We start from the raw sequence: 144,179 nt of genomic DNA on the forward strand, positions 1-144,179 counted from the left end.
TCTTCTCAGAAACAGTTCCTTAATGGGTATCTTTTCTCTCTCCCAGGTCAAACCTCTTCCTCCCAACTGAATCATTCCAAATAATTGGCTTTTGAACACTCTCAAATCTACCTCTAAGCCGTGACCAGAACCCCTGCACTGAGCCCTCCCATACTGGTTTTCCATTCCCACAACCCAACTTTTTTGCATAGTATCTCTCTCCCCTATTTCTTACTCATAAGAAATATGACTGAATAGGAAGCATTGTCTTAGGAGCATGATGTCACAGACAGAGACTACAGAGCAGTCTCAGCCCACAGTACCAGACGAGAGGCAGCTCCTGGGCTAGTCTCCTCTTCCCACCACCTGTCATACCATTGAGGCCACATGGGCCAAACATGGCTACACACCATGTGGAGCACAGCAGCCTTCAGGCCCTCTCTGATGTCTGCACACTCCTCTCTCTGCACCTGCTGTCCTGAGCCCCCTCCCAGGGGAATGACCTCAGCTGTGACTTGCTGTAAGGGGCAGCACTCTACACTGTGGGAAAATGCAAGTTGTGAATTGACTTTTTTGAGTAAACCTGAGCACGCTGGATGCTACAGAATCCCCTGGGCCCAGCAAACTTGATCAATGTCTAAGCAAATCAAAGAGCCAAGATCCCCAGACAGGACCCCACATAATGAGGAACATCAGGGTTTGGGAGGTCTGGGAAGCCAAGACAAAGATGAACTCTTAGCAATGGCTACATTTCCCAGTGGAAACCTCTTCCCTTGGAATGAGAGAAAACAGAGTAAGCACACCCCAGGGACATGTGTCTGGTCCTGCTCGACTTTGAGAAGGACTGGAGAGAACAGATTCACCAGGAGTTTCTAATTCAATCCAGCCCCATGAGCCTATTTTATTCAACATTCACTCAGATCCCAGTAACCAGAGGTTTAGGTGGCATGTTAGGGCTCCGAGGGCAAAGGATCACCAACATTTGCCTTGTGCTCTAACCTCTCTGGTGTTCCTGAGCTCCAGCTCCAGAAACAGGTACTGGCTCAGCAGCACAGACTTTAAAGCAGGTGGATACTTAAACAAGGCTGAAGAATGGATTCCAGCCCTCATTTTAAAGAGGTGAAAAGACCCAGCCTTACAGCTCGCCAGCATGTCCCAGAATTCCTGTCTTGAACCAAACCATTAATAAAATCTCTGAGCAAGGAAACTCTGGTTTTAACTCTGAGTTTTCTTAATGGCAGAAAGTAACTTCCCTACTTTCTGGAATAGGGGAGAGAGATACTATGCAAAAAAGTTGGGCTGTGGGAATGGAAAACCAGTATGGGAGGGCTCAGTGCAGGGGTTCTGGTCACGGCTTAGAGGTAGATTTGAGAGTGTTCAAAGTCCCCCAAACCCTCTTGCCTTTTCTTCTGAGCTGTATCTTTCCAGCCTCTTAATCATTTCTGGGGCTATTCCTAAGACTTCCTCTGGCTTCTCTCAATCCCTCCTAAAAGCCTTCCTTCTGCACTATATAAAAGGCAAGCTGGAACAAGCTGCGTCCAGAAGGCTCTGGCTTTGTATGGCCTGCAATTTTTCAAGAATGAAAAAAAAATAATTATACAGCCAAAAACCTTCTTTGAGAAATGAGTCAGCGGCACTCAGGCAGCTCCCCACACAGTGGATTTGATCTCCACGGGCTTGATACCTTGGCTCTGCTTTAGGCATTTCATACATGGGGAAAGGTCTAATGCTGCGGGACTCGGCCACAGTTTACAGAAAGCACCTTTACTTTCAAAAGCTTCTGGGTTAATCAAAGGTGATTAAAACCAGGTCCCCGCCAAGGGCATTCTTTCACAGCTTCGAATAAGTAAAGCAAAGCAGAGATGATTATCTGGCCAGCTCGGCAGAGATTTGCGCCTTTCTATAAAAATATACATGCTGACAAAACAAGAGCTGTAGATTTACAATTTGTCTGATTTGATCACCTTTCAGCACAGGAAAACCTGGCTTGTATATCCCATTAGAGGGGCTGCCATGAAGCTTGTCCATAGAAGACAAGGCCCAGCCTGGAACCCAAGACCAGAGATCAAGCTCTGATGTCACCTTAAATATTACCTTCAAGATCCAGTTTGAATATGCCAGCCCCCTAAGCAGAAGTGTTGCCCTGTTCTCTGTAGTCCTGCAATCCCCTGGTGGGCCCTTGTACAGCCTGGGGTCTGTTGTGACCTATGTGCTGGTCATAGACCATGAGTTCTTGCATCTTTAGTGAAAGTGCATGAAACATTTCTGAATTGCTACAGGCTTCTCCCTGTAAAACTAGAAGGCTGCTCTGTCTTTAATCATGTCAATTGTATAAAAAAAAAAATCAGCACATTGTACCCCACATATGCATGAATGTATTCATGATCTATGTGTATCTGACTTAATAAAAAAATTAAAAATAAATAAAAAATAAAGAGATATGAAATTGAAGGATTTGTGGTAAATTTCTTCAACATGTGAATGTCATTGGAGTATTTAATTTTCCATCATACATGAAACTCAGTTTAGCTGGGTACAGGATCCTGGGTTGAAAGTTATTTTGTTTTAGGAGATTAAAAGTCAATGACCATTCTCTTCTAACTTGAAAGGTTTCAGCAGAGTGATCTGCAGTTATTCTAATATTCTTGCCCTTGTAGGTGATGGTTTTCTTTCATTTGGCTGCTTTCAGAATTTTCGCCTTCATATTAACTTTAGTGAAATTGATTATGATGTGTCTGGGGGATGTCTTATTTGGGTTGACTCGTGCTGGAGTTCTGAAACTATCTTCTATCTGAATTTCAGAGTCTCTTGGCAAGTCTGGAAAGTTCTCCTTCATAATCTCATGGAGAAGAGACTCTGTGACTTGTGAAGCCACTCATCACTTTCGGGGATCCCTATAAGGTGAACATTGGTTTTCTTCAAATTATCCCAGAGCTCTCTGATAGAGTGATCTGTTTTTGCCCTCCATTTCTCTTTCTCTTTGAGAGTTTGGGAGCATTCAAAAGCTTTGTCTTCAATGTCAGAAATCCTTTCTTCTACTTGCTCCATTCTGTTATTGAGGGATTCTATTGAGTTTCTCAGATCTTTGAGGGCTGCAATTTCTTGTCTCAATGTGTCAAAATCTTTGGTCATTTGATCTTTGAATTTGTTGAATTCTTAATATATCTTTTGGGTTACTGCTTGGAATTCTCATTCAATCTTATTTGCTATCCAGATTCTGAATTTGATTTCTGACATCTCATCTATTTGTTTGTGACTGGAATCTTGTGCTGTGTTGCTCCATTGATCCTTGGGGGAGTTGATCTACTCTGATTATTCATATTGTCAGAGTTTTTCTGTTGATTTCACCTCATGATTATTTTTCACTATTGCCTCTGGCCGTCCTCAGAGTTGGGGAGGTCTCTCCAAGATTAGACTCCAGAAGGATCACTCTATTTTTGCTGAATCTTTGTAGGGAGTGACCCTGTGTAGTTCCTCTGGGGCTGCCCCAGCCAAGGAGTTCTGGTTGTGGAAGCAGCTCCAAAATGTGACACACCCAGATCCAGCAACAGGGCGGGAGGTGGTGTGCATGGTTCTGGGAGTACCTGGTGCCCAGTGACTTTGGCACAGACAGCCCAAGGCTCTAGCAGTCTTTGGCCAGGAGAAGGGCTCTGTGCAGAGGCAGGGAGGGCTCCAGAGGGCACGTGGCTACCAGAGTCCCTGGCCAGACAAGTGGGCTGGTGTGGAGGCAGGGAGGGTACAGGAGGGAGGATGCAGGGTTGCGCAGCTCCTGCAGTTCCTGGTCAGGGCATATGGAGGCCTGGCGGGTGTGGGTCGCAGGTCGGGGGTCGTGGCACAGCTCTTATGTAGGTCTGGCCAGCGCCAAGCCCAGGAGTTTGATGTTGCTATGAGCTGTGATGCCATGGCACTCCACCCAGGACAAAAGCCCAAGGCTCCAGGGTACCAAAACCGGTCTCACTCTGCCCCTGAGGGTTAAGGCTTTAAGGCAGCTCAGTCCCCGCCTTTTTATGCTGCTCAGTCACTAGATTACTAGCTCCTGCCCGATCCTTGCTCTGCGACCCTAAGGGAGGAGCTTACCAGGGCAAGCTCTGTCAATGGCTCTCTGCAGCCCACAGCCAAACACTATTAGCTCCATCCGGCTCAGCGGCTCAGTCTGGGGCCCTAGACAATGCCCAAAGTTCTCTGCACTCCTGCTTAAGCTCTCCCCAAGGCAGTTCAACTGAGTGCCAAGTCCAAAAACACCAAAACAGTTCACCGGCGAGGGCTTTCCGGTTTGCAGTCTCACTGCTGCTTGTCCTTACAGCTGTCGGCGGGATTAGGTCGATCGAACACACGCAACCACTTGCAAGTTTTCCACTGTTTTTGTCTTCCTCTTGGGGTCCAGAAGTTTCTTGCTGACTCCCTGTATACTCAAAGGGATGATTATAGGCAGATCCCACCAGCCAGAGATTCCTGGAGTCTTATCTCCCCAGAATCACTGTGCCCAGTTGCAGGGAAGCTGTTACTCAGCCACCATCTTGCTCCACCTCTCTCAGAGGAGTCTTTGAAGGAAGCCATCAAGGGTCCCACTGGGCTGCTGCTCTTCCTGGAGTAGGCGGGAACCAGTGCCAGTGCCCTGTGGGCAGCTTCCATTGTCACAAAAAACAATTTTTATAAGGCTGAGATCTGATGGCTACTTTCAAATACTACTTTTCATATGGCAGAGGGGAGGGTGCTTATGGTGGTATACATTTTCCAAAAAACAATATTTTTAAGGAAAGTAGTCAGAGATATAAAAAAAGATATATTCTTTAATATATTCACTGAAGCCATGTTTTAAAAACAAGAAATTGAAAACAAACTCAAAGGTGTAGTGAGCATGGTGATATATTTGTGTGTGCTAAGCTATGGAGAAATAACATGTAAATGTTGAAATTTCAGTGGCTCCACACAACACAGGTTTATTTCTCACTTAAAATGATGTGGCCTGGGCATGTCTAGGCAGCTCTCTTTCAAGCAGTTATCCTTGGATCCAACCTGTGGTTTTGCAGTAACTGATTAGGGGACAGATAAGCCAAGCACAGAATTGGCATCCATAATTTCTGCCCACAATTTTCTAAGACTTAAACTGCAAGGGAGCTTTAGAAATGCCAGACTTGCAAGTGCTCAGAGAGAGAAAATGGCATGGGGAACCCGTGGCATTGACTCTACCACCAATGAATGAGTGAAACATCACAGGTTCATACATGGCAGCACGTGCGGCCATTGGAAGCATCTTCCCGAGGAGTGCTGAATGAACTGTGAAAATCTCCACAATCAATAGCCGGGCGTTGTGGCGGGCACCTGTAGTCCCAGCTACTTGGGAGGCTGAGACAAGAGAATCGCTTAAGCCCAGGAGTTGGAGGTTGCTGTGAGCTGTGTGAGGCCATGGCACTCTACCGAGGGCCATAAAGTGAGACCCTGTCTCTACAAAAAAAAAAAAAAAAAAAAAAAGAAAGTCTCCACAATCTATGATGGAAGACAAAATACGGAGGTCATGATAAATAACAAGAGAAAGTGCACCATTCCTAGAACACAGAAACATGTAATTGTGTATGTACGCACTTGACACCAATTAACTGGGTTGTTTCTGGGTTGAAGTGATTTTTCTCTTCTTCAGTCTTTCTCAGATTTTCCCCAACTTCTCTTCAAAAAGCACACATTTTTATCTCAATAAAATGTAAGTCAAAGTTATTGGTTAAAACCATGATGACTATGCTACATATAATACATGTAACCAGTAATAATGATAAAGAGGCATGAAGCAAGCAAAGCAAGAAGTGTATCTATCCCAACTCTTAGAAGAGGGTCAGGGTCCTTTTCACATCACTCCTGCAGCCCCCTGAGAAGCCCCACTGACGTGAGGCATTCTACAGGGTATGGAAGGCCTAGAAAGAACTGATAGTGTGGTATCCTGGCAGGAGGTGCAGGCCCAGAGGTGGAATACAGGGCTGTTTTCCTCACTTTCACATAAATTATGGCTCCTGGAAGAGGGAACTTCACCTCTCAGCACCTATTTTTTTTTCTCCAGGGTTGTCATGAATACATAAAGCAGTGTTCCCAAAATGAGTTTTGAAGGTATTCAGTGATAAAAGCATTCCACAACCTTGGGACAAGCTGGACTAAATCGAGATAAGCAGACTACTTTACTGCCGGGCCAATTCCAGCTCTGAAGACACTGATGTGTTTCTTTAGTCTCCAAGAGTCTGATAAGCTCTCTGGCATTCTGCAACTTTCTTGACTGAGGGATCCTTTTTCTAGGAAATCTTATTGAATTAGAACTCTGCTAAATACTATGGGAAAAATGCTTGCTTAGATAGTTCTATGAAATGTATGTGTAATATATTAGCTTCAGTGAAGGTTTGTTATTTCTGCATTATTTGATGGTATTTTGTAGGACTGGAAGTTCACGTGACAGGGTCTCAGCTGGAGCCTGCACCGTGTGGGTTCCGTGATTCAGCCTTGACACAGCTGGAGGACGATGGAGATGAGCCACTGGGAACTGTCTTCATGAAGAATCGGGATTGTCCTGGGATGAGCTTTATCCTATAGAGAAGACAGGAGAAATTTACAGCCTTGGGATGATTCAGAAACACTGTGGTGTCTGTCACCAGGATTGCCCTCAAGTTCACAGAATCCACCTAAATTCTAGGACAAAGACTTGCAATAAAGCTGTGTCCTGACTGAAGAGGATGAGGCACTGTGGGCTTGATCAGCATGAGCTTTAGCTGTTTAATTTGATGGCTCAGACCACAGGCCTCAGGGAAAAGGCAGACACCACACAGAGGCTCAGAAATGCATGAGCCACACCTTGGGGCTCCCAGACTATAGGGAAGGGATTGGACGGGGGAAGGAGCAGAACTTTGGACACACTGTTTTCTGTCTCTTTTCATCACTATGGCCACCCCACTGGTGTGGCTCTAGAAACACAAGAGTCAGAGCTCTGGAGAGGTATCTAGTATGGTGCCTGGAATACAAAAACTACAAAATCAAATGACTGCAGAGACCTGGCAGGCAGTACATCAAGTAAAGCAAAGAATCCAGGAACTGGTGGGGACTGTGGCCAGTTGGAAGGCTTTGGCCCCATTTGAAAAGAAAAGTATCGACTCACTTCTAATGAATTGCTGTTATGCGATCATTTGGGTCCACTGATGTCAGGTCTTCCAGGTGTTCAAAAAAAGGCAGAAATCCAGCTGCTTAAAATAAGATGTATCTTACATCAAACTGGTTAACATAGCCTACACCTCACTTACTTATTGTGTTAAGACATTTATACTCTACTCTGAATAGATTAAAATCAGCACATTGTACCCCATAAATGCATTAATGTACACAGTTATGATTTAATAAAAATAATAGTTAAGAGAAAAAAATAAAATAAAACAAGATGTATCTGCAGTCAGCTGCACTCTGAATTTCAGCAGGTTCCAATGTGAGTTTCTGCTTACTTGGCCAAACCCCGAGTTCTTTTACCTTCTTTTTCACATTCCACGCAATCTTTCAGAATAGCCTCCTGTCTCTACTTTCAAATACCCCCATAATCTGATCCCATCATCTTCTGTACCCTAGCCCAGCCCCCTCCACTTCTCCCAGCATTCCTACAGCCACATCCTCTCCTAAACTCTACACTCCATAGGCACCAGAATGAACTTGTTAATGCAAAAATTGGGTCACATCAAAAGCCTTCAATGTCCCCTCATTAGATGTATAGTCAAAGCTGAAGTCCGTACAGCTTCTTCAGGGTCTCCACGCCCAGGCTGCCCTGTTCACCCTACCTCAGGCCCCCACCCTACCCCTCTCACACCTTTCCTGCCACTCTGCTCCTTGCTCATGGGCTTCACCTGCACTAATTTTCTTGCCAGCCCTCTGACACCCCAAGGATGCTCCAGCTTGGGAGTGGGCACACTCCACTTCCCTGCCAGAGATACCCTAGGCTCAGCCATCTACAGGACTTCCATCCTCACCCCTGTCAACTCATTGCTGTTCTCATTGCAGACTTCTCCGAACAAAGTATTTAAAGTTTCATGCCTTCCCCGGCCTCCCCAGCCTTCCTTCTCTCCTTTCTCTGACTTGCTTTTCTCCATAACACTCATCACTACTCCAAGCACTTTACATTTTCCTTGTTTATTTCTTTATACTGTGTCTCCCAAAATGAGAATGCAAGGCTTTGTGAGGAGAGGAGTTTGGTCTGTGTTGTTCAATGCTATACTTCCAGTCCATGGGACCTAAAAAATAAACTCTAAAAGAAAAGAAAAGGAGGATAAAGGAGAAAATATTTTACAAAGATGAGCTGAATCACCAAGTGAGAACCCATAAAATGTTCCAGAAGATAAAGTTCTTTTCAGGGCCAAAGCAGAGTCCAAGAGGAAGCTCAGGACAGAAGAGAAGAATTCTCAGAAAAAAACTGAGCAGAAGGACAGTGACATTTTCCCTGGTGTAAAATTTCTTGTTTGCCTGTGTGTGTCACCCTCACAGCTCTGATCATCCAGGCAGCACCAAAAGGTGCTTCAGAGCTCTCCTAGCTATGAAGGAAAGAGCTCTAGACTGGGGGAGTATTTGAGTATTTTCGCATTTATTCTCCTTTTTTCCTTCTTTCCACAATTATATTTTATTTTCTGTGGTCTGGGAATATAGCCAGATGACCCTCACAGCCATGTTTGGGGCCCAAGATTTTCCTTCTGTAAAATAAGAGGGACACCTGTCTCAAGTCCCTTGAGCACCGGTTGTATAAGACAAAATGATGCTAAAATTCATCAGGAACTAAATTTTCTATGAACAAGTGAGATATTTCTGTTTTGGAGATGAAGCAAATTCATTGCGTGTAAGACACACTGTGGTGTGGTAGCCCTCTCTTTGTGGTAGCCCTCTCTTTGTGTTAGCGTACAGTAGGAAAATGATTGTGGGCTTGCAGTAGAGTACAGTAGGAAATGATCCACCAGTTCCTGGATTCTTTGCTTTACACTGGGCAAGTAGGACAGATTCATGAATCCCTGCATGTTGATGGGAGATATTTCTGTGTGATTTCTTTGTTAATGTGGGATTGCTGACAACAAATTCTCAAGGGGGACATTGAGGCATAGAAAGCTCATTGAGCAGGTAGGTGTTCAGAGTTAATATTCATTCTCCTGTGTCCTGACCTAGTTGGGTGAATACCCTGGTCATGTAAGGTATAGCCTTTCAGGCAGTGGTTCTGCTTCAGAAAGAAAGAAATGAAAAAAGGCCAAAACTCTTTGCTTTTCTTCACCAACTGTGGGGCCTTTAGAACACAATAGTAATGACGGACAAGAACCAGGTGTAGACAATTAACCCAATGTCTTGTCGGCCAGGTGGCTCCAGGCCCAGGCACTCCATCTTCATTCACCAGATCACTGTGATGGATATGGAAAGCCTGTCCCCAAAGTCAGACATTTGAGACTCTAGGTCATGCCCTCATGTCACCTTTTAAGAAGAACCAACTTAAGACAAGAGGAACTTCTTTGAAATTGTTTTGCCTACCCAAAGCAGACTCTCCAAGTTCCCTTTGGACTGTGACCATGGGGTTCATTTAATGTGCATCTTTGTAGGGCAAAGATGAAATAATGGGCAATAATGAGTTCCTACCCAACCTGAATTTCAACATCTGCTCAGCAGTATGAAGGTATCCTTTACACTCACGGCTGGGATATTGTCAGAAGAGACCTGCTAAAACATGAGATTTCTTCAATCTCCAGAGTCTTACAACATAATAGATAAAGTGTCTTGGATTCAATTAAGTACACTAAGATCCAAGAAGATCTCAATTTGAATAAGAAAATACAACCAACATGTGGGCTCGGCCCTTGTAACTCAGTGCTTAAGGCTCCAGCCACATACATTGAGGCAGGCAGGTTTGAACCTGGCCCGGGCCTGCTAAACAACGACAACTGCAATAAAAAAGAGTTGGGCATTGTAAGCACCTGTGGTCCCAGCTACTTGGGAGGCTGAAGCAAGAGAATCGCTTAAGCCCAAGAGTTAGAGGTTGCTGTGAGCTGTGGCACCATGGCACTATACCAAAGGCGATATAATGACACTGTCTCAAAAAAAAAAAAAAAAGAGCAACCAACATGTGACAACATCAAGATGACACAGAAACTGGATATTCTACTAAGGATTTCAAAGCAGCCATCCTAAAAATTGCTCAAAGAGAAATTATGGAGATGCTGAAGCAAATGAAAAAAAATAGAAAGTCTCAGCAAAGAGATAAAAGATATTAAGAAGAACAAAATGGAAATTTTGGAACTTAAAAAAATGCACAATCAGAAAGAAAAACTCAATGGATGGGGTTAACAACAAAATAGAGAAGACAGAGGGAAGAATAAAATGAAAATTACACAATCTGAAAAATAGAAAGGAAATACATAAAATATATATGAATATGAATACCTAAATTAATATGCATTTATGTGTGTGTATACATATGTATATATTTAAAGAGACTCAGTGACATATGGAACTATAACTAAGGATCTAACATTTATATCATTGGAATCCCAGAAGGAGAGAATAAAGGCAGTGGGTACTAAAAAATAAATTCTAAAACATGGTAGAAAATATTTCAAATTTGAAAAATATATTAACTTACATATTCAAGAAGCCAACCAAACTCAAAACAGGATAAAACCAAAGAAATATGTACCACGATAAACCATAATCAAATTTCTAAAAGCTAAAGAAAGAGAAAATGTCTACAAAGAAGCCAGAGAAAAAGAATAACTTAACTATAGGGGGACAATTCAAATGACAGGAGGTTTAGCTTCAGAAACCGTGGAAGCAAGAAGAAAATGGCACATTTTTTTTTTTTTAAGCCCTGAAAGAAAAGAACTTTTGGCTCAGAACTTTATGTCCAGGGAAAATATCCTTTAGGAGATAAAGGGAAATCAAAGCATTCTCAGAGAAAGTAAAACCAAGAAAATATGTCACCAATAGACCTACCATAAAAAAATGGCTAAGGGAAGTTTGTTGAAGAGAAATGAAATTATAAAAGAAGGAATATTGACTATCTGGAAGGAAGAAAGAACAGCAAAAAGAACAAAATTATGGGTAAATATATTAGACTTTACTTCTCTTCAATTTCCTAATGTATGTTTGAAAAATTGGGCAAAATATGTCATAATATCTAACATAGTTCTCAGCTTACATAGAGAAATATTCACAATGATTATATTATGAATGAGGGAGAGTAAAGAGACACTTCACTCAAACTGCTAAAATGTCAACACTAGTAGACTATTTATAAATAATAAAGGGGTAGATCATGTATACATTAATGCATTTATGGGGCACAATGTGCTGATTTCATATACAATTTGGGATGCTTATATACAACTGGTTACTATATCCTTCACCTCAATTACTTAATTATTGTGTTAAGACATTTATACTCTGTACTTAATAGATCCAACATGTACCCTTACAATATGCACCATAGGTGTGATTCCACCATTAACCTTCCCCTCATCTGACCTCCCTTTTCCCCTCCAATATCCTCCTCCTTCATCCTGGGCCATAGTTGTGATCTATTCTTCATATGAAAGTGTGAGTGATTGTACATTGGTTTCATAATAGTACTGAGTACATTGGACACTTTTTCCTCCATGCTTGAGATACTTTACTTAGTAGGATATGTTCCAGCTCCATCCATGTAAACATAAAAGAGATAAAGTCTCCATCTTTTTTAATGCTGCATAATATTCCATGGCATATATGTATTCCACAATTTATTAATCCATTCATAGGTTGATGGGCACTTAGCCTTCTTTCATGACCTTGACTATTATGAATTGAGCTGCAATGAACAATCTGGTGCAAATATCTTTGTTATAAAGTGATTTTTTTGGTCTTTTGGATATACTCCTAGTAGAGGAATTACAGGAACAGAATTGAGAACCAAGAGATTAACCCAGCTACTTACCATTATTTGATCTTTGACAAGCCTATCAAAAATATAAATTGAGGGAAAGATTCCCTATTTAACAAATGGTGATGAGAGAACTGGCTGGCAACCTGTAGAAGACTGAAACTGGACGCAGATATCTTTCACCATTAACAAAAATTGACTCTCACTGGATAAAAGATTTAAACTTAAGACATGAAACTATGAAGATTCTTGGAGAGAGTGAAGGGGAAACACTTGAAGTAATTGGCCTGGGAGAATACTTTATGAAGAGGACCTCCCCTGAGCAATTGAAGCAACACCAAAAACACATTACTGTGATCTGATCCAACTAAAAAAGTTTCTGCACATCCAACAACAATGTAAGTAAAGCAAGCAGACAGCCCTCAGAATGGGAGAGGATATTTGCTGGTTATGTTTCTGACAAAGGTTTGATAACCAGAATCCACAGAGAACTCAAACTTATTAATAAGAAAAGAACAAGTAAACCCATTTCATTGTGGTCAAGGGACTTGAACAGAAGCTTCTATGAAGAAGATAGGCGCATAGCCTACAGACACATGAAAAAATGCTCATCATCTTTAATCATCAGAAATAGGCAAATCAAAACCACTCCAGTAAGAGTGGTTCACATAACAAAATCCCAAAACTACAGATGTTGGCATGGATGAGGAGAAAAGGGAACACTTCTGCACTGCTGGTGGAAATGCAAGCTAATACATCCCTTTTGGAAAGAAGTATGGAGAATACTCAGGGATCTAATACTCAGGGAGAATACTCAGTAGACTATTTTAAGTTACGTGCATATAATGTACATAAGCAATCACTTTAAAAAGTTATACATAAGGAAATATACTGAAAAACACTAAAGATAAGTCAAAATGGAATTCTGAAGATGTTCAAGTCACCCACAGGAAATAAATAAAAAGAAAATTTAAAAACAAAAACCCATAAAAAGAAGAAAATAAAAAATAAATGGTAGATGTCATTATTATATTAGATCATATTATGTTATATTGATAATATGTCAATTATTATAAATGCAAATGTTTTAAATACGCTACATAAAAATGGATTGGTAAAGTGGATTAAACAGCAGGTTTAACCTAATGATACATTGTCAACAAAAGAAAACTCACTTCAAATATAACTATTAAAAGAAAAACCTTAAATAAATTAAACTTAACAGAATCAAATTAAGCAAAATATGATTCACAAATTAGGCAATACTCAGAACCAGAAGAGGTTTAGATGAATCTTCTCCACAACATGGGCAGGCAGAATTAAACCAAAGAGAGGTACAGAAACAGCTTGATAGGGCACAGCTCAGCATTTGCCTTAATTAATCAGTTGGCAGCCTGTGATTGGTTGAAACTCAGCTGCTTTGATTGGCTGTGAATCAAGTATTTGTTACAAAATATATACACTCCTAGATTAAGCTTTCAGGTTATTTACACACTAAGTTAGATTGCAGTTTGCTAGCTGGGGACTCAAGGTATAGAGGCATTTTCAGTCCAACTTTAGTTTTATGTAGCACGGTTACACAGGTAGGTTGAAAGTAAAAGGATGAAAAAATGTACCATTCAAATATTAATCAAAAGAAACCAGGAATGAATATATTAATATCAGACAAAGTAAACCTCAGAGAAAGAAAAGTACCAGGGACAAAGAGGTACTTTACATGATGATAAAAGGGTAAATGCTCTAAAAAGAGAAAAAGAAAGAAGGGAGGGAGGAAGGAAGGAAAGGAGAAAGGAAGGAAGGAAGGAAAGAGAGAGTAATCCTGGAAAAAAGCGTACATACCAAAGAAGACACCTGCAAAATATGTGAAGAAAAAGCTGAAAGAATTGGAAGGAGAAATAAATAAATCTACAATCATAATTGCAGACTTAACATCCATTTCTCAGCCATAGAAAAATCTCACAGAAAATCAACAAGAATATAGAACTCAACAACATAATCAATCAACAGGGTCTAAATGATATATACAGAACACACCAATCCAAAACAGCAGGATACACATTATTTTCAAGGATCTATAGAACAACCTCATCTCAGCCTCTTGAATAAGGCCAAGTGAAGAAGCTATAGAACATATACCAAGACAGATTACAGCCTACCCCACAAAACAAATTTAAAAAATAAAAAACACAAAATTATGCAATTATTCTCTGTCCCCAATAGAATAAAAATAGAAATCAATAAAAGAAAGATAAGAGGAAAATCTCCAAACACTAAGAAATTGAATAACACATTTCATGGGTCAATGAAAATGCCTCAGGGGTAATAAAAAATACATTGAACTGAGTAAAAGTAATAACACAACATATCAAAGTTTCATGGACCTACCTAAAAGAATACTAAAAGGAAAAGTTGTAGCAAATAAAATAGTAAAGAAGAAATGCAATATAATTGTAAAAAGTACTACACTCAGTCATGGTATGATATAAAGGAGTCTTGAATCAATAACTTAAATATCCATCTCAAGAAACTAGAAAAAAAAGCACAGAAAATCAAGCAGAAGGAAAAAGATAATGATAAAAGTAAAAATAAAAAAAAAATTGAAAATAGAAAAAAGATTAAATTAATGGAACAAAACTGGTTATTTTAAAAGAGTAATAAAATTGACAAACCTCTGACAAGACTCACAAAGAAAAAAAGAAATAAGATACAAGTTACCAAAATTATTCATGAAATAGGAGATATTATTACCTATTATTCAGACATCAAAAGGACAATAGGGGAATACCGTGAATACCTCTGCACTCATAAATCTCACAACTTATATAAAATGAATCAATTCTTCAAAAACTATAAATTACCAAAACTCACCAATATCAAACAGGTCATTTGAATAATCTTATTACTATGAAGTAAAAGGAGTTCATAATATAAAACTTCCCAAAAAAGAAATCTCCAAGACAAGATAGTTTCACCAAAGAATTTTGACAAAGGTCAAAGAACAGTTAACACCAGCACTTCACAATCTCTTCCAAAAATAGAAGGAGAGAAAATACTTTCAGTTTCTTCTTAACACCAAAACCAGACAAAGTCAGTAAAAAAAGAAAGCTGTAGACTAATATTTATCATGGACATTGATGCAAAAATTCTTATTGAAATATGAGCAAGCAGAATTCAGCAATATATATGAAGAATTATGCACCATGACTAATTCAGCAAACCTTTGATTCAGTATTCAAAAATCTGTCAAGGTAACCCACCATATTAATAAGCCAAAGGGGGGAAAAAATCATGGCTGTATTATGCAGAAAAAGTTGAAAAAATTCAACTCAAACTTAACATAAAAGTTGTCAGAGAAATAGGAATAGATAACTTGATAATGAACACCTACAAAATATGCATAACTCACACTTAACAGCGAAAGATCAAATGTTTACACCTAATATCTTGAAGGATCCCCACTCTCATCACTGTCACTCAACAGAGTACTGGAAATTCTAGCGAGCATATTGAGGAAAGAAAAGACAGTAAAAGGCACATAGTCTGGACAGGAAGAAATAAAACTATGCCTTCTGAGAGATGACATAATAGTTTACATAAAAAAATCTCAAGAAATTTGCCCCCCCCAAAAAAAAACCCTTTATAATAAGTAAGTTCAGCCGGTCACAGAATGAATGATCAACACACAAAAATAAATTGCATTTTTGTACACCAGCAATGAATACATGGAAACCAAAATTACAAATACAATACAAGTTATTATAAACCCCCCCCAATAAAATACTTGGAAGACTCAACATTGTAAACATGTTAATATTTTTCCAAATTGATAAACAGGCTTAATGAAATTTCTTTCCAAATCCCAACAAAATTTTTTATAGATAGCGACAAGCTTATCCAAATATTTATACAAAAGGCAGAGGAGCTCGAATAACTAAAGCCATTTTGCAAAAGAAGAATAAAGTGGAAAAAATACTCTCTATACAATACAGCTTTGTTATTCAAGAATATGTTGTAGTGTCAGAGAGACAGACACGTAGACCAAAGAAACAGGATAAAGAGCCAAAATAGTCTGACAAAATACAGTCAAAACGTTTTTGGCAAAACTGAAAATCAACCCAATGAAGGAAGGATAGTCTTTGAAGAAAGAATCGTCTTTGTAACAAATGTGCTGGAAAAATTTCACATCTAGAGGCAAAAATAAATAAATAAATAAATAACCTCCACTTAAACCTCACACCTTATACAAAATTAACTTAAAATGCATCCTCACTTTTAATGTTAAATATAAAATTATAAAACTTTTAAAAGTAACAAAGGAGAAAAACATTAAGAATAGTTCTTAGGGGCGGCGCCTGTAGCTCAGTGAGTAGGGCGCCGGCCCCATATGCCGAGGGTGGCGGGTTCGGACCCAGCCCCGGCCAAACGGCAACAAAAAAATAGCCGGGCGTTGTGGCGGGCGCCTGTAGTCCCAGCTGCTCGGGAGGCTGAGGCAAGAGCATTGCGTAAGCCCAAGAGTTAGAGGTTGCTGTGAGCCGTGTGACGCCACGGCACTCTACCGAGGGCGGTGCAGTGAGACTCTGTCTCTACAAAAAAAAAAAAAAAAAAAAAAAAGAATAGTTCTTAGACATGACACCAAAAGCACAATCTATAAAACAAAAAAATTTTTGATAAACTGAATTTCATCAAAATGAAATATAGTTGAACATTGCTTAATGATGGGAATACATTCAGAGAAATACATCATTCAAGGCCGTCTCATCATTGAAAATAAAAGTGTACTCATACCACACTAGATGGTATAGCCTGCTACACACCCAGGCTCCATGGTATGGCCTATTGCACCTAGGATATACATCTGCACATCATGATAGTGTATGGAATACTGTGGGAAGTTGTGACACAAAATAAGTATTGTATATCTAAACAAAGAAAAGGTACAGTAAAAATACAGTGGTACAGTCTTTGGGAGCACTGTAGTGTACGTGGTCTGTTGTTGGCTGCAACGTCATTATGCAGCATGTGACTAACTTCTGATCTCTAAAAGATCCTACTAAGAGAATGAAAAGACAAGCTACAGACTTGGAAAGCACTTGCAAAATGCCTATCTGATGAAGGTGTCATACCTAAAATTCATAAAGAACTCTTAAAACTTAGTGATTAAAAAAAACAAACATTCTGATTGGAAAATAGGCAAAAGGTAAAATATGTTATTCCACTAAAGAAAATACACAATTGGCAAACAAGCACATGAAAAGATATTCAACATCATTAGGCATTAAGGAAAAGCAAATTAAGGCTATACTGAAATACACCAAACACCTATGAGAACAGCTAAAATCTAAAAATAGTAACAATACCTGATGCTGGTGTGGATGTGGAGAAACTGGCTGCTGCCTACAATTCCAGCAGAAAGATAAAATGGTTCAGCCACTCTGGAAAATAGTTTGGCAGCTTCTTTAAAAATTAAACATACTCTTACCATACAACCCAAGAGTTGTACTCATGGGCATTTATCTCAATGAAACAAAAACTTATGTGCATACAAAAATCGATACATGAACCTTAATAGCAACTTTATTTGTAACAGCTAAAAACTGGAAACAATCTAGATGTCCTTCAATGGGTGAATGGGTCAAGAAACCATGCAACACTCACCATGGAATCCTACTCAGCAAAAAAAAAAAAAAAAGTGAACTATTGATAAATGCACACCTCAGCTGGATCTCAAGAGCATTGAGGAAAAAAAGCAATCCAAATTATTCATATACTATATAATTTTATTTATATAACACTCTTGACATTATAAAATTACAATAATGAAAAATAGATTAGTGGTTTCCAGGGGAAAATGAAATATTTTAAAAATGCAGCAGCAACAATAAAAATGACAAAGATGGGTTGAATAGAAGTGATCAGCAAAAATATAATAAGTAGATTATAATAAAAAATAAATAGAATTATCCAATTCTAAAATCAGATACAATAAAATTCAAAGTCACAAATCTTAAATTGAGATAATAATAATAGCACTAGTAGACCCATAAAACATAAAATAATTACTATCCTGTTTGTACTGAACAATCCAGAAGTAAAATAAATCAATAAAACTTGCTAGAAATACTCCCCTCCCAAAGCTTTACAAAGCCTCTCAAACACAGCTGAAGATCTTAATACATTTCTTTCTGTTCAGATATAGAAGATTTTAATTATGCCATCAGTGAACTGGTTTTATTCATTGATAAAAAGGTGTCTGCTCCAGTCCTACAGAGCATTTTCTTCCCTTATTCTACAAAACACAAAAACAAACCATGTACTTGATCACAAATAAAATCTCAATGAATTTCCAGAATTGTTACACAAGTTGTGCTTATAATCATTTTTCCATAAAGTGAAACAAAAATGTCAAAAGATGATTAAAACACCCTTTGAGAACTCAAAAATGTTTATAAACTATCTCCTAGATCCAAAAAATTACATACAGAATAGAAAATTATATATAATTCAATGAAAAAGATATTCTTTCATATCAAGATCTATGTTCTACAACTAACACTATACTCAGGGGCCAGGTTTGCTTTTAAATACTTTTAGTTTTAAGAGCAGACTAAAAATTATTGAAACAACAACAAAATAAAAATGTGTATCTATAGGAAAAGATCTGGAAGGGAACACACAAAACTAATAATAACATATGCAGATGAAGTTGGAATTCAAGCTGATAGTTGAGGAAGCCCTTATCTATGGTGCTTGTAGTTTTTCCAAGAATATACTCATTATTCATGCAACAAATTCATAGTTTTGTTAAAGAAAAAAAGAAAGAAAAGAAAAGAAAAAAAAGGGGAGGTTAAAAATGCATTGCATGAGGGGGCAGAGACAAAATGGATGACTGAAGCCAGCTTTCCACAGAGGCTCCCATCCAGAAGGAGAGTTAAAGGACAGAAATTTAGCAAGTAACTTGGTGGATTTGAGCTGCACCAAGATAGAAGGTTGAAGAACGCACATCAAACACCTGAGGCATGCTGTGACCACAAGGATACAAAAAAAAAGGTACAAAATCCATCACCAAGCAGACGGGAGTTCCCTCCCCCATGAGAACGGCTCGGAGTGCCCCACAAACAAACGAGCAGAGTTCAAAGGTCCTCCCACTACACTCCATGGGAGAGACCCTCTAAAAACTGGACCTACCTCCCCTACTAGGGTGCCACGGCATTCTCCTGCCAGGCATAAAACTGTATAAAACAGTATATATTCTCTACCTGCAACTCTGACCTCCCAGCACTCCCCTCCACTCTCACTCTAAGGTCTGGAGGCATGTCCCCCAGAAGTCCAGATTCTTGGGTGATTTCTCGAAGGGTGTGGACAGGGTCTAGACTGCAGCTGGTCAGTGCTGCCTCAAGGGCACAGGAATGAGGAGAGGATGGTCGGCTGAGAGGGAACCACACCGGAGCAGCAGTGCCCTGAGGCGCAGAGCAGCAGCCATCTTTTGGCAACAATAGGGCTCACTCCTGGATATTCTGAAGCCACACCCCCTGTCTCCCTGGGCAACCAGAGGAGGCCAGGCATCTACTCAGGTGGCAACCACCACAGAACAGATCTGGGATAGAAACACAGGCCCTTTTGAGTAAAGGGTTTGCCTGAGGCAGTACAAGCCTGGGTGCAGTACAGGGACTAGAAATGCACTCGCAGGCCCGGGAAGTTCCCAGGGCAGGGCTGACCCAGAGGACCACTTTACTGAGCCTAAGACACCCGGCCCTCACGGGATTGTCAGCCTATAGACAAAGGAAGACAGGACACTAGAACTAACAGCTAACCGAAAACAAACCTAGAAGAGAAGACAGGGCCTGAGGCGCAGGCTCTGGGAACTCAAAATAGCTTCTCTTCTGCAGGGGAATTTAGCAGGTACAGAAACAAATTCCCACAAAGTTGTTCTGTTCTGTTCTGTCAGTAACATCAATCAGGGGTGGGGCTGGAAATAAGTGAATATCCCCCAGCCTCCATCAAGTGCCCAAGGTTGTCAGACCTTACCTCCCCCTCCTAGATAGAGGCAGAGCACAGCAGCCTGGCTGAGCAGAAATAGATTTCCTGGTGATTCAGTCAGGTGCAAACCCCTGGAGTATCTGTTCACTACAGCCAACTGGGTCAGCCAACTGCAGGGCTATCAGTGACTGGGTGTGACAGAGGTGCAAGGTGGGGAAGGAGGCATCAAACTTCCCAGACTGATCTTTTTGCTGGGTGGTACTCCTGAATCCACAGAGCACTGGAGCAAGCCATATTTGAGTACTCACCAGACCCCTGTGATCCAGTAGCCAGAGACCTTTTAAACTCTCCAACCTGAGACAGGTGCTGACTGAGACAATTGATTTGGACCTTTTGAATTGAGCCAATCACCTGGGGACTATTCAGGTGGTACCCTGGGTGTATGATTGTAAGAAGGCTGATTTTCCTTTTCCAAATGTTGCCTGTGGGAGGCAGGGTCCTCCCTTAACTGATGGTATTTCTCCACAGCTGAGACTTCAACCCAGAGTAACTGTTTCACTAGGGATCAACAGAAACCAACTGAAAACAACACAGAACCACTTAGCCCCACCACACCAAACAGGTCCCCAGTTTCTCAGGCCATAGCATTGTACGGGTCCTCAACAAAGCTCCAGGGGAAAAATCAAATGGTGTAAAACAATCATGGGGTGGAATCAGCAGAAAAACTCTGGTAACATGAATAACCAGAATAGATCAAACCCCCCTTGCCCCCTCCCCCGAAAAAGATATGGCAAATGTAACTGAAGATCCCATCATGGCCAAGATATCAGAAATCGAATTCAGAATCTGGATTGCAAACAAGATTAATAAAATGGAGGAAATTTTGGAATTAGAAATTGGAGCAGCAATTCAAATATTGGAATTAGAAATTTGAGCAGAAATTCAAAAGTTGTCTAAAGAATTTAACGATATTAAAGACAAAACCACCAAAGATTTTGATGCACTGAAGCAACAATTTGCAGCCCTCAAAGATCTGAAAAATACAGTAGAATGCCTCAATAACAGAGTAGAGCAAGCAGAAGAAAGGATTTCTGACAATGAAGACAAAGCCTTTGAATGCTCCCAAACTCTCAAAGAGGAAGAGAAATGGAGAGCCAAATGGGATCAGTCTCTCAGAGAGCTCTGGGATAATTCGAAGAAGGCTAATATCCGCCTCATACGAATCCCTGAAACTGATGAAGTGGTCTCGTTGGGCACAGAGGCCCTTCTCTATGAAATTATGAAAGAGAATTTTCCAGACATGCCAAGAGATCCTGATATTCAGATAGCAGACCCAGCATGGCTCAATCCCAATAAGACATCCCCCAGGCATATCATAATTAACTTCACTAAAGTTAATATGAAGGAGAAAATTCTCAAAGCAGCCAGACTTAAGAAATTCATTACCTACAAAGGGAAGAGTATTAGAATTACTGCAGATCTCTCTGCTGAAACTTTTCAAGCAAGAGGAGGGTGCTCATCAACTTTTAATTCTTTTAATTTCCTAAAGCAAAATAACTTTCAACCCCGGATCCTGTATCCAGATAAACTGAGTTTCATTTATGATGGAGAAATTAAATACTTTAATGACATTCAAATGTTGAAGAAATTTGCCATAACCAAACCAGCTCTTCAGGATATTCTCAGACCTACCCTCCATAATGATCATCCCAATCCTATACCACAAAAGTAAACTCACTCAGAAACTTTTGATCAAACTCCAACTTCCACAGTAGCAAAAGGATTCAAAATGTTCACTGGACTTTTAAAAAACTCGATACCCAAAACGTCACCAGACTTATCAATATTCTCCATTAATGTGAATGGCTTAAACTGTCCTCTAAAGAGGTACAGGTTAGCTGACTGGATACAAAAACTCAGGCCAGATATTTGCTGCATACAAGAGTCACATCTTACCTTAAAAGACAAATATAGACTCAGGGCGAAAGGATGGTCATCCATATTTCAGGCAACTGGTAATCAGAAAAAAGCAGGTGTTGCAATTTTATTTGCAGATACAATAGGCTTTAAACCAACAAAAGTAAGGAAGGATAAGAATGGTCACTTCATATTTGTTAAGGGTAATACTCAATATGATGAGATTTCAAATATTAATATCTATGCACCCAACCAGAATTCACCTCAATTTATAAGAGAAACGCTAACAGACATGAACAACTTGATGTCCTCCAGCTCCATAATAGTTGGAGATTTCAACACTCCTCTGGCAGTGTAGGATCCATTCTCCAGTAAGAAGCTGACAAAGAAATTTTAGATTTAAACCTAACCATCCAACATTTTGATTTAGCAGACATCTACAGAACATTTCATCCCAACTAAACTGAATACACATACTTCTCATCACCACATGGAACATAAGCCAAAATCAATCACATCTTAGGTCAAAAGTCTAACCTCAGTAAATTTAAAGGAATAGAAATTATTCCTTGCATCTTCTCGGACGACCATGGAATAAAAGTTGAGCTCAGTAACAACAGGAATCTGCATACTCATACAAAAACGTAGAAGTTAAATAACCTTATGCTGAATGATAGCTGGGTCAGAGATGAGACTAAGAAGGAAATTGCCAAATTTTTGGAACAAAACAACAATGAACACACGAATTATCAGAACCTCTGGGATACTGCAAAGGCAGTCCTAGGAGGGAAATTTATAGCACTGCAAGCCTTTCTCAAGAGAACAGAAAGAGAGGACGTTAACAACTTAATGGGACATCTCAAGCAACTGGAAAAGGAAGAACATTCAAACCCCAAACCCAGTAGATGAGAAGAAATAACCAAAATCATAGCAGAATTAAATGAAATTGAAAACAAAAGAATTATACAACATATCAATAAATCAAAAAGTTGTTTTTCTGAAAAGGTCAATAAAATAGATAAACCTTTGGCTAACCTAACCAGGAAAAAAAGAGTAAAATCTCTAATCTCATCAATCAGAAACTACAAAGATGAAATAACAACAGACTCCTCTGAAATTAAAAAAATCCTTAATGGATATTACAAGAAAATTTATTCTCAGAAATATGAAAATCTGAAGGAAATTGACCAATACTTGGAATCATGTCACCTTCCAAGACTTAGCCAGAATCAAGTGGAAATGTAAAACAGACCCATATCAAATTCTGAAATAGCATCAATCACACAAAACCTCCCTAAAAAGAAAAGCCCGGGACCAGATGGCTTCATGTCAGAATTCTACCAAACCTTTAAAGAGGAAATAGTACCTATATTACTCAACCTGTTCCAAGATGTAGAAAAAGAAGGAAGACTACCCAACATGTTCTATGAAGCAAATATCACCCTGATCCCCAAACTAGAAAAAGACCCAACAAGAAAAGAAAATTATAGATCAATATCACTAATGAATATAGATGCAAAAATATTCAACAAGATCCTAACAAACAGAATCCAGCAACACATCAAACAAATTATACATCATGACCAAGTCAGTTTTATCACAGGGTCTCAAGGCTGCTTCAATATACGTAAATCTATAAGTATAATTCAGCACATAAACAAATTAAAAGTCAAAGACCATATGATTCTCTCAGTTGATGCAGAAAAAGCTTTTGATAATATCCAGCATTCCTTCATGATCAGAACACTTTTAAAAATTGGTATAGAAGGGACATTTCTTAAACTGATAGAGGCCATCTACAGCAAACCCACAGGCAATATCATATTGAATGGAGTTAAATTGAAATCATTTCCATTCATATCAGGAACCAGACAAGGCTTCCCATTGTTGCCACTGCTCTTTAACATTCTAATGGAAGTTTTAGCCACCATTAGGGAAGAAAAGGCGATCAAGGGTATTCATATAGAGTCAGAAGAGATCAAACTTTTGCTCTTCGCAGATGATATGATTGTATATCTGGAAAATACCAGGGATTCTACTACAAAACTCTTAGAAGTCATCAAGGAACACAGCAGCATCTCAGGTTAAAAAATCAACATTCATAAATCAGTAGCCTTTATATATACCAGCAATAGTCAAGCTGAAAAAGCAGTTAAGGACTCTATTCCGTTCACAGTAGTGCCAAAGAAGATGAACTATTTGGGAGTTTATCTAACAAAGGATGTGAAAGATCTCTATAAAGAGAACTATGAAACTCTAAGAAAGGAAATAGCTGAAAATGTTAACAAATGGAAAAGCATACCACGCTCATGGCTTGGAAGAATCAACATTGTTAAAATGTCCATACTACCCAAAGCAATCTACAGATTTAATGCAATGAAAGCTCCACTGTCATACTTTAAAGATCTTGAAAAAGCAATATGTCGTTTTATATGGAATCAGAGAAAACCTCGAATAGCGAAGACATTACTCAGAAATAAAAACAAAGCAGGAGGAATCACACTACCAGACCTCAGACTATACTATAAATCGATAGTGATCAAAAGAGCATGGTACTGGCACAAAAACAGAGAAGTAGATGTCTAGAACAGAATAGAGAACCAAGAGATGAATCCAGCTGCTTACTATTATTTGATCTTTGACAAGCCAATTAAAAACATTCAGTGGGGAAAAGATTCCCTATTTAACAAATGGTGCTGGGTGAACTGGCTAGCAACCTGCAGAAGACTGAAACTGGACCCACACCTTCAATCATTAAATTAGATAGATTCTCACTGGATTAAAGATTTAAACTTAAGACATGAAACTATAAAAATACTAGAAGAGAGTGCAGGGAAAACTCTTGAAGAAATTGGTCTGGGTGAGTATTTTATGAGGAGGACCCTGTGGACAATTGAAGCAGCTTCAAAAATACACTACAGGGACCTGATCAAACTAAAAAGCTTCTGCACAGCCAACAAGTAAAGCAAGTAATAAAGCAAGCAAACAGCCCTCAGAATGGGAGAAGATATTTGCAGTTTATTTCTCCCACAAAGGTTTAATAATCAGAATCCACAGAGAACTCAAACGTATAAGCAAGAAAAGAACAAGTGATCCCATTGCAGATTGAGCAAGGGACTTGAAGAGAAACTTCTCTGAAGAAGACAGGAGCACGGCCTACAGACATATGAAAAAATACTCATCATCTTTAATCATCAGAGAAATGCAAATCAAAACAACTTTGAGATATCATCTAACTCCAGTAAGATTAGCCTATACCACAAAATCCCAAGACCAGAGATATTGGCATGGATGTGGAGAAAAGGGAACACTTCCACACTGCTGGTGGGAATGTCAAATAATACATTCCTTTTGGAAAGAGATATGGAGAACAGTTAGAGATCTAAAAATAGATCTGCCATTCAATCCTATAATTCCTCTACTAGGTATATACCCAGAAGACCAAAAATCACATTATAAAAAAAATATTTCTACCAGAATGTTTATTGCAGCCCAATTCACAATTGCTAGGTCATGGAAAGAGCCCAAGTGCCCATTGATCCACAAATGGATTAATGAATTTTGGTATATGTACACCATGGAATATTATGCAGCCTTAAAGAAAGATGGAGACTTTACCTCTTTCATGTTTACATGGATGGAGCTTGAACATATTCTCTTAGTTAGTAAAGTATCTCAAGAATGGAAGAAAAAGTATCCAATGTACTCAGCCCTACTATGAAACTAATTTATGGCTTTCACATGAAAGCTATAACCCAGTTATAAGCTAACAATAGGGGGAAGGGTAAAGGGAGGGGAGGGAGGGGGGATGTGAGTGGAGGGAGGGTGATTGGTGGGATTACACCTGTGGTGCATCTTACAAGGGTATATGTGAAACTTAGTAAATGTAAAATGTAAATGTCTTAACACAATAGCTAAGAAAATGCCAGGAAGGCTATGTTAACCAGTGTGATGAAAATGTTTTCAAACGGTCTATAAAACCAGTGTATGGTGCCCCATGATAGCATTAATGTACACAGCTATGATTTAATTAAAAAATAGTTTTAAAAAAAGTTTCATAATTCTCTTTGTAGAGATCTTTCACATCCTTTGTTAGATAAACTCCCAGATATTTCATCTTCTTTGGCACTACTCTGAAAGGAATAGAGTCCTTGACTGTTTTTTCGGCTTGGTTATTCTTGTTATATATAAAGGCTACAGATTTATGGGTGTTGATTTTATAGCCTGAGACATTGCTGCATTCCTTGATCACCTCTAAAAGCTTTGTAGTATAATCCCTAGTGTTTTCCAGATATACAATCCTGTCATCTGAGAAGAGTGAAAGTTTGATCTCTTCTGACCCTATATGGATACCCTTGATCGCTTTTTCTTCCCTAATTGCAATGGCTGAAACTACCATTACAATATTAAAGAGCAATGGAGACAATGGGCAACCTTGTCTGGTTCCTGATCTAAGTGGAAATGATTTCAATTTAACTCCATTCAATACAATGTTGGTTGTGGGTTTGCTGTAGATGGCCTCTATTAGATTAAGAAATGTCACTTCTATACCAATTGTCTTAAGTGTTCTGATCATGAAGGGATGCTGGATATTATCAAAAGCTTTTTCTGCATCAATTGACAAAATCATATGGTCTTTATTTTTTAGTTTGTTTATGTGCTGAATTACATTTATAGATTAACGTATATTGAACCAGCCTTGAGACCCGGGGATAAATCCAATTTGGTCATGGTGTATAATTTTTTTGATGTGTTGTTGGATTCTTTTTATTAGGATCTTATTGAGTATTTTAGCATCAATATTCATTAGTGATATTGGTCTATAATTTTTTTTCTTGTTGGGCCTTTCCCTGGTTTAGGGATCAAGGTTACGTTTGCTTAGTAGAATGTCTTATGTAGTATTCCTTCTTTTTCTATATTTTGAAACAGGTTTAATAATATAGATACTAGTTCTTCTTTAAAGGTTTGGTAGAATTCTGATGTAAAGCCATCCAGTCCTGGACTTTTCTTTTGGGGGACATTTTGTATAGTTGATGCTATTTCAGAACTTGATATAGGCCTATTCAACATTTCAACTTCATTCTGGCTAAGTCTTGGTAGGTGGCATACTTCCAAGTATTTATCAATTTTGTTCAGATTTTCATATTTCTGAGAGTAAAGTTTCTTGTAATATTTGTTAAGGATTTTTGAATTTCTGAGGGGTCTCTTGTTATTTCATCTTTACCATTTCTGACTGATGAAATTAGAGATTTTACTCTTTTTTTCCTGGTTTAGTTAGCCAAAGATTTATCTATTTTTATTGACCTTTCAACAAACCAACTCTTAGACTTATTGATCAGTTGTATAATTCTTTTGTTTTCAATTTCATTTAATTCTGCTCTGATTTTGGTTATTTCTTTTCTTCTGCTGGGTTTGGGGGTGGAATGTTCTTCCTTCTCCAGTTGCTTGAGATGTCGCATTAAGTAATCAACTTCCTCTCTTTCCATTCTCTTGAGTATGGCTTGCAATAAATTTCCCTCTTACGACTGCCTTTGCAATATCCCAGAGGTTCTGATAATTCTTGTCTTCATTGTTGTTTTGTTCCAAAAATTTGGTGATTTCCTTGTTAATCTCGTCTATAACCCCACTATCCTTCACCATAAGGTTATTTAGCTTCCATGTTTTTGTATGGGTATGCAGATTCCAATTGTTGAGTTCAACTTTTATTCCATGATCATCTGAGAAGATGCAAGGAATGATTTCTATTTTTTTTAATTTGCTGAGGTTAGATTTGTGACCTAGGATGTGGTCAATTTTGGAGTACGTTGCGTGAGTTGATGTGAAGAATGTGTATTCAGTTTTGTTGGGATGAAATGTTCTGTAGATATCTGTTAAGTCCAGATGTTGAATGGTTAAGTTTAAATCTAAAATTTCTTTGCTTAGCTTCTTTTTGGAGGATCTATCCAGCACTGCTAAAGGGGTGTTAAAATCTCCAACTACTATGGAACTGGAGGAAATCAAATTGCTCATGTTTGTTAGAGTTTCTCTTATAAAGTGAGGTGCATTCTGGTTGGGTGCATAGATATTACTAACTGAAATCTTATCATATTGAGCATTACCCTTAATAAATATAAAGTGTCCATCTTTATCCTTCCTTATTTCGGTTGGTTTAAAGCCTATTGCATCTGCAAATAGGATTGCAATGCCTGCTTTTTTCTGCTTTCCATTAGCCTGGAGTACAGATGACCATCCCTTCACCTTGAATCTATATTTGTCTTTTAATGTAAGATGCGATTCTTGTATGCAGCAGATATCTGGCTTGAGTTTTTGTGTTCAGTCAGCCAACCTGTGACTCTTTAGAGGCCAATTTAAACCATTCACATTAATAGAGAATATTGTTAAACCTCTCGAGAGTCCGGTGGACATTTTTAATCCTTTTGCGACTGTGGAAGTTGGAATTTGATCACAGTTTTCTGGGTGCATTCAGTTTTTTTTTTTTTATTGTTGGGGATTCATTGAGGGTACAATAAGCCAGGATACACAGATTGCAATTGTTAGGTAAAGTCCCTCTTGCAATCAAGTCTTGACCCCATAAAGTGAGACACACACCAAGGCCCCACCCCTCTCCCTCCTTCACTCTTTCTGCTTCCCATCCATAACATTAATTGTCATTAATTCTCCTCATATCAAAATTGAGTACATAGGATTCATGCTTCTCCATTCTTGTGATGCTTTACTAAGAATAATGTCTTCCACGTCCATCCAGGTTAATATGAAGGATGTAAAGTCTCCATTTTTTTTTAATGGCTGAATAGTATTCCATGGTATACATATACCACAGCTTGTTAATCCATTCCTGGGTTGGTGGGCATTTAGGCTGTTTCCACATTTTGGCGATTGTAAATTGAGCTGCAATAAACAGTCTAGTACAAGTGTCCTTATGATAAAAGGATTTCTTTCCTTCTGGGTAGATGCCCAGTAATGGGATTGCAGGATCAAATGGGAGGTCTAGCTTGAGTGCTTTGAGGTTTCTCCATACTTCCTTACAGAAAGGTTGTACTAGTTTGCAGTCCCACCAGCAGTGTAAAAGTGTTCCCTTCTCTCCAAATCCACGCCAGCATCTGCAGTTTTGAGATTTTGTGATGTGGGTCATTCTCACTGGGGTTAGATGATATCTCAGGGTGGTTTTGATTTGCATTTCTCTAATATATAGAGATGATGAACATTTTTTCATGTGTTTGCTAGCCATTCGTCTGTCATCTTTAGAGAAAGTTCTATTCATGTTTCTTGCCCATTGATATATGGAATTCCTGGCTTTTTTCAGGTGGATTAATTTGAGTTCTCTATAGATCCTAGTTATCAAGCTTTTGTCTGATTGAAAATATGCAAATATCCTTTCCCATTGTGTAGGTTGTCTCTTTGCTTTGGTAATTGTCTCCTTAGCTGTACAGAAGCTTTTCAGTTTAATGAAGTCCCATTTGTTTATTTTTATTGTTGTTGCAATTGCCATGGCAGTCTTCTTCATGAAGTCTTTCCCCAGGCCAATATCTTCCAGTGTTTTTCCTATGCTTTCTTGGAGGATTTTTATTGTTTCATGCCTTAAGTTTAAGTCCGTTATCCATCTTGAATCAATTTTTGTGAGTGGGGAAAGGTGTGGGTCCAGTTTCAGTCTTTTACATGTAGACATCCCGTTCTCCCAACACCATTTATTGAATAGGGAGTCTTTCCCCCAAGGTATGTTCTTGTTTGGTTTATCAAAGATTAGGTGGTTGTAAGATTTTAGTTTCATTTCTTGGTTATCAATTCGATTCCAAGTGTCAATGTCTCTGTTTTTGTGCCAGTACCATGCTGTCTTGAGCACTATGGCTTTGTAGTACAGACTAAAATCTGGTATGCTGATGCCCCCAGCTTTATTTTTGTTACAGAGAACTGCCTTAGCTATACGGGGTTTTTTCCGGTTCCATACAAAACGTAGAATCATTTTTTCCATATCTTGAAAGTACGATGTTGGTATTTTGATAGGAATGGCAGGAATTGGTAGTTTCCTTTGGGAAGTATAGATATTTTAACAATGCTGATTCTTCCCATCCATGAGCATGGTATGTTCTTCCATTTGTTAATATCCTCTGCTATTTCCTTTCTGAGGATTTCATAGTTTTCTTTATAGAGGTCCTTCACCTCCTTCGTTAGGTATATTCCTAGGTATTTCATTTTCTTTGAGACTATGGTGAAGGGAGTTGTGTCCTTAATTAGCTTCTCATCTTGACTGTTATTAGTGTACACAAAGGCTACTGACTTTTGGACATTGATTTTCTATCCTGAAACATTACTGTATTTTTTGATGACTTCTAGGAGTCTTGTGGTTGAGTCTTTGGCGTTCTCTAAGTATAAGATCATGTCGTCAGCAAACAGGGAGTGTTTGACATCCTCTGCTCCCATTTGGATTCCCTTTATTTCCTTGTCTTGCCAAATTGTATTGGCTAGAACTTCCAGCACTACGTTGAATAGTAAAGGTGACAGAGAACAACCTTGTCTGGTTCCAGTTCTAAGAGGAAAAGCTTTCAGTTTTACTCCATTCAGTAAAATATTAGCTGTGGGTTTGTCATAGATAGCTTCAATCAGTTTTAGAAATGTGCCACCTATGCCTATAATCTTCAGTGTTCTAATTAGAAAAGGATGCTGGATTTTATCAAATGCTTTTTCTGCATCTATTGAGAGGATCATGTGATCTTTATTTTTGCCTCTGTTAATATGGTGGATAACGTTTATAGACTTGCGTATGTTCAACCAGCCTTGCATCCCTGGGATGAAGCCTACTTGATCACGATGAATGACTTTTTTGATGATAAGTTGTAATCTATTGTCTAGGATTTAGTTGAGAATTGTTGAATCTATATTCATGAGTGAGATTGGTCAGAAATTCTCCTTTTTGTTTGAGTCTTTTCCTGGTTTTGGTATCAGGGTGATGTTTGCTTCATAGAATGTGTTGGGGAAGATTCCTTCTTCCTCAATTTTTTGGAATAATTTCTTCAGTACAGGAATAAGCTCTTCCTTGAAGGTTTGATAGAATTCTGGAGTGAAGCTATCTGGACCAGGGCATTATTTGTTTGGAAGATTTTTTATTGTTTCTTTGATCTCAGTGCTTGAAATTGGTCTGTTCAGGAGCTCTATTTCTTCCTGGCTGAGTCTAGGGAGAGGGTGTGATTCCAAATATTGATCCATTTCCTTCACATTGTCAAATTTGTGGGCATAGAGTTTCTGGTAGTATTCAGAGATAATCTCTTGTATCTCTGTGGGATCAGTTGTTATTTCCCCTTTATCATTTCTGATTGAGGTTACCAGAGATTTTACTTTTCTATTCCTCATTAGTCTGGCCAATGGTTTATCTATTTTATTTATTTTTTCCAAAAACCAACTCCTTGTTTCATTAATTTTCTGAATGATTCTTTTGTTTTCAATTTCATTGATCTCTGATTTGATTTTAGAGATTTCTTTTCTTCTACTGAGTTTAGGCTTAGATTGTTCTTCTTTTTCCAATTCCATAAGATGTCTTGTGAGATTGTTGATGTGCTCTCTTTCTGTTTTTCGAATGTAGGCATCTAAAGCGATGAATTTTCCTCTCAAAACTGCTTTTGCAGTATCCCTCAGGTTTTGGTAGCTTGTGTCTTCATTGTTGTTATGCTCAAGGAAGTTAATGATTTCCTGTTTTATTTCTTCCTTCACCCATCTGTTATTCAACAGAAGATTGTTTAATTTCCAAGCCTTTGGGTGGGGTTGAGCATTTTTGTTAGAGTTGAGTTCCACCTTTAGTGCCTTATCGTCTGAGAAGATACAAGGTAAAATTTCAATTCTTTTGATTCTGTTGATATTTGTTTTGTGTCCCAGGATATGATTAATTTTGGAGAATGTTCCATGGGGTGATGAGAAGAATGTATATTCTTTATCTTTGGGATGGAGTGTTCTATATGCGTCTATCAAGCACAGTTGTTGTAGGGTCTCATTTAAATATCTTATATCTTTGTATAATTTCTGTTTAGAGGATCTGTCCAGCTCTGTAAGAGGAGTGTTAAGGTCCCCTGTTATTATGCTATTATCAGATATCATATTGCTCAGACTGAGTAAGGTCTGTTTCAAGAATCTGGGAGCATTTAAATTGGGTGCATAAATATTTAGAATTGAAACGTCTTCTTGTTGTATTTTTCCCTTGACCAATATAAAGTGACCATCTTTGTATTTTCTGACTTTCGTTGCTTTAAATCCACATGTATCTGAAAATAAGATTGCAACTCCTCTTTTCTTCTGAATTCCATTTGCCTGAAAAATTGTTCTCCAACCCTTGATTCGGAGCTTTAATTTGTCTTTTGAAGGCAGGTGTGTTTCTTGCAGACAGCAAATGGATGACATGTGTTTTTTAATCCAGTCAACCCATCTATGTCTCTTCAGTGGGGAATACAAGCCATTAACATTTATTGAGATAATTGATAATTGTGGTAGTATTCTATTCGTTATTTTGTGAGAGTCCATTGCTTAGTTTTATCTTTTGCATCAGTGTGGAGGTTAGGTTCTGTCCTTTAATTTCTGAGTTCTTACTTTTATGCTGATCCATTGTGGTGGTCAGTGTGCAGAACAGGTTGAAGTATTTCCTGTAGAGCTGGTCTTGTTGTGGCGAATTTCCTCAATGTTTGTATATCCATAAATGATTTGATTTCTCCGTCACTTTTAAAGCTTAACTTAGCAGGGTACAGAATTCTGTGATGGAAATTGTTCTGTTTAAGTAGATTAAAGGTAGATGACCATTGTCTTCTTGCTTGGAAAGTTTCATTAGAGAAGTCTGCGGTCACTCTGATGGATTTGCCCCTGTAGGTCAACTGGCGCTTAATCCTGGCAGGTTGCAGAATCTTTTCTTTTGTCTTGACTTTGGACAGGTTCATCACAATGTGTCTTGGAGAAGCTCGGTTAGAGTTGAGGTGACCTGGGGTCCGATAGCCCTCTGAAAGCAGTGTGTCAGAATCTTTGGTGATATTTGGGAAATTTTCTTTTATAATATTCTCTAGAATGGCTTCCATTCCTCTGGGACATTCTTCTTCCCCTTCTGGAATTCCTATAACTTGTATGTTGGAACACTTCATAAAGTCCCATAATTCTGACAGTGAACGTTCTGCTTTCTCTCTCTTCTTTTCTGCCTCTTTTACTATCTGAGTTATCTCAAGAACTTTGTCTTCTACCTCTGAAATTCTTTCTTCTGCATGGTCTAACCTGTTGCTGATACTTTCCATTGCATCTTTAAGTTCCCTAATTGACTGTTTCAGTTCCTTCAGCTCTGCTTTATCCTTTTTATATTCTTCATATCGTTCATCTCTTATTTGATTCTGTTTTTGAATTTCCTTTTAGTTATTTTCCTCTTTATTAGCAGTTTCCTTCTCTGTTTCCATCATTTCTTTCATTGTTTTCAACATGTGTATTCTAAATTCCCTTTCTATCATTGCTAACATTTCTTTATATGTGGAATCCTCTGCAGTAGCAACCTCATGGTCCCTTGGCGGGGTTGTTCTAGACTGGTTCTTCATGTTGCCTTGAGTTTTCTGCTGATTCTTCCTCATGGGTGATTTCTTTTATCTGTTTCCTTGCCCTAATTTTCCTTTCACTTCCTCTTGCTCTTTAAGTTCTCGTGCCTGTGGACTAAGGGTTTCAGGACCAGAAGGGTGAGAAGGTTGAAGAGCAAAAAAGGGATGAAAGAAAGGAGGACCGAGTGATAAGAAAAAAAAAAGAAAAATAGAGAAAGCAGTGGGGGTGGGTAAAAGGAATATTAACAAAAAGAAGAGAGGCACAGAAAGAGGGGGACAGAGCAATATAGGTGTGCAGTAGGGTAGTTCGATACAACCTTAAAGAAAAACCACCTTCTTGGTGTGCCCAGTTAGGTGGTTCCCTGGAGGTCAGCAGCTCTTTGCTAACCTGATCAGACACAGTACCCCACCTCCACCAAGTAGAGAGGAAAGACAAAAATGCTGTAAATCAAACCAAAACAAGCAAACAGAAAACTTTACGGGATAAAATTGGGTGGAAAACCAAATATAGCGGTAGAAACACTAACAAAAATGAAATTCTAATTATTGAAATAGGCAGCAATGGGAAATTATAATTAAACTAGAAAAATTGAGAAAGTAAAAGGATCTGTATAGAAAAGGTTGAACTTAAAAAAACAAAACATCAACAACATCAAAATAAACAAACAAAGAAAAAACAACCAAACCAAAAAAAAAAAAAAAACCACAACCAAAAACAAAGCAGTATGTATATGTTATTGTATATTGGCTGGGCAACACGTGGTCTTCTGGGGTATGAGATGGTAATCACAGTTCTCATACGACTGGAGGCTGTTAGTTTCTGAGACCCCAGCAGGTGGACACCCTAAATCTGTCTTCAGCCCACTTAAAAGTCACTTTGAACTTGTTCACTTGCTGAGCAGAAGCTTTCCCAGGGAAGTGCTTGTCGCTGGAATGACTGCTGAAGTGGCTATCCACTTACCCTGTGTGCCAAAACTGGTCTCCCTCTGCCCCCGAGGGTTAGGGCTGCAAGGAGGCTCAGACCCCGTCCTTAGGCTACTTGGTCACTGGGTTACCAGCTCCCACCCAATTCTAGCACTGCAACCCTGAGGGCGGAGCTTGCCGGGGCAGATCACTCACAATGTCTGCCTGTGACCCAGAGCCAAACACTATTAGCTCCGCCTGGCTCAGCGGCTCAGACTGGGGCCCTAGACAAAGGCCAAAGTTCTCCACACTCCCGCTCAGGCTATCCCCAAGGCAGTTCAGCTGAGTGCCAAGTCCAAAAACACCAAAACAGTTCACAGGTAAGGCCTTTCTGGTTTGCAGTCTCGCTGCTACTGAACTTACAGTTGCGGGCGGGTTTAGACTGATGGAACACACGCGACCACTTGCCAGTTTTCCACTGTTTTAGTCCTCCTCTTGGGGTCCAGGACTCTCTCGCTGACTCCCTGTATCTACACAGGGGCGATGATAGGCCGATCCCACCAGCCAGAGATGCCTGGAGTCCTATCTCCCCAGACTCATGGTGCCCAGATGCAAGGAAGCTGTTACTCGGCTGCCATCTTGCTCCTCCTCTCCGGGTGCATTTACTCTTGTGGTGGAGGATTATGGTGGTCTTTATGGAGGATAGGTCTGAGAATATCTTGGAGAGCTGGTTTAGTTGTGGCAAATTTTTCAACATGTGAATGTCATTAAAGTATTTAATTTCTCCATCATAAATGAAACTCAGTTTAGCTGGGTACAGTATCCTGGGTTGAAAGTTTTTTTGTTTTAGGAGATTAAAAGTCAGTGACCATCCTCTTCTAGCTGGAATGGTTTCAGCAGTGTGATATGCAGTTATTCTAATATTCTTCCCTCTGTAGGTAATGGTTTTCTTTCATTTGGCTGCTTTCAGAATTTTCTCCTTCATACCCTGTTTCCCCGAAAATAAGACAGTGTCTTATTTTAAGGTGTGCTCCCAAAGTTGTGCTAGGCCTTATTTTCAGGGGATGTCTTATGTTTCCTGTAAGTAGGTCTTATTTTCGGAGGATATCTTATTTTCATGGAAACAGGGTATTAACTTTAGTGAAATTGATTATGATGTGTCTGGGGGATGTCTTATTTGGGTTAAGTCATGCTGGAGTTCTGAAACTGTCAGCTATCTGAAATTCAGAATCTCTTGGCATGTCCAGAAAGTTCTCTTTCATAATCTCATGGAGAAGAGACTCTCTGCTTTGTGAAGCCACTTCATCGCTTTCGGGGATTCCTATAAGACCAATATTGGTTTTCTTTGAATTATCCCAGAGCTCTCTGACAGAGTGATCTGTTTTTGCCCTCCATTTCTCTTCCTCTTTGAGAGTTTGGGAACATTCTAAAGCTTTGTCTTCAATGTCAGAAATCCTTTCTTCTGTTTGGTCCATTCTGTTATAGAGGGATTCTACTGTTTTTCTCAGATATTTGAGGGCTGCAACTTCTTGTCTCAATGTGTCAAAATCTTTGTCATTTGGTCATTGAATTCGTTGAATTCTTGAGACATCTTTTGGGTTACTGCTTGGAATTCTAATTCGATCTTATTTGCTATCCAGATTCTGGATTTGATTTCTGACATCTCAGCCATTTGTTTGTGCATGGGATCTTGTGCTGTGTCTGCTCCATTGTTACTTGGGGGTGTTGATATACTCTGATTATTCATATTGCCAGAGTTTTTCCTTTGATTTCATCTCATGATTGTTTTTCACCATTGCCTCTGGCCATCCTCAGAGTTGAGGTGGTGTCTCTCCGATATTAGACCACAGTGGGATCACTCTATTGTTGCTGGATCTTTATAGGAAGTGACCCTGTGTAGCTCTTCTGGGGCTGCTCCAGCCAGGGAGTTCTGGTTGTGGGAGCACTCCAGAGTGTGACACCCCTGGATCCAGCAACAGGGCAGTGGTGGTGGTGGTGCACATGTTTCTGTGAGTGCGTGTTGCCCAGTGACTTTAGCACATAGGGCCCAAACTCCAGCAGTCTCTCTCCAGGAGAAGGGCTCTGTACAGAGGCAGGGAGGTCTCTGGAGGGCACGCAGCTACCAGAGTCCCTGGCCAGATAAGCGGGCCAGTGTGGAGGCAGGGAGGGTACAGGAGTGAGGACGTGAGGTTGTGTGCCTCCTGGAGTTCCTGGTAAAGATGTAGGGAGGCCTGGTGGGTGGGGTAGTGGATCCCGGCACAGCTCTTACCGGGTTCTGGGCACAGCTCTTCTGGAAGTCCAGGAGGGTTTCGATTTCGGATCCTGGTGCAGGTCTTCCAGAGGTTCAGGAGGGTGCCGATGTGGGTCCAGGCGCAGCTCTTCTGGAGGTCCAGGAGGTTGCCAATCATGGGTTGTGGGGCAGCTCTTCCAGAGGTCTGGGAGGGTGCCAATCCCAGGTCACAGCGCAGCTCTTACAGAGGTCCGGGAGGTTGCGTGGGTCAGGGGCAGCTCTTCTGGAGGTCCAGGAGGGTGCTGATTGTGGGTCCCAGGGCAGCTCTTATGGAGGTCCGGCTTTTTTTTATCTTACCTATGTTACAAAAAGCAGCAGTAGCAGGGGTGTTACTATGATGCCCCCAAAACTTCCAAAGACTGAATTAAATATTGTAGCTGCCTCGTTTCCACCAACTGCCTTGGTTAAAATCACTGCTGAAGACACAGAAGGAGGCATGCAACATACTACCTGTAAACCTTTTAAAAGCCATTCATTGATGGGTGTGATTGATAAAAGCTGAAGAAAAAGCCATATTGCTGCTGGGAAGAATGCAAGTGTAAAGATCTGAATAAACAGATGCAGTTTTATATGCAGCAAAGCACTGGTCAGCTCCTCCATTTTTAATGATAGTCCACTGATAAAGAATATTGTTGCAACAGCAATGTAGGATACAGTTATTTCTGGCTTTAGTGGTCCCCCATTCACCCTTATGGATGGCTCCAGCTTAGCTGCGGCAATCGCCAGTGCATGCCAAGATTTTCAATTAAGATTTTCCTAATTATTTCTCTATCTATGTTTACTTGGTCTGCTATGCTTCTTATAGTCAACCTACAATTCTGACATACAATTTGACAATTTTTGAAATGTTTTTGTCAGTTCTACTCATTATTGGCTGCCTTGACCTCTCTTCTTCAGTGATATTTTCTCTTCTCTAAAAAAAAAAAACTTAATCCATTTGTACACTGCAATTTTCTTCATGACATTATCCCCATAAACTTACACTAACATGTCCCTGATTTCACTTCCACTCTTGCCAAGCTTCACAAGAAATGTAATGTTTACTCATTTCTCTAATTCAAGCTCCAAAATTCTCATGACAGCACACAAAAACATGAATGCTATTCAGCAAGACACTCCCACCTGTCAGCATGGACACAGCCATCAGACGCTGATATACCAAGGTTATGAAACCATACCAAGTTGTTTGTACAGTGCTGCCAATGTAAGGACATGATGCCAAGTTCACAAAGTTAATTGTCAGAACTTGTAAACACATGTATACATATGTGTGAGAGGGAAACACTGTCCTACATATGCCTAAAAATATAGATGAGGGGGAGGCAGAGCAAGATGGCGGACAGGATCAACGAGTAGCCCACATTTCCCAAGCCATCAGGTGAGAGGAAAGGGGGTCTGGACCTTCCCCATGTGTGGATTATTGGAGTGGACAGACAGCTGGAGATGCTGAGCAAACTGACAGATTGCTATATATGAGGGGTAATTTAAAACCACAGACTCTGTTGTAGAGATTCTTCCCTGCTCGGCCATGCTGGCCAGCAGGCCCCTCCCCTACAGAGGTCAGCAGCTTGTAAACGCTGACAAAACCCAATTGACAAATATTTATTCCTGAACTGAGGGAGGCATCCGAAAGGAGAGCCACTCAAAACCACGGGGAGCTGGGCAACCTGTTGGACAATTGAAGGGAAGGGATCCCACCCGGGAAACAGACATTTTGAACTACCCAAAAGGGCGGGCACCTTTCCCCCAGGTGTTGGAGCGGGCTGGCGGTTCAGGCTGCATGGTGAACTGGTGGGTGCTGATCCAAAAGGGAAACTCTGAACCATAAAACTCAGAATAAGGTCCCCGTGTGCTCCTACCACGGGAACTGGCTTCAGCTGCAGGAACTGGCTACAGCTGCTAAAGCTGCAAACCCACCAGCAACTGCAAACCCAGCAACACCCTCCCACACAGCCGATTGCAGTCGCCAGTTTGCAGGAGAACCTGGGAGCAGAGTGGGAAGATTTAAGAAGCATGAACACCTGCAATGAGTGGGAAGGTTGGTTGCAAGTGCTGTCTGGAAAAGAACAGCCAAGGTTACAAAATTCTTAGGCGACAAACTTTACAGAAATTCCAAAATGGCGATCGGCCATGGAAGGTGGTTACCATGGTAACAGTATAAGCTATGAATCAGGTATAAGCCTGGGAACCACTCACAGCGCCACTTGGTGTCCAAAAATATATTGCAGTATGAATATATTCCTATGAAAGTTGATTCCTACATCATACATATAGATGTATATAGGTATATTTCTACACGCAAGAATATTTTTGTAGTTGGTGACTTTTTGTTATTGTTGTTTTTCTGTTTTTTCCTCACCATTTTCTTGGAGGAGCTTTTGATAATTTTTATTATTACTTTTTATATAGATATATTTTTTATTTCTATGTTTTCTAATTTTAACTTCTCCTTTCTTCTCTTTTAACATTTCTACTAACACGACTTTTTTCTTTTTTTCTTTCTTTCAATATTTTACGATTATAACTATTTTTATTGCAGTTGTTTTTATGCTGCTGTTGTCATGGGTGTTGTCTGTATGTCTATGTGTTTCCGTCTGTTTCTGTATCTATGGGCTCGTGTGCCTGGTAGTCTTTGTATCTGTTTATTTGCTCATTTGGTCTCAATGAGCTTGGTGTTACAACCTGCCACTCTAAGCTACCAGCACTCCCCTCCACTATCACTCCGTGGTCTGGAGGCCTGCCCCCCAGGAGTCAAGATTCTTCGGTGAACTCTCGAGAGGTGTAGACAGGACCTGGACTGCAGATGGCCAGTGCTAATTCTGCAGCACAGGAGTGAGGAGATAACAGTCAGCTAAGAGGGAATCACACCAGAGCGGTGGTGCCCCGAGGTGCAGAGCAACAGCTGTCTTCAGCAATAACAAGGCCCACCCCCAGATATCCTGCAGCCACTCCTCCTGTCTCCCTGGGCAACCAAATGAGACCAAGCATCTCTCAGACAGCAACCACCATGGAACAGACCTGGGACTAAAACACAGACCCCGTGAGTAAAGGGTTTGCCTGAGGCGGGACTGACCTGGGTGGAACACGGGGACTAGAAAATGCACCCGCAGAGCTGGGAAACTCCCAGAGTGGGACTGATCCAGAGGACTGCTTTACTGAGCCTAAGACACACCTGGCCCTCAGGGGATCACCAGCCTATAGACAAAGGAGGCCAAGAGGCTACAGCTGACAACTAATCATGCTGCAAATACAAACCTGCAGGAGTAAAGACATGGCCTGAGGCACAGGTTCTGGGAACTCAAATCAGCCTCTCCTCTGCAGAGGAATCTAACAGGGTCAGAAACAAACTCCCATAGGGTTGTTCCGTTCACCCAGTAACATAAACTAAGGGTGGGGCTGGAACTGAGTGAACACCTCCAGCCTCATTCAGTGCCCGAGATTGACAGGCCTCACCACCCCCTGCTGGATAAAGACAGAGAGCAGCAGCCTGGACAAGCAGATACAGACTTCCCTGTGATTAAGGCAGGTGCAAACCTCTGGAGTATCTGCTCACTGCAGACAACTGACTGGGTCACAGCCCTGTGGGGCTAGCAGCGACTGGGTATGACAGAGCTGCAAGGTGGGGAAGGAGGCATCAACCTTCCCAGACTGATCTATTTGCTGGGTGGCTCTTCCTGACTCCACGCAGCACTGGAGAAAGCCATATTAGAGCAGTCACCAGACCCCTGTGATCCAGTTCCCAGAGACCTCTTAAACTCTCCCACCCGAGACAGCTGCTGACTGAGACAATTGATTTGGACATTTTGAACTGAGCCAATCACCTGGGGGACTATCCAGGTGGTGCCCTGGATGTGTGGCTGTAGGAAAGTTTGATTTTCCTTTTACATTTGTTGCCTGTGGTGGGCGGGGTGACTTAATTCCTGGTATTTCTCCACAGCTGAGACTTCAACCCAGAGTAACTGTTTCACTAGGGTCAAACAGAAACCAACTGAAAACAAAACAGAACCACTTAGCCCCTCTACACCAAACAGGGCCCCATGTTCTCAGGCCACAGCACTATATGGGTCCTCGACAAAGCACCAGGAGAGAAATCAAAGGGAGTAAAACAATCATGGGGCGGAATCAGTGGAAAAACTGTGGTAACATGAATAACCAGAATAGATCAACCCCCCCCCCAAGGAAACATATGGCAGATGTAATTCAAGATCCCACTCACAAACAACTGGCTGAGATGTCAGAAATCGAATTCAGAATTTAGATGTCAAATAAGATTAACAAAATGGAACTAGGAATTCGAGGAGAAATTCAAAAGCTGTCTCAAGAATTTAACGAATTTAAAGACAAAACCACCAAAGACTTAGACACACTGAAACAAGAATTTGCAGCCCTCAAAGATCTGAAAAATACAGTAGAATCCCTCAGCAACAGAATGGAGCAAGAAGAAGTAGGATTTACGACATTGAACATGAAGACTATGAATGCTCCCAAACTCCCAAATAGGAAGAGAAATGGAGAGCAAAAATGGATCATTCTTTCAGAGAACTCTGGGGTAATTTGAAGAAGGCTAATATCCGAATCATTGAAATTCCTGAAACTGATGAAGTGACCTTGCTGGGCATACAGGCCCTTCTGCAAGAAATTATGAAAGAGAATTTTCTAGACATGCCTAGAGATTCTGAAGTACAGATAGCGGCCAGCTTCAGAACCCCAGCATGACTCAATCCAAATAAGACATCCCCCAGGCATATCATAATTAATTTCACTAAAGTTAATATAAAGGAGAAAATTCTCAAAGCTGCCAGGCGAAAGAAAGCCATTACGTACAAAGGGAAGAATATTAGAATGTCTACGGATCTCTCTGCTGAAACTTTTCAAGCCAGAAGAGGGTGGTCATCAACTTTTAATCTCCTAAAGCAAAATAACTTCCAACCCAGGATCTTGTATCCAGCTAAACTGAGTTTCATCTATGATAGAGAAATTAAATACTTCAGTGACATTCATATGTTGAAGAAATTTGCCATAACCAAACCACCTCTTCATGATATTCTCAGACCTATCCTCCATAATGACCAACCAAATCCTATACGACAAAAGTAAACTCACTCAGAAACTTCTGATCAAACTCCAACTTCCACACTGGCAAAAGGATTCAAAATGTCCACTGGACTTTTAAAAAACTCGATACCCAAAACTTCACCAGACTTATCAATATTCTCCATTAATGTGAATGGCTTAAAGTGTCCTCTAAAGAGACATAGGTTAGCTGACTGGATACAAAAACTCAGGCCAGATATTTCCTGCGTACCACAGTCACATCTTAACTCAAAAGACAAATACAGACTCAGGGTGAAAGGATGGTCATCCATATTTCAGGCAAATGGTAATCAGAAAAAAGCAGGTGTTGCAATTTTATTTGCAGATACAATAGGCTTTAAACCAACAAACGTAAAGAAGGACAAGAATGGTCACTTCATACTTGTTAAGGGTAATACTCAATATGATGAGATCTCAATTATTAATATCTATGCACCCAACCAGAATGCACCTCAATTGATAAGAGAAACTCTAACAGACATGAGCAACTTGATATCCTCCAGCTCCATAATCATTGGAGATTTCAACACTCCTTTCGCGGTATTGGATCGATCCTCCAACAAGACGCCGAGAAAAGAAATTTTAGATTTAAACCTAACCATCCAGCATTTGGATTTAGCAGACATCTACAGAACATTTCATCCCAACAAAAATAAATACACATACTTCTCATCAGCCAAAGGAACTTACTCCAAAATCAATCACAACTTAGGTCACATGTCTAACGTCAGTAAATTTAAAGGAATAGAAATTATTCCATGGATCTTCTCAGACCACCATGGAATAAAACACGAGCTGAGTAACAACAGGAATCTGCATACTCATACAAAAACATGGAAGTTAAATAACCTTATGCTGAATGATAGCTGGGTCAGAGATGAGATTAAGAAAGAAATTGCCAATTTTTTGGAACAAATCGACAATGAAGACACGAACTATCAGAACCTCTGGGACACTGCAAAGGCAGTGCTAAGAAGAAAATTTATAGCACTGCAAGTCTTCCTTAAGAGAACAGAAAGAGAGGAAGTTAACAACTTAATGGGACATCTCAAGCAACTGGATAAAGAAGAATAGTCCAACCCTAAACCCAGTAAAAGAAAAGAAATAACCAAAATTAGAGAAGAATTAAATGAAATTGAAAACAAAAGAACAATACAACAGATCAATAAATCAAAAAGCTGGTTTTTTGAAAAGGTCAATAAAATAGATAAACCTTTGGCCAATGTAATCAGAAAAAAAAAAGAGTAAAATCTCTAATATCATCAATCAGAAATGACAAAAATGAAATAACAACAGACTCCTCAGAAATTAAAAAAAATCCTTAAAGAATATTACAAGAAACTTTACTCTCAGAAATATGAAAATCTGAAGGAAATTGACCGATACTTGGAAGCATGCCAACTTCAAAGACTTAGCCAGAATCAAGTGGAAATGCTGAACAGGCCCATATCAAGTTCAGAAATAGCATCAACCATACAAATCCTCCCTAAAAAGAAAAGCCCGGGACAAGATGGTTACACATCAGAATTATACCACACCCTTAAAGACGAATTAGTACCTATATCACTCAACCTGTTCCGAAAGGTAGAAAAAGAAGGAAGACTACCCAACACGTTCTATGAAGCAAACAGCACCCTGATCCCCAAACCAGGAAAAGACCCAACAAGAAAAGAAAATTATAGACCGATATCACATGAATATAGATGCAAAAATATTCAACAAGATCCTAACAAACAGAATCCAGCAACACATCAAACAAATTACACATCATGACCAAGTCAGTGTTATCCCAGGGTCTCAAGGTTGCTTCAATATACGTAAATCTATAAATGTAATCCAGCACATAAACAAATTAAAAAACAAAGACCATATGATTCTCTCAATCGATGCAGAAAATGCTTTTGATAATATCTAGCATCCCTTCATGATCAGAACACTTAAGAAAATTGGTATAGAAGGGACATTTCTTAAACTGATAGAGGCCATCTAGAGAAAACCCACAGCCAATATCATATTGAATGGAGTTAAATTGGAATAATTTCCACTCAGATCAGGAACTAGACAAGGCTGCCCACTGTCTCCATTGCTTTTGAACATTATAATGGAAGTTTTAGCCACTGCAATTAGGGAAGAAAAGGTGATCAAGGGTATCCATATAGGGTCAGAAGAGATCAAACTTTCGCTCTTCGCAGATGATATGATTGTATATCTGGAAAACACTAGGGACTCTACTACAAAACTCCTAGAAGTGATTAAGGAATACAGCAGTGTCTCAGGTTACAAAATCAACATTCATAAATTGGTAGCCTTTATATATACCAACAATAGTGAAGTTGAAAAAACAGTTAAGGACTGTATCCCATTCACAGTAGTGCCAAAGAGATGAAATATTTGGGAATTTCTCTAACAAAGGACGTGAAAGATCTCTATAAAGAGAACTATGAAACTCTAAGAAAAGAAATAGCTGAAAATGTCAACAAATTAAAAAACATACCATGCTCATGACTGGGAAGAATCAACATTGTTAAAATGTCCATACTACCCAAAGCAATATATAATTTCAACACAATCCCTATTAAAGCTCCACTGTCATACTTTAAAGAACTTGAAAAAACAATACTTTGTTTTATATGGAATCAGAAAAAACCTCGAATAGCCAAGACATTACTCAGAAATAAAAACAAAGCAGGAGGAATCACTCTACCAGACCACAGACTATACTACAAATCGATAGTGATCAAAACATATGGTATTGGCATGAAAACACAGAAGTAGATGTCTGGAACAGAATAGAGAACCAAGGGATGGATACAGCTACTTACCATTATTTAATCTTCGACAAGCCAATTAAAAACATTCAGTGGGGAAAAGATTCCCTATTTAACAAATGGTGCTGGGTGAACTGGCTAGCAACTTGCAGAAGACTGAAACTGGACCCACACCTTTCACCATTAACTAACATAGACTCTCACTGGATTAAAGATTTAAACTTAAGACATGAAACTATAAAAATACTAGAGGAGAGTGCAGGGAAAACCCTTGAAGAAATAGGTCTGGGCGAATATTTTATGAGGAGGACCCCCCAGGCAATTGAAGCAGCTTCAAAAATACACTACTGGGTGCATCTTTGGCCAGCCCATCCAGGTATAGGGACATTACTGAAGAGATCGTGGCAGGAAATATATAACCCAGCTGGTGGAGCAAGATGGCAGCCGAGTAACAGCTTCCTTGCATCTGGGCACTGTGAGTCTGGGGAGATAGGACTCTTGGCATCTATGGCTGGTGGGATCTGCCTATCATCACCCCTGAGAGGATACAGGGAGTCAGTGAGAGACTTCTGGACCCCAAGAGGAGGACTAAAACAGTGGAAAACCGGCAAGTGGTCGCGTGTGTTCAATCCGTCTAAACCCGCCCGCAACTGTAAGTTCAGTAGCAGCGAGACTGCAAACCAGAAAGGCCTTACCTGTGAACTGTTCTGGTGTCTTTGGACTTGGCACTCAGCTGAACTGCCTTGGGGAGAGCCTGAGCAGGAGTGCGGAGAACTTTGGCCTTTGTCTAGGGCCCCAGTCTGAGCCGCTGAGCCAGGCGGAGCTAATAGTGTTTGGCTCTGGGTCACAGGCAGACATTGTGAGTGATCTGCCCTGGCAAGCTCCGCCCTCAGGGTCGCAGAGCTAGAATTGGGTGGGAGCTGGTAACCCAGCGACTAAGTAGCCTAAGGGCGGGGTCTGAGCCGCCTTGCAGCCCTAACCCGCGGGGACAGAGGGAGACCAGTTTTGGCACACAGGGTAAGTGGATAGCCACTTCAGCAGTGATTCCAGCGACAAGCACTTCCCTGGGAAAACTTCTGCTCAGAAGGTGAACAAGTTCAAAAAGCCTTTTAAGTGGGCAGAAGAGACATTTAGGATGTCTACCTGCTGGGTTTTGAGAAACTAGCAGCCTTCAGTCGTGTCAGAACTGTGATTAACATCTCATACCCCAGAAGACCACGGGTTGCCCAGACAATATTCAACAACATATACATACTGCTTTGTTTTTGGTTGTGGTTTTTTTTGTTTCTTTTTTTTTGTTTGGTTGGGTTTTTTTGTTTATTCTGATGTTGTAGATTGTTGTTTTGTTTTTTAAGTTCAACCTTTTCCATACAGATCTTTTTTCTTTCTCAATTTTTCTAGTTTAATTATAATTTCCCATTGCTGCCTATTTCAATAATTAGAACTTCCTTTTTGTTAGTGTTTCTACCACTATTATTTGGTTTTCCACCCAATTTTATCCCGTAAAGTTTTCTGTTTGCTTGTTTTGGTTTGATTTATAGCATTTTTGTCTTTCCTCTCTACACGTGGTGTACTGTGTCTGATCATCTTAGCAAAGAGCTGCTGACCTCAAGGGAACCACCCAACTGGGCACCCCCAGAAGTTGAGGTTTTTTTAAGGCTGTATCAAAGTACCCTACTATACACCTATATTGCTACGTCTCCCTCTTTCTGTGCCTCTCTTCTTTTTGTCAATATTCCTTTTACCCACCCCCTCTCCTTTCTCTATTTTTCTTTTTTTTTTCTTATCACTCGGTCCTCCTTTCTTTCATCCCTTTTTTGCTCTTCAACCTTCTCACCCTTCTGGTCCTGTAACCCTTAGTCCACAGGCACAAGAACTTAAAGAGCAAGAGGAAGTGAAAGGAAAATTAGGGCAAGGAAACAGATTAAAGAAATAACTCATGAGGAAGAATCAGCAGAAAACTCAAGGCAACATGAAGAACCAGTCCAGAACAACCCCGCCAAGGGACCATGAGGTAGCTACTGCAGAGGATTCCACCTATACAGAAATGTTAGGAATGACAGAAAGGGAATTTACAATACACATGTTGAAAACAATGAAAGAAATGATGGAAACAATGAAGGAAACTGCTAATAAAGTGGAAAATAGCAAAAAGGAGATTCAAAAACAGAATAAAATAAGAGATGAACGATATGAAGAATATAGAAAGGATATACCAGAGCTGAAGGAAATGAAACAGTCAATTGGGGAACTTAAAGATGCAATGGAAACTATCAGCAACAGGTTAGACCATGCAGAAGAAAGAATTTCAGAGGTAGAAGACAAAGTTGTTGAGATAACTCAGATAGTAAAAGAGGCAGAAAAGAAGAGAGAGAAAGCAGAACATTCATTGTCAGAATTATGGGACTTTATGAAGCGTTCCATCATACGAGTTATAGGAATTCCAGAAGGGGAAGAAGAATGCCCTGGAGGAATGGAAACCATACTAGAGAATATTATAAAAGAAAATTTCCCAAATATCACCAAAGATTCTGACACACTGCTTTCAGAGGGCTATCGGACCCCAGGTCACCTCAACTCTAACCGAGCTTCTCCAAGACACATTGTGATGAACCCGTCCAAACTCAAGACAAAAGAAAAGATTCTGCAAGCTGCCAGGAGTAAGCGCAAGTTGACCTACCGGGGCAAATCCATCAGAGTGACCGCAGACTTCTCTAATGAAACTTTCCAAGCAAGAAGACAATAGTCATCTACCTTTAATCTACTTAAACAGAACAATTTCCAGCCCAGAATTCTGTACCCTGCTAAGCTAAGCTAAGCTTCAAAATTCATGGAGAAATCAAATCATTACGGATGTACAAACATTGAGGAAATTCACCACAACAAGACCAGCTCTACAGGAAATACTTCAACCTGTTCTGCACACTGACCACCACAATGGATCAGCAGCAAAGTAAGAACTCAGAAATTAAAGGACAGAACCTAACCTCCACACTGATGCAAAAGATAAAACTAAGCAATGGACTCTCACCAAATAAGACGAATAGAATACTGCCACACTTATCAATTATCACAATAAATGTTAATGGCTTGAATTCCCCACTGAAGAGACATAGATTGGTTGACTGGATTAAAAAACACAAGCCATCCATTTGCTGTCTGCAAGAAACACACCTGGCTTCAAAAGACAAACCTCCGAGTCAAGGGTTGGAAGACAATTTTTCAGGCAAATGGAATTCAGAAGAAAAGAGGAGTTGCAATCTTATTTTCAGATACATGTGGATTTAAAGCAACTGAAGTCAAAAAATACAAAGATGGTCACTTTATATTGGTCAAGGGAAAAATACAACAAGAAGACGTTTCAATTCTAAATATCTATGCACCCAATTTAAATGCTCCCAGATTCTTGAAACAGACCTTACTCAGTCTGAGCAATATGATATCTGATAATACCATAATAACAGGGGACCTTAACACTCCTCTTACAGAGCTGGACAGATCCTCTAAACAGAAATTAAACAAAGATATAAGAGATTTAAAGAGACCCTACAACAACTGTGCTTGATAGACGCATATACAACACTCCATCCCAAAGATAAAGAATATACATTCTTCTCATCACCCCATGGAACATTCTCCATAATTGATCATATCCTGGGACACAAAACAAATATCCACAGAATCAAAAGAATTGAAATTTTACCTTGTATCTTCTCAGACCATAAGGCACTAAAGGTGGAACTCGACTCTAACAAAAATGCTCGACCCCACCCAAAGGCATGGAAATTAAACAATCTTCTGTTGAATAACAGATGGGTGCAGGAAGAAATAAAACAGGAAATCATTAACTTCCTTGAGCATAACATCAATGAAGACACAAGCTATCAAAACCTGTGGGATACTGCAAAAGCAGTTTTGAGAGGAAAATTCATCGCTTTAGATACTTACATTCAAAAAACAGAAAGAGAGCACATCAACAATCTCACAAGAGATCTTATGGAATTGGAAAAAGAAGAACAATCTAAGCCTAAACTCAGTAGAAGAAAAGAAATATCCAAAATCAAATCAGAGATGAATGAAATTGAAAACAAAAGAATCATTCAGAAAATTAATGAAACAAGGAGTTGGTTTTTTGAAAAAATAAATAAAATAGATAAACCATTGGCCAGACTAACGAGGAATAGAAAAGTAAAATCTCTAGTAACCTCAATCAGAAATGATAAAGGGGAAATAACAACTGATCCCACAGAGATACAAGAGATCATCTCTGAATACTACCAGAAACTCTATGCCCAGAAATTTGACAATGTGAAGGAAATGGATCAATATTTGGAATCACACCCTCTCCCTAGACTCAGCCAGGAAGAAATAGAGCTCCTGAACAGACAAATTTCAAGCACTGAGATCAAAGAAACAATAAAAAAGCTTCCAACCAAAAAATGCCCTGGTCCAGATGGCTTCACTCCAGAATTCTATCAAACCTTCAAGGAAGAGCTTATTCCTGTACTGCAGAAATTATTCCAAAAAATTGAGGAAAAAGGAATCTTCCCCAACACATTCAATGAAGCAAACATCACCCTGATACCAAAACCAGAAAAAGACCCAAACAAAAAGGAAAATTTCAGACCAATCCCACTCGTGAATATAGATACAAAAATTTTCAACAAAATCCTAGCCAGCAGATTACAGCTTATCATCAAAAAAGTCATTCATCATGATCAAGTAGGCTTCATCCCAGGGATGCAAGGGTGGTTTAACATACGCAAGTCCATAAACGTTATCCACCATATTAACAGAGGCAAAAATAAAGATCACATGATCCTCTCAATAGATGCAGAAAAAGCATTTGATAAAATCCAGCATCCTTTTCTAATTAGAACACTGAACAGTATAGGCATAGGTGGCACATTTCTTAAACTGATTGAAGCTATCTATGACAAACCCATAGCCATTATTTTACTGAATGGAGTAAAACTGAAAGCTTTTACTCTTAGAACTGGAACCAGAAAATGTTGTCATCTGTCACCTTTACTATTCAACATAGTGCTGGAATTTCTAGCCAATACAATTAGGCAAGACAAGGAAATAAAGGGAATCCAAATGGGAGCAGAGGAGGTCAAACTCTCCCTCTTTGCTGACGACATGATCTTATCCTTAGAGAACGCCAAAGACTCAACCACAAGACTCCTAGAAGTCATCAAAAAATACAGTAATGTTTCAGGATATAAAATCAATGTCCACAAGTCAGTAGCCTTTGTGTACACCAATAACAGTCAAGATGAGAAGCTAATTAAGGACACAACTCTCTTCACCATAGTTTCAAAGAAAATGAAATACCTAGGAATATACCTAACAAAGGAGGTGAAGGACCTCTATAAAGAAAACTATGAAAACCTCAGAAAGGAAATAGCAGAGGATATTAACACATGGAAGAACAACCCATGCTCATGGATGGGAAGAATCAACATTGTTAAAATGTCTATACTTCCCAAAGCAATCTAACTATTCAATGCCATTCCTATCAGAATACCAACATTGTACTTTCAAGATTTGAAAAAAATTATTCTGCATTTTGTATGGAACTGGAAAAAACCCCGTATACCTAAGGCAGTTCTTTGTAACAAAAATAAAGCTGGGGGCATCAGCATAAGAGATTTTAGTCTGTACTACAAAGCCATAGTGCTCAAGACAGCATGGTACTGGCACAAAAACAGAGACATAGACACTTGGAATCAAATTGATAACCAAGAAATGAAACTAAAATCTTACAACCACCTAATCTTTGATAAACCAAACAAGAACATACCTTGGGGGAAAGACTCCCTATTCAATAAATGGTGTTGGGAGAACGGGATGTCTACATGTAAAAGACTGAAACTGGACCCACACCTTTCCCCACTCACAAAAATTGATTCAAGATGGATAACGGACTTAAACTTAAGGCATGAAACAATAAAAATCCTCCAAGAAAGCATAGGAAAAACACTGGAAGATATTGGCCTGGGGAAAGACTTCATGAAGAAGACTGCCATGGCAATTGCAACAACAACAAAAATAAACAAATGGGACTTCATTAAACTGAAAAGCTTCTGTACAGCTAAGGAGACAACAACCAAAGCAAAGAGACAACCTACACAATGGGAAAGGATATTTGCATATTTTCAATCAGACTAAAGCTTGATAACTAGGATCTATAGAGAACTCAAATTAATCCAAATGAAAAAAGGCAACAATCCCATATATCAATGGGCAAGAGACATGAATAGAACTTTCTCTAAAGACGACAGACGAATGGCTAACAAACACATGAAAAAATGTTCATCATCTCTATATATTAGAGAAATGCAAATCAAAACCACCCTGAGATATCATCTAACCCCAGTCAGAATGGCCCACATCACAAAATCTCAAAACTACAGATGCTGGCGTGGATGTGGAGAGAAGGGAACACTTTTACACTGCTGGTGGGACTACAAACTAGTACAACCTTTCTGGAAGGAAGTATGGAGAAACCTCAAAGCACTCAAGCTAGACCTCCCATTTGATCCTGCAATCCCATTACTGGGGATCTACCCAGAAGGAAAGAAATCCTTTTATCATAAGGACACTTCTACTAGACTGTTTATTGTAGCTCAATTTACAATCGCCAAAATGTGGAAACAGCCTAAATGCCCACCAACCCAGGAATGGATTAACAAGCTGTGGTATATGTATACCATGGAATACTATTCAGCCATTAAAAAAAAATGGAGACTTTACATCCTTCGTATTAACCTGGATGGACGTGGAAGACATTATTCTTAGTAAAGCATCACTAGAATGGAAAAGCATGAATCCTATGTACTCAATTTTGATATGAGGACAATTAATCACAATTATGGTTTTGGGGGGGGAAACAGAAAGATGGAAGGAGGGTGGTGGGTGGGGCCTTGTTGTGTGTCACACTTTATGGGGGCAAGACACAATTGCAAGAGGGACTTTACCTAACAATTGCAATCAGTGTAACCTGGCTTATTGTACCCTCAATGAATCCCCAACAATAAAAAAAAATAAATAAAATAAAATAAAAATACACTACTGGGACTTGATCAAACTAACAAGCTTCTGCACAGCCAAGAACACAGTAAGTAAAGCAAGCAAACAACCCTCAGAATGGGAGAAGATATTTGCAGGTTATGTCTCTGACAAAGGTTTAATAACCAGAATCCACAGAGAACTCAAACGCATTAGCAAGAAAAGAACAAGGGATTCCATCGCAGGCTGGGCAAGGGACTTGAAGAGAAACTTCTCTGAAGAAGACAGGCGCACAGCCTTCAGACATATGAAAAAATTCTCATCATCTTTAATCATCAGAGAAATGCAAATCAAAACTACTTTGAGATATCATCTAATTCCAGGGAGACTAGCCTATACCACAAAATACCAATACCAGAGATGTTGGCGTGGATGTGGAGAAAAGGGAACACTTCTGCCCTGCTGGTGGGAATGCAAATTAATACATTCCTTTTGGAAAGATATATGGAGAACACTTAGAGATCTAAAAATAGATCTGCCATTCAATCCTGTAATTCCTCTACTGGGCATATACCCAGAAGACCAAAAAGCACATCATACCAAAGATATTTGTACCAGAATGTTTATTGCAGCCCTATTCATAATTGCTAAGTCATGGAAAAAGCCCAAGTGCCCATCAATCCACGAATGGATTAATAAACTGTGGTATATGTACACCATGGAATATTATGCAGCCTTAAAGAAAGATGGAGACTTTACCTCTTTTATGTTTACATGGATGGAGCTGGAAAATATTCTTCTTAGTAAAGTACCTCTAGAATGGAAGAAAAAGTACCCAATGTACTCAGCCCTAGTATGAAACTAATTTATGGCTTTCACATGAAAGCTATAACCCAGTTACAACCTAAGAATGGGGGAAGGGGGAAAGGGAGGGGAGGGAGGGAGGGTTGGGTAGAGGGAAGAGGATTGGTGGGATTACACCTGTGGTGCATCTTACAAGGGTGTACGTGAAACTTAGTAAATGTACAATGTAAATGTCTTAGCACAATAACTAAAAAAACGCCAGGAAGGCTATGTTAACCAGTGTGATGAAAATGTGTTAAACGGTCTATGAAGCTAGTGTATGATGCCCCATGATCATATCAATGTACACAGCTATGATTTAATAAAAAATAAAAATAAAAAATATATAGATGAAATATTTATTTAGAATACTAACAGTTTTAAAATAATAAATGGGAGGGCATTCAATTGAGGTGACTCTAATGCCCCAGATTTCTACCTCAATAACTCACTGAATCCTACTCCAGACTCATTTCCTATAAATGGCCAAAAGAAAAGAAATCATAACCAATTATAAGCAGCCAACTAGACATTAGTTATATTGTTTTAAACTTCCCACCTGGAGAGTCCAAACAAGATGATTGTTCAAACTTTAATGAATCAAATAATTTCTTTCTTCTGTTGCTACATTTGGTGTACAATTCACTAATCATTGTCTGCTCAGATAAACTCTTTCAAATTGTAATGCCTCAAAGTTTATGGTTTAACAATGGTGATTGTCTTAGGATAGTAGGAATTCAGGTAATGGATTTTCTTTATAGAAAACCAGAATCAATGTTACTCTCTGGCTGTCCTGGTGCCCTCTGGACTGTGGTTTCTGGTCCTTCGTGGTTTTGTGAGAAATGATGCCCCTGCAGCCCCCTGAAGTTGTCCTAGAGGAGGAAGGGGATATTCTATGGACAAGAGGCACTCTCCTGTTGAGATTATTTGAGTGACACTGAACTCAACACTAAGAACTTGTCCCTGAGAAATGATGCATTTTATTTTCCCACAGCTGAGGCTCTGCCAGAGGCATTCATGCTGCACTTTATAAATACCTCAAAGACAGGCTGGGTGCAGTCCAGTCAGGAAAGGGCTGGCTGGGTGCCAGCCTCCCTGGGACATTCCTGGGGCCTCTGGCTGAATGCTCATAGCCTGGTATGCCCTGCAGCCCAGGACAAGAGAAGCACAATAGCATTCCCACCGCCTGTACCAGTACAACCCAGGGCTCATGCAGAGGCCAAGGGAAAGAGGCTAGGGCCATGGAGGCTGAGATCTAGTCCCCTTTAACTTTAAAGGAAAATCCAGTGTCTTCCTGCAGACTCCATCATGGCATTACTTAAATGTTAGTTGCCAATCATTTATAGTATATCAAACCATGCTCCATGAAGTACAACATCCCACGAAGAATCCTTTGACTCTTTGGGGAGGCTATAGTCAAACTAGCAATTAGATTGGCTACACAAGCAGGGGACAGGGGGCAAGTTGCCCAAGCATGACCAGCAGGATATCAGAATCCAGTCTCTCAGTAATCAGGAATGAGACCATAGTATGGAAGTAAGAATAAGACAGCACCTGTAGGAGAAAGTCCAATTAAGAGTCTGAATCCTTTATTAATTTGGCATTGATTATTCTTCAGGGATATGTCTGTGTGTGAGGGAGATTCTGCATGTGTGTCTATTTATCTCTGTGTGCATACATATATAATTTTTGTAGCTCTTATTTTCACTTGGCAGTAGATTTTGATCATCCTCCCTCAGTCCATACAGACTTATCTAATCTTGCATCAGCTGCCAGATTAGATAAGTCAGGAAATTGGGGTTTCACTGCAAGTCTGAGTTGTTGGTATTGGTGTTTTTCTGGGTTTATGGGGCAGCCTGGAGTCAGCTGAATACCCTGGGCCATTGTTCATGGTGCTGGGAGCCTGCACACATCTCCTTTCTCCTCCACACGTTGGCTGAGCTAAGGGAAGCTCATGCACAGCATTAGTGTGGTCTCCCAATGCTGCTTCCTGCACTGGCCCAGCACTCCCATCCCTGCAGCTCCCAGCTGGGTTTGTTCACCTGCTCTCTGGGGAACCCCATCCCTCCCCTCTTTTTAGTGCTGAATCCTGGAAATTTCTGGTTCCAACTCCTTCGGGCTTCCTTCTTCCAAAATTTCCTTTATGTCTTGGACTATTCATGGCACCACTTTGATCTTCCAACCCCTTTGGAAATAATCTTCAATTTATGAATTTCAAAGATAAATACATGGACCCTACTTCAAAGGGAAGCTGGAGAATGTGCATTATTAAAGCAAGATGGGTGGACAGAAGACTTAGCCCAAGGAAAGGATGCACTGGAACCTGAGAATCTTAGAACCTGAGTAGTGGAAAGAACAGAGGGTATAAGTTGGAATACCAACCGGCAAGCATTTATGGAGCACTGGCTTCATACCAGGCCTCTACCAAGCAGCAAGCAACAAAGAGAAGGGCCGTCCAGGCACCAGAAGGTTCAGAACTTGGCCCATGGGGCATTTCTTCTGTGGGAGTTGGGTATCCTGGAAAGACATTCCAATGGCCCTGGCCACAGGACAATTGGTGCCCAGACTGAGCTGCAGCACCTTGGGGAACAGTCCCCACCCTGGCCCAGCTTCACAGAATAGGAGAGGCAGCCACAGAGGCAAAGTGCTTGGCAGAAGAAAGAGCTCAGGCAAGTATGAAATTCTATAAAACTCAATTTTTAAATATGGTTATCTGATCAGAAATCCAAACAAGTGAGCTCTTAGGAGCAAGGAGGTGCATAAAATAAGAAAGCGCTGAGCTCTGCACTTTTTAGATGGGTGAGAGTTATGACTGTTGTGCTTTAGTGCCTGGGAAGGCTTATGAATAGCCAAGGGAATGGGATTTTCCCATCTGTTCTGTCAAACACACACACACATACGTTAACGCTATCTTGTATTTGCAGATGGTTCCAAAATCTACAGTGAGTTTCTCGGATGGGGAGGTTGAACGTGCCAAGGTTTCACCAGCATTGAGTTTGACCAATGTGGGGAGGAGAACTTGGAGAACTTGGGAAAGCCAGGAGAACATTCTTTGTTTCTCACTCAGACTCATTTTGGAGATCTGCAGGACACATCCTACTTTGTAGTCAGTTTGGGGAGGAGTGTTCTTCAATGAAGGGTGAGGGCGGCAAGATTTTAAGTCTAAGGCCCTAGGAAGGAGACATAAAAGACAAGCCCAGAGGCAGGTCCTAGTTGTCTTAAAGCCACTTCAACTGCCCCTTGTGCTGTCTCTGCCAGACCAGTTGAGCTTACAGGTGGCTCTGGCCCTAGACCCTGATCGTGCTTGAAACCCCTGGATTCACAGAGTTCCCAAGAGCTGTGGCCTTTCCACTGGGAAAAATGCACAGAAATAGGAGCCCTAGTCAGAGGGGAGACCAGAAGGCAGAGATTTACTTTTGTTTCAGTTCAGGACTTTCTCTCTTTTAGGGGTCCTCATCCCAGGCCCTTTGTTTTCAGTGAAAAGGTCAATCTCAACCTGTGGGTTGCAACCCTGCAATCCTGTATTAAAGGGCTGCAGCTTTAGGAAGGTTGAGAACCACTGATCTAGGAACTATTGCAGGATTCTACATTCACGATCTCTTCCACCCACAGAAGATGAACTCTTATCCTGATCAAGATCAAAGGAAATCTGGTTATGACCAATGCTGCTGTGTGACCAAAGCCAGAGGAAGGATGGGGAAGGGGTGCTTTACCATGTCTAGGGTGCTTAGAGCAGGATTACAACAGAATCACACATTTACTGAGCCATTCATTTGTTCATTCTTCACTGGATAGCTATTTCCTGAACACATTGAGTACCTACTATGTTCTAAGCTCTGTGCTATAGGGTAGGGATCAGGGGTATTAGGACCAATGGTCCCTTCCCTCAAGGAGTTGCTATTTTGTTGAAGAAAACCAGCAGTGAGCAAGTGAGCACCCAACCAAGCAAGGTCCTGACCCATCAGGAAATGGCAGGGCAACAAAGTAGATGTGATGGGGGTAGGGAGACTACTCTGGGAAAGACAGTGTTTCCATAAAAATCTGAAAGCTAAGAAGGAAGTTATCATATAAAGAGCCAGATACTCATTTTGAGCCTACAGAACAGTGCAAAATTCCAAGGTGGAAAAGGCTTTCATGTGTTCATCAGAGAGGGTGTGGCTGGGAGACCAAGCAGGTGAGAGGTGCCTGGCCTGAGCCTGGAAGAGGGGCAGGTTTGGGGAATGGCAAGTGTGTGGAGCCACTACAGGTGTTATGAGCAGTGTATTGGGAGCTTGAACAAGGAATGCAGATCAGATTCCCTTTTTACACTCTGGTTCATTTGGACCCCACTGAAGTCTAGGTTAAGTTTTCTGCAACTATCCATCAATAAACCAGTGACAGAGCACTCCAATAGGGCTCCACAATCCTGCTGCTCAGATGTCATCTCGGTGTATTAGTATGGTTAGAAAGAAGATAGACCGGGGTTGGAGGGGCGCGCATTGGGGCTGAGGGGCGAAGGCGCAAGAGTGCGTGTGGAGCGGTGGGGCTTTCTCCATAGCCGTCGGAGGGAGCCGGAGCGCTTCTCCCGAGTTGGTGATCGATTGGTGGTAGGTCCAACATGCAAATGAGTGAGCGATGAAAATCAGCAGAGCCAATGGGTCGTGAGGATGTGAGTGGGTTTGAAGGCTTCCACACACTCTTCTCCAGGGAGGCGGAGCAAGATGGCAGCCGAGTAACAGCTTCCTTGCATCTGGGCACCCTGAGTCTGGGGATATAGGACTCCAGGCATCTCTGGCTGGTGGGATCTGCCTATCATCACCCCTGAGAGGATACAGGGAGTCAGTGAGAGACTTCTGGACCCCAAGAGGAGGACTAAAACAGTGGAAAACCGGCAGGTGGTCGCGTGTGTTCAATCCGTCTAAACCCGCCCGCAACTGTAAGTTCAGTAGCAACAAGACTGCAAACCAGAAAGGCCTTACCTGTGAACTGTTTTGGTGTCTTTGGACTTGGCACTCAGCTGAACTGCCTTGGGGAGAGCCTGAGCGAGAGTGCGGAGAACTTTGGCCTTTGTCTAGGGCCCCAGTCTGAGCCGCTGAGCCAGACAGAGCTAATAGTGTTTGGCTCTGGGTCACAGGCAGACATTGTGAGTGATCTGCCCCAGCAAGCTCCGCCCTCAGGGTCGCAGAGCTGGAATTGGGTGGGAGCTGGTAACCCAGCGACCAAGTAGCCTAAGGGCGGGGTCTGAGCCTCCTTGCAGCCCTAACCCTCAGGGGCAGAGAGAGACCAGTTTTGACACACAGGGTAAGTGGATAGCCACTTCAGCAGTGATTCCAGCGACAAGCACTTCCCTGAGAAAGCTTCTGCTCAGTAAGTGAACAAGTTCAAAGTGCCTTTTAAGTGGGCTGAAGAGAGATTTAGGGTGTCTACCTGCTGCGGTTTGAGAAACTAGCAGCCTCCAGTCGTATCAGAACTGTGACTAACATCTCATACCACAGAAGACCACGTGTTGCCCAGACAATATTCAATAACATATACATACTGCTTTGTTTTTGGTTGTGTTTTTTTTTTTTTTTTTGCTTTGGTTGTTTTTTTTTTGTTTATTTTGATGTTGTGCATTGTTGTTTTGTTTTTTAAGTTCAACCTTTTCCATACAGATCCTTTTTCTTTCTCAATTTTTCTAGTTTAATAATAATTTCCCATTGCTGCCTATTTCGATAATTAGAACTTCATTTTTGTTAGTGTTTATACCGCTATTATTTGGTTTTTCCAGCCAATTTTATCCCGTAAAGTTTTCTGTTTGCTTGTTTTGGTTTGATTTATAGCATTTTTGTCTTTCCTCTCTACTTGGTGGAGGTGGGGTACTGTGTCTGATCAGGTTAGCAAAGAGCTGCTGACCTCAAGGGAACCACCCAACTGGGCAGCCCCACAAGCTGGGTTTTTTTTTTTAAGGTTGTATCTAAGAACCCTACTGTACACCTATATTGCTCTGTCTCCCTCTTTCTGTGCCTCTCTTCTTTTTGTCAATATTCCTTTTACCCACCCGCTCTCCTTTCTCTATTTTTCTTTGTTTTTCTTATCACTCGGTCCTCATTTCTTTCACCCTTTTTTGCTCTTCAACCTTCTCACTCTTCTGGTCCTGTAACCCTTAGTCCACAGGCATGAGAACTTAAAGAGCAAGAGGAAGTGAAAGGAAAATTAGGGCAAGGAAACAGATAAAAGAAATCACCCATGAGGAAGAATCAGCAGAAAACTCCAGGCAACATGAAGAACCAGTCAGAACAACCCCGCCAAGGGACCATGAGGTAGCTACTGCAGAGGATTCCACCTATACAGAAATGTTAGGAATGACAGAAAGGGAATTTAGAATACACAAGTTGAAAACAATGAAAGAAATGATGGAAACAATGAAGGAAACTGCTAATAAAGTGGAAAATAACCAAAAGGAAATCCAAAAACAGAATCAAATCAGAGATGAACGATATGAAGAATATAAAAAGGATATAGCAGAGCTGAAGGAAATGAAACAGTCAATCAGGGAAGTTAAAGATGCAATGGAAAGTATCAGCAACAGGTTAGACCATGCAGAAGAAAGAATTTCAGAGGTAGAAGACAAAGTTTTTGAGATAACTCAGATAGTAAAAGAGGCAGAAAAGAAGAGAGAGAAAGCAGAACGTTCACTGTCAGAATTATGGGACTTTATGAAGCGTTCCAACATACGAGTTATAGGAATTCCAGAAGGGGAAGAAGAATGCCCCAGAGGAATGGAAGCCATACTAGAGAATATTATAAAAGAAAATTTCCCAAATATCACCAAAGATTCTGACACACTGCTTTCAGAGGGCTATCGGACCCCAGGTCACCTCAACTCTAACCGAGCTTCTCCAAGACACATTGTGATGAACCCGTCCAAACTCAAGACAAAAGAAAAGATTCTGCAAGCTGCCAGGAGTAAGCGCAAGTTGACCTACCGGGGCAAATCCATCAGAGTGACCGCAGACTTCTCTAATGAAACTTTCCAAGCAAGAAGACAATGGTCATCTACCTTTAATCTACTTAAACAGAACAATTTCCAGCCCAGAATTCTGTACCCTGCTAAGCTAAGCTTCAAAATTGACGGAGAAATCAAATCATTTACGGATATACAAACATTGAGGAAATTCGCCACAACAAGACCAGCTCTACAGGAAATACTTCAACCTGTTCTGCACACTGACCACCACAATGCATCAGCAGCAAAGTAAGAACTCAGAAATTAAAGGACAGAACCTAACCTCCACACTGATGCAAAAGATAAAAATAAGCAATGGACTCTCACCAAATAAGATGAATAGAATACTACCACACTTATCAATTATCACAATAAATGTTAATGGCTTGAATTCCCCACTGAAGAGACATAGATTGGTTGACTGGATTAAAAAACACAAGCCATCCATTTGCTGTCTGCAAGAAACACACCTGGCTTCAAAAGATAAACCTCCAAGTCAAGGGTTGGAAGACAATTTTTCAGGCAAATGGAATTCAGAAGAAAAGAGGAGTTGCAATCTTATTTTCAGATACATGTGGATTTAAAGCAACTGAAGTCAAAAAATACAAAGATGGTCACTTTATATTGGTCAAGGGAAACATACAACAAGAAGACGTTTCAATTCTAAATATCTATGCACCCAATTTAAATGCTCCCAGATTCTTGAAACAGACCTTACTCAGTCTGAGCAATATGATATCTGATAATACCATAATAACAGGGGACCTTAACACTCCTCTTACAGAGCTGGACAGATCCTCTAAACAGAAATTAAACAAGGATATAAGAGACTTAAATGAGACCCTACAACAACTGTGCTTGATAGACGCATATACAACACTCCATCCCAAAGATAAAGAATATATATTCTTCTCATCACCCCATGGAACATTCTCCAAAATTAATCATATCCTGGGACACAAAACAAATATCCACAGAATCAAAAGAATTGAAATTTTACCTTGTATCTTCTCAGACCATAAGGCACTAAAGGTGGAACTCAACTCTAACAAAAATGCTCAACCCCACCCAAAGGCATGGAAACTAAACAATCTTCTGTTGAATAACAGATGGGTGCAGGAAGAAATAAAACAGGAAATCATTAACTTCCTTGAGCATAACAACAATGAAGACACAAGCTAACAAAACCTGTGGGATACTGCAAAAGCAGTTTTCAGAGGAAAATTCATCACTTTAGATGCCTACATTCGAAAAACAGAAAGAGAGCACATCAACAATCTCACAAGAGATCTTATGGAATTGGAAAAAGAAGAACAATCTAAGCCTAAACTCAGTAGAAGAAAAGAAATATCCAAAATCAAATCAGAGATCAATGAAATTGAAAACAAAAGAATCATTCAGAAAATTAATGAAACAAGGAGTTGGTTTTTTGAAAAAATAAATAAAATAGATAAACCATTGGCCAGACTAACGAGGAATAGAAAAGTAAAATCTCTAGTAACCTCAATCAGAAATGATAAAGGGGAAATAACAACTGATCCCACAGAGATACAAGAGATCATCTCTGAATACTACCAGAAACTCTACGCCCAGAAATTTGACAATGTGAAAGAAATGGATCAATATTTGGAATCACACCCTCTCCCTAGACTCAGCCAGGGAGAAATAGAGCTCCTGAACAGACAAATTTCAAGCACTGAGATCAAAGAAACAATAAAAAAGCTTCCAAACGAAAAATGCCCTGGTCCAGATGGCTTCACTCCAGAATTCTATCAAACCTTCAAGGAAGAGCTTATTCCTGTACTGCAGAAATTATTCCAAAAAATTGAGGAAGAAGGAATCTTTCCCAACACATTCTATGAAGCAAACATCACCCTGATACCAAAACCAGAAAAAGACCCAAACAAAAAGGAGAATTTCAGACCAATCTCACTCATGAGTATAGATTGAAAAATCCTCAACAAAAACCTAGCCAATAGATTACAGCTTATCATCAAAAAAGTCATTCATCATGATCAAGTAGGCTTCATCCCAGGGATGCAAGGCTGGTTGAACATACGCAAGTCTATAAACGTTATCCACCATATTAACAGAGGCAAAAATAAAGATCACATGATCCTCTCAATAGATGCAGAAAAAGCATTTGATAAAATCCAGCATCCTTTTCTAATTAGAACACTGAAGAGTATAGGCATAGGTGGCACATTTCTTAAACTGATTGAAGCTATCTATGACAAACCCACAGCCAATATTTTACTGAATGGAGTAAAACTGAAAGCTTTTCCTCTGAGAACTGGAACCAGACAAGGTTGTCCTCTGTCACCTTTACTATTCAACGTAGTGCTGGAAGTTCTAGCCAACACAATTAGGCAAGACAAGGAAATAAAGGGAATCCAAATGGGAGCAGAGGAGGTCAAACTCTCCCTCTTTGCTGACGACATGATCTTATACTTAGAGAACCCCAAGGACTCAACCACAAGACTCCTAGAAGTCATCAAAAAATACAGTAATGTTTCAGGATATAAAATCAATGTCCACAAGTCAGTAGCCTTTGTGTACACTAATAACAGTCAAGATGAGAAGCTAATTAAGGACACAACTCCTTTCACCATAGTCTTAAGGAAAATGAAATACCTAGGAATATACCTAACAAAGGAGGTGAAGGACCTCTATAAAGAAAACTATGAAATCCTCAGAAAGGAAAGAGCAGAGGATATTAACAAATGGAAGAACATACCATGCTCATGGATGGGAAGAATCAACATTGTTAAAATGTCTATACTTCCCAAAGCAATCTACCTATTCAATGCCATTCCTATCAAAATACCAACATCGTACTTTCAAGATATGGAAAAAATGATTCTACGTTTTGTATGGAACCGGAAAAAACCCCGTATAGCTAAGGCAGTTCTCTGTAACAAAAATAAAGCTGGGGGCATCAGCATACCAGATTTTAGTCTGTACTACAAAGCCATAGTGCTCAAGACAGCATGGTACTGGCACAAAAACAGAGACATAGACACTGGAATCGAATTGAAAACCAAGAAATGAAACTAACATTTTACCACCACCTAATCATCGATAAACCAAACAAGAACATACCTTGGGGGATAGACTCCCTATTCAATAAATGGTGTTGGGAGAACTGGATGTCTACATGTAAAAGACTGAAACTGGACCCACACCTTTCCCCACTCACAAAAATTGATTCAAGATGGATAAAGGACTTAAACTTAAGGCATGAAACAATAAAAATCCTCCAAGAAAGCATAGGAAAAACACTGGAAGATATTGGCCTGGGGAAAACTTCATGAAGAAGACTGCCATGGCAATTGCAACAACAACAAAAATAAACAAATGGGACTTCATTAAACTCAAAAGCTTCTGTACAGCTAAGGAGACAATAACCAAAGCAAAGAGACAACCTACACAATGGGAAAGGATATTTGCATATTTTCAATCAGACAAAAGCTTGATAACTAGGATCTATAGAGAACTCAAATTAATCCACATGAAAAAAGCCAACAATCCCTTATATCAATGGGCAAGAGACATGAATAGAACTTTCTCTAAAGACAACAGACGAATGACTAACAAACACATGAAAAAATGTTCATCATCTCTATATATTAGAGAAATGCAAATCAAAACAACCCTGAGATATCATCTAACCCCAGTGAGAATGGCCCACATCACAAAATCTCAAAACTGCAGATGCTGGCGTGGATTTGGAGAGAAGGGAACACTTTTACACCGCTGGTGGGACTGCAAACTAGTACAACCTTTCTGGAAGGAAGTATGGAGAAACCTCAAAGCACTCAAGCTAGACCTCCCATTTGATCCTTTTATCATAAGGATACTTGTACTAGACTGTTTATTGCAGCTCAATTTACAATCACCAAAATGTGGAAACAGCCTAAATGCCCACCAACCCAGGAATGGATTAACAAGCTGTGGTATATGTATACCATGGAATACTATTCAGCCATTAAAAAAATTGGAGACTTTACATCCTTCGTATTAACCTGGATGGACGTGGAAGACATTATTCTTAGTAAAGCATCACAAGAATGGAGAAGCATGAATCCTATGTACTCAATTTTGATATGAGGACAATTAATGACAATTATGGTTATGGGGGGGAACAGAAAGATGGAAGGAGGGAGGTTGGTGGGGCCTTGGTGTGTGTCACACTTTATGGGGGCAAGACATGATTGCAAGAGGGACTTTACCTAACAATTGGAATCAGTGTAACCTGGCTTATTGTACCCTCAATGAATCCCCAACAATTAAAAAAAAAAAAAAAAAGGAAAGAAGATAGACCACAAAGGCTGCGTGCCTTGATAAATTATGCTTTTTTTCCCTTGCTTTTGAGCAGTGAGTTGAAGACCCATGTACTAACCTCTTCCAAGTTATTTCAACAACAGACCAAGCAGCAGAATAATTAATGACCTGAAGGAACATTAGAAATGAATGTGACTATTTTCCAGGAGAAGATGGTGCTGTCAATGCCACTCATGGAAAATCCAGATACGAATTCATTCAGAGGTGCTGCTGTTTCTAAGTCCCCACAATTGGTGTGTGAAACCATCTGAGGATCAGAAGGACCCCCTATAGTGAACACATCATATCGTATTTTGCAGAAAGCATAATATTTTTAAGAGAATCTCAAGAAAATTGTAAAGTCTATAACTTGTTTGCTGTGGCAAAGGAAAAAAATTATAAATATTTTCAGTGTCACTAATATAGGATTACACTCCTTTCACCTCCAAAAGCAATTTAGCTTGAGCTCTTACAAGAAGAAAAACATGTCCCAGTAACGCAGCCAGCAGCCTTACACTCCTCTACACAGAGCCCTGTTGGGAGATCCACCCTCCAAGTCCATTTTGTGAAAATGAGACATGCCTAAAGTCTTCTGTTCTGAAAAAAATGCAAAATTCACATCTATCCTGGTCATATGATAAAACTATTTGTGTTCAAAATGTTAAGAATGAAGTTCAATTCCTCCTTGTTCTTTATTAAAAACAATTTTAATAAAATTGCAAGCAAATTGCATTTGTAAAAAAAAAAATGCATATTATCCCTTGGACTCCAGTCACACAAAGGTGCTGTCTATGTTCCAAGGAGTAAAGGTGCACCTTCATTTGTTAGGTTTTGTTTGTACCCCAACTTTGGTGCACCTCATGCAACTTTAGCCAATAACAGTTTTCTTATACCTTGTATGGTCACCACACTAAGGAGTGAAAAGCTACTGGGGATTGCAATAGCTAGAACAGATGTTGATAAGACAGGAACTTCCAGGCATGGCAAACAAAGGCTGCATTACATTGCAATAAATAGAGAAATTGCTATTAGGTTCAAATACCAAAATGTAGTTCCATTTATGATGTAATCTGGAATTCTGAATACTGAGTTTTAAGCTAGTTATGGTTTTATGCCTGCCAAAGCTATGATTTTCAAGTTGAAATGTGATCCTGTATTTGACTTTGGAACTAGTATCCTAAGGCAGCCTATTTGGCCCTTGTGGCCATGTATTAGTTCAAGCTGGATTTGGAAATCTGAGGGACAAAATTAAGTCCAGGACGTTAAAAGCTACAAACATTTCCAAACAACAGCCTCCCATCCTACAAACTGTGCTTGGTGCCTGAATGGGGAACACATATTAACTGTCATGAACATTCCCAAGTTGCATGTTAATGACAGATACAAGTCTTGGCACTACACCAGCCCTATCCTGTTATTAGTCAAATGTGTCATCAAATGCAGAAATATGGCAGCTTTCTTCACAGACATTCTGGATGGATTATTTCCAGAAAAATCAGTAACCTGCCAAGCAGTTCCAAGTGAAGAACCCAATGAAAAACCTAAACGTGCAATGGTTGATAGACCCCTTGCTGTAAGAAATAAACCAATCACCAATTCCACGCTGCACAAGGAGAAACCAGTCTAGAATAAGAAATCACAAGCAGGAAATAACAAGCCATTATCAAAAGCAGCCCTTAAAAATCAAAGGAAATATGAAGCGAAGAAACCTGCAAAGCAGGAAGTAAGAAGTGACAAGAGCCAAGATTTGGCACCTACACCTGCCCCACAACACACACCTGAAATACAGTGTCTCAGTTTTCTTTTTTTTTTTTTATTAAATCACAGCTGTGTACATTAGTATGATCATGGGGCACCATACACTTGGTTCATAGCAAAATAACTAAGAAAATGCCAGGAAAGCTATGTTAACTAGTGTGATGAAAATGTGTCTCAGTTTTCATCTAGAGACCCTGAAGTGAACGAAACATTCGAGAGTGTACAAAGCTGAAAGCAACTGAGCCTCGAAAGAATAGGCAGCAACTGAAACACAGCTAGCAAAACAATGGGTTGGAGACAGTTTAAAAAGATACCTTCCTCAAAGAACTAAAAATAGTCCTTCCATTTGAATCTGTAATCCCATTACTAGGCATCTACCCAGAAGAAAAAATAATCATTTTACCATAAGGACATTTGCACTAGAATGTTTAACACAGCTCAATTCATAATTGCCAAGATGTGGAATCAACCCCAGTGCCCGTCAACCCATGGATGGATTAATAAACTGTGGTACATGTGTACTATGGAGTACTATTCAGCTATAAAAAAGATGGAGGCTTTACATCTTTTGTCCTAACCTGGATGGAGTTGGAGAACATTCCACTTACTAAAGAATCACAAGAATGGAAAAGCAAGTATCCAATGTACTCAATACTAATATGAAACCAGTAGATGAAAAACCACACCCCCACATAAGAGATAACACAATGGAAACAAGAGAAACTCAGTGGAAAGGAGTGGGGGAGAGGGAGCAAAAGGGGGAGGGGGATTGGTGTGCTCTCTAACAGGCACAAGGCAAGGCTATATGGCACACTTCCTGGGGGAGGGGCACAACGGCAACGTGCATTCTACCCATCAAATGCAATCAATGTAACCTAATCATTTGCACTGTCACATTAACCTGAAATAAATAAGTAAATAAATACCTCCATTTTCCAGAAGCTGAAAGATTTGGAATTGGTTACTTAAAAATTCACAGGGAAGGCTGGGCGCGGTGGCTCACGCCTGTAATCCTAACACTCTTAGGAGGCCAAAGCAGGTAGATTGCTTGAACCCAGGAGTTCGAGACCAGCCTGAGCAAGAGTGAGACTCTGTCTCTAAAAATAACTGGGCATTGCAATGAGCACCTGTAATCTCAGCTACTCAGAAAGCTGAGGCAAGAGAATCACTTTAGCCTAAGAGTTTGAGGTTGCTGCGAGCTGTGACGCCCCAGCACTCTACTGAGGGCAACAAAATGAGACACTGTCTCAAAAAAAAAAAATTCGCAGGAAGTGGTTTGGTCAGCATTAATCACTGGAAACACATTGGGTTAAACTCAGGAAACCATCCTGAATATCCATGTACCCACATTTGATGCTCATGTCTGACTCTAACCATTTATCCAGGTTTTTGCACATCTGTGGAATTATTTATTAGTGACCACTAAGTTGAATTCTTACAATGCATACTGTAGAAAAGAGACACACGAATTTCTCAGCTAGGTTTGAAGATCTGAAAGACAGATTCAGATAGCAGAGAACAGTATTTACCATACAAATGAATGAGAGCATTTTAAATTAAACTGAATACATGTCACCCATTCAAATATAACTCAAAATAAGTCAATACAAGACAAACAAGGTGAACAAAATTTGTTTCTGTAACTTTTGAATGAATATTTGGTTCTTTCTCTTGTACTTGCTTTTACTCACGAAATTGCTCAGCATACATTCAATCAGTAATTTTACACAAGACTGAATTGCTTTCTGGTCCACTTCGTCCTGGAGTCCTTAAAGTTCCAGGACTATATTTTTAATGAAGACTCGGGCTTTGCTCTCTCCAGTAAAGTGTGTATATTTGAGGACCTGCAGAAAAGTTTGAATACATACCCAGCTGTTATCGTTTCTCCTCCCAGAAAGGAATTCGATGGCCTGGTACGGTGAAAGATAGAGCTGGTTGCAGGATTTGGGTGTGCCGGGCCTCTCACCTCTCATTTATTTATGCCTATTTATTGTATGTTTCCTAAAAGCTAATTTTTGTCTAAACATAGTCAGGAAAAACACACACACACACACACACACACACACACACACGACATTAACAACACATGTGAAACTTTGTAACAGATAATACGACTGCAAAAAAAAGTAATAAAATTAAAGTACTGGAAGAGAGCGCTAAGTGGCAAGAAAGAGACCCACAGGGTGGAAGCTCCATTCAGCGCCGCCCTGGGTACCGCTGGTGGAGGAGGCCGTGAGGGGAGCCCTGTTTCCTCCAGCTCACTCTGAGACCCGGGCTTGATGTGACACAGGGCTGCTCTGCAGAACCGAGTCTGTGGTCAGCGTCCAGCAGAGGGAGGAAGTGGCTGACGAGTGTGCAGAGGGCAACACCTGCACAGAGAGTGGTAGGACTCCCATGCTTTTTCTGTTTTCAGTCTTGCCTTGAACATAGATTTGAATTGTTGGCACCTCTGCAAGACACAGAAGTTGTCTCTCCCTCTCTCTCTCAAGCTCTACTAGCTGATTCTACATATGACCTCAATCCACACCTTCAACGGTTCTGGAGGTCTGAGCCACGTCCCTCCTGTGAGAGAACAAACGTCACCATGAGGAGGCAGGCTGCGACATGGGGAGCAGTGTGTTCCTACTGCCCGGGCCTTAAGGCTTATTAGTGACCAGGGAAAAGGTGAACAGGTGTGTGAGATTAGAAACTGGCCTTCCATGGAGCCCTAGACACAGTCTTGGGATCCCACGATTCCACCTTCTACTGCTGTTACTGTACACCCCATACCCATTCCGTAATGTCTTGGCTGGAGAAACTGTGGGAGAAGCCTTTCCTTCCCTCTGCTCTCGGAAACCCATTTAAAGTCTGGTTTCTGTCGTCCCTGCCCCCCTGTCCTTTCTCTGGCAGAACCTAATTAAAGAGTCTAACCAAGAGATTTATTCTTAGGGATAACATCAGAGATATAAAAAGGGTCTGAGAATGAAACAGAGAAGCAGCAGCCTCAGAAATTCAGCTGTATTTCACAAGTTGCATTTGTGCGTGGGTAGGGGCAGGGAGAAGAGAAAAGAAGGCCGTTTCCACCTTTGCTGCTTCTGCTCTAGCTGAGAAACAACAGCACGCCCACCCTGCCTGACTCCTCACCATTCCTGGGACACTCCCTGGAGGCCTGGGGACCCACGTAGCATATGCATATTTCACTCACACTGACTTGGAAGCAGCATCATACAATCACCAGCCGCTTGGAACCTGCCCCCTAACCGTTCTGTAATAAGAACCTGTCACTTTCGTCCACGTCGATACACAGTCTACCGAATCCTTTCACATTTGTTCACTCAAATCAATGTGGAGGACTGCAGGAAATTTTGGGGATCTAATAGTGAATAGTCAGGGTTCCTGTCCTCATGGAGTTTATGGCCTAGTGGGGAAACAGGCAAGAACCACTTTAAATCAATGACAGTGGAGTAATTGCATGTTGTGGTAAGTCTTGTGAAGCAAACCAACAGAACCTGAGACAGAACATTTAACATTAATAATGACATTAAATGCAAGTGGATACAATCTCACAAGGAGAAAAAGGAGTCAATTCTTGATGGATAAAGACTCTCCTTCTGGGGTGATGAAAATGGCTTAGAACTAGGCAGAAGTGATGGTTGCCCACCAGTGTGAATGCACTAAACATCACTGAGTTGTTTACTTTAAAACGATTAATTTTATTTATTTTTTCTCTTTCTTTTTGTTATTTTTATAGATTTAAGGGGCAAACGTTGAATTCCATTACATGTATATATTGTATAGTAGCGAAGCCTGGGCTTTTGGTGTACCCCTCACCCAAACAGTGTACAATGTACCGAGAGGTAATTTTTGTCCCTCGCTCCTTCACACCCTCCTGCCGTGAGCCTCCAGTGTCCAGTATACCACTGCGTGCCCTGTGTAGCCACAGTTTAGCTCCCACTTACAAGTGAGAACACGTAGCATTTATTTGTCCTCCACTTCCATCCAAGTTCCTGCAAAAGACATCATTTCATTCCTTCTTAATGTTGGGTTATACTACACAGTAGTATTAACCAAATATATACACATTTTCTTTAACCACTCATCAGTTAATGGACACTTATGTTTATCCCCATCATAATTATAATTATGATTATGAATTGTGCTACAATAAATATATGAGTGAAGGTGTTTTCTTTTCTATATAATGATTTCTTTCCCTCTGGGTAGGTATCTAGTAGTAGGGTTGCTGGATTGAATGATACTTTTAGTTCTTGGAGAAATCTCCATACTGACCTCCCTAGAAGTTGTACTGATATACATTCCCCCAACACTGCACATAAAATGGTTAATTTTACATTATGTGAATTTCACCTCATTAAAAATAAATGAACCATAATTTGTATTTATCTGCTCACATACCTGAGATCGCCCACCATAATCATATACCTTGTGTATTTATGTATTTACTGGAAAACTACAAATTTGTATTTCGTACCACAGATCTATAGTAGAACCTTTGTAAGTTGACCATCCAAGGGACTATAGCAAACTAGTCAGCATATAGAGGTGGTCAACCTAAGGAGCTAGGCCTGCTGTACTGATACATACATGCGGTACATGTACAGTCTATGAAAATTCGGCCAATTTAAAGAGGTGTTCAGTGTAGGGAGGTCATCAACTATGGAGGTTCTACTGTATATTCAAAATAGATTTAATAAGTCTTCTACTATCTTAAATATAAATGCACAGTGTTGCAACGGACCGCCCTGTCGGTGGCCTTTAGTCCGAGGGAGTGTAGGGAGAAGGAACGAGGAAAGTTGAGAGGTCGGCGCAGGAAAAATGACAGACTGCCACACAGCATGTGATGAAGGAAGCAGCTGTGAATTTACTGGGTACACATGTTGGTATTTATACATTTTTACAGAGCTTACATAATGCAATTTTTTGCTTACGTGTGCGGGTTATCTTTGCGTTTACAAGTGTGATTTATCATGCATTGTTATGTTTTAACGTTCCGCTTCCGGAGGGTGGCGGTTATTAGTCAACTTTGTTCTCTTCCTCCTATCTCAGTTTCTTATTATCTTTTTAGAACAGCTTGACATCTTCTTTATGTTAATGCTTGACTAATTCTACATTTACTATTTGATCTTATTGTTATTGATAATTATAATTTTGATTTAGAGTAAATTCTTTGACAAGTATTATTTTTCCTATTGATTTTTATTATGCGTGACAATTGGTGAAACAAGATGTTCTGAACAGGACTTTATGGTGGGTGGATGTGTTTCAGTGACTTTGTAACTTATGTAGATAATTTGTATTTCATGTCCTTGGGCTTATCGTCTTAGCTCACTGGTGGGAAAACATCTTTATGTGCTCATTGTTGGTGTCACTGAGTTTAGCAGCTCACAAGGCTGTGCTCTATCTGGATTAGTAGTGCATTGTGCTCATTCTTAGGAAAGTACATATTGACAATTTATTAGAACAAACAGACTTCTGGTACAGGATGACAAACACATGAGTAGACGCCACAATCTTTAAACTTAAGCGGGTAACTGAGCATGCTAGGCAACATTTCTGATGCTGTGCATACTGGGGGCGCTGGGGGCAAAGCTCCGGGGAGCACAAACCACCTTCCCGTCGTTCTGTAACGCGGACAGCACTGCCTCACTACGGCTATATGCCGTGGGTGCGGCACAGTGTATATCATATATAACATCACATTTTTATATATATAACATTTTATATAGGTATAGTGTTCAATTAAATCTGGCCTGAGTCTGCCTCTGTATTTTGAGTTTTTAACATAATGAACAGCAATCTAACTTAGTATGGGAACAAACTGAAAACCTAAACGAGAAGTAAATCTTTTGTAACAAATAGCTGAGTTACAGCCATTCACAGTATCTGAGCTTCAGAGGATCACAGGTTCAATTGATCAGGTCATGAATAGGCAATGCCTTGCTGTAACCAACCAAGCTATTTCTATACTTTATTTCCCTGTTTTGGCTATAAATATTCACTGTCTACCTTGCAGAGCAAAGCTTTCTGAATCATTTCTGGCTTTGACTTCTGCCCAATTCATGAATCATTACCTGCTCAAACGCTTTATTTCACCTCAATAAAATAAATGAACCATAATTTGTATTTATCTGCTCATGTACCTGAGATCGCTCATCATAATCATATACCTCGTGTATTTATGTACTTACTGGAAAACTACCATAATGTAAACCATTACCTTTGACTGCCCTGCCTGTCGCATGGTGATGTGAGCATTCATTGGATTAACACCATCTTTTGAGCGAATGTCATACTACACATTGCTACCATAGTTCAATTCAATATCAAAAAGTAAGACATAGATAATGCCTCTGAAAATGTGTATACATTTTTGGCACCCCAAGTATAAATACATACCCCCAATATATGTATGCGAATATGCATATAATTTATTTTGTCTAAAGTTTTTCTTTTAATACTAAATAAGTTAATTCCTTTCCACTATAACGTAGGCTTGTTTCTATCCACAGCAGGGCAATAGCCATCTTGTGTGGAATCCGTGTGTCTCAGGCTCCATGATAAACTTTTTCTTAGCCTTCTTTCTCTCCAGATGAACTATTCTAAGAATCTGCATATTTTCTTATTGATCAAATTTCCCAGCCCTTAAGTCCTTACTGTGATTCTCTCTAGAGCCCCCCACCCAACCCCAATGGTCTTCATATTCTCCGGTCACTGAGGCTACCTTAGAGGGCTCTGAGCAGTGTCCCTGGACCTGTTCAGCACCACATGCTAACTAAGGTTTGTTGTCCTGACTACATCACTTCTCTCTCCAGCCCTCTTTGCACTCAGACAGTTCAGCTCTTCTCAGCTTTGGTTCCACCTCTTTATTCTGCTTTTCCAGGCCTGCCCCACATAGTCTCTTATGAATGTATTTCTGGTCTCTTCTCTAATTGAATAAAGTGGCTGAATTATTCAAATCTCATAGAGATGAATATCTTGCTCAAAAAGATAGCAGGGGCTCGGCTCCCGTAGCTCAGTGAGTAGGGCACCAGCCACATACACTGAGGCTGGTGGGTTCGAGCCCAGCCCCAGCCTGCTAAACAACAACGACAACTGCAACCAAGAAATAGGCAGGCATTGTGGTGGACGCCTGTAGCCCCAGCTGCTCGGGAGGCTGAGGCAAGAGAATCGCTTAAGCTCAAGAGTTTGAGGTTGATGTGAGCTGTCACGCCACGGCACTCTACCAAGGTCAACATAATGAAACTGTGTCTCAAAAAAAAAAAAAAGCAGGCTTTATTCAAACTCATAATGGCAAACCACTGATTGAACAACAACAGCCAAAGTGTCCCCTTGTATTCCTGTGCATGTTGTTTCAAGCTCTTCCCCAAATATTACCAGTGTAGCTGGTTTTCTATGGTACACCACATCCTTTAAGATCCCCCACAGGTAGAAGTCAAAGGGTGGTAAGTCAGGAGAACATGAGGAAACCCAGCTCCACCTCTTCATCCTACCCATTGTCCTGGCCTCCAGGATCTTCCTGTGTGCACACCACACAAAGAACCATAAGTCTCAAACTTACCCCAGATGCATGCAAATGTTAGGCATGTTGGAGGTTCTGTAGCCTACTCACACCTCCATGGTAGTACTTCCACACATTCTCGAGTTTCAAATACCACTTCAAAATGGTCTTGTGCTCCTTGAATAACAGCCGGTACCTTCAACTGCCCTGCCTGTCTCATGGTGATGTGAGCATTCATTGGATTAACACCATCTTTTGAGCAAATGTCATACTACACATTGCTACCATAGTTCAATTCAATATCAAAAGGTAAGACACAGATAATGCCTCTGAAAATGTGTATACATTTTTGGCACCTCAAGTATATATACACACCCCCAAATATATGTATACAAATATACGTATGTATTTCTATTTTATTTATATGTATTGAATTAATGAAAAATGAATCTCTATGTTCACAGATCGGTTATAATATGGCATTGTCTGCCCAGGAAGGCACGCTATCCTGGCATTGAAAAATCTGGGGATACCAGGCGGGGTGGCTCACTCCTGTAATCCCAGCATTCTGGGAGGCTGAGGCAGGTGGATCGCTTGAGCTGACGAGTTCAAGACCAGTTTGAGAAAGAGTGAGTTCCTGTTTCTAAAAAATAGCTGGGCATTGTGGTGGGCACCTGTAGTCCCAGCTACTTTGGGAGGATGAAGCGAGAGGATGGTTTGAGCCCAGGAGTTTGAGGTTGCTGTGAGCTATGATGCTGTGGCACTCCCAGAGGCAAGAAAGTGAGACTCTGTATGAAAAAAAATAAATAAAATGAAAATTTTGGGTGATGAACAAGCCAGCAATGCCAATTACAAACTCTTCAACTTTAGATAAATTATTTGACTTCTCTGGACCTCAACTTTATAATCAGTAATGCACAGAGTAATGGCAGAATTACATGTGACCTTCAAAATCTGTGCTTTAGTGCCTGGTTAGTGTAGGTTTGCAAACAGTAATGCTAATGTTAACTTTTGTTTTAGTTGTCTCAGCTCAGAACCCATCAAGGGAGCGATCAACACTAAGGGGATGAGTCATTTAAGGTAGAATTGGGCTAAATACTTTGATGCAGGCACTTCCCTGGGCCCACCCTGCTCACTGTCCCCTCACAGAAATCCAGCAGTCTACCTACGTCTCCTACCCTGCAAGGCTGGATGGGGGAGCTCCAGGGACACCCAGACAGCCCCACAGTGTGCAGAGGAGCACGCTGGCCTGGCCTACACAGGAGAAGAGGGTGGCGCTATAACATCTGGGCTGGGAACCCACGGCGCCCCTTGGGGGTCCATCCTGCAGGCCCATTTAACCTGTGTTTTTCTCTTGATTTCTGCTGGTAGCCCCCGAAGACAGCTGAGCATCTTCTTTCCTCCCAAGAACTGAGAAAGGCAAACCTTGGCCAAAATCAGCAGCTGTGGTGAGCTTAATAGAGAAAGTATCTCCAGAGCGGTCAAGGCCACATGATAGAATGGGATCAGAGAAGCTTGATGTTCTTTTCCAAGGATAAACAGTAAATTTTAGCACACACACAAATCTTCACATAGCTCACTTTTGCCTTTGGGTTGTGAGGGAGGGACGCTTGACTGGTCCTTTAGAGCTGCTGCTCAGAATTTGGGGTGGGCCATGTTGGTTCATCAGTGCCTAATGGTTTGTGCTCCTTCCTGTGGCTGCAAGCTCACTTCAGCTGCAGTTCTGTGCTCTCCTGATGGCAGGAGTGCACCCTCCCTGGCCAAGGCTGAACTGAGTCTCTCCCTAGACTGGCCATCTTTCTCGCCTCTCAGGTCTTCAGTCAGCCTGTGCATGTAGACTCAGTACAATCTGTAGGCAGTGGGTACACCAATTCTGGGACTGCTGGGGCCTCCAGAGAGGTGGAAAGGGGATGCAGTGCTGACAAGCTGGACATGTGACCTTGAAGGGCAATTAAAGCTTCCCAATCACAGCCAACTCCTCAGCTCTGACCCTAGCAAAGGAGCAAAGAGACCAAGCCAGTCATTTCTCCCAGGCCTCGCGTTCCAAGTCCTTTCTGCCCTGTCCCTATCACTCCACCTTGGAAGATTTAGCAGAGCCACATTGCCCCCCATTGCCTGGACGTGCCCCTGCAGCTGAATTGTCAAGAAACCGACCAACTGTGGGGCAGGCCAGAGCAGACTTCTGACTCTCCCAGTGCTGGAAGGGAAGGATGCATCCAGCCAAGGACACTGCTTCTTAAGTGCTTCCATCCCGGGGAGTCAGGGCAGAGCAGGTCTGCGAACAGGGCAAACATGTGTTGGGAGGGAAGAGACAGCCTCTGTAAACATAAACAAGAACCCTGCAGCTAGGGCCATGCTGGAGCCCTGCCACCAGGCTCCCAGTCAATCAAGAACAATCCTCTGAATTAGGGACAAAGGAGGAGCATCCAGGCTGAGCCCCACCCAGATGAGGCCCATGACGGCCCCCTGATGAACTCCACTGCCAGGAACCAGCTCTACAGTGCTGGTGGGACAGCCCTTCCTGCATGGCCTCAACTCCTTCCCTGGAATTAGGCCTTATCTTCCTATTCCCCTTAGAGGGGTTATAGGGAAGGACTTTTTCTGATGCCAATGATCACTTCAGGAAGGCAACTTTGACTCTTTCCTTTGCTCCTTCCACTCAGACATCCCTGCATCTCCCATCCCTGGATTTTGACAATTACCAGCCTGGATCTGAGTTTTCACTTGACATCAGGACCATAAAGCAGTGGAAGAAGGGGCTTTAGAGTCAGACCTTGTCCAAGTGTTGGCTCTGCACTTAGTACCAGTGTGACTGTGAGCAAGTCACTTAGCCTCTCAGCGCCCCACCTTACTCAGCGGTGCCACAGCTTCCAGTTAGAGGGGGCTCCTCCTCCCAACCCCACTCTGACAGGCCGGAGGAAGGAAAGGTTGTGCTTCTGCCATCTGGGACTGTTCCTGTTTCTGCCTTGCCCTCTGCCCCATCTGCTCTCAGTACACAACTCTTACTTAGGGAGGACAACGCCCCATCCATGGTGCCTTCCTGACACATCCTCCCTTGATCTCCCAGTTAGCTATGATCTCCACAGAAATCACCGACCAGGCTCGTGTCTTCTTGGCCCAGCTTTATTTCAGGCAGAAGTCTGGGCTTCATCTTTTACTGTGCCTCTTCCTGGCCCTCTTCCCCACCCTCTCCATCATCCTTCCCCTGACACTCTCATTCCTCTCTCCACCACCCTCTCAATCACCCTCCCCATCGTCCTCTCTCCCACCCTCTCTGTCACTCTCCAAATCACCCTCTGCCTGACCCTTTTCCTCCAACCAATCTTCACGTCCTGTGGTTTCCGCTTCCCGTGTCTCATGTCCAGACTCTAGAATGCATTTCAGTTCAGGACCACAGAAGACGTCCCATGACACTCAGCTTTCACCAAAGCCACTGCCACCACCTGCACAGTCTCATGCCAACAATGTCCTTCTCCCAGCCCAAATAACTCTTTCTCATCCCAGAGATCCCAACTCCAATATTGTCTCTTCCAAGAATCTTTCCCTGCTTCTTTCCTCCCAACCTACAGCAGTCATCATCCTTTGTGGACAGTGCTAGTTTCCTTGTCTGTGTCCAACACCGGACCAAGTGCTTCCCAATGCAGGGGGTGTCTGTCCTGTCATGGCAGGAAACACACTGGGTGAGCAGACATGAGGAATTTCTTGAATGGTTAAGTCTTTGTCTAGAAAATAATTTCCCAAAGGTAAAGGTGAGACTGTTCCAGATTAAAGACTAAGGACATATGACTACTAAACCCAATGTATGGTTGTCAGAAAGCCATTCTTTAGTTTGGATCCTGGACCAGAGAAGGGACACTCATGGGACAATATTATGGATTAGACTAGTGTATCAATGTTTATGTCCTGATTCTGCTCGCCGTACTCAGATGACTTAAGATATTAACATCTTGGAAATATAAGCAAAAGGTATGCAGGAATTTTTTGTGTTATTTTTGCACCCTTTTGCAAGAGTATAAAATTATATAAAAAGTAAATTTAAAATGTAAACAAAATACAGGCGTAGAGTAAGTGAAAAGAATAGAAACTAACATCAGGATTCTCAGAACTTCATTTAATTAGTAAATCATCACCCGTTTTCTTTTCCTTCTGATTCTCCCTTTCCTATGAAGAGCAGGATGGCATGTCCGGATGAGGAAGGGACTCACTGCTGAGAGCCTGGGTGCTTAAGGTATAAGCACTTGGAGTGCCGTGGGCACCTCATAGAAATCTGTCCTAGACCAATGGGTCTCCCATCGCTAAGGTGGACAGTGGCCCATGGGACACCACTGGTTGAGTTCGTCCTGCAGAATGGGGCGGAGCAAAAGACTTGGATAAATACTAAATAGAGCAGCTTCTGACCATCCCAGCTCAGCTTTTAACCTTCTGCGGAGGACAGTGCCTGGACATCCATGGGAATGATATTCCAAGCAGAGCAGAACCCTGGGAAACATAAAGCCTGGCCAGTGAGTGTGCAGCCCTGCAAATCTGAGCTCCATCTCTGCCTTTCATCCCCGGGCCAACACGTCCCACATTCCCCTCCTGGTCCTGGGGTGCGGATGGGGCTGTCTGAGTCTCAGGGTTGGAGCCTTCCCTTCAGATGTCAGGAGTGCAGGAGAGACTGCAGGTGACACTCCAGGCCTAGTTCATTAGCTCGAGACCCAAAGCTGAACAAACATCCCCTGCAGGCTGCTGGCGCACCCGCGCCCTCCAGGAGCACAGCCGGCCCTGGCCTCTCCTTCCCTTCCATGCATTGGCAGCCACAGGGGAGAGGCCACCCCCTCTTGCTCCTACAACTGTAGGGTCCCCGGTGCTTGGAGGCAAGAGACCTGGCGTTGCCCCACCCAAGCTCCAGGAGAACGGCAGGCAGCCTTGGCTCAGGCACTCTGGATAGCAGGGTGATGGCTTTCCCACGCAGCTGCCCCTGGGGTTGTCGGAAAGCCATTCTTTAGAATGAAATAAAATCTGTCCCCTGCAATTTCCACCTACAGATCAAAGTTCTACCATATGGTGATTACACAGAATCGGTTTGTTTTCTCTACCTTGTTGTAGTCTTTTGAACATCTGGAGACAGCAACCTTTTTCCTCAAGGCTTTTTTTCTTTTTTCCAGATTAGACAACCCTTTTAGATTAGACAGTTCTTTCACGTGACTTCAAACAGTATGGTTTCTAGATCCCTCAAGATGTTAATGGCCAGGCTTTATCTTTCCCAGGGTTCTGCTCTGTCTCATCAATTCATTTTCAAAATTCTTTCTATAGTGCAGTAGAATGGGAGATCACAAAGTTCAAGACAAAGTAACCAGCACAGAGGCCAATAAGACCATGGCCTCCTCTGATCCGCCTTCCATCTCTCCATTAATGCAGCCCAAGATGGCCTCATTAGCAGTGGGTGATACCCAGACTCCAAAGCCTTCATTCTCTGATAACACAATTAACTTTTGAAGGTAAAATAAACATTTTATAAACATCACTGCTAATGTTTGCTTGCTAATTTTCTCTGCAGTTAACACACAATTTAATAATTATTCCTGGCCGTCCTATGAAGCGCCATGGTAAGAGGAAGCACAAGAAGGCAAAGCATGAGTTGGGCCCAGCCCATCAGATACTCCTATCAAATTGGAGCAGAGAAGACCCCAAGGCCTCAGAACATGGGGATGAGGCACTGCGGAGGCCGGGTCTGCTCCAGAGACAATGTGAGGGGATGTGAGGGACTCCTGGAGTGTGACATATGGAAGCTCATCGGGACCAGCAGGTCCCTGGGCCTGGAGCAGGGGGCCTTGCAACTTAGTTATCCTTCTCCACCCCTGCAGGAGTTAAAACAAAGGCATCGCTTTGGCTTAGTCACTTCTAGCAGAGAGACAGACAAGGAGAGTGGATGTGCACCTCACAAAGGATCTGATTTACTGCTCCTGAAATAAATACTGAACCCTTTTCATCGTGAGGATAACCAGACTCCCAGAGGGGCATCAATTTACTTCAACAGTAGACAACACCATCTTCTCTACTCTGAAGCTGCAAGCCTGGAGCTGCTGCAAAAACAAATCCCACTTACAAAAGTGGTACTAAAAAAATGCTTCTTGTGAAAACACAGAATGAATTAAATGTATCCTTTCCAAACTGGTCTCAACTGAGGACGTTCCTGCCTCAGTGAACTGAGGAAGGCAATGTGTTTGGCTTTTCTTTCATCACGTAAAAAAAAACTCAATAAAGTGGAGTACTAGGATTTCACTAGCAAATGCATCAGCAGCAATGAATACAATGTAACCTTGACCCCCCCCCTGCAGGATTTCACAGATTTCAAGGTAACTGGGCAGATGAGTTGGGTAACAGGTGGCCACATGGTTCCATAGTTAAACAATTCATGATTTAGACTACATCTAGTCTAAGGTCGTAGGCAACTTCTGAGTGGTAATAGCAACAGTTGGGAGGTTTGGGTACAGCCTGAGGTCCAAAGAGATGTCTTGGCACCCACAATACTCATTCATCTCATGTTGGACCAATGGCAGAGTTTGGCAGACGTTTTAGGTCATTTCTGCTTTGAAGTTGTGGACGTCTGTTGTTGGATATTTGTCATTTATGATGACAAATATCATATTTTCTCCCCTTTCTTTCTCTATTAGGTTTGGCTGTTGTTCTCAGTGGCATACAAAGCATCTTTAATGATAAATCTCAGTGCCTTGAAATTATTTTAAATTAACTGGAAAACTCATAAACAAATGCTTAACCAAAACTCTGGGGACAGCCTTAATGGAAGATACAATTTTCAAACCAACCACTCAGAAAAAGAAGAATCAGCAAAAATTTAAAATATTTTGCAAAATTTGGGAAGAAAATAAATAATAATAGCTGATAAAGGATTTGCTATATGCCAAGCACTATTCTAAAAACTACAAGTATCAAAGGGTTTCATTTTTTTTATAAGTCTATGTGTTGTGTATTTTAAAGCTAAAAAAACATAGATGCAGAATAATTCAGTGGCTTTCTTATGGTGGTCCTCCTCCATATGAATTAGAACTTGAACCCAGGGCTTCTATACTCTCCTGCTTCTCTCTTGATATACAGTCTATTAAACAGAAGTCATAAAATTAGATAATAAAAATAAAACAAACCAAATATATCAATGATTATAACAACTGTTACTGAGTTAAATTCCTTTTTTGAAAGGCAAAGATTCCCAAATCATGTCAAATCGGATGTATTGTTTACTTAATATGAAAATCTCCTACATACAAACACAAGATTAAAGTTAAGATAGACAACAGCATTAGTTGTCATGGAGGCCTGTTGACTCCTGGCTCCCCACATTTTTAGAGAGGTGAGGAAATAGCCTGAGCCTTTGGTTAGTCCCTGTCTCCTCTCCCTCACATGCATATCTCCATTCAGGAGGGTTTATCTGAGCAGTGAAATGCAGGAAGGTGACTACTAGTGGACTCCAGTGACATTAACAAGTTCCTCACTTTAAAATGTAAGCAGAAGAGGCATGTTCTGCTTTCTCTTCTGGCTTCCATGACTGGGGTTGGCATATTTTCACCTCCAGGAGGCCAAGCTGGTGTCCTTCCTGCTCTGTGTTCCTAGTTTCCCAGTCTTCACTGGTTGGGTTCCTTGGTCATCTCAGTCTGCAGGACCAAGATTCTCTAATTCAGGAAAAAAGGAAAAGGAAAGTCCACTTTTCTCTTAGGCACAAGACCAGCTCTCCATATAAAACCACTCCTGTTCTTGGGCCTCATCCAGTTCTGTTCTCAGGTGATTAAGAACCTAGAGAAAAAGATGTACAAGTATTTACTACCATCTAAATGCCAAAAACAGGGAGGGAATTTTAAAAATGTATGTTACAAGTTGAGATACCAAGAACACAAAAGACTAAAGATTTAAACGATAAAATTGACAGACTCTATTGTATAGACCTAGATAAGGAGATGTTGTTTCTACCAAAAATAATATCATTTTCAAAATGAATAAAAATTTATAAAAATTCATTCTCCCTTATCCAGTGGAGATTTGTTCCTAGACCTCCCAGTGCATGCCTGAAACTTTGGCAAGTACTGAATCCTAAATATACTGACCTTTCCTATGCATACCTGTGTGACTAATGGGCAGATTGTGTACACGGTGTGGACACACTGGACAAAGGGATGAGTCATATCCCAGGCAGGACAGAGCAGGATGGTGTGAGATTTCCTCATGCTCCTCAGAATGAGGTGCAATTTAAAATTTAGGAGTTATTTATTTCTGGAATTTTCTATTTAATATTTTTGGGCAGCTATTGATTGTAGGTGACTGAAGCCACAGAAAGCACAATCTTACATGATAAGGGACTACTGTACTTTGTTACCAAAAAAAGATTAATTTTAAAAGAAGAAAAACTTGGCGAGGCACAGTGGCTCACGCCTGTAATCCAAACACTCTGGGAGGCTGAACTGGGTGGATTGCTTGAGCTCACAGGTTCAAGACCAACCTGAGCAAGAGCGAGACCTTGTCTCTAAAATTACCCAGGTGTTGTGGCGGGTGCCTGTAGTCCCAGCTACTTGGGAGACAGAGGCAAGAGAATCGCTTAAGCCCAGGAGTTTGAGGTTGCTGTGAGCTGTGATGCCACAGTACTCTACAAAGGGTGACATAGTGAGACTCTGTCTTAAAATTTAAAAAAAGGAAGAAGAAGAAGAAAAAAAACTTCTAACAAGTCTATGTATAGAATAATCCAGAAACTAAAAATCAAAGGACAGCCTCTCTCCTCAAATTAAAGCCAACAATCAAAAATACAAAACATTGCATTAATGTACACACTTATGATTTAATTAAAAAATTTTTTAAATAAAAAAATAATAAAATAAATATACAAAATAACTTAACATTAACCATAAATAAAAAAATACAAAACAACTTCAAAACAACATTTATAGTAAAAAACAAATCAAAGGTAAAATAAAAAGCTCTTTAAAAGTAAATGTAATTCAGAACATTATCTATGAAAACCTACATGATATGACAAAGAAATACTCTAAGGAGCACTTATACCCTTAAATGTATTGGCTTTAGAAAAATACTGAAAATAAGTAAAAGTACTATACTTTTCAGAATTCAGAAGAACTCCAAAGTAAACCCCCTCAAATTCTTTTAAACAAAAGAAGGCATTTATGAAGATAAATTTGTTAATGAAATAAAATAAGAAAGTATCAAGAATCCTGAGTTGTGTCTCAGCCCTGCCCAGTGCTCACAGGAGCTCGCTCTCTCTCTCTCTAAAGCTGGGGGTTCAGACCCACCTGACACATCACAGTGCTTTGGTGGCATTCCGTGTGCCTCAGTGATGGCGAGCTCACTGGCAGCTCAGAAGCAGCTCACTTCATTTTTCCTGTAAATGACCCCCTCTCTGGCAGTTCTAAAGCTTAGACAACCAGGAAGAGAAGACATATGTGTGAAGCAGAAGTGGGCTCTCTCTCCCTGGTGAGAATGTGCCACCCACCAGGGCCCTCAGGCTGTACCCGAAGCAGAGAGATTGGAAAGGAGGAGGCAGAGCAGGAGGAGTTGCCCTCAGAGACTTCCAGTGCCAGATCTCCACCCCCACCATAGGTCGGTGAGGGCTGAGCCACTAACACCCCCCTCCCTGCCTGCACATTCTGGAAGAAGTGCCTTGCTGAGAGCACTGAGTTCAGGAGAAGGTCTGGCCTCCTCCCCTGTGAGGAGGAAAGAACGGGACAACCAGGGACTGATGAGGACCAGGGCCTGCCTCTCCAGGGGACCAGCACTTCACAGGAAGGAGAAGCAGCACAGACAAGGAAATTAGCTTGACCACTGAGTAATACTATGGACTGAACTGTGTCTCCCCCGAAGTTCATATGTTGAAGCCCTGCTCCCCAAGGTGACCATATTTGGAGAAAGGGTCTTCAAAGAGCTGTGAGAAAGTAAATTTCTGTTGTTTAAGCCATCTAGTCTGTGGTTCTTAGGGAGGGAGGTGAGGAAGGGAGGGAAGAAGGGCAAACTCTCTCTATTGGAATATCCAATATTTTCCTTTTTACATACTGTGTGCTAAAAACCAAAAGAAGAGAAGCTTAATGGGTCCATCACCTCCCACAGCCAGTGAGAACATAAATGTAAGTGTTGACTTTTTCACATTAGCTAGTGTTTAGCAATAATGTAAGTGGTCAGGCCATCGTATGTACCACTTCATTAGGCACCTGAGGTCTGAGTGCGAGGAAAGAGCAGACCCACGGTGATGCCACACAGGGTAGCAGAAGGCACAGATCCCAGCTCACTGCCCAGACCTGCTGGTACAAAATGACATACTCTCTTTTCCAAGCAGAGCCATGTCCTCCTGTGGGTGTGTGGGGGCAGAGTCCACAGAGTCGTACCTGTAGACATACCTCCAGGGTCTGTGCTTCTGAGAACAGCAACCTCACCCACATCCTCCTGCTGGTCCAGGTGCCTGAGAAGGATGGCTGCCTGGCCAGGGGCTGGTGAGGCCTGGGGAAACTACACAGAATGCAGCCCTTCACAACAGGAGCAGCCCCAGCGTGGTGAGCAGAGCAGCCTGTGGGCAGCCTCAGCTCTGCCCCGGAGGACAGAGGGAGCACCAGCCCATCGCCCTCTGGGTTCAGTGTCGGGGAGTACAGGGAGCACCAGCCCATCGCCCACCAAGCTCATGTGCCTAGCCTTATTGTCACTGGCTGAGTGACTCCACTACACAGGAGTAGAACCTCTGAGGTGTGATTGAATACATTTTCCAATGCACCACTTGCCAGCCTCATCAGGTCACTTCATCTGTTTCATTCCATAAACATTTGATTGAGCAATCACACATCTGACAGCAGAACAAATGGATTATAGGACATCAAGCAGATACGATTCCTTTGCAATTGCAGTACATCTTACACGTATGTAAAAAAAATTTCAGCTAGACAGATGAGCATTAATATTCAAAGATCTTGAAACATTCTAAATTGTTCATGGTGTTTATTTGTGCAGAGGGAAGTCAGATTGGGAGGATGGAGGAAATTAGAGCTTGGGATCCACAATCAGACCAACAAAGGCCTTCGGCCCCTCCGGAAGAAGAGTAAATCAGCTGTCCTGCCCTTTGAGGCCTCCCGTGCCTGGATCCTGCGGTTCCTGACTATGATCATACAGCCCCACCTGCTTGGCAGCCTTGCAGACAACACCAAGAGGGGATTCCGGCCTCAAAAAGTATCTGTTCTTTCTCTGTTCACTGTCTCCACAGGAGGGAAGGGGCTACATTTTGCTGTTAAAGCCTCTTCCTCCACAAGCTGAATCTTAAGAGATAGAGTCCAGCTAGATAAATAAAGCAAGTCCCTGTGGTAGAGACCCTCGCTTGCCCCATGGCCCAGAGAAGTTTCCCATAGATGGACAGCCGCACGGAGCAGCTGAGGGCCTCCTCAGGTTTCAGGATTTGGGGGAGGAGGGGCCACCCTGGACAAAGGATGATCAGCCCTGCACCATATCCCAAATCGCCCTGCCTCACTTTGCCAAAACCACGGGGGTCTGGGGATTCTCATTTGCAGAGGACAAACGTTTGCTCACAGCTGGCTAGACCCTGGAAGACAGCAGAGGGGCAGGAGGAGGACCCAGGTGGAAACCCTCAGAGGCTCTGAGGAGAGGCAGCGGGAAGGCCAAAGGCTGGCTCTGGTATTCATGGGCACTGCAGGGCCGCAGAGGCAGACAGGCCTGTCTCAGGGGAGGGGAGAATGTGGCTCAGCAAAGGAGGCTGCTCCTAGCTGTCTAAAGAAGAAAAGAATCTGTGAAGGGTTAACAGCATATCCTGATACATAGTAATGACTAAGTGGCTTTCTCAGATGCCTATGTCATTGTGGCTTTAGCTATTTGTATTATGGGGCAGGTGGTGAGATAAGTACTATTTAATAATGAGTTCTGCCCCAAGTTCTCACTGGGTTTTTCCAGGGGACCTGTGCTCTGTCCAGAGCCTGGACGGGACGGTGTTGGGCAGACAGGAATTGCCAGGCTTCATGAGGATCAGCAGAACCCAAAGACGCCAACCAGCCTGCTGCACTGCCCCAGGGATCTTGGCAGGCACAACTGATGTGGAAATGTTAGGAAACAAAGGTAGAAGGCTAACGGGAGCCTGGGGAACAAGGAACCCCATGAGGATGTATGGCCGGAAGCAGTGAGAGCAGCTTAGGTACACGGTTACCTTGATGCTCCCGCCCAGGTCCGCATGCCTCAGCCACTGTGTGCGTCTTTCAGCTGCTCTGAGCAGCCAGGCTTCTTCTTACACAGAGTGTCCAGATAGGGCTACTCTGCCTCACATGCCTCAGAGTCTGTGCCCTCCACTCTGTGGTGACTTCATCCCTCTGGCCCATCTCCTGAGTGGAGGCAGGGACACCCCCCCCCATCCCCACAGTCTTCATGAGCACAATGCCTAGAACACAGAGGCTCCAGTGAATGCTGACTGAAGGGATGACTCTATACAGTCATGTATGTAGAACAAAAATAGCATCTCCATTTTTAGACAAATAAACTGAGGCTCTGATTTTTCTCTCCTAGTCCTGAGCTTAGTAGTTGGTCCCAGAGCCTCTGATTCTAAATTGCGTTCACCACTACATTCTCAAAGTTAAGTCAGATCCTAAATTGGGTAGGACTAACTTGGTCATTTTTGTTTGGCCTACACTGAAATTTCCTGGTGAAGGTGTGTTCTACTGGGGCCACCAAAAAGGAGGCCTGTCTGACTGAGAGCACTCGGGGGGGAGGGGGGCAGCTATGAAGTCCAGAGCTATAAATTGAGAGCCATGAGGTTTGGCTGAACCTGGGTTTTGCCACAACAATTGGAAGGAAGCATCAGCTAAGAACCAGTAATATCTGCATTCGCTATGTGCCGAGCACCCCTCCTTCAAGGCACCTTAAGGTATTAAAGAGATAAACTGAGACACAATAAAAATTTAGAGAGTTTGAGCAAACAGCAATTCATGAATCAGGCAGACAGCTCTACATGACCTGGTTTGAGAATTCCATCAAAGGACTGCAAGTGGGGAGATGTCTCTAATACAAACAGGGAAGTAAAGCAAGGAAAATGTTTGACTGATTAGTTATACAGTTGCCTTCTTTGCTCTAGCCCATTGGAAAATCCCTAGTTATAAACAGGCATACCTCGGAGATACTGTGGGTTCAGTGTCAGCCCACCACAATGGAGCAAATAAGGCAATAAAATGATTCCCCTGAATTTTTTGGTTTCCCAATACATATAAAAGTTATGTTTACACTACACAATAGTTTATTAAATGTATAATAGATTATATCTGAAAAACAACATACAGATCTTAATTTAAAAATACTTTATTAAAAAAATTAAAAAATAAAAATACTTTATTGCTAAAAAATGCTAGTGATTATATAAGCCTTCACAGAATCATAATCTCTTTGCTGGTGGCGGGTGCTGCCTCAACATTGGTGGCTACTGACTGATCAGAGTAGTGACGCTAAACCCTGGCTGTGACAATTTTTTTAAACAGAACGAAAACAAAGTTTGCCACATCAATTGACTCTTCCTTTCATGAAAGATCTCTCTATAGCATGCAATGCTATTTGATAGCATTTTATCCATAGTAGGACTACTTTTGATATTGGAGTCAATCCTCTCAAATTCTGCCCTATAATATTCTAAATCCTTTCTTGTCGTTTCAGCAATGCTCATAGCATCATCACCACAAGATTTCATTTCAAGAAACCACCTTCTTTGAACATCCATAAGAAGCAAATCCCCATACATTCAAGTTTTAGTATGAGATTGCAGCAATTCAGTCATGTGTTTAGGCTCCACTTCTAATTCTGGTTCTCTGGTTATTGCCACTGCATCTGCAGTTACTTCCTCCCCTGACATTTTGAGCTTTTCAAAGTCATCCATGTGGGTAGAAATCAAGTTCCAAATGTCCATAAATGTTGATATTTTTACCCCTCCCATGTTCTCATGGCATCTAGAATGGTGAATCATTTCCAGAAGGCTTTCACTTTACTTTTCCCAGATCCATCAGAGGAATAACTATTTATGACAGTTACAGCCTCATTAAATGTACTTCTTAATAAGACTTCAAATTTGAAATTGCACCTTGGCCCATGGCCTGCAGAATGGGTGTTGTGTTAGCAAGCATGAAAGCAATGTTAACCTCCTTGTTCATCTCCATCAAAAATCTTGGGTGACCAGATGCCTGGTCAATGAGCAGTGATCTCATTACAGAAAGTTTGATTAGACAGTGCTGGGGTAGAGATTGTGCTACCCTGGTTCCCCGAAAATAAGACAGTGTCTTATTTTAAGGTGTGCTCCCGAAGATGCGCTAGGTCTTATTTTCAGGGGACGTCTTATCTTTCTTGTAAGTAGGTCTTATTTTCGGAGGATGTCTTATTTTTGAGGAAACAGGGTATTAACCACTAAATCTACCACCTAAAAAAAAAAAAAAACTAGAAATCCTTGTTTGAATGCACTAAGGGGTTTACTGCCTGTTAGCTGGTCCTGGAGTTAAGCCAATTGGACGATACAGACAAAGGGCTCTGGGCATTTGAAGATTCATTGCCCGCTCTGGAATTCACCAAATTGGAAGAGGCTCACCTGGAGATGCTCCGCCTCCTTCCCATACTCCTCGAGTTTCCCATCATGGGTCTTGTCCCTCGGCACATCCATGCTCAGCATACATAACAAGGCACCACCTGCAGCCCGGGTGCTATTCTCTCAGGCCCATCACTGCCTGGATTTCCGTCCATTGATCACTAAGCCCACATAAAAAGTGCTCACACAGCCCAGGCTCAGTGCAGACTCCAGGGAAATAAGTTTCAACCTCTTGCTGTACAGACCTCACTATCCACTGGGAGGTTCACTGTGAAGTGGTGCTGTAGCCTGTGATAGAGCAATCTCCAGGGATCTGGGGAAAGACAGAAACTGGAACAAGAAACATGTCTGCCTGCAGGTGTCCAAGATGAGACTCAGAAAGACAGTATTTAAACTACTAGGTCATTAAGGAGGCCTGGCACACAGGCAATGACTTCAGAGAGCACAGTTTGCTCCTGGAACAGTGAAGTTTGATGGCACCACAAGGACAAGACAGTAAAGGACATGAATACCACGCTATGCCTGGCCTCAAATATATGCGAAGAAGTGTAGACTTGGTGCAGGAAGGAGGACATGTTGCCTTTGCCTCTACCTTTACATTTGGGTCTAACATCTGTCTAGTAATGCAGGGTGATTGGGGTGGCCAATATCATTTTGATGTGGTTTCTCTACTCCCTGCTGACTCTCAGCTGGGCTTGGGTGGTGGCAGAGAACAGCATGTAAAAATATGGCAGTGACTGTCACCTGGGTGTGGAAGGACTCTGATAAATGATAAATCCATGGAAGGGGTTTAGGTCAATTCACAGAAATCAATTTGCTAAAATCCAGTTCACACTGTGCATCAGATGAATATCTTCAGCAGGGTGAGGTAGGTTGCTGAAGCTGGGAACTATACTTTAGAATAAAATCTTCAATACATCAGTGAGCAGGTCATTCTGTGATTTGGAGTCTTGGTCATCCAATTCTTAATGAACTAGCCATTGGCAAATTATTTTTCAATGAACTAATCTGCTTCCTAGAAAAACACCCTAAGCAGGAGTCTACACCATGGCTTCCATAATGTTCACTCTAGTAATCTATCCAAGTGCTAAAAATTTACAGAAAACCAAACTTAATCAACTCTGCAAAGTCCCTTTTTTATTCTTAGCTCAAAGCACAAATCCTCTGAACTGAAGGCAGAGGTCATTCTCCATGGTATGTTGCAAGCTTTTTCCATCTTCACTAAAACTTCCTTTCTTCGAGTTTCTTTCCCTCTCATTCTCTTGCTGTCACCTCACCCTCCTGCTCACTCTTGCTCTTTCTTCCTATAAACAACGATATAAATTACCACTTAGCTGGAGCTGCTTAGCGTATTCCCTGGCCCGTGTGGAGACAGCGTGCTCCTTAATGGATCGCCTTTGTACAGAGGAGCAGGGCCGTAATTAGGTGCACTTTGATGAAGAACCCAAGCGCCATAACTCAGGAGATCATAAGTATTGCTACTCCAGTGAAGTTTAGTTTAATGCAAAAGAAACATGTGTTTCCTGTCCGTTTTTCTAAATTGACTGAGCCATTTGTCTAATTTAAACATGCTATAATTTACACACATCCTCCAAAGATAGGGATGAGGTTGGGGTACTTGATATATACCTTTTCATATGGCTTGAATCTATCACTGTCTCCCACAAGGCCTGCAAGGCTTTCTCCTGAGTGGATGGAGGCCCCATAACTCTCTGATCTACTCCATTTTCTCTGACAACCCTTAGGATCCTTGTTCAGACAATTTGGCCAGAGAATTATGACTGAATTTCAGAAGGCATGACCTGGAGGCTGAACCTGCACTCCACCCCTCAATATCCTATGCTTGTCAGCATGACCATAACATTCTCTCCAATTTCTCTCCTTTTTATAAAGAAAACATCAGAGAAGGTAGGTTGGGTATGGATCGTTGAAGCATGCAATTATGCAGCATTTTTAGCTGATTTAGCACAACTAAACATTGGTGGGGAAAACTCTCTTGTTCCAATCATCACTTTCTCTGGTATATGAGCCTGTGAGAAAAGTAGACACCCCTCTGGGCAATTAGCATCTCTAGTTGGCAGGCACCCTTGACTTTTCTAATCTTGCTAGAAAAATTGTAGCCTGACTATCAATTATATTCCATTTTGGTTTTATTTTTGTTTTTAAAAGCTAAGCCTTGTTCTCATGCCCATCTGTCAAATTGCATAATAAAAGACTATTTATGTCTAAGAATTATATTTGCTTTTCAGGGTTTTTTCTGGTTCCATAATAATTGATGTGCTATTTTTTCAAGTTCTTTAAAGTATGACATTGGTGCTTTGATGGAGATTGCATTAAGTCTATAGATTGCTTTGGGTAATATGGACAATTTAACGATGGTGATTCTTCCCAGCCACAAGCATGATATGTTCTTCCATTTGTTAACATCTTCTGCTATTTCCTTTCTCCAAGTTTCATAGTTCTCTTTACAGAGATCTTTCACATACTTTGTTAGATATATTCCCAGGTATTTCATCTTCTTTGGCACTTCTGTAAAAAGAATAGAGTCTTTGATTTTATTCTCAGCTTGACTATTATTGGAAAATACGAAGTCTACTAATTTGTCGGTATTGATTTTGTATCCCAAAATGCTGCTATATTCCTTGATCACTTCTAAGAGCTTTGTAGTTGAGTCCCTAGGGTTTTCCAGGTATAAGATCATGTCATCCGCAAAGAACAAGAGTTTGACCTCCTCTGTTCCCAATTGAATACCTTTGATCTCCTTCTCTTGCCTAATTGCAAGGGCTAGGACTTCTAACAGTATGTTGAATAGCAGTGGTGACAGTGGGCATCCTTGTCTAATTCCAGATATGAGTGGAAATGCTTTCAATTTTACTCCATTCTATATGATATTGGCTATGGGTTTGCTGTAGATGGCCTCTATCAGTTTAAGAAACATCCCACCTAAGTCTATTTTCTTAAGTGTTCTTAACATGAAAAGATGTTGGATATTATCAAAGCCTTTTCTGCACCAATTGAGAAAACCATATGGTCTTTGTTTTTATTTATGTGGTGAACTGTATGTGTGGATTTACATATGTTGAATCAACTTTGTATCTCTGGGATAAAACCCACCTGATCATGTTGTATAACTTTTTTAGTGTGTCATTGCATTCTGCTTGCTAATATCTTATTGAATATTTTTGCATTGATACTCATTAGTGATATTGGTCTATAGTTTTCTTTTTTTGTTGGGTCTTTTCCTAGTTTGGGGATCTAGGTGATCTTTGCTTTATGGAATGTATTGAGGAAGATTCCTTCCTTCTTTATATTTCGGAACATAGGAACTAGTTCCAAATAGATTATGCAACATAGTAACTAGTTCGTCTTTGAATGTTTGGTAGAATTCTGGTGTGAAACCATCTGGTCTAGGGCTTTTTATTTTGGAGGTATCACATTCCCAGATTTCAGGCTATACTACAAGTCTATAGAGATAAAAATAGCATGGTACTAGCACAAAAATAGAGACATAGGTCTATGAAATAGAGAATCTAGAGATGAATCCAGCACATATCATCATTTGATCTTTGATAAGCCTAACGAAAACATGCACTGGAGAAAAGAATCCTTATTTACCAAATGGTGCTGGCAGAACTGGTAGCCACATGTAGAAGACTGAAAATGGATCCACATCTCTCACCATTAACAAAAATTGATTCTTGCTGGATAAAAGATTTAAATTTAGGACACAAATCAATAAAAATTCTAGAAGAGAGTGTGGAGAAAACACTTGAAGATATTGGCCTAGGAAAAAACTTTATGATGAAGATGCCCCTGGCAATTGCAGCAACACTAAAAATAGATAACTAGGATTTTTAATCTAAAAAGCTTTTGCATAGCAAAAGTACCACAAATAAAGCAAACAGACAACCTAGCATGTTGTGAATCTGACAAAGTCCTGATAACTAGAATCTACAGAGATCTCAAATTAAACAATAAGAAAAGCAAACAATTCCCTCTGTAAGTAGGCAAAAGACGTGAACAGGAATCTCTCCAAAGATGACAGACAAATGGCCAATAAACATGTGAAAAAATCCTCACTGCTTTTATTTATCAGAAAAATGCAAATCAAAACCACTCTAAGATATCACCTAACACCAGTAAGATTAGCCCACATCACAAACTCCCAAAACTGTAGATGCTGGCATGGATGTGGACAGAAGGGGACCCTTCTACACTTCTGGTGGGATTGAAAACTAATACAACCTTTAAGGAAAGAAGATATAGAATCCTCAAAGATCTAAAAGCAGACCTTCCATTTGACCCTGCAATCCCATTACTAGGCATATATACTCAGAAGAACAAAAATCATTTTACCACAAAGACAGTTGTACCAGAATGTTTATTACAGCTCAATTCGTAATTGCCAACTCACAGAAGCAATCCAAATGCCCATCAATGAACAGTGGTATATGTATACCATGGAATACTATTCAGCCATAAAGAAAATGAAGACTTTACATCTTTTATATTTACCTGGATGGAGTTGAAACACATTCTTCTTAATAAAGTATCACAAGAATGGAAAAATAAATATCCAATGTACTCAATACTAATATGAAAACAATATATAAACAATTGCACGCTCATATGAACAATAAAACACAAATATAGTCTAGTATGGGGCAGGGGGAGGAGGAAGAGGAAGGATGGAGGTGGGAGGACAATTGGCAGAGGAGGGAGGGCATTTGGAGGGATCTCACCTAATGGTCACAATGAGAGGGTATATAGCATGCACCCTGGGTGAGGAGCTCTTTTACACCTGGAACTTTACCTTGGACATGAAAACAATGTAATCTAAAAATTTGTACCCTCATAATAATTTGAAATTAAAAAACGAATATTTAAACTAGAAGCTCAATGAATTCAAGCCTCTTATTTTATACATAGGCCAAAACCTGCAAAGGGCAGCAATGAAAAGAAAGATAGAATTAAGATTCTTAATATTGGTTCAGTTTATAGAGGTAAGAAAATATAGGACAATTTGGTAATATAATCAATGCTACTAAGTGGCACTGAACAGAGGTTTCAGCTAAGAAAATAAGAAAAGTAAATCAAACCTATAATTTGGAAAAGAAGAGAGAAAATTCTAAATTTTCAAATTGAAAGAATCATGTACCACATGCCTAGAATACCAAAAGAAATAACTGACAATATATTACAACCATGATAGAATTCAGTGATAAATGATCAATAATAACAACACACAGAAATCAATACACTTTTAATAAAAAAGTGGAAAAAAATCTTTTAAAAGAACCACAAGCTCATAAGACTCCTAAAAATGATTAACAAGAAGTGTATATGGCACATATAAATAAATCATATTTTATTGAAAGACACCAAAGGCTGGAAACAATGAGAGACAAGCCATATTTCTGGCTGAAAAAATAAAATTAACAATTTTAATAAATCAAATAGTAGACTTGATACACTCAAATCAAGATTCTCACAGGATGTTTTATAGAATGTAGCAAGCTGATTCCAAAGTTCTTCTGGAATAGAAGCCATGTAAACATAACAAATAAAATTTTGAGAAAGAGTTGTAAAAAGAGGCTTATTGTTTTAGGTAACAAAATAAATTTTGAAACAATGCTGATGGAGGAGTTGTTGATTAATCAACAAAGCAGAAAGGGAATAGAAATAGATCCATATATAGTGTGTTATAAAAATACTACATCAAAACTGCAGAGAAAGGGTTAATTATGATTAATAATGAATAAATAAATTAACTTCTATTTGGGTAGTAATCCAATTTGAAGAAAAAATAAAGTCAATTCCTTCTCTGACACTATATGCAAATGTGACTTCTAGCTTAAATAAAAGGATAAACCTAAAACTGCACCATATTTGAATAAAAGCATGTATAGAGGATTATTTTTTATAAATTTTGGTCGAAGAATCCTTCTTGAGCATGGCATATAACTGAGGAATCATAAGGAAAAAACACTAAGTATTTTGTTACACAAAATATAAAACTTCTGAATCACAGAAGATTACATAAGCAAAGGAAAATGACGTGACTGAGTTAAAGACAAGAAAAATATTTTTAATATTATGAACAAGCAAAGTACAGTAATAATTCCCAGAATACATATGGACCTCCTACAGAAAAATAAGAAACAAAACAGACTATATAAACATGTAATATAAGGGAAGAGTATAGACATTAGATTCTTAGCAAAAGGTTCTAGTGAACAGTAAATAAGAGATAAAGTACTTGAGTAAATTCTAATATAAATACTGACCTATAGGAACAAACCAGGAGAAGAACTAGGTTACCATGGAGACTAAGTCACATTCACTGGTTTGAGTCTTCAACATTGAACCTCCCACCCAGGAACATGACTGGAAGCTCCATTCAGTCAGATCTTGTTGTATGCCTTTCAGGAAATGTAATTGCTTCATTTGTAAAGATGTGCATTTTTTGTTACTCCCTTTCAGAGTTTCCTCATTTCTGGATTACTTCCCTGCACCATTCTTTCATTGCCCTTCTACAACACCCTATCTATTACATAAAGTAAGAAATAAATACCTCTGGCAACATTCTCTGAAGACAGTGAAGGAACAAAATTCTTGCAGAAAGAATTTTTGAAAGTGATCTTTAAAGAATGAAACCATTTTTGCCAGTGACTTAGAAGAAATTGTAGAGATGGAAAACAAAGGAGATGATGACTGTTGTAATATGAAAGGACCAGCTTGGGTCTTGTACAGAAGACGCTGAGACCTGCATGTAGAGCAAGGAGTTGTTGCCCTTGCCTCAGGTGAGGGAACATTCCAGAATGGGCCAGGACCAAGACTGCTTTTAGCACACACTCCCTTTCTTCTTTTCACTTCCCTCCACCATAAGCCAAAAGAAGGCTTCTTCCTTGTCTTTCCCACAGTCTCTTCCTTTCCCCACCTTGACACCCCAGACCTCTAGGCCACTTGACTGGCATAAACGCCTGAACCCATCATCTGCTGTCCCTGGCCTGTCTTCAGATCCCATTGGCACTACCTAGATGGGTGTGCAGTCTTCACTTCTGACATTTGCTCCCCTAGATTTGGACATCTCTTGTCTAAGAGATTACACATTGATAGCTAAATGCTAACCCTGTTTCTTCCTTCGCACTCTGACCATTTGATGACGTGGCTTTGAACTCCATCAGCCAATTCTCTATCCTTCCTGAGATTTTCCTGATTACCCCATTGAGCGCTGCTTTAGATATCTCCTCCAGGTCTCCTTGGTTAAGGTGATGGGCCAGCAATGCCTCTCAGATGCATGTTAATATTGCTGTCTTCTAAAAACAGAGATGATTGAAATTTCGAGTTCATATGCATCCGTATCATTTAAATCTGTCATTAGAATGTGGTCTGATGGATGTTCCCTATGTTTCTTTTCCTTTGCCTCAGAAAGAGAAGATACCCTTAACAATTTGAGAACTTGAAGTTAGCTAAACTTTTAGCCTCTTAACCCATGCTTGTGAACACTTAACACAATAGCTCCCATGGTTTAACCAATAGAAAAGTCCAGATGAAGATATCATTGTCAACCAATCAAAAGTCCAGATAAAGGTAAAGAAATCATTGACATTTGTATAACACTCCACTCAATAGCAGAATACACATTCTTTTTAAATACCTACAGAAAGACACTGCCTACCCAGGTAGACAGTGCTATGGTCTGAATGTTTGTGCCCTCTGAAACTCACGTTGAAACTTAATCCCTAATGTGGCAGTATTCAGAGTTAAGGCCTCTAAGAGGTAATTGGGTCATGAAGGCTCTGCTATCATGAATGGCTTAGTCTATTAATGGATCAACGGGTATTAGGGGGTTATCATAGTAGGGGGACTGATGGCTTTATAAGAAGAGGAAGAGAGACCTGAGCTGTCCTGGTCAGGCCACTCTCCATATGATTCCTTGAACTGCCTTGGGACTCTAAAGAGAGTTTCCACTAGCAAGAAGGACCTTACTAGATGCAACTCCTTGACTTGGACTTTTTAGCCTCCATAATTGTAAGAAATAAATTCCTTTCTTAAAAAAATGAATTAGCCAGCTTTAAGGATTCTATTATAAGGAACAGAAAACAGACTAAGACAGATACCATTGTAGGTTTATAAAAGTAGCCCCAACAAATTTTTAAAAATTGAAATCATAAAATATTGTATTCTGATCACAATAAAATCAACTAGAAACTAATAACAGAAAGACAAAAGGAAAATCTACAAGCACTTGTAACTTAGGAGCACACTTCTAAAGAGGAAATCTCAAATAAAATTAAAAAAATACACTGCACTAAATGAAAATGTTACAAAAATTTATGAGACACCATTAAATGTAGTGCTGAGAACAAAATTTATAATACACATTAGAGAACAAAAGCTTCAAATCAATCATTTAAGTCCTTCCATCATGGACCTTGAAAGGCAAAAGCATGTAAATCCAAAACAGGCTTCTAGAAATAAGAAAGGAACAGAAATCAATAAAATTTGAAACAAAAAGCAACACCAAAGATCAAAGAAACAGAGAGCTTTGGAAAGATCAGTGAAACTATGAAACTGACAAACATTTAGTAAGAGGTCAAAGGAAAAAAGAGAGAAGACACAAATTACCAATACCAGAAATGAAATATGGGACACTAGTACAGATCCACCAGACAGCAAATAAATGAGAAGAAAATAACATGACCAACTCAGCACACATCACTTGAAAACTTAGAATTAATAACTCTGCTATTGAGCAGAGTGTTATTCAATTCCTTGAAAAGGACAAATTATCACAGCTCATCAAATATAAATAGTTTGAATAGCCCATACGCATTAAGAAAATTCAATTTATAACTTAAAAGCTCCAGAAAAGAAATCTTGAAGCTCAGATATTTCTACTGGAGAATTCTACCAAAGAAGAATTAGCACACATTCTATACATCTTTTCCAGAAAATAAAAGAGGAGGGAATACTTTCTCAAAATTAAAGAACTTTCCTTGAGAGGGTGATAAGACAAGTTGCAGAATGTGAAAAAACTTGAGTAAATCAAATGTCCAACAAAGGACTAATATCTAAAATATACAGAGCATGCCAAAAAAAAATACACATTTTAAGAAAGGAAATAAACTGTATGCAAATTATAATGCTCAATATATACCAATAGCTATAGTTGAATATAAGTCACGTCTGACTTCTGCAATTACAAGAGATGCTCCAAGTGGTTACCAGCAGTGTTCGGACACACTTCTCATTATGGCAAACTACCGCTTCAGCAATGTTTTTTTTTTTCTTTTTTTATTAAATCATAGCTGTGTACATTGATATGATCATGGGGCATCATTCACTAGCTTCACAGAGCGTTTGACACACTTTCATCACACTGGTTAGCATAACCTTCCTGGCATTCTCTCAGTTACCATGCCAAGACACTGTCCTCTTGTATCACTGGGCATGCCATTTCACAGCACCGTGCATCTCTAACTTATCAGGAATGCATGCAGCAGTTAGGGATGCTTGAGATTCTGTTGCTTACTCACTCCTCCATTGTTATGGTACATCCCCAATGTTCTAGAGTTTTAAATACCATTTCAGAATGGTCTTGCACTCCTCAAAGGACAACCATGCTTCTGCCATTTTCTTTGACTCCTTCGCTGCTCACATGCCGATGCTAGCATTTTTTTGATTAATGCCATCTTTTGAACAAATGCCATACTACAACAATTTAATTCCACTTCACAAAGTAAGACATAGATAATAGCTTTTAAAATGTGTATACATTTTTTTGGCACCACTGGTATAAGGAAGCTTCAAAGCGAACAGTAAAATTTTAAAAATTGAATTAAGAAATGCACAAAAGACACAAAGAAGCATCACAACAAAGAGGACATACAAATATGGCAAATGTTCACATGAAATAGCTTTTAGGGAAATGCAACCTCAATTCGACATCAATAGCTTTAGGGAAATGCAAATTAAAAACACAAGGAGATATCTATCAGACATTTACATCTATCAGATAGATATCTGTAGATATCTACATCTATCAGAACAGCTATAATAAAAAATGGTAATACCACCAAATGCTGCCATGGGATGCAGATAAACTGGATAATCCGTATGTTGTTGATAGAAATGTAAAACCATTCATCCTCTCTGGAAAACAGTTTGGTAGCTTTTTTAAAAACTAAACTTGCAACTAACATATGACCCAGAGATCATACTCTTGGGCATTTGTCCAAGAGCAATGAAGACTTAAATTCACAAAAAAACGTATTCAAAAATATGTATAGCAGTTTGCGCAGACACATGCTTTGACCCGGATGAATCTCCAGAGAATTATGGTAACGAAAAAAAGCCAGTCCCAAAAGATAACACACTGAATGATTTTTATTTACATAATAGTCTCAAAATGAAAAAATGATCCAGACTAGTGGTATCTAGGGGTTAATGAAGGGTGGGAGCAGGAGGGAAAGTGGCAGTGACTATAAAAGGGTAATGTGTGGGATCCCTGTGTCTGGGCTGTGTGAAAGTCAACGTCCTGGTAGTGATATTGTACTGTAATTCACAGTATTGTGGACGTACCAGAATTTGTTTACCACTGCAGGAAACCAAGTGAAGAGTACATGGAACCTCTCTGCATTATCCTAACTACTGCAGATGGCTCTACAATTATCTCAAAATACAAAATTTAATATAAGAAAGGAAAAAAAAATTTTTTTTTTTCTTTTTGCAGTTTTGGCCAGGGCTAGGTTTGAACCCGCCACCACCAGCATACAAGGCTGACACCCTACTCCTTTAAGCCACAGGTGCTGCCCAGGGAAAATGTTTTTTAATCTAAATGTTCTTAATCCTATAGGAAGATAAAAACAGAAAAAAAATGAATTAATAAATAAATGGATACTCTGCTAATTCTTTCTACTACAAATTGTCTTTCATAAACTCTTCAGAGTCCATCCTGAATGGGGAATTCTAATTGTAGCCAAATAGTAGATACTTTTTATCCTGAAAATGGACTCAAGGTAAGTTATCACCATCCCAGTAAACTTGGCACTTCCTTAAAATCACCTCTGCTCATGCCAAGGATTAATCAATGTGTTATCTCAAAAACTACACCAGCCCAGGCCCTGAAGCAATGTGGCTTTAGACATGATGATTTCATTATTGATCCCCAAAATAATTTAATTAAGTTCCATGGAAATTTAGTTGGAAAAAAGACTTATTGTTTCATAAAGTTTATTGAAAATCTCTATATAGCCCAAAGCCAAGTGGGAAGGAAAAGTCTCTCAAAAACTCTATTTCTAAACCTGAAGTCAATAATAGGTCCCTTCGCTTTCACTTATGTCTAAATACCTGATTCAGGTTTTGGACAAGCTCTCTGAGTGCCCATGTGACACAGCAAATAGGAGGAAGAGCCCCCACCCCATCCTCCGCTAGTGACATGATTTGCTGTTGTGAACTAGGACAGACCTTCAGAAACAACTGACCCTGTGGACTAATCGTGCTCAAAAAGAGTAAAGCATGAACTTGACAAAGTGTCACTGTTGCTCTTGGCAGACTTTCCGCAGCATCCTATTCAGTGGATCTATGGACTCCATGACATCTACTCAGGGTACATTTGCAGTCCACATAGCCAGTCAACCCCAGCCAAAGACAAAGCTGCCAACTCTAGATGGATATCACAGCTTCTATGTTCTGTGGATCTAAACCATTGACCCTCCAGCCGAGGACTTAGCCAGCCTCTTGAGTTAATCCCAATGTTCTTTCCCAAGAGCCACCTCTAACCTACCTGGGGGCCCCATCATGGCTGGCTTCCATGCAGGGTTGGACAGCTCTGCATTTAGAGATAAATCCATAAATCCGCTAAGCTTCGTAAGGGAAAATTAGACAAGTGACAGTGAAAACATTAACAGGCAGGCTCTACCCAGTGGCCAAGACAATGAGAACTTAGGCATGTGAATGTCAGCCTGCAGCACTGCCAGAGGAAAGGCTGCTGCCCTGTGGCCCTAAGAGTTAGGCCCCCAGGCCCCTCCTCATACACTCCCCCCACCCAGCCACTGCCTTTCTCCCAGTCACTACCAAATAAGTCCAATCTCCAAGGCTGAGTTTCTGCTCTTTCTCTAACTTTGTATTCTAGTTCCCACTTGGCTGTGACCCCATTTTTTCTGGCCTGTCCCCACCTCCCTTTCTGCAAAGAGCTGAAACCTGATTCCTTTACCTCCCAGCTACCACCAGCTCAAGATGTTATCATTCACCTGACTTTGAGTTTCACCAGTTCTCAAAGATTCAAGATCATGTTTCCAGGATGCCATGAGACAGAAACTCTTGTTGATTTTTCTGAGCTCAGATAACCAGGAGAGAGAGAGAGAACAAACCTGAATCAAACTTATCTCAAACAACCCTGGACAATCGGGATATTCGATTCAATTCAGTCCAACAAAAATGTCTTGAGTTCCTACATGTGTCTGGAACTTTTCCAGCTGTTGGAATTATAGAGGCTAATACCACACAGCTCCCACCTGCCTGAAGCTTGTTGCTAATTGAGAAAACATACACATAAACACAGTTCTTTAATTTAATTTTGTACATAATATGACTGGATGATTTAATAAGATATGAATTTGTGGCTCATCGACAGTAGTGCATGGGCTTTCCCAGAGGAGGACTGAAGGCAAGAACAGAGGAGAACAGACACAGCAAGAGCCCAGACAGGAGAAAGAGAATCCCCAACACTAAAGGGACATATCAGATGGGACTGTGTCTGTAGCAGCCACCTGTGCTAGCCCACTAGTGACACCTCCAAGGGAGCTCCCTGTGCAGTGGGCCTCAGGGAGACTGCACCTAGGCCCCAGCAGAGAGCCCCTCACCCAAGCCTGGGATGGAAATATGGCACTGGCTGGTCACCACGCAAAAGGTATTCAGGCAAGGACTGAATCACAGATGGCCAGCACAGGCCATCAACAGAGAGTTCTCCTAGATGTCCTTTTCAAACTATGACCTCCAAAGTCTGTTGGGGCAGGCAGAACAAACTCCACTTGTAGAGATTGATGGGTTTTTCCACAAGCCCTAGCAGAAGTGGGACTTAAGGCTGATTATAATTGATTCTATAAAAATAAAGCTCTATAATTGTTTTGTGTGCATGCATGTATGAAAGACTGAAAAATACTCTGCAATAATAAGCACGGGGTACAATAGAGAGGGTACCAGACATAGATGTGGAGTCCAGTGAAATCTTCATGGAGAAGCTGATGTGCAAACTGAGTCTTGATAGGTAAGTTGGAGGTAGGTCATCAGGTGAAGAAGGGGGGTGAAGGGATCCAAGTGAGGTGAAGCATGTGTGGGTGTTGGGTGGGGGTGCTGGCCCCCAGCAGATCTGTCTCTGCACCCATGCCCACAACCCTCTTAGGTTTGGCCCGCTGCTGTTCCCTACCTTCTATTTGCAAACAGCACCTTGAAACATGTTTGTGGCCCACTCTGACCCTCTGTCTCCTGTTCAGGACCTACTCCAGAGCCACAACCAATACAGTGCCTCATTTACTTTGCTATTAATTCAACATCTATAATGCTCCATCACTGCTAGAATGGCAGAGTATTTGAATTGAAGGTGGCTTAGGAATAATTCAGTCTAAAAATCATGCTTTTGCAGATGGCAAAATTCAAGGCCAGAGATAGGAAGTGCCCTATCACTTGTCATGAAGAAAGGGGTGGAGCTGCAACCTGCATCCAGGTTTGCTGATGGGTGTCCTGTACCAGAGGGATACAGCTGCGAGGGGGCAGTATTCACCTTACATTCTATACAAGTGTCCAGATTCCTCTCACAGTTGTGTCATGCAGGGATCCCCAGGGCTCATTGCATACTCCACACCAGGGGCAGAAGACACCGGCCATTAGCTTACCACAGCTTCTATTGGGCATCTGTACCTGCCAAGTGCAAGTTCAGGATGATGTGGATAAATGGCAGCAGACAACAAGAGAGCACTTCCAACCTGGGGATGAAGAGGCCCAGTGCCAGGGAAGAGCACAGAGCCTTTTTCTGTGGACATGAGCTCAGCATGGAGGGCCATTAGAGATGGCTCTGTTTCCCTTCTTGCTGTAATGACTACTTTCCAATCTCACCTCAAATTTTCTGCTACTGCCTTTGAGAGGCCATGGGACCACAGGAAGGAAACATCCCAGGATATAAGCTAAAGATAGAACATGTTCTCTTGTCACCAAAGCAGCACGGAGCAAATTAGGAACTTTAACTGACTCCTTCTGAGCATGACCAGTGGCTACCTGGACACCAGGCTCCACACCCAGGTGCGTCTGTCAAAGTTGTACAATGGTTGAGGGGAGAACCATCTTTAAAAAAGCACTTTTCTTAAGAAGCAGGAATTTGAAAGGCTCCGATCTTTGGGAAGTAATGAAAACCCTGATGGAGAAGCTGACACATAAGAGAAGATGGACCCGGGACAGTATGGAGAGGTCCAGTTGCAGACTCCAGGCAGCCAAGGGTGACTAGAGAAGGCGGTTTTGTGAGTACTTCCTTGTGTTTGAGCTACAACACTCCAGAGAGTCTTCCAGAAAAACTAAGCAGTGGGACAGCTGCCCTTCTGCCAACTGGACATTTCCAGAAAGAGGCCTTTTGGACACTCCCCAATTCAGATCTTTATGTTCTGAACTAGCTTCATGCTAAAGTTACCCAAAAAAGTGAAGTTAGACCTTGCTGCCCTCCTTAGATGGTTGCAATTTCCTATTTCATGTTTTGTTCCATCTAGAGTGAAGATCTAATTGGGAGGGGGAGTGGAATTTAAGGCTGGCAAAGCAGGGCTGCCTGGGAAGTTTGGATCCCATGGGGCAGCCACACACCATGGCCCGGCCCATGGTCCCCATAGAAAGGGCTTAAAAGTGGTAGCATCGAAGTGTGTCCACAAAAGTTCCTTGACACTGTCCCAAGATGGAGTCTATTTCTCCTCCCCTTAAATAGGAGCCAGACTTAGTGACCCACTCCTCATAGCATGTGCTACAGGTAACCTGTAAGGCTAAATCTTAAAAGGTGGCAGGTGATGAACCTTCCACCTATGTTCTCACTCCTTCCTCTCCCTCCTTCCTTCCCCTTCTCTCTTTCCATTTCTCCCTCTCCATCAAGGGGCTGGCCCTTGGCAATAGCCACCATCTTGTGAGGACACCTGGAAGCCCCATGCAGCAGCTGCATTGCCACACATAAGGTGTGAGGGGCTGGGCCTTCGGATGATTATAGTCCCCACCATAGAGCTGTCCCAGAAGAGGCCAAGCAGGGCAGAGATGAGCTGTTCCTGCCCAATTTGCAGATTTGTGGGCAAATTAAGTATTTTTTATTTCCACTACTAAAATTGGGGGTCTTCTGTTATATATCGACCAGTAGATTACCAGCCCTGAAAGCTTCTCATTCAACCTTCTCAATTTTGTATTTGGAAACTGGGGCACTGGTGGGTGAAGAAGTTAGAAGACGTGGTTGAGGCTGCTCTGAGATGGAGTAAAGCTCCTGCTCAGACTCTGGCTTTTGGCTTCCCTGCCTCTTGTGGTTGATTCTGGGTGTTGACTGGATAAAGGAATGCCCAGATAGCTGGTAAAGCATTATTTATTCTCAATTATTATGTTAGTCTGAGCACTTCAGTAGGCTCTGAGCCCATTTCTCTTCTCCCAGGTAATTTTGCATTTGATTAGAATAATGGGGCTTCCCTAGGTGTGCCTGTGAGGTATTTCTGGGGGAGATTGGTGTGTACATGGATGGACTGAGTGGGAAGATCCACCCACAGTGCAGGTGGGCACCTTCCAATTGTCTGGGGGCCCACTTGGAACTAAAAGGCAGAAGAAGAGCAAATTCTGGCTCTCTCTCTGCCAAAGCCTGGATACCCTTCTCCTGCCCTTGGACAGTGGAACTCCAGTTTCTCTGGCCTTTGGACTCCGGAACTCCCACCATCTGCCCCTGGTCCCTGCTCCCAGGCTCTTGGGTCTTCAGCCTCAGACTAAGAGTTACACTGTGGGCAACCCGGGTTCTGAGCCTTCAGACTTACCAAGGCACACTACTGGCTTCCCTGAGTCTCCAGCATATAGACAGACTATCAGGATACTTCTCAGCCTTCATAACTGTATGAGCCAATTCCGTTAATATATCCCTTCTCATACGCACCTCTATAAGGAGAAATTCTATCAGTTCAGTCTCTCTGGAGAACCCTGACTAACACACCAGCCAGTGCCACTCCCTCTGGCCAACAGGCTTGGCCCCTGTTTTTACAACCTGAGCACTCCCACAAGAGGGGGAAGAGGAATCAGCTCAGTCCCACCAGTGGCCTTACCTGAGGTATCCTCACCTTCTCTTGCAGACATTAGTCCTGGGGCTGGGCCTGGCTTCCCATCGCCCAAGCTCCTAGGAGTGGGACCTCTTATACTCTCTTTAGAGCTTCAACATGTGACTCTGGGAGGAATGCGATTCAGCACATACCAGTGCTGTCACAGTGCCTGGGCACAGCGGGCAGGGTGGACCCTATAGGCCTGGAGAAGAAGCCATCCAGAGAGGAGAGAGTGCAGCCATGCAGCTGGCCCTACCTGGGCCATGTGTAAAGCAGCAGTGCAAGAGTCAGCCAGTGTTTCTCTGAAGGTGCTCTTGAGCAACTGGCACAATGGATGAGCCTGGGAGAGGGTGTCCCTGGGCCTCATCTGTGTCATGACAGCTGGCATGAGGGAGGCCCACCCCACCTAGGAGAGCCACACCTTGCCTGAGAAGAGGATCCACACACATGGGAACTCCTAAGGATGTGTGCCGGGAAGAGTGGGATGAAGGAGATTGGCAGGTGGGGGAGGAAGGCAGCTGGAGTGTGATCAGACCAAACAGCCCTTCCCCAGCAGACATGGACATGGATGGGGATGAAAAGTCTCCTAGGCACTTCTGCTCAAGGAGAAGCAGCTCTGATAGCCCAAGATTCCACCAAGGAAAAACCCCAGGCTCAAGTGCTAAAATCACACTAAGGAGGAGTAGAAGTTGTAGGTGGGTGGAGAGAACTGATAATAAGAGATCTGAGAGAATCCAGGCTGAGAACCGAGATGATCTACACACCTACAGAGAGGCTACATATGTGCCAATGCTCTCAGTTCTCTTTCTCAATGAAAAGAGAACCCAGCCACATGGGCATTCATTATTTTCCATAACAAGAAGTCTGAGCTATGGTGTCTATGAGGTTGGCCCCAAGATGTCTTGAACAATTCAAGTTCTTTCCACCTTTACACTCTGATAGTCCCAGGCTATTAACTTAGTCCTTAAACTTGTTCCTTCATGATCATAAAACAGCTGCCACAGCCCTAGACTTCACACACAGACATGACAAGATTCAGCCAAAGCAGAAAATGAAATTCTCACCCTTTTGAAAACAGTCCAAGTAAACTTCCCTTAAGCCTTAGTAACCAGTATTCTATCCCTATCCATTAATAAAGCAATCACTAGCCATGGAAATGGAATTAGCATGATCAAGAGTCAGCCTTTGGGCCTTGAGCCTTGGAGGGGCCCAGGATGCCTCATGCATATTATAGCCTGAGTACCCTATGTTTGGGGGAAAAAAAAAAATATACACACACACACACACACACACACACATATATATAGCTCAGTTAACAAGACAGGAGGAGGGAGTGGCCTTGGCTAAGATCTGCCATAGTAGTAGCTTAAGTCAAAGAAAAGCCACTGCTATGGTGAAATTGCAGACATCTGTGGACCTGGAGGGGAATTTTGTGGTCCCAGGCCTTCCTAGAGCCCCTGAGACAAAAGCATGTGTTTGGCCACTGCTTCCTTGCTAGGCCACCTCTGCCTGGGCTCGCAGGCCTTCCCCCCTCCTGCCTTCACCCCTGCACACAGGGAGTCTGCAGTGGAGGAAGTTGCCCTCCTCTGCACAGCAATTGACAAAGTCTGGGCATGTCCAGTTCACGGTGCAGACCACCCTGCTTCTGTCTGTCCACACAGTTTATCAACTGCATCTTTAACCCAGTTTCCCCAACCCTATACCCTGTGTCTGTACCTCCTCCAGAACCAAGGGGTGGAGTGGTGTGGAAACTGAAGGGTCTGGTGAGCACGACAGCCTGCCCCAGCCATCTGTACACTACTTACACAGGCCTTGGGCTCCTGTGCTCTTTATCAGAGCACATAAAGGGTGAGGACACGGGGCCTGGGAGGCCTCTGGGAGATGCTGCTGCCTCCTCCCCAGCAGTGCAAAGAGCTTCTGCAAACTCTGGAGGACAGGATGGGTCAAGAGGAGGCTGTTGAATGCCTTCCCCAGTCCCTTTCTCAGCTGGGGTTTCTGATTCATAGAACTGAACTGGCTGGCTGCCTCCTGGTGGCTCCAGGGGTCCCCTGAAGGTCAGTGTGGCCCCTGAGCACAAGGCTTTCCACTGGTGAAGCAAAGGCTGCCTCACCATGGGCAGTGAGGGTCCCACTCAGCTCTCCAGCAGCACTAGCACCCCTAATGTCTCCAAGTAAAAATTAAGTTCGGGTGGTGGCTTCCCAGGGCACCATAAGAAAGTCCACAGTCACCAACTTGTGAGGGGATGACCTCATGGGGGTGAAGGGGCAGTGGCCCGGAATTTGACCTAACTGACACAGCTCCCTGCTCTGGCTCTTTGGAAGAGCTCATCCCCAGGACTTCTAGGAGGAGTCATGAGGGAACCCAGCTCTACTTGGGTATGCACTGTGACCTGGTGCTCTGCACCCCCAAGGTAAGGCCCCCACCTTCCTCCACGTGCCCACGGCGGTTTGCTATCAGCTCAGAGCAGTTACAGAGACAACCCATCTTTCCAGCCTATTGTGCCTCACACTGGCTCAGTGTGTCTGGGTGGCCAGCCAGCTGGTGGACTCCCCACCCAGTGGGAATGCCCAATTCTTCATGACACTGACAGTTTTTTTGTAAATCCTTGCTGTATCACTTAAACGTAATGGCACAATAGTGACAGGCAGGGGTTGGGTGGAGCAGCCTGCACAGAGCGTCTGCATGGCCATGTCATTCGTTCCAGAGTTTGCTACCCATCTCCTGGGATCTCCCAGAGACCACAGAGACGTCAGAGGCAGGAGACCCCATTAAGAGAGAAGGAAAAGAGGGGAAGGAAACTTGTTTAAGTCCCATATTAAAGTGAAACACTTATCTATCAAATCATATGACACCTCCTTGGATTGTATCAGGATTGGTATAACCACCTGAAAAGGGAAAGAATGAAGGAGGTCTCTTTATTTTTTTTATTTTTATTTTTTTTAAGGAGGTCTCTTTAAAAGAAATGCTTTTTATTCAGTCTTTCTCTTTCCCTCCCTCACTGTCTCTCTTCTAAACATGTAGCCAAAAGTACAAAACTCCTCTTCGGGATCTCCCCTTCAATGTGGACCCTACAAGAAAGCCGAGCTCTGCACAAAGATATTCTGGGGGATGAGGGGAGGCAGGGGAGTGTCCCAGGGGCTCTGAGTGTCCCAGGAGCTCCAAATGCCCACCTGCTCAGGGTCGAGCTTTCCTGTCTCACTTACAGCATCCTCCCAGAAAAGGCAGGAGAGAGAACAGGGTCATGGCAGCCACCTGCCCAGCATCAGGAGCGGGGACCAGAAGCCAGGCAAGCTGGGCCTGGGGGTACAGAGAACAGGAAGGAGCTGCCCAGCCCTGCACCCATGAGGGCCTGCAGGAGGGGAGAGGAGGTGCCCCCCCACCCTAGAGCCCCCCAACCCCTCGCCCTCATGTTGCAGCTGCCGCCACAATGCAGGCATTGAGGCTGATGGGGCAGACGCGTGCAGAGCAGGGGAGAGCAGCAGAGGGGAGGGCCTCCAGGAGAGCTCCAGATGAGAGGTCTGACGTCCTCCTGACCTTTCAGGCTGCCCTGGGTGCCAAGAAGGGCACAGGCAGCACTGCGAACAGCCCCCTGGGCTCATGCCTGCATCTCATTATGTGCATTGCCCCCACGGCATCAAAAGCTGCTTGTTCTCAGATTCCTGGCCCTGCCACTCACACATCCTGTGCTGAAACATGTGTTTTGGGCTCCGTGAAAGAGGGGAGGCAGGGCCTGCCTGGAGACACCCTGCCCCGCGTGCCTCCCTCTGCTCTTCTTCACCCCCCCCCCAGCTCCCTCATAAGTGAAGCCACAGGTCTTCCATGCCGTGAGAGGGTGGAGACACAGGCCTTCTCCCCTCCTCTCCCTTGGGCAAGCCTGTCACCCCCAGCCAGGGCCTAGTTCACAACACGGGGCTTTATTGCGTGGCCCCAGTGTGGTTCCCTGAGTTCTCACAATCTCAATCCCAGCTCTGCATCTGACTTGCCGTGTGCCTCATCTAGCCCCCTCACCTGGGACCTGCAGGAATACCTCTTACACAAGGGGAAGGTCAGCAGGCATCATCCCAGGGCCATCATTCCCCCTTTTCAGTTTATCATTTGCAATTGATCTAGCAGGGGCAAGTTTGCATTTAAATATCCCTCAAATCTATCCACTCCTTCCATCCACACCTTCACCACCTCAATCCTGTTCAACACTATCCTTACCTGGACCTGAGGACCACCTCCAATTCATTCACTTCAAAAGAGAAATGCAAACCTGATCGCCTCATTCACCTCCTAAAATCTCTGCAAAATCTGCCATTACTCTTGAGCTAAAGACCCAAATCCTTCCCATAGCCCAGAAGGTCTTGTTGGTCTAGACTCACTCTTCAGCCTTCTATTCCCTTTCTCCCTGTTCTCCCATCAAACAGTAAAATGCTCAGGGCAAGGACCATGCCTGGTTTTTCTGGTCAGACTATCTTCAGTTTATAGGATCCTCCTGGGTTCAGCCAATGATATGCAGTGAACAAATGAATGATGAACACATGACCAAGGGAGGCAGGTGACTCTCTGGGAGGTAAAGGGGACAATCTTCCTTGCCCAAAGTCCCCTGTTACACTGATGACTGACATTCCACCATCAGAAGCCAGAATATCTCCCTCCCATGTCCCTTCCAACTCTGCAGAGTCTGTTTCAAGAGAGCATACATGGGTTAGGAGACTCAGGCAACCCTCTCATGCTGGCTGCACAAGACAGCTCCTTTCATTGAGCACCTAGAACAGTGTTTTTCAGCCCTTTTTATCTCACAGCACACCTGAATGTATAGTTAAATTTCCACTGCACATTCAAATTATGTTGATCACAGAAAAGTGTACAAAAAGAATATATTTACTGTCTTTGAACTTCTTTTGAAAATAATTTAATTAATACTTTTTTAAATATTTTTAAATATTTTGAGGCACACCTAAGATCCTCTCATGGCACGCCGGTTGAAAATCACTGACCTGGAACATGGAAAACACTTAAGTTTGGGGCAGAGTTACCAGAAGAGTCTGTGCAGTGCCCCTGTTCAGCCTTGTTGTTGCAATGATCTGCGTGGAACCAGAAGCCAAGTGAGAAAAATTGATGCATCTTTCTGTCTAGAGATAAACCAGATTGCAAGGAGATACAGTTTCCCTGGGAGAGTTGGTCAATAAAGTGTCTCAGGCTCAGAAGGTGGTCAGCAACATGCACCTGCTGAAGGGTCATGATGCTCCAGCACCTCCAGGGCTTCAGTTCACAAGAGGCCTCCTTCCCAGAGCCCTTTCTTCTGTGGCCCAGTAAGAGAGTAATTCTGTGACCAAAAGTTCATAGCCCTTGTCTTGTTGTCCAAGACAAGGCCGTGGGGACTCTGTCAGCACCAGCTCTGGACAGGAGGAGATGGGCTGAGACTGCAGATCCCAGGTCAGAGTCAGGAGAATCAGCCGGTGTGGGAGGTGAAGATGGTAGAGTACAAGAGACATCACAGATGCCCCTGGGACGCATTGTGGAGCCAAGTTCCACTGGACCAGCAGGGCAGTGACAATGAGCCTGAGCTAGAGTCCCCACTCCTTCAAGGGTCAGCTGTGATGCCCCCCCAGGGCCGGGCACTGACGCAGACCAGATGGTGATGACACACTCCCTGAGCACCTTATCTGTGAGAGGCAGAAGCTCTCTACATATTTTATGTGTACAAATCCATCACCTCCTCTTTGCAGCCTATGGAGGGGACTGTGATTCTCCCACCTTCTGAGGAGGGGGCCGAGGCACAGAGTGACCAGCAGTCTCTGATGCCAAGCAGCCCTCATTGACTCTGCTTACCTGGTGTGTGGTAAACATGAGCTGGCCAACCTGATCTGGATTTGCTCTCATCTGGAAGCCAACAATGTAGTCTTGGGCAACCATTTTTTCTGTCTGAAACCCACTTCCCTCACCCATGCGAGGGGCAGTGCCCTTCCTTGGGATTGTTCCGGGAGCTGTGAGAAGAGCTACCAACAGCTTGCACAGGACTTGTACAAAGCAAGTGCTCAAGAAATGCTCATTCCCTCCCTGCTGCGCTTTGGTTCTTGGGACATGGTTTACAAACAGCCCATTAAACCAGATTCTCTGCCTAGGCCCTTTCAATCCTGACGTGTCACGAATCTGTAAGAAGGACCTCTGGCCTGGCCAGACCGGGTGGGACAAGGAAGCTGACACTGAGCCAGTGGACACAGAGGAGCCTTTATTCAAGCAGACTCTTGATCCCTCACTCTGACTGAGCCCATTGGTGCATTTGTGATGGGTCAGAGAGGGGGATAAAAAGGAATGCTGAGGAAGAAAAAGAAGCCAAGTGTCTGGTGGCGTGACCCCAGGCTGCAGCGCTAGAATGACTCTCAAAACATTCTCCTTTATCAGGAAATGTGAATGTGAGTCACACTCTGGCTCCCCCAAGGGTTTCTTTGCTGAGTAGGGCTGGAAATTGTTCGGCTAATTAAGCTACATCCTGACCTCAGCCTCGCTGTGGAGAGCAGACCCCCCTCACAAGGGTGCCCCCAGGACTGGGGACGGATCCAAGGGGCTGCTGCCACCCAAGGCCAGGAAAGTGAGCTGCAGGGGGAGCGGCACAGGGCTGCCCCACACCTCAGCTCTCAGCCATGAGAAACCTGGGGCTATGACTAAAAGAGCAAGAAGTCCTGGCATGGTTCAGTATACAAAGAACCTTCCATCCACAATGGCTGGATTGATCCTATGAATTCAGTAGGGCAAGATTTTACTATATTGCTTTGTATACAAAGACACTGGGGATTTGCAGGGCTGGCATGGGGAGTCCAGGGATGTTGTTAACACAAGAGGCAGTGTTATGAATAGATGGTAGAAATGTAAGGCTATCATTGGTCTATGTTTGTTCATGAACATCCCTGGGAAGAATGAGGAGCACTAATGAGTTGTGAGGTCTTGGTAACCTGAGCTCACACTGAAGACCAAAGAGGCCAAGGGATTGAAAGATGAAGACTATCATCTGGGCCTCTGTTCCCGGAGGGGGATGACAGCAAAGTCATCATCCTAAGATGTTGCCAGACAAGCTAACAGATATGAGCATCTTCAGTCTAAAAGAAGGAGGAAGGCCGGGAATGGTGGCTCACTCCTGTAATCCTCACGCTCTGGGAGGCTGAGGCAGGAGGATCCCTTGAGTTCAGGAGTTCAAGACCAGCCAGGGCAAAAGTGAGACTCTGTCTCCACTAAAAATAGAAAAATTAGTGGGGCAATGTGGTGAGCGCCTACAGTCTCAGCTTCTTGGGAGGCTGAGGCAGGAGGATCACTCAAGCCCAGGAGTTTGAGGTTGCTGTGAGCTATTATGATGACAGAGCACTCTAGCCTGGGCAACAGAGGTATACTTTGTCAAAAAAAAAAAAAAAAAGAAAGAAAGAAAAGAGAAAAGAAGGAAGGGAGGGAGGGAGGGAAGGAAAAAGAAAGAAAGAGGAAGATAATAGATAGAAATGTTATTTTTGTATATTTGTTTCTCATTATTTCTGGTACACGGCTGCTGTGGGCTGAGTTCATACGTTGATGCCTAGTCCCCAGTGTGATGGTAGAGAGGTGAGACCCTTAGTGGGTGACGAGGTCATGTGTGTGAATCCCTCCGGATGAGAACCATTCCCTGGTAAGATGAGACAGGAGAACACTTGCTTCCTCTCTCTGTTCTCCACCACTGGGGGACATAATAAGAAGGTGGTCACCTGCAAAGGAGGGTGTGCTGGCACTTTGCTGTTGGACTCCCAGCCCCCAGAGCTGTGAGAAGTAAGTGTTGCTGAAGCCCCTGGTCTGTGGTGTGTTTGTTATAGTGGCCTGAACAGACTTAAGTAACTTCCTCCTCTCTGGAAGGAGAATCCAGAGCAATGCAGCAGGAACACAGGGAATAAAATCCTCAATATTCAGGCTCAGCACCCATAGCACAGTGGTTACAGTGCTGGTTACTGAGGATGGTGGGTTCAAACCCAGCCTGGGCCAGCTAAACAATGACAACTGCAACAACAACAACAAAAAATAGCTGGGCGTCCTAGCAGGCACCTGTAGTCTTAGCTATTGAGAGGCTGAGGCAAGAGAATTACTAAAGCCCAAGAGTTTGAGGTTGCTACGAGATGTGACATCATGGCACTCTACCAAGGGCAACATAGTGAGACTCTGTCTCAAAAAAAAAAAAAAAAAAATCCTCAATGTTCAGTGTTTCAACTCCCAAACTAGCTCTTAAAACTCACCTAAGAAACAACAGTGAAAAAAGTCAAAACTTGCTATTTGCAAGAGCCAGAGTATGGTAAGACAATTCGGGTTTCTAAAAGAAAGTGCCCCCGCCCCCCAGGATAACAGGGACAACTTTTTCCCCACAAACAACAGATTATTAGAAAGAGAAAAAGGTGTGGGCCTGGGCTCAAGAAAAGGGATCAGTCATAGGACAGGGAGGAGGAAGAAGGGTGGGGCGTGGGGGCCATGCACAGACAAGGGTCAGCATTGTAAGACTCCCAAGACCTTCCAACCCTGCACTCTGGAGCCACTGGCCAGATCACCCCCTTGTGTGTGGCCACGCACATCACCTGTGAGACGCCCAGCAAGCCATTGCTTCCTTGGCAGTTGAGTGACGTCCACCCAGCTCCACATGCACCAGGCAGATTGTCCAGCAGAAGGGATTCCCACCAATGCCTGAGGTTTCACAGCTCCTCATCCAGACTGTGCAAATTTGTGGCACCATCCCTGACACCAGAGAAGCGGGGGCGAGATAAATGGAACACCCCAAACCCCTGAACTTGGTGAGACTGGACAGAAGCAAGCTTCATCCCCATGATATTACAATAACAGCTTACCAGCTCCACGTGGAGGGGAAGTCACAACAATTAGGGCTCAGTTTACTCATCTATAAAATGAAATATGGTGACCACCGTGATCAGACTACATCATACTCAGCTTGAGTCATCCAGTACCTGCCACAGGGACACTCCAGGGAGAACTGCTCTCACCAAGTTCACAGCCCTTGTGGGGCTCTGCAGCCTTGTTCCACACCACAGGAACCTGAGGTCCCTGTCCCAAGTATTGACTCAACTTTAGGCAGCAGAAGGAGGTCAGATGGGCCAGACCTCCACCTACTCTGAGATGTTCCCTCCTGGCATCTGAGATGAAGGGGAGGTAGTTCCATCATCTCGGGATGCCCTGGGTAGTATTCTGGAATAAAGTTTATGAATTCAGGCCAAAGAGATCTTTTCTCTGAGCAGGAGCCTTGCTAATAAAAGATAGCAGAGCTATCTTAACCAGGAATACCTAGGAGCCCACACTTTCATGGAATTGGGCTCTTCTTCGAAAACAAATTAAAAGTAGTATTGGAACCCAGATGACAGGGAGGAGACGCAGAGGGAGTCAGAGAAGGCAACCCCTCCATGGTGGGCACCCGGCAGTCCCTCAGGAGGGGACTCACAGGTCCGACCTGCCCTCACTTTCACATGCACAGACCCCCTCACCTTGGCCGAGGTGCACAAACCACAGTTAGAGCCTGGGGTGATCAGGAAAGAAGGAAGGGAGTGGATACGTACCCGAATGGCCAAGCTGCCGTACTTCTGAGCAGCAAACCCAGTACAGAAACAGCAAAGGGGCCAGAAAAGGGACATCAAAGGGGGACCCCTGGCACAGGAAGCCCTTCAAAGTCTTGGAGAGCATTTCAGCTCTGTGCAAAGAACAACACCGGAGTTACCAGGGCATTCACCCCAATCAGGCTGCCAACGGGGCCCCTGGGAGATGAACAGCATACGCTGTGAACTCTGTGAATGGAAATTGAAGAGCATGAAGAAACACAACGTCTGGGACCCCTGAGGATATGTCACGTCCAGTCCAGTGCTCCTTCATTAACCCTCAGAATGTCACAAGAGGTCAGTGTGCAGGTGGGCAACAAAAGCTTGGAGGCAGGCCTTGGAGGTGGACATTCCAGGAAGACAACTTTCAGCTCACTCTACTAGTCAGGATTCTCCAGAGAAACAGAACACGCAGGAGCTAGATGATAGATAGATAGATAGATGACAGGTTTATTAGGGGAACTGGCTTGTGCAATTACAGAGACCAAGAGTCTCACCATCTGCCATCTGCAAGCTAGAGAACTAAGGGAGCTGGTGGTGTAATTCAGTCTGAGTCCAAAACCCCCAGAACTGGGAGTTCCAATGTCCAAGGGCAAGTGAAGGTGGCTGTCCCAACTCCAGAAGAAAGTGAATTCACCCTTCTTCCAGCTTTTTGTTCTATCCTCGACAGATTGAAGGGTGTCCACCCACGCACATTGAGGGTAGAAACACTCTTCTGGAAACACTCTTGCAGATATACTCAGAAATAATGTCTTACGAACCATCTTGGCATCCTTAGCCCAGTCAAGGTGACATGTAAAATTAACCATCACACTCATTAGGAGGAAAAGTTATTCAGGTTCTTTTGCAAGTTTGAGATTCTGTGATTCCACTTGTCTGTTGTCTCTGACGAGTGTGTGTGTGTGTGTGTGTGTGTGTGTATCTGTAGATATTGAAGTGAATAATGCTTTCCTGATTACAAGAAAATCTCAAAACACAGAGGCTTAATTTCCAAACTTATTCCCTGAGGAGCAACATTGCCACCACTAAAATGAAACAGGAAAAAAATGAATAAATAGAAAGAAAGAGTTTTGTCAGGGAGATATTCAATATGCTTGTACTTTTAACTCCTAGCCCTTGCTGTGGTGGGAACGTCCTTTTCCTGAGTGTGTGTGATAGCATGTAAATGCTATCACACACACACACACACACACACACACATACCCACAGAGTCAGGGGACCCTACTCTAGACCCTACTCATGAGCCTATTGAGTGACTTCTGACCATCCCAGTCACCGTTTTTCCTACAGAACCATTACCCTATCTCTCTAGGCTGATTATCCCCTGTGATTAATGAATGGTTTAAAGGCCCACAAATTCTGCAGATGGGCCTTTGAGGAGAGCTGAACAGTCTCCCAGCTGACTTCAGGAGAAGCCTCAGAGCATGTGAGTAAGAAAGGGCACAGAAGCAGCTGCAGGGCACCGGGGCTCCCAACACAGCCTCTGCAGCTAGGCTGGGGGGGGTCCCAGCCTCCCAACTCACAAGCTGTGCCCACTTGGGCAGGTGAATCACCCTTTCTGAACATCAGTTTCTTCATCTATAACTGGAGATAATAATAATAATTCCTGCCTCCCTGACTTGGTGGGGGGATTAAATAGTTAAAATAGGAACAGCAGTTGGAACAGTGTCTTTGGCCCAGGAAGGCAGGAACTCCAGACCTCAGTGCTACAGGCTCAGCCCCCAGGGCCTGTGAGCTCAGGCAGTGTTGGGAGCTTCTTGGCCACCAGCAGTTGTGTTCAGGCTGAGTCTGGTCTCTGAGCACTTAGTTTCTCTGCAGTCAGGCCCCTGGGTACTGGGTCCTTTTTTAGGTTTCCAAGTGAAATTTCCTTGTCAGACCTTAGCCTTGGACCCTTGCTAATCTGGCTCCTCCCAACTCCACACCTGCCCGGGGTTCTATTCCCCTCCCACCCTTGCTTGGGAGTTGCTCCTACCAGACAAATCCTCCAGGAATTTTGTGGAGACTAGGAGAGCAAAGCCTGCCCAGGGGCTCCTGTGGCCACATGCTATCCCCCAAGTGGAAAAGGAAGGAAGCCAGGAAGAAGAAGGCCCAGCAATCTCCTGGAAAACAGTTCAGAGATTAAGTAAATTATGACATTCAAACTCCACTGGACAGAGTCTTGGGAAAGACTCCTTGGGCCAAAATGAGGGGAGTTACCCCACCCACTGCACAGGCGTCATGCACATGGCCCACAGAAATGAGTGGAGATGCAGAGACTCGATGAGGATGGGGAGCTGAAAGGCCCCAGGGGATGTGCTCTGAGCCTGACTTCAACCCTACCATGGTGGTCCTGGCCACAGAGCTGGTCAGCTTGGAGCCATGTGGTCATTGTTCCTGGTGACCTCCCAAAGCTACTGCAACTTCTTAAAAAGATGAGCACATTTCTGTTCTGTTTTGAAATCCTTTGATGATTATTTTTTACTTTCCTTTCAATATCGAATAACAAAAATATCACTATGAATAATGATAACCTGCTGAGAACTTTGAGATATCTTGTCTAATGTTTTCTCAGACACAGGAAGTGGTAAGTGTCATCATCCCCACTTTACAGAGGAGGAAACTGAGGGCTCAGAACCAGGCACACAGCCAGCAGACAGTAGGGGCAGGTCAGGAACCCAGTTTCTTCTCCATGAACTATTTTGCTGGTTCATCTGTGTCTTGTGATCATCAACATCTTCTGGTCCCTGCCGCACCATCCTCTGCTCCCCGGGGATATGACTGGAGCCCCAAAATCACTGTGCTGCCCAGGGAACAGCACAGGTTAGATTCAGCCCCATGAGTGGCCAGCAGCATCTGGAGGGCATTAGCAGAGAAACGGCGTGCTCCTCTGTCCTGCAGCTGCAGCCATCAGCAGCATTCTCCTTGGCTTCCCAGGGCATCAACTGAGAACTCCCCACCAGGAACTGCAGGCGGCTGACCTTGGCGGACACTCAGCTCTCAGAACTTGAGGTGTCCCCCTGTACCTGCTGTGGAGCTGTAGACTGCCAGTATCGCTGGTGACCAGTCCCTTTGGTTTCTGTTCTGGATGTCCTGAGGCAGAGTTCCTGACCTCCCCAAGTCCCTCCCGTGGCTGAGAAAGTCCCCCCAGTACTCACACAAAATCTATCTCTCCTCCAAGTACCCAGAGCAGTTCTGCTTTCCCTAACTAGCTCTCCCCGTAAAACCCCAGCCGCAGCTCAAGCCTTCTGAGCACCACAGTCACCCTCACTCTTCTCCACATGACCTCCACAGATGTCTGCTGGCCCCAGGCTTCCCCTGCTTCCAGCCAGGACCCTGCCCTTCCTGCCCTCAGGCTTAGAGCCCGTTTCTCCAGGAAGACGTTCTGACTCCAGGACCCAGAAGGCTTAGTAACTTCTGGCTTCATGCCCCCAAGCCCTGTCTCTTAATCTTCCTGCTTGACTCTGGACTCTGTGGACACAGAGATCATGTCTGTCTTGCACAACATTGTCTCTAGCCCAGGGTCTAAAAATACTTTTTGTATCATTCAGTGAATAAATGAAAAGTCTTTAAGATCATGATGCCACAGGTGTAGGGAAAGGGAATGCATTCAGCTACAATGTACTAAGTTTGATTTAAAATATGCATCGGCACGGCCCCATAGTGGGGTGGGTTCCCTGGGGTCCAGACGAGAGCCCAATAGGAGCCAGGGTTTGGGGGTGTGAGCAGCAGAGATCTCAGCACAGCTTTGGCCCATCACGTCTTCTGGGGCCTTCTGCCGCCTTCTGCCATGCTTTTTCCCTCCAGGCTCTGAGTTTGTACCAAGAGAAAAGAAAGTGCCAGGAAGGAGGCTGCTCCAGATGTCAGGAAGGTAGCCTCAGCAGATGGCTTGCTCTAGTTCAAGAATTTTCTATAAAAGAACTAATTTATATTAGTTTCCTGAGTAGCCTACTTAGAGAATGAGTTTATGGCATTTAGTATTTTTATATATTTCATCAAGGTCTAGGAAAGCAACCCCCCCCCCCAAAAAAGCAAAGAAACTGTCCATGTTGCTGTCATTGTGAGTACAGACAGTGAGGGAGCTGGGGAGCCACTGGACTGCCAGGCCATCTTGAAGCTTGTGAAGGTTTTAGCTTGTGAAAGTCTGCAAACATATTTTAAACCCTATACAAGTCATACAAGTTAGACGAGACAGCAAAAGGAAATCAGCTTTCCACACCACACATCATCTGTGGTTGGCCCAACGTGCAGCCTCACAGCTCCAGGGCTCGGTGCCTGCTGCCCGCACCATGGTGTTCCTGGGGCTGGTGACGTGTCTGGATGCAGCTATAGTGTTTGTGCCTAAAGTAAACTATGAAAAGTAAACAACTGAATTAAGCCTATCATGCTGTTTCCTTTCAACATTGTATGATTTAAAACTTCAACTAATCAGGTAACTTCAACCAATATAAAAAATCTGAGTTGTTTTTAAAAAAGAAGAAAATTGGCTGCTGCTCTGAAAGTGACAGCCTTCCTACCTTAGCTGTGTCTTCATGCCTATTATCCCAGAACACCAGAAAGTTCTTCCCCACCCCGCGCATCCACCATTTTCTCCACATATGCCTCAAATTTTAACAATTTCTCCTCTTGAAAGCATGTCTTAGCCTCCTAAGGCTAAGAAAAAAGTCCCACTTTGTGCTTTCTCAGTTCTATAGACCTTCTTTCTTACAGATGTCTGACCCTATATTGCATTTATTGGTTTTCTGGTTTCTCTCTCCAGTAAGCAGGACATTCTTTGAAGTGCCTTTGGCACTTGTTCAATCCTAGCATAACACTTGGTAGATGACGATTTTGAAAGAGAAGATGAGCTAGGCTGTGTCTCCAAGTTGAGTCAGCTCCACCACCCCTGGTTTACAGAGCAGAGATTGCAAAGTCCTTGTGCCTGACAGCTGCCTCTGCTTCAAAGGTGCAGAGTCTGTGTAGTGAGCATTTGGCTACCTGGTCACACAAAGTGCGCTTATCAGCTAGTACTCTGGCCTGAGCATTCTGCCCTGATGCTGCCTGGGTTCTGAACTCTTCCATCTTTGGTGACATTTGGGAACTATTGGAAGTCTCACCAGCATCCCCCAGCTCCTTCCCTAATTTGGAGTGGGTGTGATTTGAGGAGGATGTCCCCTCCCTCAGCCCCAGGGGTAAGTCCCATAGCTGGAGCTATCTGTGGGCTCTCATCCCCTTTAGCACAGGCACTGATTCAGGAAGCCAGCCCTTCCCACAGCAATCTGCTGCCTACAGGGTTGGGGGGATCTATAACGTGTGCCCCATAAGTGGGTCCACTGGGACAAAGCCTGGGATTTCTTTCCGTTAGTTTAGGAAAGAATCTCTGCCTTGTTATCGAGTGATGTGCGAGTCTGGAACGGTGCAGCCATCTGAGTGACCACAAGGGATACCAATTTGAGAAGACCAAGCCGAGTCAGGGAGGGACAGACCTAAGAAGGAAGCGAGAAACCCGGCTTTGCACATCTCTTGTGTGCCCCGCCCTTGAGCTTTCTGCTCTGTTTCCTGACAGCACAAAGCACTGACAAGTGTCTCAGCCCATCACCATTCAAGGGGCAGCTAAGCAGTCAGCAGCAGACGACAGGAGGAACAGGTAAAAGAGGCCACAAGGAAAAAGTCATGGGCTCGCGCAAACCGCGCTGGAGCTCTGCTGCCCCCTAGAGGACACTGGGTGTCACACGCCTCTGCCGCGAGAGCACACCTGTGAAGGGGGCCCGGACCCGCTTCTGACATGCCACTTTCTACTGGGTTGTCCGGAGAAGTTATTTAAAATAGCTATGCATGTGTCTGTAAGCCATGCATCTGTCTGCTTCAGAGAAGCTTCTGCTCAAGTCTCTTGCCCACAATTAAGTGGGATCACATATTCTTTTCTTATTAATAAGTTTGAGTTCTCTGTGGATTCTGGTTATTAAACGTTTTTCAGAGACATAACCTGCAAATATCTTCTCCCATTCTGAGGGCCGTCTGCTTGCTTTACTTTGCAGAAGCTTTTTAGTGTGATCAGATCCCAATAATGTATTTTTGGTGCTGTTTCAAATCCCGGGGGGGTGGGGGGGAGTCCTCCACGTAAAGTATACTTGCAGGCAAATTTCTTTAAGTGTTTCCCCCTGCACTCTCTCCAAGTATCTTTATAGTGTTGTGTCTTAAGTTTAAATCTTTTATCCCGTGACAGTCACTTTTTATTAATGGTGAAAGGTGTGGGTCCAGTTTCAGTCTTCTACAAGTTGCCAGCCAATTCACCTAGCACCATTTGTTAAATAGGGAATCTCTCCCCCAATTTATGTTTTTGATGGGCTTATCAAAGATCATATGTTGATAAGTAGCTGGGTTCATCTCTTGGTTCTCCATTCTGTTCCATACATCTACCTCTCTATTTTTGTGCCAGTACCATGCTGTTTTGATCACTATAGATTTATAGTACAGTCTGACATCAGGTAGGGTGATTCCTGCTCATCATCTTTAATCATCAGAGAAATACAAATCAAAACCACTTTGAGATATCATCTAACTCCAGTAAGAGGAGCCCACATCACAAAATCCAAAAACCAGAGATGCTGGCGTGGATGTGGAAAAAAGGGAACACTTCTGCACTGCTGGTGGGAATGCAAACTAATACGATCCTTTTGGAAAGATGTTTGGAGAACACTTAGGGATCTAAAAGTAGACCTGCCATTGGATCCTGCAATTCCTCTACTAGGTGTGTATCCAAAAGACCAAAAATCGCTTTACGACAATGATTATTTGCACGAGATTGTTTATTGCAGCTCAATTCATAATTGCCAAGTCATGAAATAAGACCAAGTGCCCATCAACCCATGAATGTATTAATAAATTGTGGTATATGTACACCATGGAATATTATGCAGCCTTAAAAAAGATGGAGACTTCACCTCTTTTATTTTTACATGGACGGAGGTGGAACATATTCTTCTTAGTAAAGTATCTCAAGAATGGAAGAAAAAGTATTCAATGTACTTAGTACTATTATGAAACCAATTTATAATCACCCACACTTTCATATGAAAGATAAAATACAACTATAGCCCAGGATGATGAAGGGATGAGGAGAGGGATGGAAGGAGAAGGGAGAGGTTGGATGGAGGGAGAGTAAACAGTGGGACCACGCCTATGGTGCATATTACAAGAGTATATTTCAAATATACTATATTAAGTGTAGAGTATAAATGTCTTCTTTTTTTTTTTTTTTTTTTTGCAGTTTTTTGGCTGGGGCTTGGTTTGAACCTGCCACCTTCAGCATATAGGTCCAGCACCCTACCCCTTTGAGCCACAGGCACCGCCGAATATAAATGTCTTAACACAATAATTAAGTGAGTGAGGTGAAGGCTATGTTAACCAGTTTGATGTAAGCATCCCAAATTGTATATAAAATCAGCACATTTTACCCCATAAATGCATTAATGTAAACATGATTTATATATTTATAAATTAAGAAAAATAAAAAAGGGGAAAAAATAAAATAAAATCGCTGTGAGGACAATTTCTCATTTATAAAGTAGGGAAAATACTAGACCCTACCTATAAGATTGTCATGAGATTTAAATGGCCAAAATTCAATAGCAGGAACCAGAGTTCCATGTGAAAGAACTTGGGAGGAAAATGAACAAAATTATTTAAATAACTGTATTTTCAAACACTGTACATCAGATACTGAGGATCAGAACTCTTCCTAAGATTAGTCCATCTAACTGCCTAGGTGGTGTCCGGGGGCACAGAGGGTGTGGATACCCTGGTAGAGTGAGGCCATCTCTGTGAGTTGAGGAGACAAAGCTGAGAGTATCTGAAAACAGAGAGAGCAGCACAGAGAGATAACCCCAGAAATCTCGACAAGTTCCCTTTACAGGGCATAGATAAGGTCCCTTCCCATCACTGGGCTGGGGAATGATTATTTCTAGAAACAACACAGCTCTAATTCCAGCTAAGTAATTGTCAAAGCAAGACCTGAACAGATCAGACTATTAGTTAATAACCTATTTGTAGCTCAGAACAAAGCTCAAAAAATACTTACAGGAAAACAAATACATCCAGCACATAAGCAAAAAATAACAATATCTGCCATCCAATTAAAAATGACTACACATGAAAGGAGGAAGGAAAAGTGACCCATAATGAAAAGAAAACACATTCAATGGGCAGCACCTGTGGCTCAAAGGAGTAGGGCACCGGCCCCATATACCGGAGGTTGCAGGTTCAAACCCAGCCCTGGCCAAAAACTGCAAAAAAAAAAAAAAAAAGAAAGAAAACACATTCAATGAATGTCAAAACACAACATATCAAAATGCAAATCAAATGTGATATGCTGTGACTAAAGCAATACTTGGAGGGAAAACTATAACCCTACACTAGTTTGGAAAGAAAGATCTCAGCTTCCAACTTAAAAACCAAAAAAAAAAAAAAAAAAAAAAAAAAGAGAGAGAGATAGAGAGAGCAAATAAAACCCAAAGTAAGCAGAAGGCAGGGAACAATAAAAGATCAGAGCATAAGTCAATGGAATAGATCATAGAAAAACAAAAGAGAAAAATCAATGAAATTAAAAGCTGGATTTTCTTTGTTTTTAAAAGATAAATAAAATTAATAAACCCCTTGTCAAATCAATCACCAAAAATATAAAAAAGAGAGAAAAGATTCAAATTACTAACATCAAGAATGAAAGTTGCAGTACCAACTGTAGATGGTATAGCTGTTAAAAAGAAAATAAGAGAATATTATGATAAACTTGAGGTCAATATATTTGACAAATTATGTATAATAGACAAATTCCTTGAATGATGCTACCTGTACTTACTCAAGAAGAAACAGATAATCTGAAATAGCCTTATATCTAGCTTTCTACATTAAATTTGTACTTTAAAATCTTCCCACAAAAAAACTTCCAAACCAGATAGCTTCATTACCTAACATTTTTTAAAACATAAATGCCAATTCTTCACAAATTCTCCCAGAATATTGTGAAAGACAAAATAGTTCTCAAATCATTCTAAGAGTCCATTTTTGCCCCTGGTACCACAACCAGAAGAAAGTATTGCAAGAAAAGAAAACCAGAAGCCAATATTCTCTATGAAGATGGATATAAATCATATACATATAAAACACACACACACATTAAACAAAATTTCAGTAAATCAAATCTAATAATAATGCATCATGACCAAGTGGGACATATTTGCCAGAAATGCAAGGTTGATATATAATTTGAAAATCAAGTAATGTGATTCACATATATTTTCTTTTTTTATTGTTGGGGATTCATTGACCGTATAAGAAACCAGGTTACACTGATTGCATTTGTTAGGTAAAGTCCCTCTTACAATCGTGTCTTGCCCCCAAAAGGTGTGTCACACACCAAGACCCCAATCCCTCCCTCCTTCCCTCTCTCTGCTCTTCCTTTCCCCACCCCTGCCTCCTTCTTTCTCTCTCTGCTCTCCCCTTCTGAGTCACCATATTTTTAATTAAAAAGGAAAAACCATATGTATCACAATAGATGCAACAAAAGCATTTTCAAAACTCCAACATCCATACCGGATATAACATCTCTCAGAAAACAACTGATACACCTTTCTCAAGCTGATAGTAAAAGACCTCTACAAAAAAAAAAAAAAACTACTATTCATATTATAATTAATAGTAAGATTGGATGCTTTTCCCCTAAAATGAAGAATGAGACAAGAATGTCCAGTCTTATAGCTTCTATTCAACATTTTTCAGCATCTTTTAGCAAATGCAATAAGGCAATAGAAAGAAATTAAAAGGCATTGACAATAGAAAGGAAGGAAAACTGTCTTTATTCATAGATGGCACAATTATCTGTGTTAAAAATCCAGTGTACGCTACATAATAATAGACTAGAATTAATAAGTGAGTTTAATATGTTTGCAGGATAGGAGATCAATATTAAAAAACCAATTGTGTTTCATATTTATACCAGCAAAGACAATCAGAAGTTTAAAATTTTTAAATATCACTTAATAGTATCAAAAACATGGATACAGATAAATCCGGCAAAAGATACTCGATAACTAACTGTACACCAAAAACCACAAAACATTGCTTAGAAAAAAAATGTTAAGGCTTCAGAAAATGCAGATACACATTGTCCTCATGGACCAGAAGATAAAATACCAGTAAGATGTCAAGGACCAGCAGCACCCTAAGACTCAGTCCTCTCACATCTTAATTTCCCTAACTCCGCTCCTTTGGTGAGCTCACAGTTTGAATGTCACTTATACAACAATGGCTCTCAAAGATCCCTCTCTAGCTCAGACCTCCTCTCTACTTCCAGACATCTCACTTGGATGTCTAACAGAGATCTCGAACGTAGCATTTTCCAAATTGACTCTGGCTCTTCCCCACAGAGTCTGCTCTCTCCCCCATCTTTTAACTCAAGCAATATCCACACAAAAGAAAACCCCCCAAAAGTAGACTTGCCCCTGGCTCTTCTCTTTCCCTCACCCCCTACTTCCACATCCTTTAACAAATTTGTCAACTCTACCTTCAAAATTACTCCAAAGTCTACCACTTCTCACAACGTGGAGGTGCAGCTCGGGCCCACATGGGGATTGTTTGGCGTCCAATCCCATCTCTCTGCTTCTTCCCCCGCCTCTGCCCAAACCGTCTGTGGAGCAGCTGGAATCTCTCTTCCACGCCCTCTCTTATGTCTCCTTTGTTCTTTTCTTGCAGCATTGGTCAGAAACTAAAACACTACATAGAACAGAAACAGTGATAGTGAGTGTCTGAGTCCATTGGGGCTGCCATGAAATATCATAAACTGGGAGGTTTATAAACAGCAGAGTTTTAATTCTCATAGTTCTAGACCCTGAGAAGTCCCAGATCAAGGTACCAGCAGATTTGGTGTCTGATGTGGGTATATTTTCTGAACATGGCCTTGTCACTCTGTCCTCACACAGTGGAAGGAGTAAGGGGTCTCTCTTCGGCCTCCTAGATGCTAAGCCCATTCGTGAGAGCTCTGTTCCCTTGACCTAATCACCTCTCAGAGGCCCCTACCCCCAAATACCATCAACCCAGAAAATTCAACATACAAATTTTGAGGAGACACAAACAGTCAAACATCCTTATCTGCTCCTAATGTTAAAGAAAATAGGTCTGGTGTTTCTCCATTAGGTTTACTATTAATACTAAAATAAATACTATAAACTTAAAACATTAGGTTTACTATAAGCTCTTTGGGTGGCACCCATAGCTCAGTGGGTGGGGCGCTGGCTCAAACCCGACCCTGGCCAGCTAAAACAACAATGAAAACTGCAACAACAACAACAACAAAAATAGCTGGGCATTGTGGTGGGTGCCTATAGTCCCACCTACTTGGGAGGCCAAGGCAAGAGAATCACTTAAACCCAAGAGTTTGTCTCAAAAAAAAAAAAAAAAAATAGGAAGCTTTTTGAATATAGCTTTTGCCATGTTAAGAAAATGTCCTCCTTTTCCCTGTTTTCTATGCTTGTTAATCATAAAAGTTATTGAATTTTAGAAAATCCAGTAACTTATTTCTGTGTTAATTTCTGTGATTTTTCTTCAGTAGCCTTCAATGGGACAAAATTGTTAACCAAAGTTTTTATAACTTTTTCTGTGATTAGCCACCCTTGTATTCCTGTGTTACACTCTACTTTACTATGATACATTTTTTTAACTTATTATTTGATTCACTTATTGATTCACTTAGTTACAATTTAAGTTTTTTCCTTCTACATTGATTCACTTAATTGGAGTACTATTTTCTTTACATCTGTTGTTCTTCTGATTCTCGAATTACAGATTACATTAGACTCATAAAGTGCGTTGAACAATTTTCTCTTTTTCTCTGTTATAAAGATTAGCAATTAACCATTCTTTGAAAGTTTTGTAGAAGTCATTTATAACATACCAAGCTGAGAGCTTTGAGGAAGGGAAGTCTTTGAATACCATTTGAATTTTCTTTGTTGCAATTGGTTTCTGTAACTTTTCTTTTTTTTTTTTCCTTTTTTTTTTTTATTAAATCATAACTGTATACATTGATATGATCATGGGGCATCATACACTCGTCTAATTTTTTTTTCATGAATAAGTTTTGGCTGTTAGTCTTCCAAAACTTTGCGTTCAGTTTTTCAAGTAACGCAGAGGTGGTGGTCCTCTTGGCTCTGTTCACACACCAGTGAGTGCTCATTTGAATAGACCAGTCTTCTGAGTTGAAAACAGAAAATCTCATTGTTTGGTAATGTTCATTTATGTCCCTAGAATCACGTACAACTAATAGTATTTCCAAAAGATTGTGTGTAGTATGTCTTCCCTTATTTTAATAAAAATTTCAAGAGCTTATGGACTTGCCTCAGTTCTCTGTACAATAAAATGTAGGTGGAGACTTTACACTTTTCTTTGTCCCCTAGCTATTGCCTGTCACCATGGGCTAATACTAAGATTCACTCCTTCCCACTCAGTGCCTGATACATTGTTCAATATTGACATACTGATTACAATCGAACACATAATCTCCACTATCTCACAATAAATCAAACATTAACCAGAGAGAACAGTTACCTACAACTTCCAGTTAACAATACTATCTTTCTGGTATCCTCTATTTTTAGAAGTAACAAGCTAAGATAATGGATACCATTCATTGTATTCCTACTGTAAGCCTGACTTAAATTGGCACTGTAGATGCATTAAGGCCGCAGAAGGAAAAATGTTAGTAAGCTTGCTTCACTGATGAGGAAAATATGGCTCACATGGGTTAAGTGATTTGCCTGCAGTCACCTGAGAATAAGTTACAGAATAAGGCTTCAAATTCAGATCCATGTGGTTTTTAACTACCTACTGAAAGCTAAATTCTTTCAATAAAAACACTTCCATGGAATGGCCTAAGTTCACGTTGTTTCTGCCAAATCAGGTATACCTACAAAACTTTAGGCTCCTGGTTGCTATTTTAAGTCCTAGATAGCTATTAAGTTGCATTCCTTAGCTAACTAACACCTGCCTGTTGAAATCAGTCCTTGTCTGGACTCTCTCCCTGAGAAGGATTGGGCAGCTGAGTTGGGCAGCAGTTTTCACTAAGTGAAAAAGATCGTAGAACTTGGATTCTAATTCTGTTTGTATTGGTCAGAGTTCTCTGGAGAACTCTGAGTCAATATCTATAGGAAATATATGCATATGCAAGGGATGAGATCAAGGAATTGGCTCATGCAATGGTGAGGCTGGCAATTTTCAGGGCAGGCCAGCTTGCTGGAAATTCGGACAGGTGTTGCTGTTGCCGTCTTGGGTTCTAGGGAAGTCTAGAGACAGAGCTCCTTCCTCCCCAGGGGACCTTGGTCATTTCTCTTGAGGCCTTCCACTAATTGGATGGGACTCCCCACATTGCAAAGTGTAAACTGCTTCATTCAAAGTCTACTGATTTGAAATCTAAAACCTACCTTGACAGCAACCTCTACACTGGTGTTTGACCCATCAGCTGGGCACCATAGCCTAGCCGTAGTGATGCAATTAACCTCTGCACTATGATGACCAGGAAGACAACGTCTGTGACAGTGGGTCTCCAACATTAGCACGTATGGGACCCCCCTCCAGGGCTTACTAAATGCATGTATCCCCCACATGCATTACTGGAATGGTGGTGGTTTGGGAGTTATTTACATCTCAGTGCTCAAGGTCATCTCAGAGGTCAGATTTTTCACACATGTCCACCTCCTGAGGGCACATGGTATCACATGGTGCACAGAGTTAGTCACTGCCACAGACACTGGCATGCTAGAATCTTGTCAAAAAGTGATGGAGAAAATTCAAAAATTTCAACCTCTGGCATAAATGGGTTAAGACACGGATTGCCGGGCTCCACCCCCAGAGCTTTAGGCTCAGTTGAACGGGGTTATCGTGTAAGAATTCTGCATTTGCACGATGCTGATGGTGCTGGATGAGGGGCCACACTTTGAGAATGTCTGTTGCATAGTATCATCACTACTGTGCTGTCAGGGAGAGCGCTGAAGCATTCTGACCAGTTATCACAGAAATGTATGTTTCTGATCTATATCCTCTATATCATAAACCAATTTGGAAGTGTTTTTAATATCTAAGTTTTTGACAAGTAGGATTTTCCTTTTAACCACCCCCCCAAAAGTCCATCCATCCCTAAGCCCCTTATAAGATTACATTAAAAAGTTGTACTCACTTTTAATTAATATTCCAAAACAGCAGAGACCTCTCACCGTAGTCTCCAAGGATGTGGCTGATGTGTAGTGAAGGGAGCTTGGAGTTGGGCCATCCGGGCTGGATAAGGTCACAGTTTGCCTAGTTTGTACCTTAACTCAGAGCTGGACCTCCTGATTCCTGGTACTTTCTTGCCTCGGGCCTCAGTGTTCACATCCATAAAATGGGAGCATCTATGTGGGTTCCTTTCAGACCTAATTATTCTTCTACTCAAGTTTTGCATATCTTGAGTCAATTCAATGCAGAGCACCCAGACAGTTAGTGCTATCAGAGGGAAATGCTGTGCTCCCATAAGGCCTGTGGGTAAACAAGGCCCATCTGTGGAGAGTGTGGTGCAAATCTCCTAGGGAGGATTCAGACAGCATATGGGACACATTCACTCCTCTCAGACTGTGCTGCAAAGTTCTATGAGTCCCTGAATTACAGCCCAAATTCCCAGATGAAATTTAAAAGGAAGAAACACACCTTAAAGAAATATAGGAGGTGCCATTGTTATTGTAATTATTTTGGATATCTGTTTTGTGTCCTCAGACATCTTGCTTTCAGAAATCCAAAACCATGCTGTGAAAAGTTGTTTTGGTGCTTCAGAAAATAAATCAAGAAGTAAATAAATAAAAAAATAAATAAATCGAAGGTCTTGCCACCTTCAGCAAAACCGTTCTCACTTGAATTAATCTGGAACTGAATGTCACATTGAATCCTGCCAAGGCTTGGCAGAGCCCCAGGCAGGAATGGTTTGCATTCCATCAGGAAAAGCGGCTTTGAGTGCTGGGGAATCAGTGGTCCCAGTGCAGCCAGACCAGGGTAACTTGGTGGGTGAGTTCCCCTGGGTGGAACACAGGGCCACAGAGAGCACCAGTGAGATGAGGGCCCCCAAATCAAGATTCTGTTTCTACTCTGGAACTCAAATTGCCCCTCTGAATCTTCACCTCCTTGGCAGTAAATGAGGCTGAAATTCCTGTCCCTGAGTAACCCATGGGAGACCCATCACCGAGGGTTACATTTAAAGTGTTCAGTATCTACAGCAGTCCAAAGAAAACCAGAGTAATCCATGGGAGACTCATCACCGAGGGTTACATTTAAAGTGTTCAGTACCTACAGCACATGCAGTCCAAAGAAAACCAGAGTAACCCATGGGAGACCCATCACCGAGGGTTACATTTAAAGTGTTCAGTACCTACAGCACATGCAGTCCAAAGAAAACCAGAGTAACCCATGGGAGACCCATCACCGAGGGTTACATTTAAAGTGTTCAGTACCTACAGCACATGCAGTCCAAAGAAAACCAGAGTAACCCATGGGAGACCCATCACCAAGGGTTACATTTAGTGCTCAGTACCTACAGCACGTGCAGTCCAAAGAAAACCAGACCAAACATGAATGGGTTCACAGTGTATGCCACAAAAGACAAAAGTATGGCAGGAAGTGTTCATCACCCTTCCCCTATATCACCTGCAGTGGAAGCTTGGTCCTGAACTGTTTGTGATGTTCTAGGAAGCCAAGCAGGGTCATGCAGGGTCACACATGTCACATTGGGGTATGATGTTACCTGAAGAGATCAAGAGGAGAATTATAAAAGGTGGGAAGTGTTTGTGAAATCAGGGCTAGCCAAAGCTTTCAGGGGAGACCAGGAGAGGTCATGAGGAGAAGGCTGTGTTGACAAGGACTGCAGCGAACATGAAAGAGGCATTTTTGAGATCTTCTGTTGTGTGTTGTGTCCACCATGTGCTAGCCCTCCAAAGGCTTGATTAAAGTCTTACGTTATGCTGAGACATTTTTGGAGTTGAAATTATATTTCTCTGATGCGTCAGAGTGCCAAGATTAGACCTGAAAGCCAAGGCAGGCAGCCTTAAACTAAGAACAACACATTTTAGGATGAAAACCAGGCCATATTTATGCACAGCAATGATAATAAAACAATTCCCAACATTTCTACACAGTTCATCATTTCCAAAATGTTTTTGCATATTCAATACAATGCCATTCCCCATTAAGCAGAGCAGAGATGTTGCTGCCCCCTCAGACCTGGTTACTGAATGCAGAGGCCACCTTTCCCAAGCAGAGAAACCATAAGAATTTCATGTCCAGTTAGAGCAGAATAAAAAAAGCTGTGAGACCTTTTAATAGTTGGAAAATGCTGGCTCCTCCTACCTCCGTAAGGTAAGGATGAACTCTGACTGCCACGCCTGCTCAATGCCCTTGTTTATGCAGTGGCGTGGTTTTGTATAGACAAATAAATATCCTTATCTTTACACATATTTATAGATTTCACTTAACCGGATACAGCCCCATCTTATTAGCAAAGAGTAGTCTTGTCCTTAAGAGCTCAGCCCTTGCCATGGGCAGGGGTGACTGTTAAGTGCTGGTGAATGAGGAGAATGGCGCCGAGGGGGATGGGGGGTCGTCTGTGTTCCTGGACTGTTAGATGAAAACAAAAGCTCATCAGCCGAGCTGCACCTTCATGATCAGGTGAGTGAGCTGGAGCGATGGGTGCCTTGGCAGACAACCAGAGCCTTCATCACAGCTTTGAAGACAAGGCCTTGGCCCTGGCATGGGCCTGGTCTGGGCTCTGGAATAGGCTCTGGACAGGTCCTCCTCCCCCACTCCCCTGTGAATTCAGTTTCTCTCCTTCCCTGCCCTCACACGTGTGCTTCTGACACTTGTACACATCAGCTCTGGGCTTCACCCACCCACACAAACCCACTTTGTCTGCAGGTCACCTTTCTCTTTCTCACTGTGGTTGTGAAGGTCATGTGGTTTGTGGGGGAGGACACAGAAGCCAAATAACGACGTAGAAGGAATAGGCAGGCCAAAGCCCTGCGTGGCAGGAGAACCTAAAATCCTACCAGTGATAACGTGGTCTATCCTCCTGGGCAGGCCGGCACCGGAAAGACGCCTACCATGGGGCCATCTTAAAGGAAGTGGGTTGTGAAAACAAGGACAAGAGAATCAGGGGCAGCACTGATTGAACACACTGGGAATAACTATGGATGAAACACGGTGAGAGTAAAAACCCAAACAATGGCCTCCCAGGTACTCGGAGTCCTTATCACAGTAGAATAAGCAACCTACTGGGTTCCTAGGGTCTGCTGAGGAGCTGTTTCCTTCTGCTCCCTTCTGCATACCCCACCTGGCAGCAGCAGTGTCCAAGAGCTCAGGACCTCAGCTCGGCCCCCAGCACTGTCCCCTTCCCAAGAGAGACCTTTCTTCTGTCCCAATTGCCCCCACAGCTGGCAGGTGTGTGACTACCAGGGTCGCTGCTCCTGGCTCCAGTCCTGAGAGCTGCTGCACTCCTGCACAGAGTGGTGACTGCAGGAGAGATGCTCCTCATTCAAAGGCAGGTGAGAAGTTTACATTTCCCAGGCCCCTTCCAGAGGGAAGGGAAAGCCAGTTACTCTCTCATTAATCAAAGCAATTGTCACATGAAAGAATCTGAGAGCTGAGTTTTTATTTTTCAGAGACCAGATTATTTTATCTGACCAAATCAGATAACTATCAAATGTTTATTTATTTGTAGGGCTGGGCCAAGATCCAGCAAATAGGGAAATGAAAACTCAGATTCATCAAAACTTGGCATTTTCAGTTGATTTAATGACTCCTTTGTATTAGGTCGACTGACTCCGTCGTTCCTAACTGGGAGAGAAGGGGAGAATTACAAGGCACGTGGTTCCAGACCCAAGTGCCTTACCTTTCAGAAAAATTCTAGGATATCCAGATGGCATATTGAAGGTGTGACAAATGGAGACAGGCCTGGAAAGGAACAGAATACCACAGGCCAAAGTCAGATGTCACTTGACACAGTTTGAGTTAACAGCACTGGCAGAAAACAAAACTGCCCTGTGACCCTGACCATGCTTCTCAGAAGGTCACAGACCCATTCCTGCAGTCCAGGGAGCAACTACCATCTGGGAAGATGTGGAGCAGTTGGGGAGGGGCAGCTGGGGACATGAGAAGGCCAGAATGGAGGGGAGGGGCAGAGATGAGGCATCCAAGGCACCTGAGAAGGATATGTCACCTTGACACAGAGGTCCCTCTGCCCAGCACACAAGCCACCTGGCCCATGAAGCCCCTACTGGGATTGGACCCACTTGCCTCAGCCTCGCTGAACTGCACATTGGTATTCAGAGACAGAGTGTGTGTAGTTTGGAAGAAAGAAAAGTGTCTGAGAGGCCAAGGTGGGTGGATTGATTGAGCTCAGGAGGTTGAGACCAGCCTGAGCAAGAGTGAGACCCCATCTTGGATAAAAATAGAACATCTAGCCAGGTGTTGTGCCAGGTGCCTGTAGTCCCAGCTACTTGGGAGATGAGGCAGGAGGATTGCTCAAGCTCGAGTTTGAGGTTTCTGGGTTTCTGTGAGCTATGATGCCACGGCCCTCTACCCAGGGTAACAGTGTAAGACTGTGTCTCTAAAAATAAAAAAAAAAAGCGAAGTGTTTTAGAAGTGGAGGGACCAAAACATGCTGCCCCCCAAATCTGCCACTCTGGCATAAGACCTATGTTGAGCTGAAGGCAATTAAGAAGATGCAGATCCAAGAAAAGCTCTCTGTCCTCCTTTATTCACCTAAAAGCAGGACATACATTTATCACACTAACTCCCGCCCTCTCTACCGGGAAGCACAGAGCGGGAATCACCAGAGACAATCCTGGACCCTTATCAGACCAAGAGGCAGGCAGCAGACGCTAAAGCCAGCCTCACCTTGTCGGAACGGAAAGCTCAGCAGGTGCTCCACGGTTTTGAAGAAAAATTTCTCCAGGCAATGATTAGGATAGAAAGAAGAAGTTTATTTGCTTTTCCCTGACAGAAAGGGGCCATCACAATGGTGGAAAAAGAAGGGGTATTGGCCTAGAAGGCCAGTTACTCAGACTTTTTATTTGGGGAATGGGGAAAAAATGGATTAATGATGATTTATGGCTGGAGTCAAATCAACGGGGTGCTGTGAATTGCCGTGTCCCTCCTTCTAGTCTTCTGGACAGTGGGCAGATAATGGAATCAGCTGTGTGAAACCCTTGACTCCCTTTCTTCTCTTTAGCAGAAATGGCCTTCAGAGATCTTATGGGTGATTTTTCCCTAAAGAGGTGATTTTTGGCAGGTTTGAGGCCTGGAGTATGCCTCCACTTATTGTCAGGGAGTTTTTCTGGAACCATTTGAGGCTATAGCAGTGATTTTCAACCAGGGTGTGTGTGTGTTGCAAGAGGATCTTAGCTGTGCCCTGAAAATTTTTAAAGATTGTTAATTATTTTCCAAAGACATTCAAAGCAAATAAGTACATTCCTGTTTTATTCTTTTTTTTATCAACATAATTTAAATGTGCAGTGGAAATTTAACTATAGGTTCAAGTGTGACATGAGCTAAAAAATGTTGAAAAACACTGGGCTCTCTAAGAACAAATTTTCCCAGGACCATTTCCCGCCTTCCACTCTCCACTTCTAACCTTCTGAGGCCTGCCTGAGTGTCCTGGGTTCTATCTAGCCACTGTCTTAAATCTAAAATCTCCCTTTCTACCACTCTATTTCCTTCTTTCCTCCTTCCCACTTTCTTTTACCTTTTTTCCTTGTTTATCTCCTTCTTTTTCTCCTTTCTCTTTCTCTCTTTCTCTCTCTGCTTTGCCTCTTCCCGTTGGTGACCCACTTTAAGCCTGACCTTCCTGGTTTTGACTCCATCTTGATCCCAGAGCCCCTGCCCATTGCCTCATCTTCTGCCTCCCAAATCCCTCACTCCAGATCCTGGGAAGCCATGCTGTCAGGCGGGCTTTGTCTCCCCACCTCTGGACATTATCACTCAGTTGGCCACCCTAACGGATGCCTGGCTTGAAACGAGAGAGTAGGGCAGGTTTTCATCCTCCATGGGGAGTCTCCACCATCTGCGGCTCCAGGCCTGGCTCCCCAGCCCCCCTCCATCCCGTGGGCACCCTCCTTCTGCCTGAGTTACCAGAATAGGTTCCTTCTGCTTCCAATTGAAAACTCTCTAAGTGTGAGTAAGAAAGGGCAAGGCGTCCAGGGCAGCATGGGGCAGAGACACCCGCAGCAGGGAATGCTGTCTGAGCCAGGCTCAACAACATAGTGTGAGAGAGGAAGTCCTAAATATTCTGCAGAAACATCATTTCTGGAAAAACTCAGACTAGCAAATAGTCCAAATAACGATAATGAATGTGTTTATTACGTACAAATAGTAATGACAGATCAAAATTGTAAGTGTCCCTCTTTTCCTGTTATGACTATATTAAGACACACAAATCATAATAAAACTCATAAGCGGTCCTTAAGCGTCACCTCATTGCCATTTAGTCCCACTCATTGCTGACATTGACATGAGTGTTACAGGGTTCCCACAAGACTTTCCACAGCTTGCCCCTCTGCTCACAGTGGCCCGTTTGTGTTTTCTGCCTGCCTGTCCTTGGCTCTGTGACACAGTCTGGAATTTGGTTTTTATAAGAGTCTGTCTTGAGAAGATTGATAAATATGGTCCGGCAGGCGACGTCCCACTCGCATCCTGAGACTTAGCACATTTCACAGGGCCTCCGAGGAGACAGCTCTCAGTTCCATCATTTAAAGGACAACTCAGCATTTTGTGCCCACAAAAAAAGGGGGGGGACAAAGGGGTGGTCGCTAAGAACAAGCCTGTGTGGTTTTTCCTGACACAAGTACATTATTCCGACACCAATTCTTTGTTCTCAGACTCAACTGGGCATCCAACAATTGGATTCCATCCCAACACTACCAGAGTTAACTCAGATCCACAGGTCAAGGGCTGCCCCCACTTCAGAAGCCAGCACGTGGAGTACCCAGGCTATTTACACTCCACCCAGCAAACTATAAATTTGGAGGCACCTATAACTCACTCTCAGGCTCAGTAATTCACCAGAATGACTCACAAAACTCAGGGAAGAGCTCTACTTACAAGGACCCACGTGAACAGCCCAATGGAGGAGTTGCAGGGGGCCAGGTAGCAGGGGAGGGGGCTACACCAGCCTCTGTGCCCTCTCTGGGTGGGTAGACCACCCTCCCAGCACAGCTACCTGTTCACGAACCCTAAGCTCTGCCCGCCTCTTTGTTTCAGGGTTTTATTATGTAGGTATGATTGATTAAATTATCAGTCACTGCTGATTGATTCAGCAAAGGCTTCCCCTTCTCTGAAGGTCATAGGATGAGGCTGAAGGTCCTGACCTTCTGCTCCTGTGGTGGGCCTATCCCCATCCTGAGTTTTCCACTGGGCTTCCCAGACTAGTATAAACTCAGGTAAGGCAGAGGGGCTGTTTAGGAATAACAATAGACCCTCCTATCACTGAGGAAATTCCACCAGTTAGGAGCTCTGTGCTGGGAGATGAGGCAAAGATCACATGTATATACTGTGTTTTATTATCCACATGGGCATAGCCAACTCCACATTGCTGACTCTGGATCAGGCACTCACTGTCAGTAAGCATCAGTTTCTTGATTTATAAAATAAAAATGACAAGACATCCCAAACCTGTCTAAGAGGAGGGCCATGCGCCCAGGAAGATCATGTGGAAAGCAATGTACACTGTGGGGATGGGCAGACAGCTGTCCAGGATGAGACCCCCATGCACACCCACCAGCATTGCTGAAATCACAACCAGCTGCAATGCTGTTGCAGGTGCAAACGTGTAAAGGCCACGCCCACAGCAGAGCACTGCTGGTTAGTTTCTATCAAGTTAAACATATATCTACTCTATGACTCAGCAATTCTACTTGTATATATTTACCCCCCAAAGAAATAAAAACCTGTGTCTACAGGAAAGAATTACATTTCAGTATTCATAGCAGCTTTCTTCCTAATAGTCCCAAACCCTGGAAACAACAGGGGAATGGATGAATGAATTGTGGTTTAATAAACAGGAATAAATCACTGATATAAAAACCTACACAGAGGAATCTTAATTTTTTTTTTTTTTTGGTAGAGACAGAGTCTCATTGTACTGCCCTCAGTAGAGTGCCATGACGTCACACGGCTCACAGCAACCTCCAACTCCTGGGCTTACGCGATTCTCTTGCCTCAACCTCTCCAGCAGCTGGGACTACAGACGCCCGTCACAACGCCTGGCTATTTTTTTGTTGTGGTTTGGCTGGGGCTGGGTTTGAACCTGCCACCCTCGGCATATGGGGCCGGAGCCCTACTCACTGAGCCACAGGCACTGCCCGGAATCGTAAAAATTTTTAAAGCCAGATACAAAAGGATATATATTTCATGATTTATTTATATTAAATCTAGAATAGTTGAAACAAATCTATAGGGGCAGAAATAAGAGCATGGTTTTGGGGTGGCTGACTAGGAAGAGGCAGCTGAAGATGTTCTGTCTATTGTTCTGAGTGGTGGCTGAGCAACAGGTATAGATGGTCATTGGAATTCTCCAAACTGAAAGCTCAAATTATGCCTTTTACTGTGTCAAAAGATAAAATTAAAACAAATTGAAAGAACTCAGTTGTCTTTATTTGCAGTTCTAGAATTCAGCAACACTTTGTTCCATAAAATAGGGTAAGTGTTCCAATGAGACCAGCAGAAAAAGAGCTGATGAGGGTAGAAACAGAGAATCAAAGGCAGATTGGTCACTGCAAAGTTACCTTCCCTGTAAGGTGAGATACAGAGAGAGAATAATAGAAAGAGAACTGATAGGTTCACATCAGGTTACTCTTTTTTTTTTTATTAAATCATAACTGTATACATTGATATGATGATGGGGCATCATACATTCGCTTCATAGAACATTTGACACATTTTCATCACAATGGTTAACATAGCCTTCCTGGCATTATCTCAGTTACTGTGCCAAAACATTTACATTCTACATTTACCAAGTTTCGCAAACACCCCTGTAAGATGCACCATAGGTATGATCCCACTGATCCCCCTCCCTCTACCCACCACACCCCTCCCTCCCCTCCCTTTCCCACTTCCCCCTATTGTTAGGTTATAACGGGGTTATAGCTTTCATGTGAGAACCCCAAATTAGTTTCATAGTAGGGCTGAGTACATTGGGTACTTTTCCTTCCATTCTTGAGATACTTTACTAAGAAGAATATGTTCCACAGGCGGAGCAAGATGGCAGCCAAGTAACAGCTTCCTTGCATCTGGGCACCGTGAGTCTGGGGAGATAGGACTCCAGGCATCTCTGGCTGGTGGGATCTGCCTATCATCACCCCTGAGAGGATACAGGGAGTCAGCGAGAGACTTCTGAACCCCAAGAGGAGGACTAAAACAGTGGAAAACCAGCAAGTGGTCGCGTGTGTTCAATCCGTCTAAACCCACGTGCAACTGTAAGTTCAGTACCAGCGAAACTGCAAACGAGAAAGGCCTTACCTATGAACTGTTTTGGTGTCTTTGGACTTGGCACTCAGCTGAACTGCCTGGGGGAGAGCCTGAGCGGGAGTGCGGAGAACTTTGGCCTTTGTCTAGGGCCCCAGTCTCAGCCGCTGAGCCAGACGGAGCTAATAGTGTTTGGCTCTGGGTCACAGGCAGACATTGTGAGCGATCTGCCCCGGCAAGCTCCGCCCTCAGGGTCGCAGAACTGGAATTGGGTGGGAGCTGGTAACCCAGCGACCCAGTAGCCTAAGAGAGGGGTCTGACCCACCTTGCAGCCCTAACCATCGGGGGCAGAAGGAGACTAGTTTTGGCACACAGGGTAAGTGGATAGCCACTTCAGCAGTGATTCCAGTGACAAGACTTCCCTGGGAAAGCTTCTGCTCAGCAAGTGAACAAGCGCAAAGTGCCTTTTAAGTGGGCTGAAGAGAGATTTAGGGTGTCTACCTGCTCGGGTTTGAGAAACTAGCAGCCTCCGGTCGTATCAGAATGGTGATTAACATCTCATACCCCAGAAGACCACGTGTTGCCCAGACAATATTCAATAACATATACATACTGCTTTGTTCTTGGCTGTGGTTTTTTTTTTTTTTTTTTTTGGTTTGGTTGTCTTTCTTGTTTATTTTGATGTTGTTGATTGTTGTTTCGTTTTTTAAGTTCAACCTTTTCCATACAGATCCTTTTTCTTTCTCAATTTTTCTAGTTTAATTATAATTTCCCATTGCTGCCTATTTCAATAATTAGAACTTCATTTTTGTTAGTGTTTCTACCGCTATTATTTGGTTTTTCCAGCCAATTTTATCCCGTAAAGTTTTCTGTTTGCTTGTTTTGGTTTGATTTATAGCATTTTTGTCTTTCCTCTCTACTTGGTGGAGGTGGGGTACTGTGTCTGATCAGGTTAGCAAAGAGCTGCTGACCTCAAGGGAACCACCCAACTGGGCAACCCAAGAAGGTGGTTTTTTTTTTAAGGTTGTATCAAAGTACCCTATTGTACACCTATATTGCTCTGTCTCCCTCTCTGTGCCTCTCTTCTTTTTGTCAATATTCCTTTTACCCACCCCCTCTCCTTTCTCTATTTTTCTTTTTTTTTTCTTATCACTTGGTCCTCCTTTCTATCATACCTTTTGCTCTTCAACCTTCTCACCCTTCTGGTCCTGTAACCCTTAGTCCACAGGCACGAGAACTTAAAGAGCAAGAGGAAGTGAAAGGAAAATTAGGGCAAGGAAACAGATTAAAGAAATCACTCATGAGAAAGAATCAGCAGAAAACTCTAGGCAACATGAAGAACCAGTCCAGAACAACCCCGCCGAGGGACCATGAGGTAGCTACTGCAGAGGATTCCACCTATAAAGAAATGTTAGGAATGACAGAAAGGGAATTTAGAATACACATGTTGAAAACAATGAAAGAAATGATGGAAACAATGAAGGAAACTGCTAATAAAGTGGAAAATAACCAAAAGGAAATTCAAAAACAGAATCAAATAAGAGATGAACGATATGAAGAATATAAAAAGGCTATAGCAGAGCTGAAGGAAATGAAACAGTCAATCAGGGAACTTAAAGATGCAATGGAAAGTATCAGCAACAGGTTAGACCATGCAGAAGAAAGAATTTCAGAGGTAGAAGACAAAGTTTTTGAGATAACTCAGATAGTAAAAGAGGCAGAAAAGAAGAGAGAGAAAGCAGAACGTTCACTGTCAGAATTATGGGACTTTATGAAGCGTTCCAACATACGAGTTATAGGAATTCCAGAAGGGGAAGAAGAATGCCCCAGAGGAATGGAAGCCATACTAGAGAATATTATAAAAGAAAATTTCCCAAATATCACCAAAGATTCTGACACACTGCTTTCAGAGGGCTATCGTACCCCAGGTCACCTCAACTCTAACCGAGCTTCTCCAAGACACATTGTGATGAACCTGTTCAAAGTCAAGACAAAAGAAAAGATTCTGCAAGCTGCCAGTAGTAAGCGCCAGTTGACCTACAGGGGCAAATCCATCAGAGTGACCACAGACTTCTCTAATGAAACTTTCCAAGCAAGAAGACAATGGTCATCTACCTTTAATCTGCTTAAACAGAACAATTTCCAGCACAGAATTCTGTACCCTGCTAAGTTAAGCTTCAAAATTGATGGAGAAATCAAATCATTTATGGATATACAAACATTGAGGAAATTCACAACAACAAGACCAGCTCTACAGGAAATACTTCAACCTGTTTTGCACACTGACCACCACAATGGATCAGAAGGAAAGTAAGAACTCAGAAATTAAAGGACAGAACCTAACCTCCACACTGATGCAAAAGATAAAACTAAGCAATGGACTCTCACAAAATAAGACGAATAGAATACTACCACACTTATCAATTATCTCAATAAATGTTAATGGCTTGAATTCCCCACTGAAGAGACATAGATTGGTGGACTGGATTAAAAAACACAAGCCATCCATTTGCTGTCTGCAAGAAACACACCTGGCTTCAAAAGACAAATTAAAGCTCCGAGTCAAAGGTTGGAAGACAATTTTTCAGGCAAATGGAATTCAGAAGAAAAGAGGAGTTGCAATCTTATTTTCAGATATATGTGGATTTAAAGCAACTGAAGTCAAAAAAGACAAAAAGATGGTCGCTATATATTGGTCCAGGGAAAAATACAACAAGAAGACATTTCCATTCTAAATATCTATGCACCCAATTTAAATGCTCCCAGATTCTTGAAACAGACCTTACTCAGTCTGAGCAATATGATATCTGATAATACCATAATAACAGGGGACCTTAACACTCCTCTTACAGAGCTGGACAGATCCTCTAAACAGAAATTAAACAAGGATACAAGAGATTTAAATGAGACCCTAGAACAACTGTGCTTGATAGACGCATATAGAACACTCCATCCCAAAGATAAAGAATATACATTCTTCTCATCACCCCATGGAACATTCTCCAAAATTGATCATATCCTGGGACACAAAACAAATATCAACAGAATCAAAAGAATTGAAATTTTACCTTGTATCTTCTCAGACCATAAGGCACTAAAGGTGGAACTCAACTCTCACAAAAATGCTCTACCCCACCCAAAGGCATGGAAATTAAACAATCTTCTGTTGAATAACAGATGGGTGCAGGAAGAAATGAAACAGTAAATCATTAACTTTCTTGAGCATAACAACAATAAACACACAAGCTACCAAAACCTGTGGGATACTGCAAAAGCAGTTTTGAGAGGAAAATTCATCGCTTTAGATGCCTACATTCGAAAAACAGAAAGAGAGCACATCAACAATCTCACAAGAGATCTTATGGAATTGGAAAAAAAGAACAATCTAAGCCTAAACTCAGTAGAAGAAAAGAAATCTCCAAAATAATATCACAGATCAATGAAATTGAAAACAAAAGAATCATTCAGAAAATTAATGAAACAAGGAGTTGGTTTTTTGAAAAAATAAATAAAATAGATAAACCATTGGCCACACTAACGAGGAATAGAAAAGTAAAATCTCTAGTAACCTCAATCAGAAATGATAAAGGGGAAATCACAACTGATCCCACAGAGATACAAGAGATCATCTCTGAATACTACCAGAAACTCTATGCCCAGAAATTTGACAATGTGAAAGAAATGGATAAATATTTGGAATAACACCCTCTCCCTAGACTCAGCCAGGAAGAAATAGAGCTCCTGAACAGACCAATTTCAAGCACTGAGATCAAAGAAACAATAAAAAATCTTCCAAACAAAAAATGCCCTGGTCCGGATGGCTGCCCTCCAGAATTCTATCAAACCTTCAAGGAAGAGCTTATTCCTGTACTGCAGAAATTATTCCAAAAAATTGAGGAAGAAGGAATCTTCCCCAACACATTCTATGAAGAAAACATCACCCTGATACCAAAACCAGGAAAAGACCCAAACAAAAAGGAGAATTTCAGACCAATCTCACTCATGAATATAGATGCAAAAATTCTCAACAAAATCCTAGCCAATAGATTACAGCTTATCATCAAAAAAGTCATTCATCATGATCAAGTAGGCTTCATCCCAGGGATGCAAGGCTGGTTTAACATACGCAAGTCTATAAACGTTATCCACCATATTAACAGAGGCAAAAATAAAGATCACATGATCCTCTCAATAGATGCAGAAAAAGCATTTGATAAAATCCAGCATCCTTTTCTTTTTTTTTTTTTTTTTTTTTTTTTTATTGTTGGGGATTCATTGAGGGTACAATAAGCCAGTTACACTGATTGCAATTGTTAGGTAAAGTCACTCTTGCAATCATGTCTTGCCCCCATAAAATGTGACACACACTAAGGCCCCACCCTCCTCCCTCCATCCCTCTTTCTGCTTCCCCCCCCATAACCTTAATTGTCATTAATTGTCCTCATATCAAGATTGAGTACATAGGATTCATGCTTCTCCATTTTTCTGATGCTTTACTAAGAATAATGTCTTCCACTTCCATCCAGGTTAATACGAAGGATGTAAAGTCTCCGTTTTTTTTAATGGCTGAATAGTATTCCATGGTATACATATACCACAGCTTGTTAATCCATTCCTGGGTTGGTGGGCATTTAGGCTGTTTCCACATTTTGGCAACGGTAAATTGAGCTGCAATAAACAGTCTAGTACAAGTGTCCTTATGATAAAAGGATTTTTTTCCTTCTGGGTAGATGCCCAGTAATGGGATTGCAGGATCAAATGGGAGGTCTAGGTTGAGTGCTTTAAGGTTTCTCCATACTTCCTTCCAGAAAGGTTGTACTAGTTTGCAGTCCCACCAGCAGTGTAAAAGTGTTCCCTTCTCTCCACATCCACGCCAGCATCTGCAGTTTTGAGATTTTGTGATGTGGGCCATTCTCACTGGGGTTAGATGATATCTCAGGGTTGTTTTGATTTGCATTTCTCTAATATATAGAGATGATGAACATTTTTTCATGTGTTTGTTAGCCATTCGTCTGTCGTCTTTAGAGAAAGTTCTATTCATGTCTCTTGCCCATTGATATAAGGGATTGTTGGCTTTTTTCATGTGGATTAATTTGAGTTCTCTATAGATCCTGCTTATCAAGCTTTTGTCTGATTGAAAATATGCAAATATCCTTTCCCATTGTGTAGGTTGTCTCTTTGCTTTCGTTATTGTCTCCTTAGCTGTAGAGAAGCTTTTCAGTTTAATGAAGTCCCATTTGTTTATTTTTGTTGTTGTTGCCATTGTCATGGCAGTCTTCTTCATGAAGTCTTCCCCCAGGCCAATATATTCCAGTGTTTTTCCTATGCTTTCTTTGAGGATTTTTATTGTTTCATGCCTTAAATTTAAGTCCTTTATCCATCTTGAATCAATTTTTGTGAGTGGGGAAAGGTGTGGGTCCAGTTTCAGTCTTTTACATGTAGACATCCAGTTCTCCCAACACCATTTATTGAATAGGGAGTCTTTCCCCCAAGGTAAGTTCTTGTTTGGTTTATCAAAGATTAGGTGGTTGTAAGATGTTAGTTTCATTTCTTGGTGTTCAATTCGATTCCAAGTGTCTATGTCTCTGTTTTTGTGCCAGTACCATGCTGTCTTGAGCACTATGGCTTTGTAGTACAGACTAAAATCTGGTATGCTGATGCCCCCAGCTTTATTTTTGTTACTAAGAACTGCCTTAGCTATACGGGGTTTTTTCCGGTTCCATACAAAACGCAGAATCATTTTTTCCAAATCTTGAAAGTACGATGTAGGTACTTTGATAGGAATGGCATTGAATAGGTAGATAGCTTTGGGAAGTATAGACATTTTAACAATGTTGATTCTTCCCATCCATGAGCATGGTATGTTCTTCCATTTGTTAATATCCTCTGCTATTTCCTTTCTGAGGATTTCATAGTTTTCTTTATAGAGGTCCTTCACCTCCTTCGTTAGGTATATTCCTAGGTATTTCATTGTCTTTGAAACTATGGTGAAGGGAGTTGTGTCCTTAATTAGCTTCTCATCTTGACTGTTATTGGTGTATACAAAGGCTACTGACTTGTGGACATTGATTTTATATCCTGAAACATTACTGTATTTTTTGATGACTTCTAGGAGTCTTGTGGTTGAGTCTTTGGGGTTCTCTAAGTATAAGATCATGTCGTCAGCAAAGAGGGAGAGTTTGACCTCCTCTGCTCCCATTTGGATTCCCTTTATTTCCTTGTCTTGCCTAATTGTATTGGCTAGAACATCCAGCACTATGTTTGAATAGTAATGGTGACAGAGGACAACTTTGTCTGGTTCCAGTTCTAAGAGGAAAAGCTTTCAGTTTTACTCCATTCAGTAAAATATTGGCTGTGGGTTTGTCATAGATAGCTTCAATCAGTTTTAGAAATGTGCCACCTATGCCTATACTCTTCAGTGTTCTAATTAGAAAAGGATGCTGGATTTTATCAAATGCTTTTTCTGCATCTATTGAGAGGATCATGTGATCTTTATTTTTGCCTCTGTTAATATGGTGGATAACGTTTATGGACTTGCGTATGTTAAACCAGCCTTGCATCCCTGGGATGAAGCCTACTTGATCATGATGAATGACTTTTTTGATGATAAGCTGTAATCTATTGGCTAGGATTTTGTTGAGAATTTCTCCATCTATATTCTTGAGTGAGATTGGTCTGAAATTCTCCTTTTTGCTTGGGTCTTTTCCTGGTTTTGGTATCAGGGTGATGTTTGCTTCATAGAATGTGTTGGGGAAGATTCCTTCTTCCTCAATTTTTTGGAATAATTTCTGCAGTACAGGAATAAGCTCTTCCTTGAAGGTTTGATAGAATTCTGGAGTGAAGCCATCTGGACCAGGGCATTTTTTAGTTGGAAGCTTTTTTATTGTTTCTTTGATCTCAGTGCTTGAAATTGGTCTGTTCAGAAGCTCTATTTCTTCCTGGCTAAGTCTAGGGAGACGGTGTGATTCCAAATATTGATCCATTTCCTTTACATTGTCAAATTTCTGGGCATAGAGTTTCTGGTAGTATTCAGAGATGATCTCTTGTATCTCTGTGGGATCAGTTGTTATTTCCCCTTTATCGTTTCTGATTGAGGTTATTAGAGATTTTACTTTTCTATTTCTAGTTAGTCTGGCCAATGGTTTATCTATTTTATTTATTTTTTCAAAAAACCAACTCCTTGTTTCATTAATTTTCTGAATGATTCTTTTGTTTTCAATTTCATTGATCTCTGATTTGATTTTGGATATTTCTTTTCTTCTACTGGGTTTAGGCTTAGATTGTTCTTCTTTTTCCAATTCCATAAGATCTCTTGTGAGATTGTTGATGTGCTCTCTTTCTGTTTTTCGAATGTAGGCATCTAAAGCGATGAATTTTCCTCTCAAAACTGCTTTTGCAGTATCCCACAGGTTTTGGTAGCTTGTGTCTTCATTGTTGTTATGCT

Source organism: Nycticebus coucang, chromosome 3 (genome assembly GCF_027406575.1).
Source record: "Nycticebus coucang isolate mNycCou1 chromosome 3, mNycCou1.pri, whole genome shotgun sequence".
Lineage (NCBI taxonomy): Eukaryota > Metazoa > Chordata > Mammalia > Primates > Lorisidae > Nycticebus > Nycticebus coucang.